The sequence below is a fragment of the Oncorhynchus kisutch genome, linkage group LG4 (genome assembly GCF_002021735.2).
Source record: "Oncorhynchus kisutch isolate 150728-3 linkage group LG4, Okis_V2, whole genome shotgun sequence".
In the NCBI taxonomy this organism is placed as follows: Eukaryota; Metazoa; Chordata; class Actinopteri; order Salmoniformes; family Salmonidae; genus Oncorhynchus; species Oncorhynchus kisutch.
Window position 1 is genome coordinate 32,824,983 of NC_034177.2, and position 118,872 is coordinate 32,943,854.

The 118,872-nt window shown below is 42.6% G+C and overlaps 1 pseudogene; it reads left to right on the forward strand.

Annotated features, from left to right (window-relative positions):
- Window positions 1-3,984: 3,984 nt before the first annotated feature.
- Window positions 3,985-105,531, forward strand: LOC109888855 (voltage-dependent calcium channel subunit alpha-2/delta-1-like; annotated as a pseudogene).
- The last annotated feature ends 13,341 nt before the right edge of the window (window positions 105,532-118,872 follow it).

Here is a 118,872-nt window from a genome sequence, read left to right on the forward strand (position 1 = left end):
TCAAATTGTTAACATGAAGGGCAACACTGACAAATAGGCATAATACAAACTCATCTTTACACTATTGTTGTAAATTAAATCAACCTCTTCATCCTCATCATTCAGTTAGGCCTAATTTTAATTTGATTGTGAAGTAACTTGCACAATTATCGCCCATTACCTACATTTGTTATTCATTCAGTGGGCTGGCATCATTTGCTTCGCTGGATAGAGTCAATGATTTGTTTTGCATTATTCTAAAGGGCTGCTGCCACATGTGTAGCTCCCTTCAGTAACCACGAGCACAACCGTTCCTTGATTTTAACTGGCGGCTTTATTCTGTAGTTTGACTGTGCATTTAAACAGCTTGGAAAATTCCCGAAAATTTTATCATGGCTTTAGAAGCTTCTGATAGGCTAATTGATATAATTTCAGTCAATTGGTGGTGTACCTGTGTATGTATTTCAAGGCCTACCTTCAAACTCAGTGCCTCTTTACTTGACATCATGGGAAATCAAAAGAAATCAGCCAAGACCTCAGAAAAAAAATGTAGACCTCCACAAGTCTGGTTCATCCTTGGGAGCAATTTCCAAACGCCTGAAGGTACCACGTTCAGCTGTACAAACAATAGTATGCATGTATAACACCATGGGACCACGCAGCCGTCAAACCGCTCAGGAAGGAGATGCGTTCTGTATCCTAGAGATGAACCGTCAATACTGGGGCCCCTCCTGTTCAGCCTGTACATTAATGATCTGCCTTCTGTCTGTACTGGGTCTGAAGTTCAAATGTATGCAGATGATACAGTGATATATGTGCATGCAAAGAGCAAACAACAAGCTGCACAAGAACTCACTACTGTAATGGTCCAGGTTACAAAGTGGCTCAGTGACTCGTGTTTGCATCTCAATGTGAAAAAAACTGTTTGCATGTTCTTCACAAAGAGGGCAACAGATGCTACTGAGCCAGATGTCTATGTGTCAGGGGAGAAGCTCCAGGTGGTATCCGATTTTAAGTACCTTGGCATCATACTTGATTCCAACCTCTCTTTTAAAAAGCATGTGAAAAAGGTAATTCAAATAACCAAATTCAACCTAGCTAATTTCCGATTTATACGAAATTGTTTGACTACAGAGGTAGCAAAACTGTACTTCAAATCTATGATACTCCCCCACTTAACATACTGCTTGACTAGTTGGGCCCAAGCTTGCTGTACAACATTAAAACCTATTCAGTCTGTCTACAAACAGGCTCTCAAAGTGCTTGATAGGAAGCCCAATAGCCATCATCATTGTCACATCCTTAGAAAGCATGAGCTCTTGAGTTGGGAAAATCTTGTGCAATACACCGACGCATGTCTTGTATTCAAGATCCTCAATGGCCTGGCTCCCCCTCCACTCAATATTTTTGTTAAACAGAAAACCCAGACATATGGCAGCAGATCCACAAGGTCTGCCATGAGAGGTGACTGTATAGTTCCCCTAAGGAAAAGCACCTTTAGTAAATATGCATTCTCTGTGAGAGCTTCCCATGTCTGGAATACACTGCCATCAGACACACATAACTGCACCACATATCACACTTTCACCAAATGCTTGAAGACATGGCTAAAGGTCAATCAGATTTGTGAACATGGTCCCTAGCTGTGTGTTGCCACTCTCCATGTTGTCTGTTGTCTGTAGCTTGTGAGGTGTGGAAACACTTTGTTGCTTTTATGAATTTTGTCTTGCTGCTTTTTGTTTTATGATGCTCTGTCTGTATGCTACGTCTTGCTTGTCCTATGTTGCTCTGTCTGTATGCTATGTCTTGCTTGTCATATGTTGCTATGTCTTGCTTGTTCTATGTTGCTATTGTCTATATTGTAATTGTTTTTAATAACCTGCCCAGGGACTGCGGTTGAAAATTAGCCGGTTGGCTAAAACCGGCACTTTTACTGAAATGTTGATTAATGTGCACTGTCCCTGTAAAAATAAAAATAAACTCAAACTCAAACTCAAACGTACTTTGGTGTGAAAAGTGCAAATCAATCCCAGAGCAACAGCAAAGGACCTTGTGAAGATGCTGGAGGAAACAGGTACAAAAGTATCTATATCCACAGTAAAACGAGTCCTATATCGACATAACCTGAAAGGCCACTCAGCAAGGAAGAAGCCACTGCTCCAAAACAGTCATAAAAAAGCCAGACTATGGTTTGGAACTGCACATGGGGACAAAGCTCAAACCTTTTTGAGAAATGTCCTCTGGTCTGATGAAACAAAAATAGAACTCTTTGGTCATAATGACCATCGTTATGTTTGGAAGAAAAAGGATGAGGCTTGCAAGCCGAAGAACACCATCCCAACCGTGAAGCACAGGGGTTGCAGCATCATGTTGTGGGGGTGCTTTGCTGCAGGAGGGACTGGTGCACTTCATAAAATAGATGGCATCATGACGGAGGGAAATTTTGTGGATAAATTGAAGCAACATCTCAAGACATCAGTCAGGAAGTTCAAGCTTGGTCGCAAATGGGTCTTCCGAATGGACAAAGCCATCACCAAGCCAATGTATTGGAGTGGCCATCACAAAGCCCTGACCTCATCCTATAAAAATGTGTGGGCAGAACTGAAAAAGCATGTGTGAGCAAGGAGGTCTACAAACCTGACTCAGTTACACCAGCTCTGTCAGGAGGAATGGACCAAAATTCGCCCAATTTATTGTGGGAAGCTTGTGGAAGGATACCTGAAACGTTTGACCAAAGTTAAACAATTTAAAGGCAATGCTATCAAATACTAATTGAGTGTATGTAAACTTCTTAACCCATTGGGAATGTGATGAAAGAAATAAAAGCTGAAATAAATCATTCTCAACTATTATTCTGACATTTCACATTCTTAAAATAAAGTCGTGATCCTAACTGTCCAAAGACAGAACATTTTTACGAGGATAAAATGTCAGGAATTGTGAAAAACTGTTTTTGGCTGAGGTGTATGTGGCTAAAGTGTATGTAAACTTCCGACTTCAGCTGTATATCTTTCGAAAAAACTGCAGTAGAAAGGACGATCTACGCATTACAAGCAGCTCATTTTAAACACTGCAGACCAATCCAAACTCATCTCTCGGTATGTCCAGCCCACTCATTGTCTCAATACAATCCGGACTAGCGGGAAGGTTGCTGTATTTCTCTGTGGCTAAACAAACTAGGCTCGTAATTTAACTATTTTATTCGTATTTACAGATGACATACACATTTGGCACATGAAAGTTCACATGTTCGAGAAGGAATTTCTGCCAAACAATGTATTTTTATTTTTGTTATTTTTTATGCTTAAGTTCAAAAGGCTCTCCTGTGAAGTCGTGACTTGTGACATACGCCTAAACTAAAAAAACTATCTACCAAATCTATTAATTTTAAAATGTTGATTCTCCTTTCCATTATCAGTCACCTGATGATAAGACAAGAAAATGTTTTGCTAATGTATGATGGGGGTTCCTTGGTCGGCGGTTTTTCTGGGAGTGGGTCCCTGGGCAAGAAAAGGTTGAAGACCAATGCTATAAATCACTATATCTAAAAGTCTGTTCAATTGCGCACTCAAATAGCTATCAGTCCACTGGCCTGGCTCCCCAGACTCCCTGCTTCAGACAAACGCTACGCCACGCTACGCACAAGGATATGTTTTTTTCTCCGCCAGGAGTCTAGAATTAAGTACCCCCATGTCCCTTCACCAAACGCAAACACATTCGGGGCCATCTAATTGGCCAGAACACATGTGGATAAAGCGGCGGTTTGAAAATCCGTAATTGGTTTTGATACTCTGATTGGTTAGAGACGATGCAATTACTGATGAATTTGTTTTGTACACAAACAACTTCAATTATGGCAGTCTCAGACTAAGGTATGTAGCGAACGACAGAGTAGTGGAATAATTTAGTGTGAGTCATCAGGCTATCAATCCACTGCTACCTGTCACTCACACTGTCTCTGTCTGTCTGGGGGATTGATGTAGCTTTGAGGTTAGAGGGCTGGGCCATAAGAAGCCCCCAAATGATTATATTAAAGACTCCCAGATAAATTATTTTACATGAAACCGAGTAAAATCTGGTGTGGTTGAGAAAGAGCGAGCGAGAGAGACGACATAAAATAACCAATCCGGTACCTGTTAGAGCGTGGTTGACAGTTGATCAGATTATTTGTGGCGGGGCTGGGTTATTATTTCCGAGTGTGTGACACAAACTGCTCGTTTGGCGTGGACCATTCTACACAGCTGGAAAGGGCGACGGAGCGGGGGCGCGTGAGTGTGCATGTGTGTTTGGTCGGGGAGTAAACGCCTGGCAATGGACACCTACAGACCACACGCCGTGTTGATTTTACTGTTGTTATCGTCGGATAGTTGTCTGTCGTCGCAGTTTCCAACACAACTCATGTAAGTAGGCTTGCTACAATTCAAATTCCCGCCTAGCTTGTCAAACCCAGTTGTTGGTTGTGTAACTGTTGTAAGTAAAACTGATTAATTATTTGTGTTTGTGTGGCGTGTGTGTGATTCCTAATGGTGAAGAACTAAAACAATGGTATGTGAAGAAATACTGTAATCAAGGGGAATTGCCATCTAGCAATTCTGGCTAATGCCATATGGGCTGGACATTTTTTTTTTTAAATATAAAAACAAAACAATTAAAAGTTGATAAGGCAAGCTGCCCATGGGATTGTTAAAATTTATTTTTGTATTTTTTCCCCCACAATTTCTCTGTTATACTAATCTATAATGAGCCATTGGCTGATCAGTAGGCAAGATGGGCCAGCCAGATTTTCTGAAAGGCTGAGTTTAGGTCACGCACACTCAAATTCAAAGTTAAATGTGGCATCTGCAAGATCTGCTCCCACTGTCTTCATTTAGACAGCCAAGATCATGGATAGTAAAAAACGGAAAGGGTGCATGTAAATGTAGAAAAAACGCATTTTACATTGTCACCATGATATGGTAAAAAAGTTAATTGCATTGTCCTCATGATTACATTAATGAAATTGTCTGTCCTGTGCCTGCGCCCTAGCTGGGGCCTGCTTTAGTGATCGAGCGAGCAACTCTCCCCTCCCCTCATGCGCTCAAGAGAAAAAGGTGTTCTGATCATATAACATTTCAAAATGCAATTGTAGGAAAAATACAGCTTTGGAAGCTTCATCCCATTGTCCCTGTCTGAGAGAGAAGGCTCTCAGCTTTCTGTCGGTTAACTTTTTATTTCTCAACGCTCAATCTTCAGCTCAATAGCAACTATTTAACAACCAATATATTTGATATGGCTTTGAGATATGGAGTGGCAAAATGTGCACCGGTCATTGACGTTACCCAGGCCGGTAACACTTTACAATAAGGTTCCATTTGTAAAGGGTTTATAAAGAGGTTCTAATTATGTTAATGTTTATGTAATAATTTGTAAATGCATTAATAAACAGTTATATTGCATTGGTCAAAATAGTGCAATAGCTGATAAGTTTTTCCCAAATAGATAACAGTTTAAACTACAAACTAATGGTGTCACGTGACTCATCTGAAGGTAACAGATACCAGTTTTAAAAAGTGACGGGAAGTATGAAGGTAGTTTTGTGCCTTCCGCCAAAAGAGGGTCAAATATGTGTACATATATATATATATATACAGTACCAGTCAAAAGTTTGGACACACCTACTCATTCCAAGGTTTTTCTGAATTTTTTGCTATGTTCTACATTGTAGAATAATAGTGAATACATCAAAACTGAAATAACACATGGAATCATGTAGTAACCAAAAAACTGTTAAAACAAATCCAAATATATTTTATATTTAAGATTCTTCAAATAGCCAACCCTTGCCCTTTCAATAGCACCCCCTTCTACATCAATGTCTTAAACTCTGAAGAATTAAGTTGCAAAAATGTATACCAGTATATAATCTCCTCATACATGCACTACATAGAAAGAACAACATTGAATGCAAAGAAGGATGCAAAGAAGAATTGTAAAACAATTTTAATTGCAGTGACTGAAATCTGTAGCCTATTAATGGTATAGTGAGTAATCTTGCTAATTCAGACAAACAGGGGGCATCGTTTTCTTCCCTTAACATTACAAGTCAGAATATAAATTGATAACAGATAGTGTCTCATGATCCTCTTCAGTGTCTTCATCGGTTTCTTTCTTGTTAAGCATTTTCCCATCCTAGAGACTGAGACCTTATGGGAATGTGTGGGAGAGAAGAGGTATTCATGACAATTTAGTGTAGTCACTAGCTACATTATTCTACTATCATCATTATCAAGATTTCTACCATTTTAGGCTTAGCTAGTTATGTTATCATCGGCTAATAATGGCAAGTCATGTGAAACACTAGCTAACACTAATAGATAGATTCCATAGATGAAAGGGGACAGCTATTTATCACAATTGTACTAATCCACTAGCCAGTTAGTAAGTTAGTCCTAAAATTAGAACCACTTGTGTTATAGTGCTGACAAAGGATGCTAGAAAGCTAGCTAACTTACCAGCTAACTAGATAGACTGTATCCAAGTTAAGGTTAGATAACTAGCTAGATAGCTTTTTAAGATTAGCATGCTATCTAAACAAATTGCATGGAAACTCTGTCATGTCGATTTTAGCTAGCTATCTAGCTAGCCAGGAAATGTGATCTACTTAGCTAGTTAGCTATATCATGTAAAATATTATTTTGTTTCAAATCGTCTAGCAGAATGTCTATATAAAAAAGTGTTTTAGGTTTTACCTAATTCTAGCTGGCTTGCTAATGTTTCCTAGCTAGCTAGGTAGGACAAAAGTAATAGCAAATGTTAGCCATCTACTTAACTAGCTGAGCAGCATGCTATATCATCCAACAGAACTTCTGTTTTTGAAAGTGAAACAAATATAGTGAAATAGTGAATTTACCCTCCCTACTCTGTCAACATTTGTGTCTTGTGAACAACGTTTCATTTGTGCAATATCTTCTGTCTGGCCTTTGCACACTTCTCATAGCCACGTCCATCATCATTCTTCATGACGCACTGTCACATGATGTCAGTGTCAACACAACATTCTGGGCACATTCCAGGTCGTCTTTATTTCACAGGTGGGCAGATCTCACAAAGTCGGAGGAATTTTTCAGAAACCAGCAAACAACACCAATAATATGGCTTGAGATTTTGAGATAATGCCATAATTTCTGCAATAAATAAGTTTCCAACGCATCATTACGTTTCAGACAAGGGGCAAGACCATTGGTCTGAAAACCAATCATTTCTGTTCCTGGGACAGAGTAACAATGCATTACACCCAAAAGTGAGAAAATAACTATTGTTTAACTGTGCAACCATTGAAAATAAGGTTACATGATGGTACATAAGGGCTCAATATAATACGCATTTGTAAGTGTATATATTGTTAATAGCTGGAGGTACGTGGTGGCTCACTATTTGGCAAGCACTGACTGGCTATTGCACTGGTTTGACCAATTTCTTATACCCATTTATTAATGGTTTATAATGCATGTACAAATGGTTAAATAATTGTTAATAATGTATATTACAAACCCTTTATTAACCCTTTACACATGGAACCTTATTGTAAAGTGTTGCCCATAGCTCTATAGGTCTCATGGGTAGAAGACTACACCTGCAAAGTTTTTTAGGACATTATATTTACTATTATATTTAGAGTTAGCAATCAAGTTAATGTGTTTAAAGTTTCACCTTCCTCATGTTTTGAACCCCAAATGAATTAGCCTATGATATTAGTTAGTGCACATAAATATGTATGTAATTCATCTCTATTGAACAAAACTAAAAAATCTGGAAATTCTGGAGTCCTATTTTGAAAGTATAATATAGCAACAATAGTCTATTGTCAACCTAAAATTCATGAAAATCACTGGATTAGATTGCAAATCAAAATATCTTGAATCATGCATTCCTGCTTGGACGTGTTAGATGAAACAACTTATTTATTGAATACCTCCGTAGTCGATTTATTGTACCTCTTAATAAAGGACTGTGAATTACTTATAAGATGATTACTCATGGGTCCAACCAAATCATGAGCTGGTGCCACAAATGATAAAGCTTAGTGACACCAGGGGAAATGTTTGTCTGGAGCCCTGTAATAGTAACACTTCGGGTCGGTGTTAATTTAGCGGAACACATGACAGGCACTCATTTGCAATATAGCCTAAGTTGTTGGCTTGGCTTTTATAACGTATAAGGCTTAAGCAGATAACCTGACAGAGAACTAGAAGAAGCACAGGGTAACAGCAGAGAAGATCGCACAACAGGGAGGATAACACAATAGGTATAGCAGGTGCACAGTTATTGCAGTGGGGTTTTTGCATATTGTAATTGTTTAAAACATGAGCTTGTTAAAAAAGAGGAAGGGGAACATGTATCACAAGTCACTTTTTTATTTTTTTTATTTTTTATTTCACCTTCATTTAACCAGGTAGGCTAGTTGAGAACAAGTTCTCATTTGCAACTGCGACCTGGCCAAGATAAAGCATAGCAGTGTGAGCAGACAACAAAGCGTTACACATGGAGTAAACAATTAACAAGTCAATAACACAGTAGAAACCAAAGGGGGAGTCTATATACAATGTGTGCAAAAGGCATGAGGAGGTAGGCAAATAATTACAATTTTGCAGATTAACACTGGAGTGATGAATGATCAGATGGTCATGTACAGGTAGAGATATTGGTGTGCAAAAGAGCAGAAAAGTAAATAAATAAAAACAGTATGGGGATGAGGTAGGTGAGAAAGGGTGGGCTATTTACCAATAGACTATGTACAGCTGCAGCGATCGGTTAGCCGCTCAGATAGCTGATGTTTGAAGTTGGTGAGGGAGATAAAAGTCTCCAACTTCAGCGATTTTTGCAATTCGTTCCAGTCACAGGCAGCAGAGTACTGGAACGAAAGGCGGCCAAATGAGGTGTTGGCTTTAGGGATGATCAGTGAGATACACCTGCTGGAGCGCGTGCTACGGATGGGTGTTGCCATCGTGACCAGTGAGCTGAGATAAGGCGGAGCTTTACCTAGCATGGACTTGTAGATGACCTGGAGCCAGTGGGTCTGGCGACGAATATGTAGCGAGGGCCAGCCGACTAGAGCATACAAGTCGCAGTGGTGGGTGGTATAAGGTGCTTTAGTGACGAAACGGATGGCACTGTGATAGACTGCATCCAGTTTGCTGAGTAGAGTGTTGGAAGCCATTTTGTAGATGACATCGCCGAAGTCGAGGATCGGTAGGATAGTCAGTTTTACTAGGGTAAGCTTGGCGGCGTGAGTGAAGGAGGCTTTGTTGCGGAATAGAAAGCCGACTCTTGATTTGATTTTCGATTGGAGATGTTTGATATGAGTCTGGAAGGAGAGTTTGCAGTCTAGCCAGACACCTAGGTACTTATAGACGTCCACATATTCTAGGTCGGAACCATCCAGGGTGGTGATGCTAGTCGGGCATGCGGGTGCAGGCAGCGACCGGTTGAAAAGCATGCATTTGGTTTTACTAGCGTTTAAGAGCAGTTGGAGGCCACGGAAGGAGTGTTGTATGGCATTGAAGCTTGTTTGGAGGTTAGATAGCACAGTGTCCAAAGACGGGCCGAAGGTATATAGAATGGTGTCGTCTGCGTAGAGGTGGATCAGGGAATCGCCCGCAGCAAGAGCAACATCATTGATATACACAGAGAAAAGAGTCGGCCCGAGAATTGAACCCTGTGGCACCCCCATAGAGACTGCCAGAGGACCAGACAGCATGCCCTCCGATTTGACGCACTGAACTCTGTCTGCAAAGTAATTGGTGAACCAGGCAAGGCAGTCATCCGAAAAACCGAGGCTCCTGAGTCTGCCGATAAGAATATGGTGATTGACAGAGTCGAAAGCCTTGGCAAGGTCGATGAAGACGGCTGCACAGTACTGTCTTTTATCGATGGCGGTTATGATATCGTTGAGTACCTTGAGTGTGGCTGAGGTGCACCCGTGACCGGCTCGGAAACCAGATTGCACAGCGGAGAAGGTGCGGTGGGATTCGAGATGGTCAGTGACCTGTTTGTTGACTTGGCTTTCGAAGACCTTAGATAGGCAGGGCAGGATGGATATAGGTCTGTAACAGTTTGGGTCCAGGGTGTCTCCCCCTTTGAAGAGGGGGATGACTGCGGCAGCTTTCCAATCCTTGGGGATCTCAGACGATATGAAAGAGAGGTTGAACAGGCTGGTAATAGGGGTTGCGACAATGGTGGCAGATAGTTTCAGAAATAGAGGGTCCAGATTGTCAAGCCCAGCTGATTTGTACGGGTCCAGGTTTTGCAGCTCTTTCAGAACATCTGCTATCTGGATTTGGTTAAAGGAGAACCTGGAGAGGCTTGGGCGAGGAGCTGCGGGGGGGGCGGAGCTGTTGGCCGAGGTTGAAGTAGCCAGGCGGAAGGCATGGCCAGCCGTTGAGAAATGCTTATTGAAGTTTGTGACCGTGTTACCTAGCCTCAGTGCAGTGGGAAGCTGGGAGGAGGTGCTCTTGTTCTCCATGGACTTCACGGTGTCCCAGAACTTTTTGGAGTTGGAGCTACAGGATGCAAACTTCTGCCTGAAGAAGCTGGCCTTAGCTTTCCTGACTGACTGCGTGTATTGGTTCCGGGCTTCCCTGAACAGTTGCATATCACGGGGACTATTCGATGCTATTGCAGTCCGCCACAGGATGTTTTTGTGCTGGTCGAGGGCAGTCAGGTCTGGGGTGAACCAAGGGCTGTATCTGTTCTTAATTCTGCATTTTTTGAACGGAGCATGCTTATCTAAAATGGTGAGGAAGTTACTTTTAAAGAATGACCAGGCATCCTCAACTGACGGGATGAGGTCGATGTCCTTCCAGGATACCCGGGCCAGGTCGATTAGAAAGGCCTGCTCACAGAAGTGTTTTAGGGAGCGTTTGACAGTGATGAGGGGTGGTCGTTTGACTGCGGCTCCGTAGCGGATACAGGCAATGAGGCAGTGATCGCTGAGATCCTGGTTGAAGACAGCGGAGGTGTATTTGGAGGGCCAGTTGGTCAGGATGACGTCTATGAGGGTGCCCTTGTTTACAGAGTTAGGGTTGTACCTGGTGGGTTCCTTGATGATTTGTGTGAGATTGAGGGCATCTAGCTTAGATTGTAGGACTGGCGAGGTGTTAAGCATATCCCAGTTTAGGTCACCTAACAGAACAAACTCTGAAGCTAGATGGGGGGCGATCAATTCACAAATGGTGTCCAGGGCACAGCTGGGAGCGGCGGCAACCGTGAGAGACTTATTTCTGGAGAGAGTAATTTTCAAAATTAGTAGTTCGAAAAGTTTGGGTATGGACCTGGAAAGTATGACATTACTTTGCAGGCTATCTCTGCAGTAAACTGCAACTCCGCCCCCTTTGGCAGTTCTATCTTGACGGAAGATGTTATAGTTGGGTATGGAAATCTCTGAATTGTTGGTGGCCTTCCTGAGCCAGGATTCAGACACAGCAAGGACATCAGGGTTAGCAGAGTGTGCTAAAGCAGTGAGTAAAACAAACTTAGGGAGGAGGCTTCTGATGTTGACATGCATGAAACCAAGGCTTTTTCGATCACAGAAGTCAACAAATGAGGGTGCCTGGGGACATGCAGGGCCTGGGTTTACCTCCACATCACCCGCGGAACAGAGAAGGAGTAGTATGAGGGTGCGGCTAAAGGCTATCAAAACTGGTCGCCTAGAGTGTTGGGGACAGAGAATAAGAGGAGCAGGTTTCTGGGCATGGTAGAATATATTCAGGGCATAATGCGCAGACAGGGGTATGGTGGGGTGCGGGTACAGCGGAGGTAAGCCCAGGCACTGGGTGATGATGAGGGAGGTTGTATCTCTGGACATGCTGGTAGTAATGGGTGAGGTCACCGCATGTGTGGGAGGTGGGACAAAGGAGTTATCAGGGGCGTGAAGAGTGGAACTAGGGGCTCCATTGTGAACTAAAACAATGATAACTAACCTGAACAACAGTATACAAGGCATATTGACATTTGAGAGAGACATACAGCGAGGCATACAGTAATCACAGGTGTTGAATTGGGAAAGCTAGCTAAAACAGTAGGTGAGACAACAGCTAATCAGCTAGCACAACAACAGCAGGTAAAATGGCGTAGACTAGGCAACGGGGCCAACAGATAGAACAAACAAGCAGAATGGAGTACCGTGATTAATGGACAGTCCAGCGTGCATCAGCTATGTAGCCAAGAGATCAGTGTCCAGGGGGCAGCGGTGGATGGGGCAGGGAAGCTGGCCTGGCGAGTGTTATCCAGGTTAAAGAAAACTAACAATGACTAAATAGCTTGTAGCTAGTTAGCTGGTTAGCTTCTGGAGGTTCTTGAGTGTGTTCTAAAAATAAATAAAAAATAATAGCGATTCCGTATCACATTGGGTGAGGCAGGTTTCCGGAAGGTATAAACAAATTAAAAGTCAAAAGAGATAGAAAGTAAATATGGGTCCGGTGAGCGTTTGAGTCGCGGCGATTCAGGCGGTTAGCAGGCCTGTGCTAACAAGCTAACAGTTTGTAGGCCAGGGCTAGACAAGGTAGTAGTTAGCGGGCCGGAGCTGGACAAGCTAGCAGTTAGCAGGCCGAATTAGCAAGCAGGGAGATAGCGAGGGCTAGAGAGTTAGCCTTTGGGGGACGTCGCGATGGGTTGAGTCTGTTTATTCCTCTTCATGCGATGACATCGGTAGACCGGTCGTGGGCCCGGGTATTGTAGCTCAGGAGTAGCACAGGTGCTACGGCCGGGCTAGCTTCAAGCTAAGTGGGTGGAAACGCTAGCCAGGAGTAATCAGAGGTTGCGGTTTAGCTAGATAGCTAGTTGCTGAAAAATCCAGCTGAAAGATGTTCCGTTTGCGGTGGGAATCCAGGGATGAAAAATAAATAGGTCCGTTGTGCTCTGGTTAAAGTCGCGTTGTACGAACAGGCGAGAGCTTTCCGAACTACAGGTTAGCTGATGACCGGTTAGCTGGAGACCGCTAGCATACCCGCTGGCTAGCTTCAGTTGAGGGGTCCCGAAGTAAATATAAATACTTTAGGGAAAATAGCTGCATTGGGTGAGTCGGGTTGCAGGAGAGTATTTGGAAGCTTAGGGTTTAGCAAAATGTTTTCAAAGAGATATGTGGAGAAAATATGTAAAAAACGAAAAATAAACGATATATACAGGGACACGACAGGACAGGACGACCTACTGCTACGCCATCTTGGTAAAGAGATGGTTGAGAAACGCTGTACTGTACTGCTAGTGTTATGTGTCAGCACCACAGCCTGTGCGTAAGTGGGGTGTGTAGGGTCAGGGTGTATCTGTTGGGATGGGGTGTGTGTGTATGGGTTGTGTCGTGCGCAGTGAAGTGGGCTGGTGTGGATAAAATGCCAAGGCCACCCATGACTGTAATAACAAGCAGGTTAGAAAGTCTTGTGGTTTAGCACCTTGCCAATTCCCCCGTATGTTGACTTGTTACATCGCTGTGCTATTATGTCTGGAGATGTGGTAGAGGGTGTATGATGGGCACAGTCCCGTTTCTCTCTGTATTTCCACGGCCTGCCTTTCCTGGTTTGTGACGTGATTATTAAGTCCTTTTGGAATCCAGCCAGAGGGAGGATATACAAGAAATGCAAAGGAGACAATCATCTCAGTAACGGGTGAAATAAATCCAACAACTTACGGATTAGATTCGTTTAGAAAAATTTAAATGATTTATCTTTGTATAGTATAAGTTCAATAAATCAAATATATTAAAACAAACTATTCAAAAATTGGACCTGCAACACAGCATGCTGAGAAATATGATAGTGAGGCCCCTCCGTCTTTTTCTCAGAGAGTTAACGCAAATTAACTCAACACAGTCGAATAACAACACCATGTGATTGAAAAGATTTCTTGAATCAAATGTCCTGTTCAGATGTGCCAAAATTTAGGTGAGGTGACTGACATTCCAAACACTGGTCTGAATAATAGGCATGGAAAGTCACATCACTTTCTAATGACTAAATTCACGATGGGAAAGTAAACACTATTGTTTAAAATACGTTCTCCTGTTTGAAATTTGACTGACTATCTGTAACGTATACGCTGGGAGTCAGAAAGCAAGTGGTGAGTTAAGTATTAAACAGAACATAGACCAATATAACAAACACGAGCAGCGCCTAGACAGCGTCTAAACACATAGTCAATACTGCCTAAGGAATGGAACTAAGGGAGTGACAGATATAGGGGAGGTAGTCAGTGAAGTGATGGAGTCCAGGTGTGCCCAATGATGAAGCGCAGGTGTGCGTGATGATGAATGCCAGGTGCACATAATGATGAATGCCAGGACCGATGGCTAGTAAACCGGTGACATCAACCACGGGAGCAGACATGAAACTATCATGTTTAATCTTGCATTCTCAACACCTGTGTTTAAGATGAGAACACTTATTGGCAAATCTAAATGCCTAATGATTAAGTTTTAAGAACTGAATTTTAGGTTATAAATGTGTTAAGGATGGGCATTTTACCTTTTTTGACTGTTCGAGTACTCATGATTTTTACTAGAAAGTACTAAGACAGAATGTTACTTAAGGCAAAAATGAAAGTAGGGTAGGTGGGCATATAATGCAAACTTTTAGCAGCATAAATAGCAACCCAAAGGTTGTGAGTATGAATCTCATCATGGACAACTTAAGCATTTTAGCTAATATGCAACTTTTCAACTACTTACTACTTTTTAGCTACTTAGCATGTTCACTAACCCTTCCCCTAACTTTAACCAACCCTTTTAGCTAACCTTAACCCTTTAACCTAACTCCTAAACTTAAACTTAACCCTAACCTTACACCTAACCCTTAGCCTAGCTTACAACAGGCCTACAAGCCCTCAGTCCAGCCTCTCTCGGCCTATTGCGGACAGTCTGAGCACTGATAGAGGGATTGTGAGTTCGTGGTGTAACTCGGGCAGTTGTTGTTGCCATCCTATACCTGTCCGAAAGGTTTGATGTTCGGAGGTACCGATCCTGTGCAGGTGTTGTTACACATGGTCTGCCACTGCGAGGACGTTCTGTCTCCCTGTAGCGCTGTCTTAGGCGTCTCACAGTACGGACATTGCAATTTATTGCCCTGGCCACATCTGCAGTCTTCCTCGCAGCATGCCTGCGGCATGTTCACACAGATGAGCAGGGACCCTGGGCATCTTTCTTTTGGTGTTTTCAGAGTCAGTAGAAAGGCCTCTTTAGTGTCCTAGGTTTTCATAACTGTGACCTTAATTGCCTACTGTCTGTAAGCTGTTAGTGTCTTAACGACCTTCTACAGGTGCATGTTCATTACTTGTTTATGGTTCATTGAACAAGCATGGGAAACAGTGTTTAAACACTTTACGATGAAGATCTGTGAAGTTATTTGGATTTTTACTAATTATATTTGAAAGACAGGGCCCCGAAAAAAGGCTGTTTCTTTTTTTGCTGAGTTTATATCCTAAATAGGTGCCCCACTAGCACCATCTCTGGGTTGGCATTATGCCCATTATCTTAACATCTTCCTTTTCATATAGAATTAGCTTGAGCACTTCATACCATTTTAATACCACAGTGAAAATACCTATTTAGATGATCAACACCACCTTTTTTGTCCATCTCTTAAGGGACATAGTCCCCATACCGCAGGGGCGGTCTTATGTTAACCCTTGTCCTAGTGCGTCGCATTGGTAGCATATTGGGCACCTCTGGGACGTTGGGCTCCTCTGGGAGCTTCAGTGCCTCTTCTTCCTCTTCCACAGCCTCCTGAAATTGTGGAGGCAATGTCTGCAGTGATAACTGCACTGGTAGGGGATATTCCAAGTCTTCCCATGTGTCCCTCCTGTGCCCTATGCTCTCCTGAACTAGGACTATGTCCTTCCGGTTCCTTCAATACTTTCGGATCTTTACTTCTACTTCATATGACATTGCACTGATGTGCCCTATGCATGTGCCAAGACTCCATGTGGCATCCCTGGCATGAGGTGACAGGAGCGCTCTGACAGCTTGGCCTTGTTTCATTACAGGCAGATTTTTTTGCATGCTGGTCATAGTAATGTTTTGACTTGTCCTGATGTGCACGCTTGTGTGCCTGGACATCCCTAATGACCTTTGGTGCGAGGAGCTTGGGAGTTGTTGGCAACAGAGAATGGGTGCGTCGAGACATTAAGCTCTGTACAGGACTGCTGCCGAAACCCTCTGTGGGAGTATTTCTCCTTAACAAAATGGCTTGCCACACATCTGTGCCTTCCTGCATTGCCTTTGTGTTGAGAGTCTTTGCTATTTTCACTGCTGACTTCGCCTTACCATTACTTTGACTGTGGTACGGTGAAGTGGTCACATGATGGAATTCCCAGGCTTTTGCAAACAGACTCGTGAACTGGGGCCCATTATCCGTAACTACACCACTGTCAGGTATGCCATATCTGCTAAACTGCTGCTTACAATAGGTAGATTAGCATTACATATGCTGCACACAGCCACAACATTTATTTATTTATTGTTTGGCCAGAATACTGAGGCTCTGGCTTTCCTGAGACTGGCTTCGACCCCTGAGTGCCCATGGATATGAGAGAGAGACATTGGGCGTAGAGTTTAGATCACTGTCTAAACTGTCGCTTTGTAGACAACCTCTTCCTCCATTGTGAGTTTGTCTCTGTATGTCCAATTGTCCCTCACCAGTATGGTGTCCGGCCAGCCTCTTAGGATTGAAGACTGAAGCATTCGAGAAGTCTTGTCCTCTGCTGAAAGAGCTTTAATAGCATCCCATGTCTGCGAGGAGTTGTTTTGATCAGTAGCATGGTTCACATCTTCAACCTCAGCCTGTAGAGCATATACAGTCGCATTTGTCCGATATTGCGGGTGACTTGTTGTTGGTAGTGTTGCTCTAGTAAGGAAATCTGCAATGTGAAGCTCTCTTCCTTTCTTGTATACTACCTGTAGTTGATAACACTGACGCTTTAATGTCATCCTTTGAAGTTTCTTCGGGACAGACCAAATAGTTTGTTTTCAGATAACCTCAAGCGGCTTGTGATCAGTGTGCACTGTGATAAAGTCCCTACCATGAAGGTATTGATCAAAACGGTCACAGGCGAACACTATGGCTAGGCACTCCTTTTCAATTTGGGCTTATCCTTGCTCCATGGATGTCAATGTCCTTGAAGCAAATGTAATGGGCTGCCCCTTCTGCAAGAGCGCTGCCCCTAGGCCTTTGTCACTTGCATCACATCTTCAGAGAGGTCATCATAGTACCTCAGTATTGGTTGATTGCTTACCAATTTCTTGATTTGCTCCAATACATCATCATGTTGAGGATGCCCATAGGACATCTTTATTGGTCAGCCGACGCAATGGCTCACAAGGGCAGGCAGAGGTCAGTAATCTAGATCAGAGTCCAAAAGGTACAGAACAGCAGGCAGTCTCAGGGTCAGGGCAGGCAGAGGCAATAATCCAGTGTGGGGTGACAAGGTACAGAATGGCAGGCAGGCTCAGGGCAGGCAAAATGGTCAAAACTAGGAAAACTAGAAACAGACAGGAGCAAGGGGAAAACCGCTTGTAGGCTTGACAAACAAAACGAACTGGCAGCAGACAAACAGAGAACACAGGTATAAATACACTGGGGATAATGGGTAAGATGGTGACACCTGAAGGGGGGTGGAGACAAGCACAAAGACAGGTGAAACAGATCAGGGTGTGACAATGGCTTGTGTATCACTTTAGATATGTTTTTATAGGCATTTATTTCTGTAGGCACAGACATTACGCCTGTGTAGCAGTCAGAACACATTTGAGTGAGTGAGAGACAGAGGGGAAAGGAATTTAGGGAGCAAAACTGTGATACTTGGTTTGGTTTATTATTTTGTTGTGTCCTGCAAATTCACACAAATGGAACGTTAGAGTTAAAGCAAACTATTTCGACCAAATAAGTTTTGCTTATTGTTCTCTGGTTGAGAGAGTTTTCACAGCGGTTTGAGTACTGGAGTATTTGATTACTCATGCCTATCCCTAAAACATGTCACATCTTTCATGGTTTTACAGTGTAAAACCTGTTCATGTAAGTGCGAATGTTAATGAACATGTCTTACTTTTTACTAGCCGATTCCCACGTGCTGGTCACCTTCATTAGGGTCAGCTATGTGATCAATGAAGACGTGCGCATGCCAAGGCATGTCGTGTCAACTTGTTGACAAAACTAGTCAGCGCTAAACTAACGCTGACTCTAGAATATATTAAATGATGCTTTTATACTGTCGGCTAATGCGATTCTGTGACTACCAATCCTACAAGTTCATACAGTGAAACACAGAATATGTTTCATGGGTTTATTTCAGAGACCAAATATGGTGTATTACTATGCAATACCAGATTATATGACCTAGTCTAGACTTTTAACACACCAAGCGTAGCTTTGGGAAACTAGGAAAAAGAGAGTGATGCTCTGTTCCTTAATGGTCTTCCAGGGTCAAAGGGCTGATAACTGAAGGTAACAGCCAGATATTATGGTGAGTGATCCGTTAGTTTCACCCCCCCACCCCCCACATACTCTAGGAACCATGCTTCAGCTGTTCCTTTGATTACCCTGGGGATGTAATAGGATGCGACACAGAGAGAAGTATCTGTGGCAGGTTGGGTAAATGGCAGTCCCAAACATTAAACTGCAATCTGTTTGTTTTGCCTTTGCCTTTTGATCTGGTGACAAAATTGGTATAGTTGTATCTAGAGGTTGTGTTTTTTAAATTGCTGAACTGTCCCCACTGTATTGAAGCCCTATCTGTTGTATAAAAGCATCGTCACACGAGTGTGTGTGTTAGACTGTGTCTGCCCCTATAGTGATGTGTAATTAGTCCATAGTTCAACACAGCATTCCGCTGAGATACTCATTACACTCCCTCTTTCTCGCTCTCTCTCTCTAACCCAGACTTTAAAAACCACAGTAGTTCTATCTCTATGAGCAGAGCAGAGCATCCCTGCCAACTCAGACAAACTTCGCTGACTAAACATGAATGGAGCAGAGGTGTGTCTGGATTGGTCAGTTTGACAGATATCCACTTGTAAATCAAAGGGTCGATTTGTAGATGCGTTGGAGATGACCAACAAATTGTTTTAAAACAAATGCACAATGAGTTTACAAAGTATCACTTTTTTTGTGTGTTTAAATGTTGAGGTTTTTGGCCACAGCACTGACATATTGGAGGAGTGTGAATGTGGTCTGAATGGAGATGTGTGCCAAACAGGGTGGTTGCCGGCTAGAACCGTGACTAAGCTGCAGGGCAGAGTACTTGGAGGCTGGCTAGTGATGACTGTTTAAAAAGTCTGATGGACTGGAGATAGAAGTTGTTTTTCAGTCTCTCGGTCCCAGCTTTGATGCACCTGTACTGTCTCCGCCTTCTAGATGGTACCGGGGTGAACAGGCCATGGCTTGGGTGGATGAGATCCTTGATGATCTTCTTGGCCTTCCTGTGACACCGGGTAGTGTAGATATCCATGAGGGCTGACAGTGCACCCCCAGTTATGCGTTGGGCTGACCGCACCACCTTCTGGAGAGCTTTGCTGCTGTGGACGTTGCAATTGCCATTCCAGGCAGTGATACAGCCCAACAGGATGCTCTCAATGGTGCATCTGTAGAAGTTTGTGAGGGTCTTAAGGGCCAAGCCAAATTTCTTAAGTCTATTTCAGGTTGTCTTTGATGTCCACAACGAGGAACTTGAAGCTTTTGACCCTCTCCACTGCGGCCCCGTCGATGTGGATGGGAAGTGTTTTCTCTGTTGTATCCGGTAGTCCACGATTAGCTCCTTCATTTGGTTAACGTTGAGGATGAGGTTATTTTCCTGGCACCACTCCGCCAGGGCTCTTACCTCCTCCCTATAGGCTCATCATTGTTGGTAATCAGGCCTACCAGTGTTGTGAGTTGGATGTGCATGGCCACGCAGTCATGGGTGATCAGGGAGTACAGGAGGGGGCTGAGCACGCACCCCTGTGGGGCCTCTGTGTTGAAGATCTATGTGGCAGAGGTGTTGTTGCCTACCTTCACCACTTGGGGTCATCCTGTCAGGAAGTCCAGGACACAGCTGCACAGGAAGGGGTACAGATCCAGGGACCTGAGCTTAGTGATGAGCTCGGAGGGTCTACGGTGTTGAAAGCTGAGCTGTGGTTGACGAACAGCATTCTTACGTATTTACTTTGTCTAGGTGAGATAGGGCAGTGTGCAGTGCAATGGCAATTGCGTTGTCTGTGGATCTGTTGGGGCTGTATTCAAATTCATGAAGCGGGTGAAGAAGGTGTTTAGCTCATCTGGAAGTGAGGTGTTGGTGTTTGCGACGTGGCTGGCTTTCCCTTTATAATCCATGATTGTCTGGAGTCCCTGCCACATACGTCTAGTGTCTGGGTCGTTGAGTCGCAAATCCATTTAGTCCTTGTACTGTCTTTTTGCCTCTTTAATTGCCTTACGGAGGTCGTAGCTGGTCTGTTTGTACACGTCGATGTTCCTAATCACCTTGCCATGGCTAAATGTTGTTTTGCACTTTCAGTTTTGCACAAATTTTCTGCCTATAGGTGGGGAGGAGCAGAATGGAGGCATGATCTGATTTGCCGAAGGGAGGGTGGGGGAGGGCCTTGTAGCCATCCCGGAAGGGATATTTGCAATGATCCATGATCCGTGTTGCGAGTTGATATTATTTTGGTAGTGCTTTCCTCAGATTTCCTTTATTAAAGTCCACCGTTACAGTAAATGCGACTTCAGGATATGGGGTTTCCAGTTTGCACAAAGTCCAGTGTAGTTCCTTGAGAGCTGTCGTGGTGTCGGCTTGGGGGTAAATATACACGGCAGTGACTGACTGAGTACATTTTTCTTGGGAGGTCATGCGGTCTTCATTTGATAGCGAGGTATTCTAGCTCGGGAGAACAAGGGAATTGAGTTCCTTTACCAATCACACCGTTGTTAGGCATGAAACAAACCCCTCCATCTTTCTATTTCTCTGAGAGTTCTTTCTTCCTGGACGAAGAAACTGCTGACTTGAATGCAGAGGAACAATATACCTGGAAAGAGATCCATGATTCAGTAAAACAGAGTATGTTACAGTCCCTGATGTCTTTCTGGAAGGAGATCCTCACCCTGAGCTTGTCTACTTTATTGTCCAGGGACTGAACGTCTGAATCTAGGGTCTCACTCATTCCACCTCTAATCTGGCGTCAGTGTTTGGTGCAGCCCCTGGGATGAATAGAGCTGCCTCGGGAAGTTCAAACAAAGGATCCAGGACAGGGAAGTCTAATTTCAGCTAAAATTTCTGAGCAAGTAAGGAAAAACACTAAACATTTTAAAATACTCCAAAGTTGGCTAGGAGAAAAGGGAAGACCGTGTCTGTTTAGTGTTCTAGTAGGGAATAGTTACACACACATCTATGCATGGATGGAGGCACACACACACACACAAACACACACACACTGTCTGCTCAGATCTCGGGGCTTTAAATCTCAGGCACTATAGAGAGGAGAGGAGACAAGAAGCAGATTAGGGACACAATTCTTCCTTATCTCACCTACTGTTTTAGCTAGCTTTCCCAATTCAACACCTGTGATTACTGCATGCCTCGCTGTATGTTTCTCTCAAATGTCAATATGCCTTGTATACTGTTGTTCAGGTTAGTTATCATTGTTTTAGTTCACAATGGAGCCCCTAGTTCCACTCTTCATGCCCCTGATAACTCCTTTGTCCCACCTCCCACACATGCGGTGACCTCACCCATTACTACCAGCATGTCCAGAGATACAACCACTCTCATCATCACCCAGTGCCTGGGCTTACCTCCGCTGTACCCGCACCCCACCATACCCCTGTCTGCGCATTATGCCCTGAATATATTCTACCATGCCCAGAAACCTGCTCCTCTTATTCTCTGTCCCCAACGCTCTAGGCGACCAGTTTTGATAGCCTTTAGCCGCACCCTCATACTACTCCTTCTCTGTTCCGCGGGTGATGTGGAGGTAAACCCAGGCCCTGCATGTCCCCAGGCACCCTCATTTGTTGACTTCTGTGATCGAAAAAGCCTTGGTTTCATGCATGTCAACATCAGAAGCCTCCTCCCTAAGTTTGTTTTACTCACTGCTTTAGCACACTCTGCTAACCCTGATGTCCTTGCTGTGTCTGAATCCTGGCTCAGGAAGGCCACCAAAAATTCAGAGATTTCCATACCCAACTATAACATCTTCCGTCAAGATAGAACTGCCAAAGGGGGAGGAGTTGCAGTTTACTGCAGAGATAGCCTGCAAAGTAATGTCATACTTTCCAGGTCCATACCCAAACAGTTCGAACTACTAATTTTGAAAATTACTCTCTCCAGAAATAAGTCTCTCACGGTTGCCGCCTGCTACCGACCCCCCTCAGCTCCCAGCTGTGCCCTGGACACCATTTGTGAATTGATCGCCCCCCATCTAGCTTCAGAGTTTGTTCTGTTAGGTGACCTAAACTGGGATATGCTTAACACCCCGCCAGTCCTACAATCTAAGCTAGATGCCCTCAATCTCACACAAATCATCAAGGAACCCACCAGGTACAACCCTAACTCTGTAAACAAGGGCACCCTCATAGACGTCTTCCTGACCAACTGGCCCTCCAAATACACCTCCGCTGTCTTCAACCAGGATCTCAGCGATCACTGCCTCATTGCCTGTATCCGCTACGGAGCCGCAGTCAAACGACCACCCCTAATCACTGTCAAACGCTCCCTAAAACACTTCTGTGAGCAGGCCTTTCTAATCGACCTGGCCCGGGTATCCTGGAAGGACATTGACCTCATCCCGTCGGTTGAGGATGCCTGGTCATTCTTTAAAAGTAACTTCCTCACCATTTTAGATAAGCATGCTCCGTTCAAAAAATGCAGAACTAAGAACAGATACAGCCCTTGGTTCACCCCAGACCTGACTGCCCTTGACCAGCACAAAAACATCCTGTGGCGGACTGCAATAGCATCGAATAGTCCCCGTGATATGCAACTGTTCAGGGAAGTCCGGAACCAATACACGCAGTCAGTCAGGAAAGCTAAGGCCAGCTTCTTCAGGCAGAAGTTTGCATCCTGTAGCTCCAACTCCAAAAAGTTCTGGGACACCGTGAAGTCCATGGAGAACAAGAGCACCTCCTCCCAGCTGCCCACTGCACTGAGGCTAGGTAACACGGTCACCACTGATAAATCCATGATTATCGAAAACTTCAATAAGCATTTCTCAACGGCTGGCCATGCCTTCCGCCTGGCTACTTCAACCTCGGCCAACAGCTCCGCCCCCCCCGCAGCTCCTCGCCCAAGCCTCTCCAGGTTCTCCTTTAACCAAATCCAGATAGCAGATGTTCTGAAAGAGCTGCAAAACCTGGACCCGTACAAATCAGCTGGGCTTGACAATCTGGACCCTCTATTTCTGAAACTATCTGCCACCATTGTCGCAACCCCTATTACCAGCCTGTTCAACCTCTCTTTCATATCGTCTGAGATCCCCAAGGATTGGAAAGCTGCCGCAGTCATCCCCCTCTTCAAAGGGGGAGACACCCTGGACCCAAACTGTTACAGACCTATATCCATCCTGCCCTGCCTATCTAAGGTCTTCGAAAGCCAAGTCAACAAACAGGTCACTGACCATCTCGAATCCCACCGCACCTTCTCCGCTGTGCAATCTGGTTTCCGAGCCGGTCACGGGTGCACCTCAGCCACACTCAAGGTACTCAACGATATCATAACCGCCATCGATAAAAGACAGTACTGTGCAGCCGTCTTCATCGACCTTGCCAAGGCTTTCGACTCTGTCAATCACCATATTCTTATCGGCAGACTCAGGAGCCTCGGTTTTTCGGATGACTGCCTTGCCTGGTTCACCAATTACTTTGCAGACAGAGTTCAGTGCGTCAAATCGGAGGGCATGCTGTCTGGTCCTCTGGCAGTCTCTATGAAGGGTGCCACAGGGTTCAATTCTCGGGCCGACTCTTTTCTCTGTGTATATCAATGATGTTGCTCTTGCTGCGGGCGATTCCCTGATCCACCTCTACGCAGACGACACCATTCTATATACTTTCGGCCCGTCTTTGGACACTGTGCTATCTAACCTCCAAACAAGCTTCAATGCCATACAACACTCCTTCCGTGGCCTCCAACTGCTCTTAAACGCTAGTAAAACCAAATGCATGCTTTTCAACCGGTCGCTGCCTGCACCCGCATGCCCGACTAGCATCACCACCCTGGATGGTTCCGACCTAGAATATGTGGACGTCTATAAGTACCTAGGTGTCTGGCTAGACTGCAAACTCTCCTTCCAGACTCATATCAAACATCTCCAATCGAAAATCAAATCAAGAGTCTGCTTTCTATTCCGCAACAAAGCCTCCTTCACTCACGCCGCCAAGCTTACCCTAGTAAAACTGACTATCCTACCGATCCTCGACTTCGGCGATGTCATCTACAAAATGGCTTCCAACACTCTACTCAGCAAACTGGATGCAGTTTATCACAGTGCCATCCGTTTTGTCACTAAAGCACCTTATACCACCCACCACTGCGACTTGTATGCTCTAGTCGGCTGGCCCTCGCTACATATTCGTCGCCAGACCCACTGGCTCCAGGTCATCTACAAGTCCATGCTAGGTAAAGCTCCGCCTTATCTCAGCTCACTGGTCACGATGGCAACACCCATCCGTAGCACACGCTCCAGCAGGTGTATCTCACTGATCATCCCTAAAGCCAACACCTCATTCGGCCGCCTTTCGTTCCAGTACTCTGCTGCCTGTGACTGGAACGAATTGCAAAAATCGCTGAAGTTAGAGACTTTTATCTCCCTCACCAACTTCAAACATCAGCTATCTGAGCAGCTAACCGATCGCTGCAGCTGTACATAGTCTATTGGTAAATAGCCCACCCTTCTTCACCTACCTCATCCCCATACTGTTTTTATTTATTTACTTTTCTGCTCTTTTGCACACCAATATCTCTACCTGTACATGACCATCTGATCATTCATCACTCCAGTGTTAATCTGCAAAATTGTAATTATTTGCCTACCTCCTCATGCCTTTTACACACATTGTATATAGACTCCCCCTTTGTTTTCTACTGTGTTATTGACTTGTTAATTGTTTACTCCATGTGTAACTCTTTGTTGTCTGCTCACACTGCTATGCTTTATCTTGGCCAGGTCACAGTTGCAAATGAGAACTTGTTCTCAACTAGCCTACCTGGTTAAATAAAGGTTAAATTTAAAAAAATACCTAACCTCCTCTCACCCCTCCCCCCTCTCTCATTCCCTCTCCCCAGTCACAATCCTCTGGACAAGTAACCAGCTTTACACTCATTACTCTCAGGGACTGTGTGAATAGCTGCAAATGACACACGGATGTGTTTGAGTGTGTGGCGTGGTCTGTGAGTGACAATGATATCATCTACATCCCACTCCAACCCCCAGCCAACTGCATGCAATATTCTCTCTTCCTGTCTCTATCCCAGTGTGTGTGTGTGTGTGTGTGTGTGTGTGTGTGTGTGTGCGCAATGTTTCACAATGTTTCTAAAGGTTACAGAATAAAAACAATTCTTAGTAGGCAGACCCTGATGTTTTCATCGGAGCTCTTTGTTACTCTAAGCAACACCACAGTGGCTCAGCCCAGTATGTCAGGAGGTATGCCATCAATGTGATCCTGGTGAAATAGAGAGAGAGAGAAATAGAGCGAGAGAGATATAGAGAGGGGGAGGGAGAGAGGCCGTGAGATATAGAGAGAGGCAGAGATGGAGAGAAAGAGGCAGAGACAGACAAAGGTGCTGTATGTCAGTAGTGATATTATCAAGAGCTCAGTGAGTTAACTTTAGGCTCCATTGCACTTGGATATGAAGTGGACCCATTTGGTTATGGTTGCTCTAACAAGGACGCACACATGCACACACACACATGTAGATTTCTGCAGAGGCCTGTCCACACACATCACTGTCTGAATCTCATTGGTTTGACCCAGCTTGAGACAGCTACCTGTTGACATTGTGTGTGAACCTAGTAATACGTATTTGAATGTTTGACTTTTCCTTTGACCCTGAGAGTATGATCTGATTGGCTCTGGCAGTGTTGACGGCTAGGCCAGTTATCTTATTGGGTGACATTGTATTAGAGTGATTGTTGAGTGATTTGACTGGACAGGTGATGCCATGTTCCATTCTTGTGAGAGTCTTCTGATGTGGTTATATTGGCTTTGAAACCATCTAAAGTTATCTGATTGACAGGGATGTTGGCAGATGATAGGCTGCTACTAGTAACATAAACGCTGGCTAATTTAGGTGAGGAGGGAGTTATTTATATGAACTACTGGTATGGGATGTTTGATGTCTGTTGTTGTGATCTGATTGGTTGTTTGTGCCTCTCTCTTGTCCTATAGGATAAAGGAATGGGTGGATCAGATACAGATAGAGCTGGTGACACTGGCAGACACCGCCAGTGCCGGGAAGAGCCTCACACAGGTGACCTAACCCTTCATAACATGTTATAACGCATAGTAAGCACTATATAACATAAAACATGGATATTTATCAAGAGACACTATGACAGTATGTGTAACCAGTGTGTATGCTCACTCTCTCTAGATCTTCCTGGACAACCAGAACCTGTACACAGTAGAGTCTAACGATGCAGAGGAACTAGTGGCTAGGGCAGCCAGGAACATAGAACAGCTGTTACTGAAGAGGGCTGGCGCTCTGGAAGTAAGACACAGGGTTTCTATGCTCCTCATATACCTCCAACAGCAAAGGCACGATGACTATTTGAGCTTTTGGAACAAGTGTGCTTGAGCGTTGAGGATGCCACTGCTACTATAATGCACCACAATGGAGTGGAGAGGGATTGAAATGAATGACACATTGACCCTTGGGTGTACGTATCTTATGGGGGTAAACACATGAATGTTAGGTTCCACTTGTAGAAAACTGAGGTGAGATGTGACAGTACAGGCCAGGACCAGGGGATGGTTAGAAGACCATGGTAATGTGAGGTGCAGGTTGGTAACAGGTTGGTGCAGGTTGGTAACAGGTTGGTGCAGGTTGGTAACAGGTTGGTGCAGGTTGGTAACAGGTTGGTGCAGGTTGGTAACAGGTTGGTGCAGGTTGGTAACAGAGAGGAGTGATATACTGTATGGCTGTACATGTATTTCTTTGAGCAGAAGTAGATCAGAGACACAACTCTCATCTTCCGCTGGAATATGAAGTATGAATATCTTTTGTATTCGAACCCTTTCTAATATACAGTGGGGTCCGAAATTGACACCCTTGATAAAGGCAAGCAATAACGACAGTATAAAATATAAAATTCAAACACTGAGCTATATTGTATGCAAAAAAAGGTAAATTATATTATTTTATACTAAGAGATTTTGTTTAACAAGAAATACCCCAAAAATCTATTTATAAAAAGGAAGGAGTACTAATTATTTTTTATAAATAAAGTAGTCAAGGTTTAATATTTGGTCCCATATTCGACCCTCTAACTTTCTCACTCATCATTATTCACGATTCGTTCAGGATGAATACGGAATGATTACAGATCATGCAGTCTCATTCAAGGTGAGAAATGCAGCATGTCCTATTGGCAATATATTTGTTCTATGTACTGAGCTGTGACGGAGCTACTCTCTCGTATCTTAGCAGCCAGCTACACAGATTTTTAGCTAGCTAGCTAACGTTATATCCCAACAACATCAACCTCTCCACCTGTAATGGTTTTCTTATGGGGAAAGAGAGGCGGACCATAATGCAGCGTGGTTAGTTTTGTGCATCTTTAATAAAGATGAAAGTACAAAACAAGAAACGTGAAAAAAAAAAAAAAACAGTCCTATCTGGTGCCACAAACACAAAGACAGGAACAATCACCCACAAAACCCAACACAAAACAGGCTACCTAAATATGGTTCCCAATCAGAGACAATGACTAACACCTGCCTCTGATTGAGAACCATATCAGGCCAAACATAGAAATAGACAAACCAGACACACAACATGGAATGTCCACCCAGCTCACGTCCTGACCAACACTAAAACAAGGAAAACACACACGAACGATGTTCAGAACGTGACACCACCATAGCTATTCTAGTTACCTACATTGGCTAATCAAACCAATGCTCAAATGACATACAATAGCATAATGGCGTGACAATTTCATCATACAGAAGTAGTAATATATAGCTATGTCTTAACTTGATCATTGGTATTAGATACTCCTTGGCCATATCTCCAATATAATTTGGAGTCTCATCACAAAGCGTCCAATGTTGTTGCAGCATTTTAGCCTGATTTATTCTCACTTTCTGACAATTGTGTAATTCATAAACAACTTAGCTATTAAAATGGAAACATCAGGCGATGAGACCAATTACAGAAAATATTACAATACCAAAGCATGAAAAACGTAACAATATTTCACTCAAGTCAACCTTACCAACATAATTATAATACATTAATCAGTACTATTCATATCAACCTTAGCTGAAACAAAGATCATTCACTTTTTTAAAGTGATGATGTAATGGTGAATGAATCACACATTGTTAAATGTGGTAGCTGCAAGCTGTCTTTGTTTCCATCCCTCTCAGTCCAATCACCAAAGACAGCTATAGTAGAGGGAGAGAGGTTAAAAACTTCTTTGAGATCGGTGTCCCTGCCACGGGACGGTTGAGCTAACGTAGGCTAATGCGATTAGCATGAGGTTGTAAGTAACAAGAACATTTCCCAGGACATAGACATATCTGATATTAGCAGAAAGCTTAAATTCTTGTTAATCTAACTGCACTGTCCAATTTACAGTAGCTATTACAGTGAAAAAATACCATGCTATTGTTTGAGAAGAGTGCACAGTTTTGAACATGAAAAGTTATTAATAAACAAATTAGGCACATTTGGGCAGTATTTTGAACAGAAATGCAATAGTTCATTTGATCAGTCTAAAACTTTGCACATACACTGCTGCATCCTCCTTCATGCGATACCCTTCCTGCAGGCTCACCCTGACATGACCCTCCAGCATGACAATGCCACCTGCTCATTCTGTGCGTGATTTCCTGCAAGACAGGAATGTCACTGTTCTGCCATGGTCAGCGAAGAGCCCGGATCTCAATCCCATTGAGCATGTCTGGGACTTGTTGGATCGGAGGGTGAGGGCTAGGGCCATTCCCCCCAGAAATGTCCGGGAACTTGCAGGTGCCTTGGTGGAATAGTGGGGTAACATCTCACAACAAGAACTGGCAAATCTGGTGGAGTCCATGAGGAGGAGATTCACTGCAGTACTTAATGCAGCTGGTGGCCACACCAGATACTGACTCTACTTTTGATTTTGAACCCCCCTTTGTTCAGGGACACATTATTTAATTTCTGTTAGTCACATGTCTGTGGAACTTGTTCAGTTTATGTCTCAGTTGTTGAATCTTGTTATGTTCATACAAATATTTACACGTTAAGTTTGCTGAAAATAAATGCAGGTGACAGTTAGAGGACGTTGCTGAGTTTACATATGAGATGAGTAATGCAAGATGTGTAAACATTATTAAAGTGGCAACCAATCACAAGGGGCAAACTATTTGCCCTCCAGGACACCTACAGCACCCAATGTCATAGGAAGGCCAAAAAGTTAATCAAGGACAACTTCCACCCAAGCCACTGCCTGTTCACCCCGCTACCATCCAGAAGGAGAGGTCAGTACAGGTGCATCAAAGCTGGGACCGAGAGACTGAGAAACCGCTTCTGTCTCAAGGCCATCAGACTGTTAAACAGCCTCTAACACAGAGAGGCTGCTGCAGACTTGAAATCATTGGCCATTTTAATAATGGATCACTAGTCACTTTAATGTTTACATATCTTGCATTACTCATCTCATATGTATATACTGTATTCTATACCATCTATTGCATCTTGCCTATGCCGCTTGGCCATCGCTCATACATATATTTCTATGTACATATTATTCCATCCCTTTACTTAGATTTGTGTGTTTTAGGTAGTTGTTGTGGATTTGTTAGATTACTTGTTAGATATTGCTGCACTGTCGGAACTAGAAGCACAAGCATTTCACTTCACTCGCATCTGCTTTACATGTGTATGTGACCAACACAATTTGATTTGATGCAATGTTAAGCTAGTGGGTTTGATTCCCGGTGGTACTTATATGTCAAATGTATGCATGCATGACTGTATGCCTCCTTGGATAAAAACATCTGCTATATAACATATGTTTTCTTGTACAGCTCCTATCACAATTTTGTCCACAGCTCAAGATGCAGTGTGTGTGTGTAATCTCAGTCCCCACAGTAGGGTGAAAGGTCCTTGCCAATGACTAATGGCCCAGTCCAAAACCTCACCCAGAGTAATACCTCATACACAGACACCACCGACGCAGTGTGTGTGTGTGTGTGTGTGTGTGTGTGCTTATGTTCCTCTCTCTGTCATAGAGAAGCTGGACCTCTGAGGTGTGTAGTATATTTTGTACTTTGGTGGCCTGATGTCTGTGTAACATTGGTTGGTCTGTGCCTGTCTAACTGACTTGTGACAAACCCAAGACTATTTTGGGCTGCTGAGCTAAAGGCTTGGCTTCAGTCTCATGGGAGTGAACCACCTGTCTAATCAAATTGTATTTGTCACATGCTTCGTAAACAGCAGGTGTAGACTAACAGTGAAATGCTTATCTGCGGGCCCTTCCCAAAATTGCAGAGAGAAAAAAAGAGAAATAATAGAAAAATAACACAAGGAATAAGTCAACAATGAGTACGATAACTTGGCTATATACATAGGGTACCAGTATCAAGTCGATGTGCAGGGTTACGAGGTCATTCAGGCACAGGAGGTTGGTAGCACCTTAATTGGGTGCTTAATTGGTAATGGCTGGAGCGGATAGGTGGAAAGATACCCAGACATTATTATGAGCCATCTGCCCCGCAGCAACCTCCACTGAATTGAGGTGGATACAGTGTATTCAGACCCTTTGACTTTTCCCACATTTTGTTAAGTTACAGCCTTATTCTAAAATTGATTATATGTTTTTTTCCCCTCATCAATGTACACACAAATACCATAACCTGCAAAAACAGGTTTAGGCATTTTTGTAGATTTATAAAAAATAAATAAAAAAGGTAAATATCACATTTACAGTTGAGGTCGTAAGTTTACATACACTTAGGTTGGAGTCAGAAATACTTGTTTTTCAACCGCTCCACACATTTCTTGTTAACAAATTATACTTTTGGCAAGACCGTTAGGACATCTACTTTGTGCATGACAATTTTTCCAACAATTGTTTACAGACAGATTATTTCACTTATAATTCACTGTATCACAATTCCAGTGAGTCAGAAGTTTACATACACTAAGTTGACTAAGTTAAACAGCTTGGAAAATTTCAGAAAATGATTTCATGGGTTTAGAAGCTTCTGATAAATTATGTCAATTAGCCTGAGTCAATTGGAGGTGTACCTGTGGATGTATTTCAAGTCTTACCTTCAAACTCAGTGCCTCTTTGCTTGACATCATGGGAAAATCAAAAGAAATCAGCCAAGACCTCAGAAAAACAAAATAGTTCCTCCTTGGGAGCAATTTCCAAACGCCTGAAGGTACCACGTTCATCTGTACAAACAATAGTATGCAAGTATAAACACCACAGGACCACGCAGCCACCATACCGCTCAGGAAGGAGATGCGTTCTGTCTCCTAGAGATGAACGTACTTTGGTGCGAGAAAAGCCTCCACCACACGCCCCATTAGCCAAGAGTTCCTTGGGGCGGTGTCATCGACGATGACCACAAGGTCACCAGGACTGAAGTTTCTCTTAGTTTTGTTCCGCTCCTGCATAAGTGATACTCCCTGATCCATCTCTTCCAGAAGAGGTCGGTGATATATTGTACTTGCTTCCATATCCTTCGTGAGTATAGGTCGCTTCTCTGGAATAGTCCTGGTGGCAGGACTGGCTTAACTTTCAGATGAAGCAGAGTCAGGGGTTCTAGATCATTAGGGTCATTTGTTACAGTAGTGATTGATCTGTCATTTATAATCGCCTCAACTTCACACAAGGCTGTCTACAAAGACTCATCATCCAGTACTTGCTCTTTAAGCACTGAATAGAGGATATTTTTCACTAGTCAGACCAACCTCTCCCATACCACCCCGTGGTGGGCTCCAGAGGGAGGGTTGAATGACCATGTCACTCCTTCCTTCAGTAATTGATTTTGAATCTAGCTCTCTGTGTGTTCCAACAAAGTTGGTGCCATTGTCTGTTCTGATACTTGTTACTGGGCCCCTTCGACAGATGAACCTGTGCAGGGCATTGATGCAGGAATCAGTATCCAGATAACTAGCAACTTCTAGATGGACAGCTCGACTCACAAGGCAAGTAAAGATCACACCATACCGATTCACATGAACTCGGCCTCGCTTCACCTCTATGGGGCCGAAGTAATCTATGCCCACATGGGTGAAAGGCGGGAAATCAGGTGACACCCAATCTTGTGGAAGGTCGGCCATCTTCTGTTCTCCAGCTCTAGCTTGCATCCGCCTGCAGAAGACACTGCTCTTAAGGATCTTCCTTGCTAAGGAGTTGGCACAGGGTATCCAATATTGCTGGCGAAGTCTAGAAAGCATGTGACCTCTCCCAGAGTGGCCAACCTGCTCATGGATGTGGAGTAAGATCAGTTTGGAGATGTGGGAGTCTTTGGGGAGGATCATAGGATTCTTTAGTTCCGTAGGCATAGCAGATTTGCTTAACATTCCTCCCACTCTCAGAATGTCATTGTCAACAATTGGATCAAGCTTACAGATTGATCCAATTGCCTTCTCTTGGCACATTGTTTTCCTTTTACAACTAGTGCAATTTCTTGTTTAAAGTGCTGTCGTTGCTCAAATCGAATGATGACCTTTTCTGCTTCATCTAGGTCATCCACATACAGACTTTCTTTTCCAAATGTCAGTTTGAACTTGTCAATTTGTTCCTTCAGTGAGTTTGTTAGACTCTGATTGGATCCTGGATCAGTTTGTGTGAGAACTTTCCTTTTCTGGCTTAACTAGAATAAGTCTCTTCAGTTTCAGCATCCAGGCAACTGCTTTCTTCAAGCTGTTCCATGTTGAATAGTACTCAATCAGTTTGCTGGTTGGACTCTTCTTCCACACTTGTACTGTTTACGATTACGTCTTTTCTCACCTCTGGATCATCCAGAGGGATGGAGCCAAGCTCCTCGGGGACTTTCAGCCATTGAGTTTCTGTTTTTTCCAGGAATTCTGGTCCTTTGCGCCATCGCTTTGAGTTCAGGAAAATTTCAACATGTAATCAATCCTCTTGAGGCATCATCGGCTGGGTTGTGTTTGGAGTTCAAATATCTCCACTGTTTTGCTTTCGATAGGTCACGGATCATAGCAACCCTATTAGCCACAAAGGTATAGAATCTCTTGGTACCTTGCGGATGTATTTTAGCACAGACTGGCTGTCTGTCCAGAAAGTTGACTCCTCAAGTTCAATCTGGAGCTCCAGTCTTAACATCCTGTCCACTCGCACTACCAATGTTGCTGCAGCAAGTTCCAGTCTGGGGATTGTCATCTGCTTGAGTGGAGTCAACCTTGATTTCCCCAGAATGAATGCGATGTGGACCTTTTCCATACCGTTTGTGGACCTAAGGTAGTTTGCCGTGCCATAACCTTGTTCACTTGCATCACCGAAGTGATGCAGCTGTGCGGTCTTGACTTGACCAAAGTTCTCAGGCATCATACATCTGTCTATCTGGAATCTGGAGAGCTGGTCCAGCTCTGAGAGCCATCTCTTCCATGAAATGGAGTGTTCTTCAGGGATGACTTCGTCCCATCCACACTTTAGCTTGCAGAGCACTTGAAGAATTTGCTTTGCCTTTAATACGAATGGGGCAAGGAAACCTAATGGATCATAAATAGAGCTGACAGTTGAGAGAATACCTCTTTGTGTAAGGGGTCTGTTCTTGACAGTGACTCGGAAGGTAAAGGCATCACTTTCAATGTTCCATCGGATTCCAAGTGCTCTTTCAACAGGCAGCTTTTCTCTGTCCAGGTCCAGTTCTTTTATCTGCTTGACTTTGTGTTCATCAGGGATAGAAGCCAGCACAGTGCGGCCCACTTGGTCAATTTGACCCCACCCTGAGAGCACACATCCCTGAGTTTTTTTTGTGAGAGCTATGGCTTGTTCTTCTGTGGCCACTGACTTGAGGCAGTCATCAACATAGAAGTTGGACTTGACTGTTTGAATCACCTCTTCATCGTACCTCTCACAGTTGTCTTCTGCTGTCGTTAGCAGTGCAAAGTTTGCACAACTTGGAGAGGATATAGCACCGAAAAGATGTACCGTCATTCTGTACTCCTCCAATCTTTTGTTAGTATCACCGTCCGGGCACCATAGGAATCGCAGGAAGTCTAAGTATTCTTCATGGTCACGTACTTGATGGAACATTCCTTCGATGTCTGCCATCATGGCAATGTGCTCTTGCCGAAATCTTAGCAAGAATCCTATAAGTGTGTTTAACAGGTCAGGGCCTTGAAGGAGTTCACTGTTAAGAGATGTACCTTTTATAGGATGATGAACAGTCAAACACCACTCGTATCGTTCCTTTGTGCTTATGGTGAATACCATGGTGTGGTATGTACCATACCGTGTCTTTCTCTCTGAGGAGCTGTTCTTGTGGGACCTTCTCGGCATAACCTTTTGTTATCATCTCTTCCATGAAGCCTTTGTACTCTGCAGCGTAACCTTCTTGAACTTCCTGATAATATTTAGAGCCCGCTGCTTTGCCATGTCACGATTGTTTGGCAGGACTACATCTTTGTTGCAAAAGAGCAACGGGAAGTAGTAGTGATGGCCTTTGAGGATTATGGAGCTTGATACGATCTCCATAAACATACGATCCTCAGCTGACATCTCACTTTTCTCTTCATACTCTCTTTCAGGGAAGTCATGGTTGAACTGATTTACAAGAAGAACCCCCAGGTCGGCCATTGAGATATGATTGGCCATCACCGTAGGATGCCCAGATTCTTCTGCCATGGTACAACTGTTAAGAGGACCGTTCATCACCCATCCAAAGAGGGTTTTCACTGCATACCTTGACTATTTATGATTTGCCAGGGTTCCATTGCCTTTGGAGCATTTACGCCAATCAGGAGTTCGACGTCAGCATCAATTTCCTTCAACTGAACCTGTTTCAGGTATGGCCACCTTTTTGAGATCTGTTTGATTGGGAATATTCTCTCTTGTCATTGGGATCTTATTTTGGGTGTAGACCTTTTGGTAATGCAAGAAATGTGTCGCCTTCCACATTGCCAATCTCTAATCCAGATATGTCAAAGCTCTTGGTAGGACTATCCTGCCCCATTGTTCGTAGCAGAATTTCAGTCTCACTGCCTTTAGCTTGCAACTGCCTCATGAGTTTCTCCGTACAAAATGTTGCTGAGCTACCAGAATCGAGAAACGCATAGGTTAACGCAGACTTGCTTCCATTTACCATCTTTACTTGAACTGGCACAATTGCAAGTGCACAATCTGTACCGGTATCTTCACCAGCTTCCAGTGAAACAAGAGCACTGCTGACAGTCTCCTCCCGCTTTACTGCTACACCACTCATATTTTCCTTTTGAGATCTAAATCTCCCTCTTCCTTCAATGTGCAGAATAGTGGGGTGCTTTCTTTGACAGCTCTGACAGGTCATCATTCTTTTACATTCTTTGCTTAAGTGTCCTTTCATCAAACAGCCAAAACAAAGGCCTTTTGATCTCAGAAACTCAACCTTGGCTTCGTGTGGCTGTGCCTTCACCTGTTGGCAGTCGACCAAGAAATGCTCACCAGCGCAAAATACACATGAGAAACTGGGAGCATTAGAAGGGTAGATGCCTGGTTTCTTGACTTTGAATGTTTGTTCTTTTAGAGGTTTTTTAGAGTCGCAATCTGCCACTTCAGCTACTGCAGTGGCAAAGCTGCTTCCCCTACTCTTGGACTTGAACTGCTGTTTTAAAGTCAGCTTCTGTTTTGGTTTAAAAAAACGTTTGGTTGTTGTTGAATAGTACAACGGATCCTGCAGTATTTTGGCCTGTTTTTCCATGAACGTCACAAGGTCACTGAACTGGGCCCTCAGGTGGCTTCTCTCTAAAATATCACATGCCGTAGACCTCCATTTGTCCCTTAGTTTGTAGGGAAGTTTTGACATGATCAACTTTATGTTGGAGGGAAGATTAAGCTCTTCCATGTTCTGTAGGTATTGAATGGCGTTACAGCAACCTCTAAGATAGAGTGCATAGCCACCCAGTCCCTTTCCATCATCCGGTTTGATGTTTATCCAGTTCCAAGCTTTTTCCATGTAAGCAGTGGTGACTTTGATTTCATTGCCAAAGTGTTCCTTTAACAACCTCTTAGCCTCTGCATAGCCTCTTCTGGCTTCCATATGCAGACAACTACGGACCAGATCCTTGGGCTGACCAGAGGTGTACTGTTCCAGGTAATAGAGCCTATCCTGGTGACTGCTTGTCTTATCTTCTATACCATGCTCAAATGCACGCATGAATGGCCTAAAGTTTAGAGGATCACCGTCAAACATAGGTATCTCCCTAACAGGGAGTGTGGCCTGTTTGTGCTGTAGTACAAGAAGGTCAGCAATTTCATTCTGCCTTTGCATGACAGTAGAGAGGTTAACAGGGGCGCTAAAATAAGGTCAATTGTACGGACCAAGGCGATGTACCAAAGTGAGTGAGTTCACGTTAGCTAGATAACTAGCAGGAGTTAGCTGTGTATTGTCAGCTAATTTGATGTGTAAAGCGAGAAAATAAACCCTTTTAATTGTCTGACCATTTTTGTGAATTATTGTATTATTCAAGAGTGTGAAATGGTTTGGTTGCATTATTCCATAGTGTGATATGTTTTAGAGAGAAAAGTTACTAGGATTGTTAGATAGTTGTGATGTTAGATAGTTGTGATAGATGTGCTTACTGGCTAGTGACTAATGTGACACTTACGGTCAATTTGAATGTGGTGTTGCCAGACACAACGAAAGGTAAGGGATGGATGTGATGTGAAAAGTAGAAATCTCTTTTGGTGCTCCGCTCCTCGGACTCCTTCATCACCTGTAGTGGGAACAAGGATAGGAAATAATACCCCCATTCTCTGTGTAATGTGATTTGAAGCCATTTGTTTGTCTTTAGTATTGAGATCTCAGTGTGATCTCAGTTTTGTTCCTTCTTTTCACTCATGTAATTACATTGTTCTATCAGTTCAATCAGTCTGATGATTTGTACAACACACATGTATATATATATATACATTCGTTACATTTGGATTCCCTGATGCCACTATTGCATTTTAAAACCCTGATGATAAATGAGTTCATGAGGTGTGCAATTGTTTTGATTTAGTAACTTGTTTATGATGGCTGTGATGTTGGTGATATTCTGGTGTAGTGTACTTGTTATTGTATTTTTTTTTTCTTTTTTCTTTTGCATTGTGGTCTCAGGGCACCATTGAAAATTAGACCCTGGTCTCAGTTGGGCTCCCCTGATTAACTAAAAGTTAGTACAATTAGATATGCAACCAAGTGATTTTGCAAGCAAGCATATAATGTGTATTGCCTTTAAATGGATAATCTGAGATTTATGGCAATGAAACCCTTTAATGACTTAACCAGAGTCAATTTGTGGATACCATTTTTAGCATTGGCTCACAAAACTACTTCCAACTTCCTTCATACTGGACGCAGAGACATAAACATGGTATCCACAAGTCCATCTGACATTGTCAAAATCTCTCTTTTTTTAAATGTATTTTAAGAATGGTGCAAATACTGTACAGTAGATGATGATGCCCTTCTTGACATTTGAATCCGTGTTGAGGGGAATATCTGTCTAGTGGGTTGTCTATGTACAGTGAGGTCATGAAATTGTTGACATCCTTTGCCATGGTTCCTCCTAACACCAGAGGGCGGAAGCGACCGCCCCAGAGACTTTTATTGGACTTAGGTGTGTCTTATTATTTCATAATTGTGTCCCCGTATTAAGAGATGTGTTTTCTGTGGTCCTTTGCAGAAGCTTGAATTGTTTACCGTGTGTGGTCGTGTCCTGAGTGAGTGGTCGAGAATTAGTGTTTATTGTTTTTTCAAGTGTACTGTGATCCTGCGGCTACCGTATCTCAGTAAAGTATTGTGTTTATCCTTAACCACTGATTCCTTGTCTGGTCTCTTCTCTGCACCTACAACCTTACATCATCACACCATTTATAAAGATGAACAAAAATGTTTGTATAAAATAAATTATTCAAATACCGAGCTATATTGTATGCTCCAAAAAACTGGGAAATTATATAATTTTATACAAGTACCAATTGCTTAGAGAAAGCAATTTTGTTTATTGACAAACCGGTGTTCAATACCTCACCTTGAATAACGGCACTGAAGCCTTTTCCTAAAAAAACTTATGAGTTGAAGAACATATTGGGAGGGATCTTAGACCATTCCTCCATACAGAATCCTTCCAGATCCTTGATATCCTTCTTATGCACGCATGGACTGCCCTCTTCAATTCAAACCACAGCTTTTCAATGGGATTCAAGTTTGGAGACTGAGATGGCTGTTGCAAAATGTTGATTTTGTGGCCAATTAAACATTTACAGTGCAGTAGGGACTCTCCATGTGTTTACTGTTTGGTTATCTGTGTAAAACCTAGTTATGGTCTGGTGTCATTGACCTTATCATTACACATCACATAGACACGTTAATGATGAGATAGTATGGAGGGAAATGGATGGCAGGACTGAATGGACGGAGACATATTTATATAGTGTGTATTCACGCGCATGTGTGTGTATATTTGCCTGTGTATTTGTGTCTGTGTTTATAGCTCCTCACAGCCTGTGCAGAGGAGGTGGAAACAGAACCAGGTCTGGAACACAGCCGAGGTCTTCAGGAATGCACCGGGGAGGTTGTTATAGTCTTACTTTTCTAATCAGGAATGTGACGGAATGTTTCCCCTTCCCTGCCTGTTCATTTGTTTTGCAAGACTTTTGGACCATCATAAGAGGGTTCATGTCTATTCTAGTATTCTAATTCCTAATTCAACCCTAACACCATGTAATTCCACAAACACATTGTATCCACGGCAACTTACAGTTAGTTACACATGCACCTTGCTGTGTCATGCTAACATACTGTGGCTACTGTGTAGTAACGAGGGTGCTGGACTTCCCGTGACTTGGGGCTGACAGGAGACCCCAGGCCTGTAGTTAAGGCCTGTGGACTTCCTAACATTCCACATGTGATATTTTAAGTTTCACATGTGTGCTTTGTAGCCGGCGGGATTAGAATCCAGGTCTTCCACAGGAGAAGCCATGTCTTGAGCATTAGACAAAGAGGTCTGACACTGGGTTTCTATTCCAATGTATGAATATCTCTCAATCTCAGAGTATTGACTGTTCAATTCAAAATGCGTCTGTCAAACTGTAATCGAGAAAATCACAGAATTTGCTCAAATTGTGTAATTTAAGACTTATTTTAATATAAAAAGCATTTCAAGAACATTGACGTCTTGATTATTTCCAAAGTAAAGGTTACCAAAATCAAATAAATTGATAAAAGCACACTTTAAACTCAAAGTCAACTTGTTTTGACATTGCATTGTTGTTTTTAGCTGTACATATTATGTATTTTGGATGTTTTCACTGTATTTTGAATACTTTCAGACAATGCGATTAATCACAATGCATTAAAATGACAAAAAGTTAACTTATGAGTAACTCTGACAGCCCTAAGCCCAAAGTCATCACTTTGTAGGAAAGTACATTAAATACACTCAGTTTGAGCCCTTGTTCTTAAAAAAACTATGTATAAAGGAAAGCAACTGCTTCTTGTGCTTATTGACTAGCATATTGTATGGTTTTATTGCGTTTAACTTGTACATTTTAAAATTGTATGATTTTGTGTTCATGCGTGGCTCTATTGAAAAAGAGGCCTTGGTCTCAATGAGATTTTCTTGCTAAAATAAAGGTTAAGTAAATCAAATAAATACAAGAAGCAGCTACTTAGCTTGGCTACACTCGTGAATGGGAAAATCTCTAAAATGTTTCCCTCGGTCACAACAAATTTTAAATCAAAATGACCAGAAAACTTAACACAGTTTAGTTAAACATGTTATCTCTAGATACAAGAAAAACAAATAAAAAATAAAACAAGGCGACATGGAAAGCTAGCTTCTCTGTTCTCTTCACTGGGCTTCTTCCAACGGCCACGGACCAATGTCCAAAAAAGAGAATTGCCTCCCCGGTATGTATGTATGTATGCATGCTCATTAATGCAACACCATGGAGGACTACAATAATAATGGAGTGGATGGCTCAGAAATCAAAATCTATTATTTTTAACGCCCTTGAATTATTACACACAGGTAGATGTTTTCTTAAACCTGATACCTCAAATGTGACTTTCACATGTTCGTGTTTTTCAAACGTGAACTTGCAATTCACATATGAGATGAAAACATGTTCCTCCTCACGAGGCACAGTGCAGTAACATCTAACAAGTAATATCTAACAATTTCACAACAATACACACAATACTCTCAAATCTAAAGTAAAGGAATGGAGTTAAGAATAAACTCTGCAAAAAAAGAAACGTCCTCTCACTGTCAACTGTTTATTTTCAGCAAGTTAAACGTGTGTAAATATTTGTATGAACATAAGATTCAACAACTGAGGCATAAACTGAACAAGTTCCACAGACATGTGACTAACAGAAATGTAATAATGTGTCCCTGAACAAAGGGGGGGTCAAAATCAACAGTAATAGTCAGTATCTGGTGTGGCCACCAGCTGCATTAAGTACTGCAGTGAATCTCCTCCTCATGGACTGCACCAGATTTGCCAGTTCTTGCTGTGAGATGTTACCCCACTCTTCCACCAAGGCACCTGAAAGTTCCCGGACATTTCTGAGTGGAATGGCCCTAGCCCTCACCCTCCGATCCAACAAGTCCCAGATGTGCTCAATGGGATTGAGATCCGGGCTCTTCGCTGGCCATGGCAGAACACTGACATTCTTGTCTGGCAGGAAATCAGGCACAGAACGAGCAGTATATCTGGTGGCATTGTCATGCTGGAGGGTCATGTCAGGATGAGCCTACAGGAAGGGTACCACATGAGGGAGGAGGATTGTTTCCCTGTAACGCACATTTTTTGAGATCGCCTGCAATGACAACAAGTTCAATTTGATAATGCTGTGACACACCGCCCCAGACCATGACGGACCCTCCACCTCCAAATCAATCCCACTCCGAGTACAGGTCTCGGTGTAACACTCATTCCTTCGACGATAAACACAAATCCGGCCATCAGCCCTGGTGAGACAAAATCGTGACTCGTCAGTGAACAGCACTTTTTGCCAGTCCAGTCTGGTCCAACGACGGTGGGTTTGTGCCCATAGACGACGTTGTTGCCGGTGATGTCTGGTGAGGACCTGCCTTACAACAGGCTTACAAGCCCTCAGTCCAGCATCTCTCAGCCTATTGCAGACAGTCCGAGCACTGATGGAGGGATTGTGCGTTCCTGGTGTAACTCGAGCAGTTGTTGTTGCCATCCTGTACCTGTCCCGCAGGTGTGATGTTTGGATGTACGGATCCTGTACAGGTGTTGTTACATGGGGTGGCAGGGTAGCCTAGTGGTTAGAGCGTTGGACTAGTAACCGAAGGTTGCAAGTTCAAACCCCCGAGCTGACAAGGTACAAATCTGTCGTTCTGCCCCTGAACAGGCAGTTAACCCACTGTTCATAGGCCATCATTGAAAATAAGAATTTGTTCTTAACTGACTTGCCTAGTTAAATAAAGGTACAAAAATAAAAAATAAATAAATGTTGTCTGCCACTGCGAGGACGATCAGCTGTCTGTCTCCCTGTAGTAGCGCTGTCTTAGGTGTCTCACAGTACGGACATTGCAATTCATTGCCCTGGCCACATCTACAGTCTGCATGCCTAGGCATCTTTCTTTTGGTGTTTTTCAGAGTCAGTAGAAAGGCCTCTGTCCTAAGTTTTCATAACTGTGACCTTAATTGCCTTGTCTGTAAACTGTTAGTGTCTTAACGACAGTTCCACAGGTGCATGTTTATTAATTGTTTATGGTTCATTGAACAAGCATGGGAAACAGTGTTTAAACTCTTTACAATGAAGATCTGTGAAGTTATTTGGATATATACGAATGATCTTTGAAAGACAGGGTCCTGAAAAGGGACGTTTCTTTTTTTTGCAAAGTTTATATAAATATTTAGGTGAGCAATGTCAGAGCGGCATAGACTAAGATACAGTAGAATAGGATAGAATACAGTATAAACATATGAGATGAGTAATGCAAAATATGTAAACATTATCAAAGTAGTGAGCGATTTCAAGTCTATGTATATAAGGCAGCATCCTCTAGTGTGCTAGTGTTGGCTATTTTAACAGTCTGATTGGCTTGAGATAGAAGCTGTTTTTCAGTCTCTTGGTTCCAGCTTTGATACACGTGTACTGACCTCGGCTTCTGGATGATAGTGGGGTGAACAGGCAGTGGCTCGGGTGGTTGTTGTCCTTGATTATGTTTTTGGCCTTCCTGTGACATCGGGTGCTGTAGGTGTCCTGGAGGGCAGGTAGTTTGCCCTTGGTGATGCGTTGGGCAGACCACACCACCCTCTGGAGAGCCCTGCGGTTGCGGGTGGCGCAGTTGCCGTACCATGCATTGATACAACCGGACAGGATGCTCTCAATTGTGCATCTGTAAAAGTTTGTGAAGGTTTTAGGTGCCATCCCAAATGTGGATTGACTGGTCTTCAGATAGTAAGTAAAAATTTTGTGGTACCGAAATACTGTATGTAAAGTATACATTTTTAGCGTGTTATCTTTCTTTTCTAGACTCTGGCCACGGCTGCTGAGAACTTTCAGATGGAACACCAGTGGGAGGATGAGTATGCGGTAAAACTGTGATTGTAATTATAACCAACATTACAGTTAAATGATATACTGAAAGTGTAACTTGTCCCTCCCACCATCAATGTGTAATACGAATGTGGGTAATGTGTGGCATATGTTTAGTACTGGAACATTCACCACCCATTGGCTGAGAGACGGCAACCTCCGATGACTGCTCTCTTTATGTGCTAAAAAGGAGGGAATATAGGGTTTCAATGCACACACACATATTCACTCACACTCACAAACACTGGCACGTTTGAGTTAGTGACCATATATCTAGCTTAATAATACCAATATGGTTTAATGCTGTTGTCATCAAGAGATTTAACTGTTATTATTCATTACATATGGTGGGCCATTAAACCACTTATGTCCACAGATGGCCTTTACCTCACAAATCCCCCCCCCCTCTCTTTCTCCCTCTCTTTCTCCCTCTTTTTCTCCCTCTCTTTCTCCCTCTCTTTCTCTCTCTCTCTCTCTCTCTCTCTCTCTCTCTCTCTCTCTCTCTCTCTCTCTCTCTCTCTCTCTCTCTCTCTCTCTCTCTCTCTCTCTCTCTCTCTCTCTCTCTCTCTCTCTCTCTCTCTCTCTCTCTCTCATATATCTTATCTTTAATCTTCTACTATTTCTTATTGTTCAACTCACTCTTTTCACTCTTTGCTCTCCCTCTTTTCCTACCTCCTCATTCCCTTTCTCTCTTCCTCCCTTAGACCTCCCTCTCTCCCTCCCTGTCTAAATAGCCCTTGCCCCTCTTCCTCTCTCTTAGGTGAAAAGGTCCCTGGTGTGCTTCCACTTTAATTGACATTTGAGATGTATGAGCTGCTACTGTTGCTTTATTACTACTGTTTATTACGACTGCTACTGTTGTCTCTTCCTACCCCATGTTAATCCACAGAGTTTGGGCTAAACATGTTTCGGCTTGAAAATGAGGCAGGTTTAACCCAGCCTTCTCCACACACCATTTATTTCTCTAAACCGGTGTAGTATAATAACTAGACATGTGTCTAATGAGGGACAGTGGATTCGAACATGTACACCTATTTGGCCTTAGCCTCCCTGTTATAAATCACGGTCTAATATTCTCCTTTCCTCTCTTCTAGTTGGAGGTGAATTATACAGAGGGTAGGAAGTACCGGATCAGGCCAGCCTTTAAGGAGGACCCGTTGTTTAAACACTTCACCTCTGATAACGACACTGCTGTACACATCCCTACTGACATCTACGATGGCTGTGAGTACACACCAGATGAGGCTGGTGGGAGGAGCTATAGGAACATGAGCTCATTGTAATGGCTGGAATATGATAAATGGTACAGAATCAAACATGTGGTTTGATGTGTTTGATACCATTACCAACTATTCCATTACAGCCTTTACAATGAGCCTGTCCTCATATAGCTCCTCCCACCAGCCCCCTCTGGTACACACAAACACATACTTGCACTATACACACATGCACGTATGTGTGCATGAACGCACACACACACACACACACACACTACACTCCCCTCCACAAACACACATACAGCGTAACCATAGATATGACACAGACTGTACAAATCCCTAGATAAATGGTTCCTTTATTAACAGCAGACCAACATTTTAATGTTTATATTCTTTGTGTCTTTAACTGTAAAATGACCTTGGGGTCATGCACAGACAATTTTAGATCAGAACTCTAACACCCAGTGTTAAATGTAACACTTGTGTGTGTATGTGACCCATTGAAAAAGTGTTAAACTAATACTTTTCAAAGTGTTGAAAAACATACATCCCTAGAGTGTTGGTTCCCTAACGCCATGGGTTTTGCTGTTTGTTTGTGTTACGGAACAACACGTAGTTTTACAGTATTTGGGTTGGAGGGGTTATAACACTGTAGGGTGTAAAGTCTTATTTTCATATTTCCCAGCATGCCTTGCGAGTGAATGTGACAGATACCCACACATGACTGTGTTTATTAGTGACAGAGACATGGTTGTTGCATTCATTAGGTTTCAGTCCAGAAGCATTTGCCAAGTGACTGCCTAACTGAATGTTTTTTAATTGAAAGTAAGCCTTTCATGACCAATGTATTATACATTTCACAAGGCCTAGTTATTCTCAACATTGTGGTCTGCAAATCCTGACTAATGGGGAACAGGAGATGGCTATACTACAAAGCAGGATCAATGAGTTAGCCAGCTAACTTGTCCAAATAAAATACAAATATTTTTTAGAAGGCTAACCTTGAATGGTAATGGTGTAATTAACTCAACAACCCTAAACACTATCTAAGTTTAGTTTACTTAATGAACCAGTATACAGTGGCTTGTGAAAGTATTTACCCCCTTGGATTTTTTTTCTATTTTGTTGCCTTACAACCTGGAATTAAGATAAATGTTTTTACAACATGCCTACCACTTTGAAGATGCTATATATTTTTTCTTGTGAAACAAACAATAAATAATACCAAAAAAATCCAGAAAACTTGAGCTTGCACAACTATTCACCCCCCAAAGTCAATACTTTGTACAGACACCTTTTGCAGCAATTACAGCTGCAAGTCTCTTAGGGTATGTCTCTATAAGCTTGGCACATCTAGGACTTTTGCCAATTCTTCAAGGCAAAACTGCTCCAGCTCCTTCAAGTTGGATGGGTTCTGTTGGTGTACAGCAATCTTTAGGTCATATCACAGATTCTCAATTGGATTGAGGTCTGGGCTTTGACTAAGCCATTCCAAGACATTTAAATGTTTCCCCTTAAACCACTCAAGTGTTGCTTTAGCAGTATGCTTAGGGTCATTGTCCTGCTGGAAGGTGAACCTCCGTCCCAGTCTCAAATCTCTGGAAGACTGAAACAGGATTCCCTCAAGAAGTTCCCTGTATTTAGCGCCATCCATCATTCCTTCAATTCTGACCAGTTTCCCAGTCCCTGCCGATGAAAAACATCCCCACGCTGTCAGCACCATGCTTCACTGTGGGGGATGGGGTTCTCAGGGTGATGAGAGGTGTTGGGTTTGCACCAGACATAGCATTTTCCTTGATTTTCCAACACTCTTCCGTAATGCCCAGCTCTGTGGAGTGTACGGCTTAAAGTGGTCGTATGGACAGATACTCCGAACTCCGCTGTGGAGCTTTGCAGCTCCTTCATGGTTATCTTTGGTCTCTTTGTTGCCTCTCTGATTAATGCCCTCCTTGCCTGGTCCGTGAGTTTTGGTGCCATATTCCGTGTTGTGATGCCATATTCTTTAAAAAATTTAATAATGGATTTAATGGTGTGCTGATGATGGTGTGCTAATGATGTTCAAAGTTTCAGATATTTTTTTATAACCAAACCCTGATCTGTGCTTCTCCACAACTTTGTCCCTGACCTGTTTGGAGAGCTCTTTGGTCTTCATGGTGCCACTTCCTTGGTGGTGTCCCTTGCTTAGTGGTGTTGCAGACTCTGGGGCCTTTCAGAACAGGTGTATATATAGTATACTGAGATCATGTGACAGCTCATGTTACACTTAGTTAAATAAAGTCCACCTGTGTGCAATCTAATTATGTGAGTTCTGAAGGTAATTGGTTGCACCAGATCTTATTTAGGGGCTTCATATATTTTATTTCACGTCAACAATTTGGACTATTTTGTGCATGTCCATTACATGGAATCCAAAGTAAAATCCATTTAAAATCCAGATTGAAATGCAGCAAAATAGTAAAAACACCAAGGGGGATGAACACTTTCGCAAGGCACTGTATCTGTAGTTAATTCTGGTTGTTAATCCAAGTTACCTTTGTGGTATACAGCTCCTACCTGCAAATCATAATATGCAGGTTTGTGAAGTGATTAGTAATTATATCAGAATCCAACCAGAGGGAAGATATCCAACAATCTGACTATTGTATCACCCACAACCTGCATTCAGAATGACTGCTGTGGTGAAGACCTTGACAAGCAAGACTAACTAAATTATCTAAACTGGAACAACCATCTCAGTAGCCGGGCAATAATTCCAATCGCTTATAGATTGGATTCGTTTAGAAAAATGTAAGTTATTTATATTTGCATAGTGTAAGATCAATTAATTAATCATTGTGCATTAAGAAACATAGCTATTAAAACAAACAAATTCTAAAAATCAACCTGCAACAATGCTTGCGGGGGAAATATAATAATGAGGCCCCTCCCATGCCTGATAGAGTTCATGGAAATTAAATCGACACAGTCAAATAACAACAACACCTTGCGGTGTTGATTCCACTGTGTTTCAGATAACACTTAATTTATTCACAACAGGTGTTAACCCTACTAGAATCAACACTCAGATATAACACTTACAACACTTTTTACCACGACAACGAGTTTTCAGCACTTGCACATTTGCTGTGTGGAAAGTGTTCTATTGATAAACTGTATTATTGTTCAGGTATACAACATGAGAGAACCTCCACACATGAAAAGACAGCATGTCCTCTCCCTGTTTGCTGAATAATATTAAGGGACAGAATATGTTAGATTTGGTTTGCTAGTTGGTTGGTGTGGTAATGGGTTGGTTGGTAGCAGTGTGGTTCACTAGTATTTACCTGCTATCTGAAAGGTGTGTCTCCTGAGTCCTTCTGACATTAAATCTGACTGCTTTGTCTAATATTGACTGGTGTGCTGCTTTCTGTGTGTGTTCGTGTGTGTGTGTGTGTGATTGGACTTACTTGCGCACGCGTGGGTGTTCAATACTGAGTCACTGTGTTTGTGTGTAGGGTCAATAGCGTGTGGTGTGTTGGTGTGTTGCGTCAGACCTCACACGTAGAGGCAGCAGGATGGAGTCGCTCCTTCATCATGCACCTCGGCCTGCTGGGATAGCGTCTGGATCCAAGGTTACCCACTACTGACCTCACAGAGAGGGAGAGGGTGCATGTGGGAAATTAGTATGTGTGTGTGTGCAGGTGTCCGTGTAAGCTAGAGTGCGTGTGTATCTTGTCCCTTCCCAGACTCTGCTGGCAGGGGTCGGGGCTTGTTGCCATGTTTCCTCCTGCGTTCTCTGGGGGGGGGGGGGGGTTTGTGATTGGTGGACCGTAATGAGTATGTGTCAGCCCAGTGGCCCACTGGGTAATAGTACAAGCTGTTGCTATTTATAATCGTCATAGAAATCAGTAAACAGAGCGAGAGAGAGAGAATATATATATATATCTATATTTATATATACTGTATATATATACAGTTGAAGTCGGAAGTTTACATGCACCTTAGCAAAATACATTTAAACTCAGTTTTTCACAATTTCCTGACATTTAATCCTTGTAAAAATTCCTGTTTTAGGTCAGTTAGGATCACCACTTTTTTTATGAATGTGTAATGACAGAGTAATAGTAGAGAGAATGATTTACTTTAGTTTGTATTTCTTTCATCACATTCCCAGTGGGTCAGAAGTGTACATACACTCAATTAGTATTTGGTAGCATTGCCTTTGAAATGTTTAACTTGGGTCAAACCTTTCAGGTAGCCTTCCACAAGTTTCCCACAATAAGTTTGGTGAATTTTGGCCCATTCCTCCTGACAGAGCTGGTGTAACTGAATCAGGTTTGTTGGCCTCCTTACTCACACACTCTTTTTCAGTTCTGCCCATCCATTTCATATGAGAATGAGGTAAGGGCTTTGTGATGGCCACTCCAATACCTTGACTTTGTTGTCCTTAAGCCATTTTGCCACATCTTTGGAAGTATGCTTGGGGTAATTGTCCATTTGGAAGACCCATTTGCTTCCTGACTGATGTCTTGAGATGATGCTTCAATATATACACATAATTCCCTCCCTCATGATGCCATCTATTTTGTGAAGTGCACCAGTCCCTCCTACAGCAAAGCACCCCCACAACATGATGCTGCCACCCCCGTGCTTCACGGTTGGGATGGTGTTCTTCGGCTTGCAAGCATCCCCCTTTTTCCTCCAAACATAATGACGGTCATTATGGCCAAACAGTTCTATTTTTGTTTCATCAGACCAGAGGACATTTCCCTATGTGCAGTTCCAAACCGTAGTCTGGCTTTTTTATGGAGGTTTTGGAGCAGTGGCTTCTTCCTTGCTGAGCGGCCTTTCAGGTTATGTCGATATAGGACACGTTTTACTGTGGATATAGATACTTTTTGTACCTGTTTCCTCCAGCATCTTCACAAGGTCCTTTGCTGTTGTTCTGGGATTGATTTGCACTTTTTGCACCAATGTATGTTCGTCTCTAGGAGACAGAACACATCTCCTTCCTGAGTTGTATGACGGCTGCGTGGTCCTATGGTGTTACACTTGTGTACTACTGTTTGTACAGATGAACGTGGTACCTTCAGGCATTTGGAAATTGCTCCCAAGGATGAACCAGGCTTGTGGAGGTCTACAATTTCTTTATGTCATGGCTGATTTATTTAGATTGTCCCATGATGTCAAGCAAAGAGGCACTGAGTTTGAAGGTAGGCCTTGAAATACATCCACAGGTATACCTCTAAATGACTCAAATTATGTCAATTAGCCTATCAGAAGCTTCTAAAGCCATGACTTCATTTTCTGGATTCTTCTCAGCTGTTTAAAGGCACAGTTAACAATTTAGTGCATGTAAACTTCTGACCCACTGGAATTGTGATACAGTGAAATAATCTGTCTGTAAACAATTGTTGGAAAAATTACTTGTGTCATGCACAAAGTAGATGTCCTAACCGGCTTAACCTTTTTAACAAGGAATTTGTGGAGTAGTTGAAAAACAAGTTTTAATGACTCCAACCTTAAGTGTATGTAAACTTCTGACTTCAACTGTATATACGTGAATTGTCCAAGGTGTGACTTAAGAGACCCAAAGACTACAGTTGTAAAGAATTTCACAGAGAGATAGAGAGACACAGCCACCACATTAATTCAGATCACGTCCCCATAATGCAATGTATGAATGTAATGTCTTTATAATGAAGGCCCCCTACACACACACACACACACACACACACACACATTGTCACTCTCCCTTCTTCTCCACTCACCACCTGTGTCCATCCACCTGCCTCTCATATCCTCATCAGTGTGGATCAAAACCTCAAACTGTGTACAAACCCTTAAAAATATATATGCAAAAAATTCTAAAAAATGTGCGTGTGAAAAAATTTGTTGTGAACACATTTGTGATCAAATCACATGTAGAAAAATGACAGTGTTTTTCACATGATTTTTTTCACCACTTACAGCTAGCCACATCTAGTCTCCCATCCAGGAAGCAACCAGGATCAACCCTGCTCTGCTTCAGAGTAAACCAGTAGTGGGATGCAGGATGCTATGTTGCTGGAATGAATGTGCCAAATCTTGCAATTAGAAAAAAGGCAGTGCAATCAAAGGTCAGGGCAACATAACCAAAGATAGGGAGAATTGCAGGAAAGAGGGAGGCCTTTAATTTAATTACGTTATCATTAAAGAAAATCAGTAAAAATGTTTTTATTTGCTCTCACAAAAAAAAAATCCAATATTTTGTTTCGCCATCAATACTTTTGGATTCATGTTTTGCCTTCAATATCACTTTTTTGCAATACTATCTCCCTCACTAGAGGATTGCATCAAATAATAACACTATGACTCTATTAAAGGTGTTTATAGTGGCAATACTTAATTTAAACATTAACTAAGTGTGTTTCTCAATATTGATCAATTTCTTGGTTTTAATTGGGAATCGTAATCTAAATCCAACTATCTGTTTTGTGTGTACATGTGTGTGGGTAGCCACCATTGTGCTGAATGAGTTGAACTGGACGGAGGTGCTGGAGGATGTGTTTAAGAAGAACAGAGAGGATGACCCTACTCTGCTCTGGCAGGTGTTTGGTAGTGCTACTGGACTGGCCCGATACTACCCAGGTAACACACATGCACATGCACATTGAAGCTATATTTTCGTTATTGCCCCTGTAGCCAACTGTTTCCTAGTTTTCCTAATTTGTTTATATTGTATGCATATCAAAATTCCTACATGGATTCTACCCAGTACACACAAAGCATTAACCTAGATAGGAGCTATACAGAACTTCAATAGAAAAGGAAGTCAGTGATAGTTTCTGCATCAGTTTATGAATGATAATGATCTTTATACTGTAGCAAGTGTTGTTATCATGTGTGCATTCTGAAACAACCTCCGTTAAACTTCATCAAAGAGTCACAATGTATTTCAGTGATCCTAACCCAGTTCCACAGTATTGTTGTTAACCCAGACTCTGTCTCTCCTATCCAGCCTCTCCATGGATGGATGCTCGGAAGACCCCCAGTAAGATTGACCTATACGATGTACGCAGGAGGGCCTGGTAAGAAACCTCTCTCTCGCTTTCTCACACACACACACACACACACACACACACACACACACACACACACACACACACACACACACACACACACCAGATACCAGGTTCTCTATGTATAATCGTGGCCAAAAGTTTTGAGAATGACACAAATATACATTTTCACAAAGTCTGCTGCCTCTGCCTCAGTCAGAAAAAGAAGGGTCAACACTACAAATATGGACTCTTTGCATCAACTTCATGTAATTGTCAATAAAAGCATTTGACACTTATGAAATGCTTGTAATTATACTTCAGTATTCCATAGTAACATCTGACAAAAATATCTAAAGACACTGAAGCAGCCAACTTTGTGGAAATTATTATTTGTGTCAGTCTCAAAACTAACAACAGCACACACAAAATAAATAAATAATTGCATTTTGCAAGTGCCTTTTGACTTTAAACACCAGTTGTGCAGTGAGTGCTTTCTATCTGCACTGAACCAAAACAATGACGCGCTGGAGAGAGAAAATGCTTTAGAGTGGTCAAAACCTTTCATCTTGAGGCGATGGGAGAGGGGTGCAATCTGGTAGTTATTACTGTACGTCATATATAAAATGGACATGTCTATTTGAATACAGACTAGCTCAAAGCTTTGCTAATCATTGAAAATGACAAATTACCTCATGGATCATGATCATGTTCTGGTAAAACAGTGGGGTGCCAAAACAAATATTTGTTCCCCTATTTTGAAAGTCGGGGTGCAGCTGCTCCGTTTGCTCCATTGCTCAGGCGCCTACGACTGTGTTTATAACCTCTGTATGTATTGTGTTTATAATATCTGTGTGTACTGTGAGTATATTTATAACCTCTGTGTGTATGTGTGTGTAGGTACATTCAGGGAGCTGCCTCTCCCAAGGACATGCTGATCCTAGTGGATGTGTGAGTCACAACATGTAGTTCTATATGACATTACCGCATAGTAACACTATACCCAACTAGCCCAACACACTAGCCCAACATAGTGCAGTATACCAGAGTACCTCCCTCTTGTATCTTGCAGTGTAGTTTTGGGGTAGGTTGAATCGTATAAATATAACTTCATCATTCTAATTCTTTGTGTTGAATCTAAAGGCCAGTTTATACCTGGTCTAACGACATGTCTGTAGACAATTAGAAGTGTCGCTGGTCAAAATGACATTTAATTTATACTACGGTGGAATGTCTGTATACTGTCGCTGCGAATGTCAGTTTCCTTGTCACACAGACATTAAAGAAGTTTAAGTCTCTGCGCCTGTTGCCACATCCGTTGTCTTGGTTACCGGACCGCCACAGACCAAATCCTCCTGTGACAAGATGATGCATGAGTTCTAAAATTCTCTGATAGAATGACCTACTTCTATTTCGTCACACTGTGTCAGTAAGCTATTTTCTGTAAGCTCGCCATTATCTTGTAAATAATTATGTTGTTGTGAGTTTATTTTCCTCTAATAATGACTAATAAGTTAAGACATTGTCAGCTATACTCTGGTCATTATTTGAACTGGATATCCAGCTAGCTAATGAGCTAGCTAGCAACAAACCAAAATATTGTTTAGAAAATAGTTTTTAGTTGCCTGGCTTGCTAGTTTGGCATTTACTGAATACATTTTTAAACGGATGGGTTTATAACTAGAGAAAGTATGCTATTTGGAGCACCAGGCTACTGATGTCATGCAGCCTGTCGTTTTTGTGTATATACTTTATCATAACAACAACGACAATATAATGTTCATGATGTCACTACGACATTTGTCTACAGACATGTCGATAGACAGATTAAACTGCTTAAATGTCTCTATAGGAGTGGCAGTGTGTCTGGTCTGACTCTGAAGCTGATCAAGACCTCAGTCAGTGAGATGCTGGAGACTCTGTCTGATGATGACTATGTCAACGTAGTTTATGTAAGTATACATACATACAGAACCTTTAGAAGTATTCATACCCCTTGACTTATTCCACATGTTGTTGTGTTACAGCCTGAATTCAAAATGGATAACAAAAAATTTAATTGCTAGACAACCATTTTCAGGTCTTGCCATAGATTCTAAAGTAGATTTAAGTAAAATATTTAGATCTACCACACAGGAACATTCCCTATCTTCTTGGTAAGCAACTCCACTGTATATTTGGCCTTGTGTTTTAGGTTATTGACCTACTGAAAGAGTAATTAATCTCCCAGTGTCTGGTGGAAAGCAGACTTTCCTCTAGGGTCTTGCCTGTGCTTAGCTCCATTCCTTTTATTTTTTATCCTGAAAAACTCCAAAAGCATACCCATAACATGATGCAGCCATCACTATGCTTGAAAATATGGAGAGTGGTACTCAGTAATGTGTTGTATTTGTCCCAAACATGACACTTTGTTTTCAGGACAAAAAAGTGAATTGCTTTGCCAGTATTACTTTAGTGCCTTGTTGCAAACACAATGCATGTTTTGGAATGTTTTAATTGTGTAAAGGCCTCCTTATTTTCACTCTGTTTCATATAGGTTAGTATTGTGGACTAAATACAATGTTGTTGATCCATCCTCAGTTTTCTCCTATCACAGACATTAAACTCTGTAACTGTTTTAAAATCACCATTGATTGTCATGGTGAAATCCCTTAGCGGTTTCCTTCCTCTTCGGCAACTTAGTTAGGAAGGACGCCTGTGTCTTTGCAGTGACTGGGTGTATTGATACACCATCCAAAGTGTAATTAATAACTTCACCATGCTCAAAGGGATATTCAATGTCTGCTTTTTTATTTTTACCAATCTACCAAAATGTTGATTATCTATAATCCAGGGCATCCAAAAGGGTTTTTCGGTTGTCCCCATAGGTAGAACCTTTTTTTCTCATAGTGTACCATCAAGTATTCTCACGGCTTGCAAATGCATTGAAAATTGCTGTAGTGTAGTGGTCTGAGCCATGTGCTTTGCTGCTGAGTATTATGAGTTCACACCCAGTGCTGGGCAATTGATTTTCTTTTGTTTTGGTGAGCACCGAGGAAGGTATATACCGATGTTCTCAGGATCTTTTCAAATGTCCAAAATCAAAGTATATTCCTAGTAATCAGGCTGCTACAACAGCCCTAGTGCCATTCAGAGAACCATGGGAAATACTTATCCATCACTCTCTATTTCTACATCTCCCTCTCTCTTTCTCAGACTACACTCAACTAGAACCAACTAGAAAACCCAGAGGTTGAAAACAACATTAATGCATTAATAAACCTTGATAAAAACCCTGATAAAAACAGCACTCTTTCCATCCCACCTTCCTTCTCACCCTCCTCTCCATTTAATGGATTAGGTGATACAAGAGCACATTCTATTATGAGAGTGTATGTACGTGTGTGTGCGTGGTTTGGTTTTACTATCATTGTGGGGACCAGAAGTCCTCACAAAAAAACGAGATTCAGACGAGTGGCGACATTTCACCGGTCCCCACAAGGATAAATTTTTTTAGGCTTAGGGGTTAGATTTAAGGTTAGTGTTACAATTAGGGTTAGTGTTAGGGTATTGGTTATAGTTAAGGGTTAGGTTTAGGGTTAAGGAAAATAGGATTTTGAATGGGAATATTATTTTTTGGTACCTACAAGTATAGTAAAACATACTTGTGTGTGCATGTGTCCATGCTGGCTTCTAAGCTTAGTCTTCATGTCAGGTAGAAACCTTCAAATTACTCTTCCAAGTGGAGTCCGTCACTCAGTTATAAATATCAAGGTTGTCACACAGACGCAGATATCCACGCACACACACCTAGCCAGATTCTGCTAGTCTCCATGGATGCATGTATATCTGCTCTCCCCATTGGCTGATTAACAGTGGCACATTGATTGGTTCAGATCAATGGGTTGCAGCACTGTTTAGAAAGACAGTACAGCCAACTTTTGGCCTAGCCTCTGCATCATATAATTACTATGATCACAACAGTGTCAGTGTTTTGTCTGTCTTATATCTGTAGCTGTAGGTACAATAGGTCTGTGCAGGTTTCAGAGCACTGATGACTTGGCTGCCAATGTGTGTGTGTGCGGGGTGTGGTGATAGCTTGTCAATTGCACAACTGAATGCATTCAACTAATGTGTCTTCTCTCTGAATCAGAGAGGTACTGGGGGCTGCCTTAATCCATAAGAGTCTTAGCCGGGGAAGGGGTGGGGGTACTACTAACCTATATTGAATTGTTTTAGGAAGGTCATACCAAATTTTAAGAGCCCTTATAGTACCAATTTAAATAAAAAAAATTAACATATTTGATGAAAAACATGTTTTGGCCTTACTGCTATTAGCCCATACAAACACATTGAATAACAGATTTACTACATGGAACAAAAGAGAGTCCCCAAAACAATATACAGAAAGTTTGTTCTGAAGTGTCTGTCCAATAAATGAGACATAAGAAAGACCCTGTATTTTTGTCACTAAACAGTACAGATACAGTACCAGTCAAACGTTTGGACACAACCTACTAATTCAAGGGATTTTCTTTATTTTTTCTATGTTCTACATTGTAGAATAATGGTGAAGACATCAAAACTATGAAATAACACATATGGAATCATGTAGTTACCAAAAAAGTGTAAAATATTATATTTTATATATTTATATATATTTTTTGTTTGATATTCTTCAAATAGCCAACCGTTTCCTTTATGACAGCTTTGCACACTCTTGGCATTCTCTCAATCAGCTTCTTGAGGAATGCTTTTCCAAAAGTCTTCAAGAAGTTCCCACAAATGCTGAGCACTTGTTGGCTGCTTTTCCTTCACTCTGCAGTCCAAATCATCCCAGTTTGGTTGAGGTCAGGTGATTGTAGAGGCTAGGTCATCTGATATATTTTTTTACATTTAACCTTTTATTTAACTAGGCAAGTCAGTTAAGAACAAATTCTTATTTACAATGATGGCCTACCCCGGATGACGCTGGGACAATTCTGTGCAGCTTTATGGGACTCCCAATCAAGGCCGGATGTGATACAGCCTGGATACGAAACAGGGACTATTGTGACGCCACTTGCACTGAGATGCAGTGCCTTAGACAGCTGCGCCACTCGGGAGCTCTGATGCAGCACTCCATCACTTACCTTCTTGGTCAAATAGCTCTTACACAGCCTGGAGGTGTGCAGGGTCATTGTCCAGTTAAAAAACATTTGATAGACCTACTAATGCAACAGGTATAGGTAGATCTTACAGTGAAATGCTTACTTACAGGCTCTAACTAATAGTGCAAAAAAGTTATTAGGTGAACAATAGGTAAGTAAAAAAATAAAAACAACAATAAAAAGTGTCGAGGCAATATACAGTAGTGAGGCTATAAAAGTAGCGAGGCTACATGCAGACACCGGTTAGTCAGTCTGATTGAGGTAGTATGTACATGTAGATATGGTTAAAGTGACTATGCATATATGATGAACAGAGAGTAGCAGTAGCGTAAAAGAGGGGTTGGCGGGTGGCGGGACACAATGCAGATAGCCCGGTCAGCCAATGTGCGGGAGCACTGGTTGGTCAGGCCAATTGAGGTAGTATGTACATGAATGTATGATGTACTGGGCCGTACACAGTACCCTCTGTAGTGCCGAGCAATTGCCGTACCAGGCAGTGATGCAACCAGTCAGGATGATCCTAGCTCCGAGACAGGATTGTGTCGAGGCACAGATCTGGGGAAGGGTACCAACAAAGTCTGCAGCGTTGAAGGTCCCCAAGAACAGAGTGGCCTCCATCATTCTTAAATGGAAGAAATTTAGAACCACAAAGACTCTTCCTAGAGCTGGTCTAGGTCAGGGAGGTGACCAAGAATCTAAAGGTCACTCTGACAGAGATCCAGAGTTCCTCTGTGGAGATGGAAAAACCTTCCAGAAGGACAACCATCTTTGCAGCACTCCACCAATCAGGCTTTTAAGGTAGATATGCCAGACAGAAGCCACTCCTCAGTAAAGGGCAGTAGACAGCCCGTTTGAAGTTTGCCAAAAGCACCTTAAGACTCTCAGAACATGAGACACAACATTCCCTGGTCAGATAAAACCAAGATTGAGCTCTTTGACCTGAATTCCAAGTGTCATGTCTGGAGGAAATCTGGCACCATCCCTATGGCGAAAACATTACCACATCATCATGCTGTGGTAATGTTTTATAGAGGCAGGGACTGGGAGACTAGTCAAGATCGAAGGAAAGATGAACGGAGCAAATTACACAGCCTAGACAACGCAGTAGTGGGTTCGGGACAAGTCTCTGAATGTCCTTGAGTGGTCCAGCCAGACCCCAGACTTGAACCCAATCGAACATCTCTGGAGAGACCTGAAAATATCTGTCCAGCGACGCTCCCCATCCAACCTGACAGAACTTGAAAGGATCTGCAGAGAAGGGAGAAACTCCCATAATACAGGTGTGCCAAGCATTTAGCGTCATACACAAGAAGACCCGAGACTGTAAATGTTGCCAAAGGTGCTTCAACAAAGTACTGAGTATAGGGGCTGAATACTTATGTAAATGTGATATTTCATTTTTAGAATTTTTAATACATATATCTCTAGCTTAAGCTGATCGATTTTTATATGATGCTGAATAGTTTTTCACAGGGGCTAGGTCATCAACCTTAGGGGGTTAATCAACGTCATCAGCGCCTGGGAGCAGTTGGGGGTTAACTGCCTTGCTCATGGGCAAAATGGCATATTTTCCCACTTTGCTGGCTTTGGGATTCGAACCAGCAACCTTTAGATTACTGGCTCAATGCTCTTAACCGCTAGGCTACCTGCCACCGTGTGTGTGCATGTGTGTGTGTGTGTGCACGTGTGTGTTTCTGCGTGCGTGGTATTTCCACTCTAATGAGAGTGAGTTGGTAGAGGGAGTCTCGTTTCCATGGTACCAGCTCATGATCCTGATAGGATGCATAGTAATTAGCAACACTTGATGAATGTGTCTGTTTACCACGCTATGATAATAGTCAAGGCCAGGTGTGTGTGTGTGTGGGTAATCAGTCTGTGTGCGTGCGTTTGTCTAACCCCTAATCTGTCTCCCTCTACCAGTTCAACACCAGGGTGAATAACACAGCGTGTTTTGACCACCTGGTCCAGGCCAACGTGAGGAATAAGAAGATCCTGAAGGATGCGATTCAGAACATCTCTGCTAAAGGCATCACCAACTACACCAAGGGATTTGAGTTTGCCTTCGAACAGCTCTATGCAGTAAGGGGCACTATGCTCTGTTCATAACGCTGTAGTAATAACAGATGTACAGTATAACGACAGCCCTGCTCCTTGTTATTTTACTTTGATACTTCAGGAACATACCATACTTAATTTAAAATGTACATTCTGTTACCTTTGAGCTCTGCTCTTTCTCGTATGATAGATAATTGTCAGACACTGACCTCTGCTGCAGAACTGAGCCATTACCGCTAGATGGGCACGCTGCAAAGTTCAAATTGTCTATATTGTAAAAATGTATGAAAACTAAAATGTGCTTTTTGATCTTAATTTAAGGGTTTGCAGTGTGCATAAAGTTAGGGTTAATGTTAGGATTAGGTTTAAAATCTGATTATATGACTTTGTGGCTGTGCCAGCTGGTGACCACTCTGCAGTTATGAATCCAGGGCACGTTTCATGACAATAAACGCCAACCTGTGTGTTAAACCCTCCTCCAGTCTTTTAAAACTCTGATTTTTGTCATCATCTTCTTAATCCTTGATTACAGGATTTGGTGGTGGTGTGTTAGGATGGGGGTTAGCAACCCCTGTTCTCTACCTTGTGTGATTTCTCTGTGCAGACTAACATCACTAGAGCCAATTGTAACAAGATCATCATGCTGTTCACTGACGGAGGAGAGGAGAGAGCATCGGCCATACTTCAGGAACACAACTCTGACAAGAAGGTACAGTTGAAAGCACACACACACTTTAATATATAATCCACCTAGTCGGTGACCCTTCTAGTAAACACAGAGTAATGGGTTGGATCAAGAGGAAATTGTCTGATTGCTGAACCTATGGTTTATACAGGTGGAGGGCAGATGATTATTACAAATGCACACACACACACACACACACACACACACACACACACACACACACACACACACACACACACACACACACACACACACACACACACACACACACACACACACACACAACCCTAAACCTTAACCCTAGCTCCTAAACCTAACACTAATTCTAACCTTAACCCTAAACCCCCTAGAAATAGCGTTTTGACCTTGTGTGAACTAACAAGCAGATATGAAGTGTGGTAATAACTCTACCAAAGCTAAAGCTGTTCTCGTTGCTCAGCACATGGAAATGGGTATGATGGGGGGTAGAGAGAGCATGGTAACACCACCCCCAGGTCTTCACAAAACAACCCACTATGTGCAATGTAACAGTAACCCACCCACGAGCAAGATTTAACATTCTATGGCTCATAATAACCCCACAGTGTCTTGGTTCATACAATACCTAACTATGGTTGATTAACTTCCATCACACACAATATGGTTCAATGTGGATGTTGCTATAACAGATTCATATGTTCCTGTGTTCTAGGTGCGTATCTTCACCTTCTCAGTAGGTCAGCACAACTATGATAAAGTTCCAGTCCAGTGGATGGCCTGCGCTAATAAAGGTATGTTGTTGTTGTTTGTAATATTGAAGCACTGCTACAGCTGTGTATGATTTGAGGTCCATTTTGGTCAACTAATATAGTTAATATCCTGATCTTAGCCCATTCTCTGTTTCTCCCAGGATACTTCTATGAGATTCCCTCAATTGGAGCCATACGCATCAACACTCAAGTGAGAAGCAATGTGCATGAACATGTGTGTGTGTTTAATGTTGTCCCAGACGTGTGTCTGTGGTTGACTTTGTCTTTAAGGTGTGTATTTGAAGGAGAGTATGTGTGTGTTTTCTAGGAGTACCTGGATGTACTGGGCAGACCCATGGTTTTAGCTGACCAGCTGGCCAAGCAGGTCCAGTGGACTAATGTCTACCTCGACGCTCTGGTATGACATCACTTCCTCCTATCCCACAATGCACCTCACCAAAATCTACCTCTACTCTGGAGGCTTCTGAAACCCAACAACGTTGACTTTAATTTAGCTTTCTTTGTCTGTGTGTGTGTTAGGAGCTAGGTCTGGTCATCACAGGAACCCTACCTGTCTTCAACAAGACCAAGTATAAAGATGAATTGGGCATAGAGGCAATCCACATACACAACCAGGAAAACAAACTCTTTACATTTACACAGATGCTCTTTCCCAGAATGACTTACAGTAGTGAGTGCATCATTTTTTTTTACTGGTCCTGCATGGGAATCAAACCCACATCCCTACCATTGCAAGCACCATGCTCTACCAACTGGGCCTCACGGGACCATTTTCAGATAATCCCATCCCAGCATTAGACGCCAAAACGCTCTTACTATTCAGACTGTGATTTGACATTTTAATTTTGAACTCCTCTTTCCCTCTCTCTCAGATTCAGAACCAGTTGATCCTAGGGGTGATGGGGATTGACGTGTCACTAGATGACATCAAGAAGCTCACACCGCGCTACACTGTGAGTGACACACACTAACACACCAGAACACTCCTTATTCTCTTACTTCAGTCTGTGTTACCTGTGACAGCCCTACCCTCTCTCACATCAACTCAATCATGTTGATGATACATTAATAATCCAGAACAGTGATGTATTGAGAGGACATGGTGTACAGCCTATGATCAAATGTCTCCTCCAACCCTCTCTGTACCTCTGTTTCTTAGATCGGACCTAATGGATATTATTTTGCCATCGACCCCAACGGATATGTGCTGCTACACCCCAACCTCCAACCTAAGGTATGTTCTATTCTTACCTCTTCTATTCTGTTAACACGTTTTACAATCCCAACTCACACAGAGTAGACTGAGGATCCTGAGGTGCTTCTATGACTACTGTGGATCTTATGCATGTTCATATGAACACACACATGATCGTGGCAGTGTATCTAGCCACAAAGCCACCATGATGGTCCTGACCCACCTTTAGAGAAACACAACCCACTGCTCCTCCCTACCTCTTCTATTTCTCCTCCCCTTTCTTTTCCTCCTCTCCTGACCTCCTCCTCAACACCCGCAGGCCAGGTCTTGACAGGCTACATATGGCCATGTGTAGCCCAGGACCAGGCTCTCTTTTGGGGCATGTTGTGTTCAGAGGGGGGCCTCTCTGATTCTTTAGTTCTCATGGGACACATGTTTACATCTCATCCAGCCACAGCCAATACTATGTTCTGCTATAGTAGAGGCTAATCAAAATGGATACACACTCATGGATCTAATCTATACATACACACACACAGGCACTGACCAACACACAGCATACACATTTCAAAGGGAACCAGTTCAAAGTGACTGGGGGTCTTGCAGAGTGTTGTATATGTTTCCTATGGAAGAACCATCTGTGTGAGTGTGTCAGTCAGGTTTTGGAGCAGGCTTCACATTACAGAGAGGGCATCAGAGATGAATGCCATCAGAAGGCCTTGGTCTGACTAATGTGATTTGAACCATGCTGATATAGTAGCCAGGTCACCCCATGACACAAGTCATTATTCGACGTCCACCCACGTCTGAGGACGTCAAGCGATTATGTGGAAACCGGCCACGAGGGGCAACAGTGAGCACTGTTCCCTTTTTGTAGATTCCGGTTTTGCTAGGGCATCGTGGACCGGAATGCCGTAAGAATCTGCCTCTTTTTCCAAAGGTTGCAAGTTGAAATCATGCGATAGAAAGTAATTTTCTATTTTAAGCCTATCCAAAACCTTAACCCTTTAACCCTTACCTTAACCATTTGGAGTTAATGCCTAACCTTAAGATTTCAGAGTTAATGCCTAAACTTAATCATGACCTTAACTTAACCTTAAACTTAAAAACTTTGAGAAACATAAATGAACATCTAATTCTGATGTGAAACTGAGAGCTAGTTGGATATACACTGAGTATACAAACATTAAGAACACCTTCTCTGACCAGTTGAATCCAAGTGAAAGCAATGATCCCTTATTGATGTCACTTGTTATTTCCACTCCAATCAGTGTAGATGAAGGGGAAGAAATAGGTAAAAGAAGGATTTTAAAGCCTTGATACAATTGAGACATGGATTGTGTATGTCTGCCATTCAGATGGGCAAGACAAAATATTTAAGTGCCTTTGAACGGCGTATGGTAGTAGGTGCCAGGCACACTGGTTTGTGTCAAGAACTGCAATGTTTCTGGGTTTTTCACACTCAACCTTTTCCCATGTGTATCAAGGACAACTGTGGGAAGCATTGGAGTCAACATGGGCCATCATCCCAGTGGAACGCTTTCGACACCTCCTCCATGCATCGATGCATGGAAGCTGTTCTGAGGGCAATGTTAGGAAGGTATTCCTAATGTTTGGTATAATCAGCGTATGCTACAGACTACCCATACAAGCGGGGCACATGCAAACCTTTGTTGAAGGTTGCAACAGTCATGGTTTGATTCCTGCCTGGCCACATATGATTAAATGTTTATTCTATTTAGATAAAAGAGCCTGGCCTATGAATTCATATTATTATCAAATGGAGAATAATATGTCTCCCACTGAAATACTCCCTGCATCACTCTCATTTCAGTATGTGTCTGTTAGAAAAGGATCTGTAACTGCAAGACAAGACTCAGTAAGCCATGTGCCATCACTCTCCATGAGGTGACAATAGGACCGAGAGAGAGTACATGTACTACACAGAAGGTTGGTGGCACCTTAATTGGGGAGGACGGGTTCGTGGTAATGGCAGGACCGGAAGGAGTGGAATGGTATCAAATATGGTTTCCATGTGTTTCATGCCATTCCATTTGCTTTGTCCCAGCCATTATTATGAGCCGACCTCCCCTCAGCAGCCTCCACTGATGTACTATAGTAGAATATAGTACAGACTTAGATTATTAGCCCTTAGGTGCTGATCTTTAACTGTAAGACCATTGAGTAGAGTGTGTGTGTTTTTAATTTAATTTAATTTTTTTACCTTTATTTAACCAGGCAAGTCAGTTAAGAACACATTCTTATTTTCAATGACGGCCTGGGAACAGTGGGTTAACTGCCTGTTCAGGGGCAGAACAACAGATTTGTACCTTGTCAGCTCGGGGGTTTGAACTCGCAACCTTCCGGTTACTAGTCCAACACTCTAACCCCTAGGCTACGCTGCCGTGTACAGTAAAATGTGGTCAAGTGTTGGCATTTCCTGATGCTATAGCCCTATGAGCAGCATGCCCCTACATTCCAGGAGGAATAGATACGAACAGTGACTAGTACGTATTAGTTAGTTACTAACCTCCAGTAAACTAACGTCACATAATTAGCTCAATGTTTCACACTGTTTATTTAGACTCTCAGATTTTCTATGTAACGGTTTCTTTCCTCTAATCCATCTGTCCTGCTGTTATTATGTTATGTAAGTGACTAGAGACGTTTGGGTGTGCGGTTATGTGTGTGTGCGGTTATGTGAGAGGGAGAGGGAGTGGGAGTGGGAGAGAGAGAAGGGTGGGTCCTTGAGGAAATTATAGATGTTGTAGATAAGGCAGTTAGTTTCCTGTGATGAGTTAAGTCATTGGAGCTAGAGCTGTCTGGCAGAGAGAAGCAGTGACTAAACTAACACATGATGACATGACCAGGGTTATATAGCGGGTCCTTCCTTTGTACTGCTGCAGGTTTGCCTTTCTCCCTGGATCAATTCTTGAAACTGTATTTCCTATTTATATTCACACCATATGCATGCTTTTTAAATTATGTCCATTATCCAGTGAAAGGGCAGGAGTATTTTCTCATGGACCCCTGTGCTGTCTATTTTTCTCTCCTATGGGCGCCCACCCTGAAACACACACCCTGTCAATCTTACTGTGTATGATGTGTGTGTGTCCGTGCCTGTGTGCGTGCATGTGTGTGTATCTGTGCAAATGTGTGATCCGAGAAACAGAGGGGTGTGTGAATATTGAGGGTGACCTTTGATTATTTGAACATATTCTCTCTTTTCTTTCTTTTTCTTGTGTTTCGGTCTGTATGTGATTATGGTTGTATAGAAAACCCATTTCATATTCATCACATAAATCCCTCTCTACATTTGGAGTTGGATTTTGATCTCTCTCCCCCACCCACTCACTTACCCCCTCTCTTTCTTTCTCTGCCATATACTTTCATCCTCCCACAGACGAAACGATTTGGCTGTTTATCAATGTGCATGCATTTTCTGTATTATCTAATGGCCTCTAACGCAACTAGCTCTCACAGTCTCACGTCAGAATTAGACATTTTTCAAACGTCAAATTTTGCAGTTGTTGCAAATGTCACATGTTGAAGTGTTTAATGTTAAGTTTAGGGATAAACTCCTAATGGTTAAGGTAAGGGTTAAGGTTTGGGACTTTCTTTTGCTGGATTCAAACTTGTAACCTTTGGAATCAGAGGCAGACACTTATGCCCAACCCCGTACACAACACCCTAGCATAACTTTTACCTACTTGAAAGTAACAGCACTCACTCTTGCTCCTAGTGGCCGGTTTCCACATCATCTCATGACGTCATCAGACATCGATGGACATCGAATACTGACTTGTATCACGAATGACCTGGCTCCTAACAAAATAGATTTAGTTATTTATTTCATGCTAAGATCCTCTTCATCTTCCTCCTCCTTCTCCACTATTCCATGTGTATTTTCTCTCCATCTAATGTAAGGATCATTTATTAACCACCATCATCACAGTGTGTGTCTGTAGCTTTTGCAGAAACTAAATCCATATGAACCTTCCATAAAGGGTATACAGTCTAAAGGTAGAGCAGCGTTGTTTTAGACCAGAGTATCAGGTTCCATCCATTTACTGGTGCTTTAATAGAGTAGATGTGTATTACTGCTGCTACTTACATTATAACATTATAAAGTCACTGATACGCACAGAGGGTTTCACTGCTGACATTAACACTGTGTACAGTTGAGTCTGTATGAAACACACAGACTCAAACATGCATGCAGACAACACGCGCACAGACTAAACCATCATGCACACAAGCAACACACACAAAAATACACACACCCACATTCCAGGAAAAAGTGCATTGAGGACGTCGTCCCCACAGTGACTGTACGTACATACCCCAACCAGAAGCCATGGATTACAGGCAACATTTGCACTGAGCTAAAGGGTAGAGCTGCCGCTTTCAAGGCGCGGGACTCTAACCCGCTCCTCTGCTACTCTCTGTTTATCATATATGCATTGTCACTTTAACCATATCTACATGTACATACTACCTCAATCAGCTTGACTAACCGGTGCCTGTATATAGCCTTGCTACTGTTATAGCCTTGCTTCTGTATATAGCCTGTCTTTTTACTGTTGTTTTATTTCTTTACTTACCTATTGTTCACCTAATACCTTTTTTGCATTGGTGGTTAGAGCCTGTAAGTAAGCATTTCACTGTAAGGTCTACACCTGTTGTATTCGGCGCATGTGACAAATAAACTTTGTTTTGAAGTATTCAAGTCAGTGGTAAACCCCTACCTGGCATTGATTCTCAGCTTTATAAACTGTCTGATTGTATGTACAACTATACAGGTTATCCTCTTGTGTTGAACATGACTTAAAGGGTAAGGAGCAGAGTTTTACAGTTTGGCCTTAAGCCATGCTAAGAACCCAGCACTGAAAAACATACAAACTACTGCGTTTCATTACAACTCACTGTAACAACTCAACATGCTTCAGAGGGGCCGATATAAACAGGGTCATTCTACTGAATTAACCAGCTTTATTTACTTCAATAACCCAGTGTTTCTCTCCATAGTAATATTGTTTTCACTGGTTTCTTGTAAATATTGAATAAATGTATATATGGGCACTGTGTGTGTGTGCGTGTGCGTGTGCGCGTGTGCGTGTGCGTGTGCGCGTGTGCGTGTGCGTGTGCGTGTGTGTGTGTGTGTGTGTGTGCTTGCTTGCCTGAGTGCATGTGTGAGCATGTGTCATGCTAACTCATCCACCAGACTAAACACCCTCCTCTCTTCAGAACCCTAAATTCCAGGAGCCTGTCACTCGACTTCCTCGATGCGGAACTGGAGAACTACGTTAAATACCAGGTAAACACACACACACACACACACACACACACACACACACACACACACACACACACACACACACACACACACACAGGTGTTAGTTGTGTCCTGTCTCCTACTAAATCTAATTGAGTGTGATTTACACAGTGGCTGGCTGTAAATGAGAGGACATATTTACAGGAGCAGTGACAACCACAACTCTGTCTGTCTCTCTCTCTCCTTTAATATATACGGTTGGAGTGAAGTTCAACGTATACAGTATGTGCTACAATCTCGTTGTTGTTATTCCGCTCTCCTCTCTCTCTCTCTCTCTCTCGCTCTCTGGTGTACAGATGTGCACTGTGTTTTAGATTATACAGAGAATGGTAGAGAGATCAAACCTTGTAACCATTCAGATATCTGACACAGGGTACAGTTGGAGACGAAACATTGTTAGATTTATTTTGTTATTTCTCTCTCTCTCTCTCTGTAGATCAGGAGAATTATGATAGATGGGAACCCAGGTGAAGAGACCATAGAGACTCTGGTTAAAACTCAGGATGAGGTGAGATCAGCACAAATGACAGATCAATATGTTACTAATACTGACTCACTGATGTCATCTCCCAGTGAAAACAGTGAAAGGTTTCCGTGGAAGGGAGTTATATGTTTAGGTTTAGGATTAGGACTGTTTTAAAGCTTCTGTTTGTGTGTGTATGTGTTTTCACGTACATTGTGTGTGTGTGTTTGTGTGCATGTGTGTGCGCTCTCTGACAGAGATACATCGACAGAGGAGTAAGGACGTACACCTGGGCTCAGGTCAATGGAACAGACTATAGGTGAGCAGGAGGACTGACAGATGTTGAATCCAGTTCAGAAACAACCCTTAACCCCATAGCTGTAGCACTAGAAACTAGTGGCCATCTGAAAGCATTGGATAGGTTGCTGTAGTATTACAGTTGTCTTAGATCTCGCATTCATTAATAATATACGTCTGGCCAGTAGGGGGCACTCTATGTCCCTTTCCATCACAGTAAAACAATCACTCAAATGTGTTTATGCAGATTATCAGTGTTCTGTCACCTTCTGGATGAACATGTTTTTCCAAGCATTGCCATCAGTCTGTCAACAGTGACCATACCTTTATTTCCCCAGCTTGGCCCTAGTCCTGCCAATGTACAGTGAACACTACATAGAGGCCAAACTGGGAGACACCATCAGACAGGCTATGGGTGAGTACACACACATAAACACACACACACTTCAGCACAAACAAAACCTTCTTCAACGACTCTGCTCTCAGATCAGCGAGTTTTGCCGATGTCCCTTGTTTATAGAGTGCTTTTGGAACTTCTGTGAGTAATGTTTACTGTTCATTTTTATTGTTTATTTCACTTTTGTATATTATCTACTTCACTTGCTTTGGCAATGTTAACATATGTTTCCCATGCCAATAAAGCCCCTTGAATTGAATTGAAATGAGTGGCCCTCTAGACCAGTCTCCAGTCCTGCTACTCATAGACTTAACCACACATACTTTGATCCTCCCTTTGTCTCTCTCTTTGTCTCGCTCTCTCCTTCCATCCTACCATCCCGCTCTACCTCTCCTGCTCCTCCCTCCCTGTCTCCCAACCCTTTCCCACTTCCTTTGTTCCCTCTCTCACTCTCTACCTTCATCCTTTCCATTACTCTTTCCTCTGTTCCCTCTCTTGGAATCTGAGGGCAGAGGGGACATATTACCCTCTACAAAGCTTGACTCTGCTCCAGGGCTTTCCTCTGGACTGTAAATCTGTCTGTACCTCTTTCTCTACCCAGACCTGGTTTATAGCTGCTCATATCGGCTTTATCACATGGACCATGTACCTCTGATGTACAACATAAATCCACCTCTACATCCAACTCTCTGTTGACTTTAATGTTCCCCTCCTGTCTTCTCTCTATCTGCTCCTTTATTGGATCCATACAGCCCCATGGGGCAAGTACTCAGTGTATTCTCTGGTGTATCTCACTTTTCATTATCTCTCCTCCAGTCTCTGCATGGTCATGTGTCTGTGTTTGCTTGATGAAGTATATTGATTCAGAGGGAAACAAGAGGAAGTGAAAAGAGTCTAAGACAGGAAAATGAATGACTAATCTACGGTGATAGGGAGTAATAGAAAGAGCAGTTAAGGTCCATGTGATCCCTGTCCTGCCAAGTCCTTAGAGGAGATGCCCCATATCTACCTGTCATGTTTAACATGCTATTGAAATGATTTATTTTGTTATTTGATTTAACCAGGCAAGACAGTTAAGAACAAATTGTTATTTACAATGACGGCCTACCCTAACAAGGACAACGCTGAGCCAATTTTGCGCCGCCTTATGGGACTCCCAATCACCGCCGGTTGTGACAGCCTGGACATCCTGGAATCAAATCAGGGTCTGTCGTGATGCCTCTAACACTGAGATGCAGTGCCTTAGACCGCTGCGCCACTCGGGAGCCCATAAGAAATTCCTTGATTATGGACCAGATACTCATGAACCTTTTGATACTGAACCATCAGTAAACGATTTCACAGACTCCTGACATGACTGTATCGAGTTTAATGGAATTGTTTCTCATGATGTCTTCTTTTAAAAGATGGGGTGATGAACATTGATGTCTTTACGAGTGTAGAAACTATAGAGCAAAGTAAAATCCCAAGCCAAGGATTGTCACATATGAAATGATAGGAGAGACAAACACTGTGCTGGAGTAACTGTGGATGTCTGTGAACAAACTATGCTTTATTGCGTGTCTCTGCATGGTAGCACCTCACAGTTTTGATAGTGCTGTTGTTTTAAATCAGTTTTCCTTCCTTTTCTAGACTTTTTAATTGGTGTAATATCAATTTGGCAAGACATCTGAAATCCCAATGGTTCTGTTTTCTCTCTATCTACCTACCCATCTCTCTTTCTCTCTCTCTGGGGTCACTACAGGGCAGAAGGGCAAGTATTCCTCTTCCCCTCTTCTGTTTGTTCGATCACTTCAGTCTCACTCCACACCTTCTCTAACTCTCCACACCACACCACACTTCATCTCTGTCAAAAACTGTGTGCGTGTGTGTGACACACATTGACTTGTCACCACTGTAACCAGTCTGTGGTTGAGATGAAAATATTTGGCATGGGCCATCACATCCTCAACAAGTTCTACAGCTGCACCATCGAGAGCATCTTCACTGGCTGCATCACCGCTTTGTATGGCAACTGATTGGCATCTGACTGCAAGGCGCTACAGAAGGTAGTGCATGGGCCGATCTCCCTGCCATCCAGAACCTCTATACCAGGCGGTGTCAGAGGAAGGCCCAAGCGGTACCAATGCACTCAGTTGACCAACAGGACCCTGAAAATCCACAGGACATCTAAACAAGACCGTTAATAGCTAATCAAATGGCTACCCTGACTACCTGCATTAACCCTTTTTTGCACCAACTCTCTTGAACTGACTCTATGCACAAGCACTGGACTCTACCCACACACTCACACATACTTACACTGACTCCCCAACACACATATACACACACCCACACACACACACACTACATACGCCCACACACCCTTACATCATGCATATGCATACAGACACCAGACACACACACAACATACGCCCACACACCCTTTCATCATGCATATGCATACAGACACCACACACACACACACACACTACATACGCCCACACACCCTTACATCATGCATATGCATACAGACACCACACACACACACACAATACATACAGTGCATTTGGAAAGTATTCAGACCACTTTTTCCACATTTTGTTACATTACAGCCTTATTCTAAAACTGATCATTGTTGTTTGAACTCATCAATCTACCCACAATAGCCCATAATGACAAGGCAAAAACAGGTTTTTAGAATAAATCAATTGAAATGTATATAGAAAAAATTGAAATATCACATTTACACCAATATTCAGACCTTTTACTCAGTACTTTGTTGAAGCACCTTTGGCAGCGATTCTTGGGTTTGACACTATAAGCTTGGCACACCTGTATTCTGGGATTTTCTCCCATTCTTCTCTGCAGATCCTCAAGCTCTGTCGAGTTGGATGGGGAGCGCCGCTTCACAGCTATTTTCAGGTCTCCAGAGATGTTTGATCAGGTTCAAATCCAGAATCTGCCTGGGCCTCTCAAGGACCAGAGAATTTTGTTTCTCTCCTTTAGGTGCCTTTTGACAAACTCCAAGTGGGCTGTCATGTGTCTTTTACTGAGGAGTGGCTTCCATCTGGCCACTCTACCATAAAAGCCTGATTGGTGAAGTGCTGCAGAGATTGCCTTTCTGGAAGGTTCTCCCATCTCTACAGTGGCCATCGGGTTCTTGGTCACCTCCCTGATCAAGGCCCTTCTCCCCCGATTGTTCAGTTTGGCCGGACGGCCAGATCTAGGAAGAAACTTCCAAACTTCATCCATTTGGAGGCCAGATGGAGGCCACTGCGTTCTTGGGGACCTTCAATAATGCAGACATTTTTTGGTACCCTTCCCCAGATCTGTGCCTCAACACAATTCTCTCTCGGCATTCAGTCTATGACAATTCCTTCAACCTCATGGCTTGCTTTTTTACTCTGACACTGTCAACTGTGAGACTTTATATCGACAGGTTCGTGCCTTTCCAAATCATGTCCAATCAATTGAATTTACCACAGGTGGACTCCAATTGAGTTATAGAAACATCTCAAGGATGATCAATGGTAACAGGATGCACCTGAGCTCAATCTCGAGTCTCATAGCGAAGGGTCTGAATACTTATGTAAATTAGGTATTTCTATTAGTATTTTTTTTATACATTTAAAATATTTTCTAAAAACCTGTTTTTGCTTTGTGATTATGGTGTATTGTGTGTAGATTGATGAGGAAGCATGTTTATTTTTCCCATTTTAGAATAAGGCTGGAACGTATCTAAATGTGGAAAAAGTGAAGGGGTCTGAATACTTTCCGAATGCACTGTACACTACTGATACTGTCTATCTATCCTGTTGCCTATTTTATACCTACCTACAGTATATGTACAGTACATAGATGCATCAATTACTTCGCTCCCCTGCATATCGACTCAGTACTGGTACTCCCTGTATATAGCATGTTATTTTGTGCTCCCTGTATATAGCCATGTTATTCTTTATTCACTGTGTATGTATTCCTTGTGTCACTATTTAAGCATGTGACATACTATTTTATGTGATTTGATTTTATGAACCAGTATCTGTTGGTTGTCAGTGATTTTAAGGATTGCCTTGTTCTAGGAAAGGCCTGACTGAGACAGTCAGCAAAGTCTACTGTCCTATCAGCTGTGAAAAGTCATGCTGACAGACTAGTGGTAATACCAAGCTTAAAAGATGAAGTTTAGCTCCATAATCACTGTCTCTCTTTCTGTCATTTCTTGTTACACTCGTTCATCTTTTTTTCCAGTTCTTTCTTTTCATAATGATCAGTCTATGTACTGTGTAGGCCATGTGTCCTCCACAGTGTGTGTAAGGTTCTAAGGATGTCTGTCTATTCTCTTCAGCCATGGACACTCTGCAGGTGGAGAGGTTTGATGAGTTGGGACATACCTTCATTGCCCCCAGGTGACTGGCTACAGCAGCATATATGAATCTCCTCCACCTCAGATCATATACAACCATCGATACTCCTGTAGTTTACTTACAGACAAGAGTAGCTAGTTAATCCACAGTTTATGCCAGCATTGAGGAGCACTGAATAGCATTGAGGACAAGTTATAAAAGGGGTTGAGTATGATGTTGTGCAGATGTTGAGTTAGGTTTGAGACGACTGTAATGTATCTAATGTGTCATATTGAAATAGGGAGTACTGCAAAGGCCTGAAGGACAAGGACAACAACACCCAGTTCCTCCTGGACTTCAACCAGTTCATTGACAGGAACACAGTGGAAGAGCCATGTAAGTTGCCATGCCTGTCCCACGCACGCACACACACACACACACACACACACACACACAGATGGAATTCCTCTGCACACACATAGATGGAATTCCTCTGCACGCACGCACACACACACACACACACACACACACAGATGGAATTCCTCTGCACACACATAGATGGAATTCCTCTGCACGCACACACACACACACAGATGGAATTCCTCTGCACACACACACACACACAGATGGAATTCCTCTGCCTGTTTTGTTCGATAGCCAGTCAAGGTTAAAGAAAGAGTAGCTTTAGATCAATACAGTCATTAAGAGGCAGTATGCCCAGCCAGGAGGGAGTGGTTAGTGGGGTGAGTCAGGCTGGTTTCCCGCCACTGTGATATCATGGTGTTCCATAGCCCTGTGACGGTCAGAGGGTGGCATCAGCCTGATCGAAAGAGGTATAGGCGTTTGATTAGTCTAGTCTGGCCAGGGGGTGATATCATCCTGATCGACTGAATTTCCTAGAACCTGATGTTGTCATGCTTCTATGTGACTCAAAACCTCTATAGTGGTCATCATCTAATGGGTATCAGCTACTGTAGATCCTACCATCTTCCTCATCGTCAGCTAATGGAGCTCAATGTCCTCGGTGTTGTCTAATCAAGGTCAAGCTATCTTCCCCTATGTGTCAAATTTGCAGTTTGCCATGGGGTCTACTGTGGATGGTACTTCAGCAACAATGTCTTCCTCTCTAGGTAATATGGCTCTGGTCAGTAGGCTGCTGTTGGATGCTGGGTTGACGGCTGATCTGGTCAAACTGTGGAAGGAGCAGACATTGTGAGTGACACACACACACACTTCCTGTCATCACTGCATTGCATTACAGTGATCATGTAAACATTGAGTCAGTTAAGTGAGTCATATAGAAAGTCAGGCTATTCCCTGTTTTATTGATGTCTTGTTGGAGAAACACAAAGCAGCTAATACTGCTACAGTCTAATGTATAGGTCTGTTGCTCTGAGAGTCTTCGCCTTGTTTTGCCAATAAAACATGATGAAAGAAAGACCCAGGACCAGCCATGCCAATAATTAGTGTGTTCTGAAGACACCCCAGTAATTACAGTTAAAGTCAGAAGTTTACATACACTTAGGTTGGAGTCATTAAAACTAGTTTTTCAACAACTCCACAAATTTCTTGTTCACCAACTTTTGTTTTGGCTATCTACTTTGTGCATGACATAAGTAATTTTTCCAACAGTTGTTTTTTCACTTATAATTCACTGTATCACAATTCCAGTTGGTAAGAAGTTTACATACACTTAAGTTGACTGTGCCTTTAAACAGCTTGGAAAATTCCAGAATATGATGTCATGGCTTTAGAAGCTCCTGATAGGCTAATTGACATAATTTGAGTCAATTGGAGGTGTACCTGTGGATGTATTTCAAACTCAGTGCCTCTTTGCTTGACATCATGGAAAGAAATCAGCCAAGACCTCCACAAAATTGTAGACCTCCACAAGTCTGGTTCATCCTTGAGAGCAATTTCCAAACGCCTGAAGGTACCACGCTCATCTGTACAAACAATAGTATGCAAGTATAAACACCATGGGACCATGCAGCCGTCATACCGCTCAGGATGGAGACGCGTTCTGTCTCCTAGAGATTACTTTGGTGTAAAAAGTGCAAATCAATCCCAGAACAACAGCAAAGGACCTTGTGAAGATATTGGAGGAAACAGGTACAAATGTATCTATATCCCCAGTAAAACGAGTCCTATATCGACATAACCTGAAAGGCCGCTCAGCAAGGAAGAAGCCACTGCTCCAAAACCGCCATAAAAAAGCCAGTCTACGGTTTGCAACTGCACATGGGGACAAAGATCATATTTTTGGGAGAAATGTCTTCTGGTCTGATGAAACAAAAATAGAACTGTTTGGCCATAATGACCATTGTTATGTTTGTAGGAATAAGGAGGAGGCTTGCAAGCCGAAGAACACCATCCCAACTGTGAAGCACGGGTGTGGCTGCTTCATGTTGTGGGAGTGCTTTGATGCAAGAGGGACTAGTGCACTTCACAAAATAGATGGCATGAGGGAGGAATATTATGTGGATATATTAAGCAACGTCTCAAGACATCAGTCAGGAAGCTAAAGCTTGGTTGCAAATGGGTCTTCCAAATGAACAATGACCACAAGCATACTTCCAAAGTTATGGCAAAATGGCTTGAGGGCAACACATCAAATCAAATCAAATCAAATTTATTTATATAGCCCTTCGTACATCAGCTGATATCTCAAAGTGCTGTACAGAAACCCAGCCTAAAACCCCAAACAGCAAGCAATGCAGGTGTAGAAGCACGGTGGCTAGGAAAAACTCCCTAGAAAGGCCAATACCTAGGAAGAAACCTAGAGAGGAACCAGGCTATGTGGGGTGGCCAGTCCTCTTCTGGCTGTGCCGGGTGGAGATTATAACAGAACATGGCCAAGATGTTCAATGTTCATAAATGACCAGCATGGTCGAATAATAATAAGGCAGAACAGTTGAAACTAGAGCAGCAGCACAGTCAGGTGGAAGTTGAAACTGGAGCAGCAGCATGGCCAGGTAGACTGGGGACAGCAAGGAGTCATCATGTCAGGTAGTCCTGGGGCATGGTCCTAGGGCTCAGGTCAGTTGAAACTGGAACAGCAGCATGGCCAGGTGGACTGGGGACAGCAAGGAGTCATCATGTCAGTAGTCCTGGGGCATGGTCCTAGGGCTCAGCTCCTCCGAGAGAGAGAAAGAAAGAGAGAAGGAGAGAATTAGAGAACGCACACTTAGATTCACACAGGACACCGAATAGGACAGGAGAAGTACTCCAGATATAACAAACTGACCCCAGCCCCCCGACACATAAACTACTGCAGCATAAATACTGGAGGCTGAGACAGGAGGGGTCAGGAGACACTGTGGCCCCATCCGAGGACACCCCCGGACAGGGCCAAACAGGAAGGATATAACCCCACCCACTTTGCCAAAGCACAGCCCCCACACCACTAGAGGTATTGGAGTGGCCATCACAAAGCCCTGACCTCATCCTAGAGACAATTTGTGGGCAGAACTGAAAAAGTGTGTGTGAGCAAGGAGGTCTACAAACCTGACTCAGTTACACCAGCTCTGTCAGGGGGAATGGGCCAAAATTCACCCAACTTATTGTGGGAAGATGGTGGAAGGCTACCCAAAACGTTTGACCCAGGTTAAACAAATTAAAGGCAATGCTAGCTAATTCTAATCAAGTGTATGTAAACTTCTGACCCACTGGGAATGTGAAGAAAGAAATTAAAGCTGAAATATATAAATTGTCTTAACTATTATTCTGACATTTCACATTCTTAAAATAAAGTGGTGATCCTAACTGACCTAAAACAGAATTTTTACTAGGATTAAATGTCAGGAATTGTGAAAAACTGAGTTTAAATGTATTTGGTTAAAGTGTATGTAAGCTTCCGACTTCAACTGTATATTGAACATATATTGATGCATTCATTATACCATAGACACATGTTTGTCCATTATAATCCACACACACTCAAACAAACCAAATCAATTTACTGAACAAACAACTCTATTCAGAATTAGGACATCATGAGAAGTGACTCTCCGGAAATATAGCAATCTGTTTTTAAAGTTTCTGGACACAGAGGAACAGAAAGAACACGCTCGCTCACTCTCTCACTCAGTTCATGCCTCTTTCTGAATTGTCTCGATGGTCCCTTAGCCTCTTTTGTTGAACTGTGATTGGTTTCTGTGTGTTCTTTCGGTTCTCAGGCATGGAGTCCTGGCCAGGATTGTAGCCACTGACGGAGGGATCACTAGAGTCTATCCCAGAAGGTACGCTCAGATTTCTCCTTCTCAGTCCTACACTATTAGTTAGTTAGCCTCATGCTCCCATACTATACTGTATGTGCCTTGGCCAACTCCTATTGTATAAAGCCATGAAAACTAACAAATACACTGGCACGATTCGTTGTTATGTAGCAACATTTGAAATTGTTAATTTTTTTAACGTTGGATAAAAGTAGAGACTCAGAGATAGAAAATGTTATATAATACACTACTTTCTTTATAAACCAGACTTTTGAGAAAATATCCCTTGAATGTTTTCTTACACCTACTGGAGAGCTCTTCTTTGTCTACACCCAGTCGACAACTTGTCATTGTCATTATGAAAAAGTATAAACACAAAAACAACAGGCTGCATGAGTAGCCTGGTGGTCCAAAATAGCACAATTGGTGTATTAGTATATGTCAATCTAGCAAACCAGGCAACTAACAGCAACTTTATAAACAATGTTTTGGTTCGTTTATAGCTTGTTAGCTAGCTAGCTAACGTTAAGTGATCTGGCTGGCCAGTTCAGATAATGACCATATCAGAGTGTGACGAAATAAAAGCAGGGCATTCTACCAGAGACTTTCAGAACTTGGACACGGTCTCTTTGGCCTAACGTTGTATCCTGATTCGACTTTGTTGCAGGTCATGTTGTTCATCACATTACTGTCTCTGGTAAACACACGCTATATCAAATCAAATCTATGTTTATTTGTCACATGCACAGGATACAGAAGGTGTAAACAGTACAGTGAAATGGTTACTTAGTGGAGTCTTTTGTTCTGACATGTAGCTACCTAGCGAACCTAACAATGAACCATAATCTCAACTCATAACATTGCTACCATGCATAAATCTGCAGTTATGCAAATGGTTCTGAGATACGAATAATATTACTACACAGATCTTACACGTAACGCCGGCTAGCGAGCCAGCCAGCTAACATTAGCTAGCTAGCTAACAGTACACTTTAACGTACAATGAAAAATACTATCTGAAAAAAATATATAATGTAGCTAGCTAGACTCTCTTACCTGTGTACATGGATGAACGCTTCTCCCTCTCTGTCAAGGATGCCATGGTTTCCCTTAGTTTGAAGATGTAATCTGGAGACAGGTGTTTTATAAATCAAATCAAATTTTATTTGTCACATGTGCAGAATACAACAGGTGTAGACATTACATTGAAATGCTTACTTACAAGCCCTTAACCAACAATGCAGGTCTGAGAAAATACACAAAAAAAGTCAAAGATAAGAATAACAAATAATTAAAGAGCAGCAGTAAATAACAATAGCGGGGCTATGTACAGTGGGTACCGGTTCAAGGGTTACCGGTAAAAAGTCAATGTCAATGTGCGGGGCCACCGGTGTCTAGGTAATGTAGGTAGCGTTATTAAAGTGACTATGCAAAGATAACAACAGCGAGTAGCAGCAGCGTTCCAGAGGGGGAGGGGGGGGGTGCAAATAGTCTGGGTAGTCATTTGATTAGCTGTTCAGGAGTCTTATGGCTTGGGGGTTGAAGCTATTTAGGAGCCTCTTGGAACGAGACTTGTCGCTCCGGTACCGCTTGTTGTGCGGTAAAAGAGCAAACATGCTATGACTAGGGTGGCTGGAGTCTTTGACAATTTTTAGGGCCTTCCTCTGACACCGCCTGGTATAGGTCCTGGATGGCATGAAGCTTAGCCCCGGTGATGTACTGGGTCATACGCAATACCCTTCTGTAGTGCCTTGCGGTCGGAGGCCCATACCCATACCAGGCAGTGATGCAACCCGTCAGAATGCTCTCGATGGTGCAGCTGTAAATCCGTTTGAGGATCTGAGGACCCATGCCAAATCTTTTCAGTCTCCTGAAGGGGAATTGCTTTTGTCGTGCCCTCTTCATGACTGTCTTGGTGTGCTTGGACCATGTTAGTTTGTTGGTGCTGTGGACGCCAAGGAACTTGAAGCTCTCAACCTGCTCACTACAGCCCCATCGATGAGAATGGGGGTGTGCTCTGTCCTCCTTTTCCTTTAGTCCACAATCATCTCTTTTGTCTTGATCACGTTGAGGGAGAGGTTGTTGTCCTTGCACCACACGGTCAGGTCTCTGACCTCCTCCCTGTCTCATCATTGTCGGTGATCAGGCCTACCACTGTTGTCATAAGCAAACTTAGTGATGGTGTTGGAGTTGTGTCTGGCAGTGCAGTCATTAGTGAACAGGGAGTACAAAAGGGGGCTGAGCACGTTCCCCTGAGGGGCCCCCGTGTTGAGGATCAGTGTGGCGGATAAGTTGTTACCTACCCTTACCACCTGGGGGGCGGCCTGTAGTCAATGAATAGCATTCTCACGTAGGTGTTCCTTTTGTCCAGGCGTGAAAGGACAGTGTGGAATGCAATAGAGATTGCATCATCTGGCCCTGAGGCCTTGGGAAAGTTTACCTGTTTGAAAGTCTTATTCACATTGGCAGCGGAGAGTGTGATCACACAGTCGTCTTGAACAGCTGATGCTCTCATCCATGTTTCAGTGTTACTTGCCTCGACGCGAACATAGAAGTTATTTAGCTCGTGTGGTAGGCTTGTGTCACTGGGCAGCTCTCGGCTGTGCTTCTCTTTGTAGTCTGTCATAGTTTGCAAGCCCTGCCACATCCGACGAGCGTCTGAGCCAGTGCATTACGATTCAACGCAGTGTAGTACGATTCAACGAACAACGCAAAATAGCATGGTTCATTGAGAGCCAATGAGACGGCAGCCCTCCCCTCCGGTGCCATCTTGATCCTTTACAACAGCCTTCTGTGTGTTCTATTTTCAACTCCCTCTACATATTTGCAATCAAATGCCAGAATTTTCTCCATCTCCTTAGCTATCATACTCTGCTTCCACCGGGCACACTCCAATGATTTCAAAACTCTGTCCTTCAGAAAGTGGAGCGTAACATTTTTGATTTTTTTTGTGATATCTTTCCATTAATATGGGTTAGAAAGGATTACCTACACATACTGAGCATGTTATAGACAGAAGCGTGCTACATCGCCGACCAATCCGAACTTATCTCTCGGCACATCCAGCCCATCCATTATCTCAGCCAATCATGACTAGCGGGAACGTTCTTGTCTTTTCCTGTGGCTAAACCAACTATGCTCGTAATTGTTTTATATTTTTTGTATTTACAGTTGGCATACAAGCTTGTTACATTTTCCAGAATGCATTTCTAACGAAAAAATGCATTTTGATCAAAAATCTGTGTTTAAAATGCCTCTCTGTGAAGTAGCGATGCACGGCATACGCCTAGTTTCCTGAAACGAGTCACAGATAGGAGTTGGCTAAAGCACAAAGCCATTTTAAAGGTTACAGTGTTTTGGATATGGTGGATATGATACTGTTTTACTCCCCAACTTGTTCAGCTGGCTCTGTTCACATTGCATGGACAGTTAGTCCTCCTAAATCACCAGAACATGATTCCCATCCACACATACACTGGAGACATACTCAGTAAATATGGACTCTCTCTTCCCCCCCCCCCCCCCCCCCCCCCCTCTCTCTTTCTTTCTCTCTGCCTTGGTGATTGTTAGAGTACAGCAGTTAATCACAGAAAAAAACATTGAAATATTTTCATATAAAACATACATCTTTTTTTCTTTATCTCTGGGCCAATTCTATTCCATTTTCCCCATGTGCTTTGGGTGTGACTGTTATATTTATCAAAGTTTGGCCTCACATTTGAATAAATCTTTCAGACATCTGTATCTTAAAACGTTCTGTATGTGTGCACGTGCGTGTGTGTTTCAGTGCTGGGGAGGAGTGGACAGAGAATACCGAGACCTATGACTCAAGTTTCTACAAGAGGACTCTGGATAACGACATCTATATTTTCACTGCTCCATATTTCAACAGTATGTTAACACACACACACACACACACACACACACACACACACACACACACACACACACACACTGATCCTCTCTTCAGTGTGGTCTTCCAGCAAATCCGGGATAGCCTTTCTCCACTGGACATGATAAGAGATGAGAGGCCTTCTAGTCCTCCTCTATCTTTACTTCCTTTCTATGCTGCTCCCTCTCATCTCTCTATCTACCCCCCCTCTTCTGTCCCACCCCTTTCTCTTCCATCTCTCTCTCTCTACCCCCCTCTTCTGTCCCACCCCTGTCTCTTCCCTCATCTCTCTATCTACCCCCCTCTTCTGTCCCACCCCTGTCTCTTCCCTCATCTCTCTATCTACCCCCCTCTTCTGTCCCACCCCTGTCTCTTCCCTCATCTCTCTATCTACCCCCTCTTCTGTCCCACCCCTTTCTCTTCCATCTCTCTATCTACCCCCCTCTTCTGTCCCACCCCTGTCTCTTCCATCTCTCTATCTACCCCCCTCTTCTGTCCCACCCCTGTCTCTTCCATCTCTCTATCTACCCCCCTCTTCTGTCCCACCCCTGTCTCTTCCCTCATCTCTCTATCTACCCCCCTCTTCTGTCCCACCCCTGTCTCTTCCCTCATCTCTCTATCTACCCCCCTCTTCTGTCCCACCCCTGTCTCTTCCCTCATCTCTCTATCTACCCCCCTCTTCTGTCCCACCCCTGTCTCTTCCCTCATCTCTCTATCTACCCCCCTCTTCTGTCCCACCCCTGTCTCTTCCCTCATCTCTCTATCTACCCCCCTCTTCTGTCCCACCCCTGTCTCTTCCCTCATCTCTCTATCTACCCCCCTCTTCTGTCCCACCCCTGTCTCTTCCCTCATCTCTCTATCTACCCCCCTCTTCTGTCCCACCCCTGTCTCTTCCCTCATCTCTCTATCTACCCCCTCTTCTGTCCCACCCCTTTCTCTTCCATCTCTCTCTCTCTCTACCCCCCTCTTCTGTCCCACCCCTGTCTCTTCCCTCATCTCTCTATCTACCCCCCTCTTCTGTCCCACCCCTTTCTCTTCCATCTCTCTATCTACCCCCCTCTTCTGTCCCACCCCTGTCTCTTCCATCTCTCTATCTACCCCCCTCTTCTGTCCCACCCCTGTCTCTTCCCTCATCTCTCTATCTACCCCCCTCTTCTGTCCCACCCCTGTCTCTTCCCTCATCTCTCTATCTACCCCCCTCTTCTGTCCCACCCCTGTCTCTTCCCTCATCTCTCTATCTACCCCCTCTTCTGTCCCACCCCTTTCTCTTCCATCTCTCTATCTACCCCCCTCTTCTGTCCCACCCATGTCTCTTCCATCTCTCTATCTACCCCCCTCTTCTGTCCCACCCCTGTCTCTTCCATCTCTCTATCTACCCCCCTCTTCTGTCCCACCCCTGTCTCTTCCCTCATCTCTCTATCTACCCCCCTCTTCTGTCCCACCCCTGTCTCTTCCCTCATCTCTCTATCTACCCCCCTCTTCTGTCCCACCCCTGTCTCTTCCCTCATCTCTCTATCTACCCCCCTCTTCTGTCCCACCCCTGTCTCTTCCCTCATCTCTCTATCTACCCCCCTCTTCTGTCCCACCCCTGTCTCTTCCCTCATCTCTCTATCTACCCCCCTCTTCTGTCCCACCCCTGTCTCTTCCATCTCTCTATCTACCCCCCTCTTCTGTCCCACCCCTGTCTCTTCCCTCATCTCTCTATCTACCCCCTCTTCTGTCCCACCCCTGTCTCTTCCCTCATCTCTCTATCTACCCCCTCTTCTGTCCCACCCCTTTCTCTTCCATCTCTCTCTCTCTCTACCCCCCTCTTCTGTCCCACCCCTGTCTCTTCCCTCATTTCTCTATCTACCCCCCTCTTCTGTCCCACCCCTTTCTCTTCCATCTCTCTATCTACCCCCCTCTTCTGTCCCACCCCTGTCTCTTCCATCTCTCTATCTACCCCCCTCTTCTGTCCCACCCCTGTCTCTTCCATCTCTCTATCTACCCCCCTCTTCTGTCCCACCCCTGTCTCTTCCCTCATCTCTCTATCTACCCCCCTCTTCTGTCCCACCCCTGTCTCTTCCCTCATCTCTCTATCTACCCCCCTCTTCTGTCCCACCCCTGTCTCTTCCCTCATCTCTCTATCTACCCCCCTCTTCTGTCCCACCCCTGTCTCTTCCATCTCTCTATCTACCCCCCTCTTCTGTCCCACCCCTGTCTCTTCCCTCTCTCTATCTACCCCCCTCTTCTGTCCCACCCCTGTCTCTTCCCTCATCTCTCTATCTACCCCCCTCTTCTGTCCCACCCCTGTCTCTTCCCTCATCTCTCTATCTACCCCCCTCTTCTGTCCCACCCCTGTCTCTTCCCTCATCTCTCTATCTACCCCCCTCTTCTGTCCCACCCCTGTCTCTTCCCTCATCTCTCTATCTACCCCCCTCTTCTGTCCCACCCCTGTCTCTTCCCTCATCTCTCTATCTACCCCCCTCTTCTGTCCCAACCCTGTCTCTTCCCTCATCTCTCTATCTACCCCCCTCTTCTGTCCCACCCCTGTCTCTTCCCTCATCTCTCTATCTACCCCTCCTCTTCTGTCCCACCCCTGTCTCTTCCCTCATCTCTCTATCTACCCCCCTCTTCTGTCCCACCCCTGTCTCTTCCCTCATCTCTCTATCTACCCCCCTCTTCTGTCCCACCCGTCTCTTCCCTCATCTCTCTATCTACCCCCCTCTTCTGTCCCACCCCTGTCTCTTCCCTCATCTCTCTATCTACCCCCCTCTTCTGTCCCACCCCTGTCTCTTTCCTCATCTCTCTATCTACCCCCCTCTTCTGTCCCACCCCTGTCTCTTCCCTCATCTCTCTATCTACCCCCCTCTTCTGTCCCACCCCTGTCTCTTCCCTCATCTCTCTATCTACCCCCCTCTTCTGTCCTACCCCTGTCTCTTCCCTCATCTCTCTATCTACCCCCCTCTTCTGTCCCACCCCTGTCTCTTCCATCTCTCTCTCTCTACTCACTATTTTAACTTATCTAATGCTCTCTGCTACTTTCCACTCACCTTCTCTATATGTCCCTGTGGTATTGCAGCAATCTACAGATGAAGTCGGAAGTTTACATACACCTTATCCAAATACATTACATTCAGTTTTTCACAATTCCTAACATTTAATCCTAGTAAAAATGCACTGTATTAGGACAGTTAGGATCACCATTTAATTTTAAGAAAGTGAAATGTCAGAATAATAGCAGAGAGAATGTATTTATTTCAGCTTTTATTTCTTTCATCACATTCCCAGTGGGTCAGAAGTTTACATACATTCAATTAGTATTTGCTAGCATTGCCTTTTAAATGGTTTAACATGGGTCAAACACTTCAGGTAGCCTTCCACAAGCTTCCCACAATAAGTTGGGTGAATTTTGGCCCATTCCTCCTGACAGAGCTGGTGTAACTGAATCAGGTTTGCAGGTCTCCTTGCTCGCACAAGATTTTTCAGTTCTGCCCATACATTTTCTATAGGGTTGAGGTCAGGGCTTTGTGATGGCCACTCCAATACCTTGACTTTGTTGTCCTTAAGCCATTTTGCTACAAATTTTGAAGTATGTTTGGGATCATTGTCCATTTGGAAAACCCATTTGCGACTAAGCTTTAACTTCTGGAGATGTTGCTTCAATATAGCCACAATTTTCCGCCCTCATGATGCCATCTATTTTGTGAAGTGCACCAGTCCTTCCTGTAGCAAAGCACCCCCACAACATGATGCTGACACCCCCGTGCTTCACAGTTGGGATGGTGTTCTTTGGCTTGCAAGCCTCCCCCTTTTTCCTCCAAACATAATGATGCTCATTATGGCCAAACAGTTCTATTTTTGTTTTATCAGACCAGAGGACATTTCTCCAAAAAGTACGATCTTTGTCCCCATGTGCAGTCTGGCTTTTTTATGGCAGTTTTGGAGCAGTGGCTTCTTCCTTGCTGAGCGGCCTTTCAGGTTATGTCGATATAGGACTCGTTTTACTATGGATATAGATACTTTTGTACCTGTTTCCTCCAGCATCTTCACAAGGTCCTTTGCTGTTGTTCTGGGATGATTTGCACTTTTCGCACCAAAGTACATTCATCTCTAGGAGACAGAACGCGTCTTCTTCCTGAGCGGTATGACAGCTACGTGCTCCCATGGTGTTTACACTTGTGTACTATTGTTTGTACAGATGAACGTGGTACCTTCAGGCGTTTGGAAATTGCTCCCAAGGATGAACCAGACTTGTGGAGGTCTTGGCTGATTTGTTTTGATTTTCCCATGATGTCAAGCAAAGAGGCACTGATTTTGAAGGTAGGCCTTGAAATACATCCACAAGTACACTTCCAATTGAATCAAATTATGTCAATTAGCCTTCATTTTCTGGAATTTTCCAAGCTGTTTAAAGGCACAGTCAACTAGTGTATGTTAACTTCTGACCCACTGGAATTGTGATACAGTGATTTATTAGTGAAATAATCTGTCTGTAAACAACTGTTGGAAGAATTACTTGTGTCATGGACCAAGTAGATGTCCTATCCGACTTGCCAAACTATAGTTTGTTAACAAGAAATTTGTGGAGTGGTTGAAAAACAAGTTTTAATGACTCCAACCTAAGTCTATGTAAACTTCTGACTTCAACTGTATTTATTTATTCATGCAGGTCAAACAGCAGTATGTGAATAGATCCAGTAGACTAGAGTAGGGTTTACTTAATAGAGAGCTGAAGTACACTATGACACCATTCCAGGAATGGGGATAGTTGACCCATGATAGATCTTTCTCTGCTAACATGCAGAGTCAAATATCTTTATGGTCACGTTAGCATTCCTTGGGTACCAATCAGTGACCTAGGCCAATTACTTTCGGTGTGCTTCATTTAGCTTCACATACAGGGTAGGCAGGCTTTTGCACTTTTGGGACTATTCCATTTGTATCCCATCTGCAGCTGTTCTGTATGTGCTGCTACTGCACTGCCACAGACACATGACCATTTACCCACTTAAAGACCTAGAGACCAAACAAACAAATATGATATCATATTTGTTATGTCATGAAACATGATTTTCACCAAATTGTTTTTTAAAGCCTCACACAATTACTGGCACTGTCATTGTCATGCAAGTGTCACTACATGTGAATGTGTTGACACTCTTAACTCTGCTCTCCCTCACTCTCCCTCCTTCTGTCTCTGCTGCAGAGAGCAGGGAGTCAGGCTATGAGTCAGGTATTCTGGTGAGCAAGGCTGTAGACCTCAACATAGACAGAGTCAACCTCAAACCAGCGGGTGAGTGGACAGTACCGCCCCCCATCTCCTTAGCTGGGTGCTTAGTTGTTGTATTGGGTACTTCTGAATTAAACTGACAGCCTAGAGAATTAGATGAAACATCCATAGCTCCTTTTGTACAGGATTATTCAATAACATGTTTCTGAATATCCTTTTTGTTGTTTCAATGTCCTGTAGTGGTGGGAGTGAAACTAAACGTCTCTGCCTGGATGAACAGCTTCATGAACGCCACCATCAAAGTCAACGTAAGAGAAACACTTTCTTTAGTTTAGGATTTCTTATTCACATCCCATTATGTTTGCTAAACTTGTGACCATTCATTCATGATGTTGTGTGCTTTTATGGCTTTTACAGTGCAAGGATGAAATCTGTGGCTGTCTGAAGAATGATAAGGTACAATGGCCTATCTCACCCTTGGAAAATCTTTAGAAATGTTGATTATGTTCTATACTGACTGATGTTCTCTTTCTATCTGTCACTCTCTCTCTCTCTGCAGCATGTTGACTGTGTCATCTTGGATGATGGAGGCTTTCTGCTGATGTCCAATCAGGATGAGTATATCACACGGGTGTGTCTCTGTCATCTAATCAGATTGCTCTGTCACAGACATGTACATTTGTCGTACCAGAGAAGGGTCAACAGTCTGTCTGTTGGTCTGTCTGTCTGTCGGTCGGCAGGTTTCCCAGGCCTAGTTCTGGAATAAAAACATGGTAAATTTTTGGGACAGGGAAACTAGCCTTTATAAAATGTATTGACCTGATCTGTATTTAGCTAACTACTCTGACTAGCCAGATAATATTTTGTTGCCTGTTTCCACAGACATTTCCTTTGCGTCTCTAAAACTCTTTAATACCAATGTCATATCATGTTTGGCATGACAACAAACAAAATAGTTTTTAAAGCACAGATCTAAGCGATAATGGCTCCATAGCATCTACAGTATTCTGAAGTTAGTAGAACATCATAAACCCATAGTCCCAAAGCCAAGACACTCCTTTTGGAATGAGAACTGAAAGGTTTTTGTGGTTTGGCTGGCCACCAGATCTCTTCTCCTGCTCCTCTCTCCATCCCTACTTCATCTGATCTTTTTTTATTTTATTGTATTTAAACTTTATTTAACAGCGAAAGACCGTGGGTCTCTTTCGCAGATGAGCCCAGCATGAACACATCAATAAACAACAATGAGATTATTCATACAGTATCTACAGTATATATACAACAGTTACACAATACATGAAAGCAAACACGATAAGCAAAACACAATCGAATAAAACAAACACATTCTTCAGTAAAAAGGCCCTCTAACGTCTGCATGACTTGCCCTAGAGGCACCAACTCCACCTATTTTAAAGCAGATTTACCTAAATCGGTGTAGATTGACAGGATCTCCAGGGTTAGCCATTCCAGAGTCTTTGTCTTGTAACTTAACAATGAAGTAAGGTATGGCGGAAGTTTATGCAAGAGAGCTTTATTGACAAAAAATGTGCAATGCATCGATCTATAGCAGGGATGGGCAACTTTGATGGGTGTTGGGTCCACAAAAAAATCTGTTATTTTATCATAGGGGGCCACAGTAGCTCGCGGGTCTCGTGCCCACATCCATACACGCACATGTAGTCAGAGCCTTAGCCCTTTGGGGACCCAATGCAAAATATTGTTTCCCCCACCTTGCTATCAAACATTTTAGCGACCCCCTCCCCCTCTTGACAGCAGAGAGAAACAATTGTTTTAGAGTACATTTTCTGTAACTCTATATATTTTTCCATGGGGCATAGAGAACATGTAACAGTTGTAAAGAAAGTTTGCTACAAATCTATACATTTTGCCATGGGGGTGAGTGAGAGAAAATAGAGATTTTAAATTGTACACATTCTGCAATAGGGTGGGGAGAAATGTTTGCTGTTTTTATATGATATCAGAGTGAGAGTGACCAACAAAATGAATAGGGGCTCACCGGTCGGTAATTTGACCATAATTACTACACATTTGGATAGCTAGCCGCTAGACTAATTTACTGTACCAATAAAGAAATACAAAAAGTTGAGAACCCGACTGAGTCTTCTGCCCGCCTCACATTTTGCAATTTTATAACTAATTTCATGCAATTCTACAAATTATGCTTAGGGGAAATGTTTCAGTTTTACAGATTTACAGTGCCATCGGAAAGCATTCAGATCCCTTGACTTTTTCAAAATTTTGTTACATTACAGCCTTATTCAAAAATTTAGTGAATAAAAACATTTCTACACACAATAACCCATAATGATAATGCAAAAACAGGATTTTAGAAAAACAGAAATACCTTATTGACGTAAGTATTCAGACTCTTTGCTATGAGACTCGAAATTGAGCTCCAGTGCATCCTTTCCATTGATCATCCTTTAGATGTTCCTACAACTTGATTGGATTCCACCTGTGGTAAATTCAATTGATTGGACATGATTTGGAAAGACACACACCAGTCTATATAAGGACCCATAGTTGACAGTGCATGTCAGAGCAAACCCAAGTCATGAGGTAGAAGGAATTGTCTGTAGAGCTCCGAGACAGGATTATGTTTAGGCACATATCTGGGGAAAGGTACCAAAAAATGTTGGCACAGTGGCCTCAATCATTCTTAAATTTAATTTTTTTATTTTTATTTTACCTTTATTTAACCAGGCAAGTCAGTTAAGAACACATTCTTATTTTCAATGACGGCCTGGGAACAGTGGGTTAACTGCCTGTTCAGTGGCAGAACGACAGATTTGTACCTTGTCAGCTCGAGGGTTTGAACTCGCAACCTTCCGGTTACTAGTCCAACGCTCTAACCACTAGGCTACGCTGCCACATCCAAGATGTTTGGAACCTCCAAGACCCTTTCTGGAGCTGACCGCCCGGCCAAGCTGAGCAATCAGGGGAGAAAGGTCAGGGTCAGGGAGGTGACCAAGAACCAGATGGTCAGTCTGACAGAGCTCTCAAGTTCTTCGATAGAGATGGCAGAACCTTCCAGAAGGACAACCATCTCTGCAGCATTCCACCAATCAGGCCTTTATGGTAGAGTAACCAGAAGTTAGCCACTCTTCAGTGAAAGGCACATGACAGCCCACTTGGAGTTTGCCTAAAGGGACCTAAATACTTTCAGACAATGAGAAACATGATTCTCTGGTCTGACAAAACCAAGATTGGAGGATACCTGGCACCATCCCTACGGTGAAGGATGGTGGTGGCAGCATCATGCTGTGGGGATGTTTTTCAGCTGCAGGGACTGGGAGACTAGTCAGGATTGAGGGAAAGATGAACGGAGCAAAGTACAGAGAGATCCTTTATAAAAACCTGCTCCATAGTGCTCAGGACCTCAGACTGGGGCCAAAGTTCACCTTCCAAGAGGACAACGACCCTAAGCACACAGGCAAGACAACACAGGAGTGGCTTCGGGACAAGTCTCTGAGTGGCCCAACCAGAGCCCGGACTTGAACCCGATCAAAGATCTCTGATAGCTTTTCAGCGCTTTCAACGCTCCCCATCCAACCTGACAGAGCTTGAGAGGATCTGCAGAGAAGAATGGGAGAAACTCCCCAAATGCAGGTACCCAAGAAGACGCAATGCTGTAATCGCTGCCAAATGTGAGTAAATGGTCCGAAAACTTGTGTTAATGTGATATTTCTGTTTTTTATTTTTAATGTATTGGCAAACATTTCTAAAAAACCGTTTTGCTTTGTCATTATGGGTTATTTTGTAGCAGTCTCATGGTAGAATCTATTCAGGAGCAATTTGGTCCCAGACTTAACGCTCTAGTACAGTTTGCCATTCGGCAGCAGAGAGAACATTCTATGACTTGGGTGGCTGGAGTCTTTGACAATTTCATTTGACACCACCTGGTCTAGAGGTCCTGGATGGCAGTGAGTTCAACCCCAGTGATGTACTGGGCCATACATACTACTCTCTGTAGGGCCTTGCGGTTAGAAGCAGTTGTGATACCAAGCGGTGATGCAACCAGTCAAGATGTTCTCAATGGTGCAGCTGTAGTACTTGTTGATGATCTGAGGGCCCATGCCAAATATTTTTTGCCCTCTGAGGTGGAAGAGGCATTGTCGTGCCCTCTTCATTACTGTGTTGGTGTGTTTTGGATTATAATAGATCCTTAGCGAGTGGACACAGAGGCACTTGAGGTTATCTCCACAACAGCCCAATCGATGTGAATGTGTTGCCTACCCTTACCACCTGGGGGCGGCCCATCAGGAAGTCCAGGATCCAGTTGCAGAGGGAGGTGTTCAGTCCCAGGGACCTTAGCTTAGCTTTGGGCTCCTGAGTGGTGCAGCGGTCTAAGGCACTGCATCTCAATGCAAGTCCCTGGCTCGAAACCAGGCTGTAACATATCCGGCCGTGACTGGGAGTACTATAGGGTGGTGCACAATTGGCCCAGCGTCGTCTGGGTTTGGACAGGGTAGGCCCTCATTGTAAATAAGAATTTGTTCTTAACTGACTTGCCTAGTTAAATAAAGGTTACATTTTAAAAAATATATAAAAAGTAGTGATGAGCTTGGAGAGCACTATGGTGTTGAATGCTGAGCTGTGGTCTATGAACATTATTCTCACATAGGTGTTCCTTTTGTCCAGGTGGGAAAGGGCAGTGTGGAGTGCAATAGAGATTGTGTTATCTGTGGATCCGTTTGGGTGGTATGCCAGTAACAGTGGGTCCAATGTTTCTGGGATGATGGTGTTGATGTGAGCCATGACCAGCCTTTCAAAGCTCATACATTGAACACAGCTCTCTGTTCCCTGAACACAGATCGGTCAGTTCTTTGGGGAGGTGGACCCAGTCGTGATGATCAGTCTGGTCAACACATCTCTGTACTCCTTCAACAAGACCTACGACTACCAGTCAGTCTGCAACCCTGAGGGAGACTGCAAGGCTGCTGCAGGGCCACGATCTGTCTACGTGGTAAGACACACACAGCGCGCACACACAGCACATACCCACATGAATGCATTAATGCATGATCTTGCTTTGGTTACCTTTCATGCTACACATACTGTACGTGTATATTTTGTCCATATGTTATGAAGTGTGCACTCAGTGTTCTCCTCTCCCCTCTCCAGCCCACTATAGCAGACATGCTGAGTATAGGCTGGTGGGCCTCCACAGGTGCCTGGTGAGTTGACTGGCTGGATACTTTAACTACGGTTGTCTGCTGTTTGGACCAAGCGTAATGTGTTTGTCTCTGTAGGTCGATAATGCATCAGCTCTTCTACAGTCTCATATTCCCAAGGTTCCTAGAGGCAGGTCAGTTGTAGAGGATAATACAGTGCCTTGCAAAAGTATTCGGCCCCTTTGAACTTTGCGACCTTTTGCCACATTTCAGGCTTCAAACATAAAGATATAAAACTGTATTTTTTTGTGAAGAATCAATAATTTTGCACGCCCAATTTTTCAGTTTTTGATTTGTTAAAAAAGTTTGAAATATCCAATAAATGTCGTTCCACTTCATGATTGTATCCCACTTGTTGTGGATTCTTCACAAAAAATACAGTTTTATATCTTTATGTTTGAAGCCTGAAATGTGGCAAAAGGTCGCAAAGTTCAAGGGGGCTGAATACTCTCGCAAGGCACTGTATATTGGATGAAATATGTGTTTCCAAAACAGTGAATTTGTAGTTATAATGGTACAAGATGTTTGTTGTGGCTAAAATGGCTTTGGAAAGTATTCAGACCCCTTCACTTTCTCCACATTTTGTCATGTTACAGCCTGATTCTAAAATGTTTTAAAGAAAAAATTGTCCTCATCAATCTACACACAATACCCCATAATGACAAATCGAAAACAGGTTTTTAGACGTTTTTGCAAATGTATAAAACGTAATCAGATCCTTTGCTATGAGACTCGAAATTGAGCTCAGGTACACCCTGTTTCCGCTGATCATTCTCGAGATGTTTTTACAACTTCATTAGAGTCCACCTATGGTAAATTCAATTGAATGGACATGATTTGGAAAGGCACACACCTGTCTATATAAGGTCCTACAGTTGACAGTGCATGTCAGAGTAAAAACCTAGCCATGAGGTCAAATGAATTGTCCGTAGAGCTCCGAGACAGGATTGTGTTGAGGCACAGATCTGGGGTTAGGTACAAAATATATATGCAGCATTGAAGGTCCCCAAGAACCCAGTGGCTTCCATCATTCTTAAATGGAACAAGTTTGGAACCACCAAGACTATTCCTTGAGCTGGCTTGCCTGGCCAAACTGAGCAATCAGGGGAGAAGGGGCTTGGTCAGGGAGGTGACCAAGAACCCGATAGTCACTCTGACAGAGCTCCAGAGTTCGTCTTTGTAGATGGGAGAACCTTCCAGAAGGACAACCATCTTTGCAGCACTCCACCAATCAGGCCTTTATGGTAGAGTGGCCAGATGGAAGCCACTCTTCAGTAAAAGGCACGTGACAGCTTGCTTAGAGTTTGCCAAAAGGCACCTACAGGACTCTCAGACCATGAGAAATAAGATTCTCTGGTCTGACGAAACCAAGATTGAACTCTCTGGCCTGAATGCCAAGCATCATATCTGGAGGAAAGCAGGCACTGCTCATCACCTGGCCAATACCATCCCTATGGTGACGCATGGTGGTGGCAGGATCTTGCTGTGGGGATCTTAATCAGCAGCAGGGACTGGGAAACTAGTCATGCTCGAGGGAAAGACGAACAAAGCAAAGTACAGAGAGATCCTTGATGAAAACCTGCTCCAGAGTGCTCAGGACCTTAGACTGGGACGAAGGTTCACCTTCCAACAGGACAACGACCCAAAGCACACAGACAAGGTGATGCAGGAGAGGCTTCGGGACAAATCTCTGAATGTCCTTGAGTGGCCCAGCCCAGATTTAAACCAGATCAAACATCTCTGGAGAGACCTCAAAATAGCTGTGCAGCGACGCTCCCATCCAACCTGATAGAGCTTGAGAGGATCTGCAGAGAAGAATGGGAGAAACTCACCAGATACAGGTGTGCCAAGCTTGTAGAGTCATACCTAAGAAGACTTGAGGCTGTAATTTCTGCCAAAGGTGCTTGAACAAAGTACTGAGTAAAGGGTCTGAATACTTATGTAAATGTGGTATTTCAGTTTATTTAATTTTTAACAAAATTGCACAAAAATCTAAAAACCTGTTTTTGCTTCTTCATTGTGGGGTATTGTGTGTATATTGATGAGGGTACTATTTTAGTAAATCAATTTTAGAATAAGACTAACGTAACAAAATGTGGAAAAAGTGAAGGGGCTTTGGACTATTTATTTGGAGGAGATGTAAGCACAGATGTTTTTGTGTTGTGTTTTTGGTTGTGTGTGGTAACAGTTATGTAGTCTCTCTCTCTAGTGGACTCAGATGATGACATGTCTGCTAACATGTTTAAGGAGAGTTGTATCACAGAGCAGACTCAGTATTTCTTTGACAACGAAGAGAGATCCTACTCGGGAGTCCTCGACTGTGGAAACTGCTCCAGGTGTGTGTGTGTGTGTGTGTGTGTGTGTGTGTGTGTGTGTGTGTGTGTGTGTGTGTGTGTGTGTGTGTGTGTGTGTGTGTGTGTGTGTGTGTGATATAAGGGTCGATTCCAATTTCCTCTTTCCTGGATAATAGCTTGTTGTGGGCAATAATATTTTAAATGTGAATATGCAGTATATGTGATATTTTATACAACGGGTGCGTCTCATCCTGAATGCTGATTGGTTAAAACTGCATTCCAGACTGTGTTTATTCCACAAGTTACCACTAAGACGCTTTAATGCCTATTTACTCTGTTCCATCTAACTGCGCAATCCACTGTCTCATCGGCCCAGCCAGACAATTATATAAACTTGATCTCCACTATAAAAAGCATCTACACTTTATCTCACATTTCTTTTTGACTAACTTTTAGTTTTCGACAGCGAAGATTTCTGTAAACCTTGATTTCTGTCTCTCTGAAATTTGCAACATTGTTTCAATATACAAATTCGATCTACAGTTGTTTAAAAAAAAAATGTCTAACTAGGCAAGTCAGTTAAGAACAAATTCTTATTTCCAATGTCGGCCTACCAGGGAACAGTGGGTTAACTGCCTTGTTCAGGGGCAGATCGACAGATTTTTACCTTGTCAGCTCGGGGATTCAATCCAGAAGCCTTTTGGTTACTGGCCCAACGCTCTAACCGCTAGGCTATAATGAACATGTCTGGAATTGGGATGAGACAGACAGGCAGCTTTTCTCAGCCAGCCGAGATCATGAATCAGCATAATTTTTATGGATATATACAAAGAAAGATCAATAGAAAACAGGTCAAATGCAACAAAGTGCAGCTAGTTTGCAGTCTTTCCTGCTTCAGTTTGAAGTGATTGTGTTAGCTGTGTTGTTGGATAGCTCTGAACAACATTGTCCTGATGAGAGAGCACATTTTCTTTGCCAGGTGAAATTGTGCATCATTAGCTCATTGTTATGGATGTATCCAAATAAATGTCACTAGAAAACAGCTTAAACAAATGCAAATGAAGCTACTTTGTTGTTATTCTGGCTGCACTGTTTGACGGGACTGTAAATTAGCTATTTGTTGGCTAGCTATCAAGTAAGGGATGATAACGTTGCAAGCCAGTATGGCGATAGAACATTTATAATGAACGACTGGATCACATCCATAGATACAGAACAAAATGACTTAACCACTGGGTAACGTCTCTGGCATCGGAACCGATAGACCGAACGACCAGCCGGCTTTGGTAGCAACCCTAGATTTGTGTCAGGAGTATATCTTGTGGATGAAATAGTATGAATAAATTCATTAAAATAACGTTTTAATAAAAAATACTATACCAGTCAAAAGTTTGGACACACCTACTCATTCCATGGTTTTTCTTTGTTTTACTATTTTCTACATTGTAGAATAATAGTGAAGACCTCAAAACTATGAAATAACACATGAAATCATGTAGTATCCAAAAAAGTGTATTTGAGATTCTTTAAAGTAGCCCCCCTTTGCCTTGATGACAGTTGTGCACAATTGTGGCATTCTCTCAACAGCTTCATGAGGTAGTCATCTGGAATGCATTTCAATTAACAGTTGTTAAAAGTTAATTTGTGGAATTTCTTTCCTTCTTAATGCATTTCAGCCAATCAGTTGTGTTGTGACAAGGTAGGGGTGGTATACAGAAGATAGCCCTATTTGGTAAAAGACCAAGTCCATTTTATGGCAAGAACAGCTCCAATAAGCAAAGAGAAATGACAGTCCGTCATTACTTTAAGACATGAAAGTCAGCCAATACGGAAAACTTTAAGATCTTTTAAAGTTTCTTTAAGTGCAGTCGCAAAAAGCGCTATGATGAAACTGGCTCTCATGAGAATGGAATGGAAGACCCAGAGTTACCTCTGCTGCAGAGGATAAGTTCATGAGCGTTCCCAGCCTCAGATTGCAGCCCAAATAAATGCTTCAAGTAACAGACACATCTCAACATCAACTGTTCAAAGTAGACTGCGTGAATCAGGTCTTCCTGTTAATTGAAATGCATTCCAGGTGACTACCTCATGAAGCTGGTTGAGAGAATGCCAAGAGTGTGCAAAGCTGTCATCAAGGCAAAGGGTGGCTACTTTGAAGAATCTCAAATATGAAATATGTTTAGATTTGTTTAAAACTTTTTTGGTTGCTACATGATTCCATATGTGTTATTTCAATGTGTTGATGACTTCACTATTATTCTACAATGTAGAAAATATTCTAAATAAAGAAAAACCCTTGAATGAGTAGGTGTGTCCAAACTTTTGACTGCTACTGTAGGTCCCTAAGGTTATCTAACAGGACAAAGCATGAATAAAGATATGTGTACTAGACCAGAGGTCTAGAAGCCTAGCGAATGAGAATTGATCATACAAAGGCATTTAATTTAATTTAAATTATAGCATCTGAAGAAGTAACCTTTCACCCCAAAACCAACCACCATTGACCAATCAAATGATATCAGTAACTTCAATACTCCCAGGCCCAATCTCCACAGGGTGTCACAGCATTTAAATGTTTGTGTTGGGGGATGAGACCAATGTAAATAAGACAGAATTCCTGAGAAGATCATAAAATCTTTTTGCATAGAGTAATTCAGAGTTCACCCTATACAGATACAACTAACCCCCTAGATTATGTACATACATGTAGATAACATCAAAGTTATCCTCAGTGAACAAGTTTCAGATAGATACCATACATGGATACTATACTATTCTTATATCACATTTAATATTCATTGCTCTGAATACTGTAACAGAGATATTTACATGTTGACCTTTCAGAGAGGGAAGGGTTGACTAGTCTTTGGGCATTGTCCTTTGTTCCTGCACCATTTGCCATGCAGGTGTCAGAGAGCATATAAAATTAGGGCCGAGCCTACAAGCTCATCCCGATATGTCATCCTCTGGTGGGGTAGCTCCGGAATGAGGTCAGTTTCCTGCCCTCCTCTGTGTTTTCCTGCTCTTTCCAGGCAGCTGCTGCCGGCTTGGCTCTGATCAGATGCACGTTACCTTGATCTGTTAGGAGCTGGACACAGAGGGAAGCACTGTTTACTGAGTGCTCTCTCCCGTTTACCCCTGTTTATGTACTGCAACTCACACATGATGTGGGGGTTGAATGTAGGTAGAAATGCAGTGGGTATATGAGCCACATGTGCCTGACTTTCTTTCTCTTCAACATTAACAACTAAAGACACTTAAACTTTGAGTGCCATAAAGAAAGAGCCATTCTACAGACGGCGAGTGTTGCTCCATTGCCCTGTAGTATGTGTGTGATTTAGTATTGTCTCTGTGTATGTCTGAACCAGATTTTTATCACCACGGTAAGCACATGTGTGTGATGATGCGAGTGGCAGGAACGGACAGCTTTTTTAATATGGCTAGGTTCCGCTAGCGGCACCCCTCGACAACATTCCGCTGAAAACGCAGCGCGCGAAATTCATTTTTTAATTTTTTATATGTAACTTTCACACATTAACAAGTGCAATACACCAAATGAAAGATAAACTTATTGTTAATCTACACATCGTGTCTGATTTCAAAAAGGCTTTACAGCGAAAGCACAACATATGTTAGGTCAGAGCCAAGTCACAACACACACAGCCATTTTTCCAGCCAAAGGGAGCAGTCACAAAAAGCAGAAATATTGATAAAATTAATCACTAACCTTCATCAGATGACACTCATAGGACATCATGTTACACAATACATGTCTGTTTTGTTCGATAAAGTGCATATTTATATCCAAAAATCTCAGTTTACATTGGCGCGTTACTTTCAATAATGTTTTGCTTCCAAAACATCTGGTGATTTTGCAGAGAGCCACATAAATTTCCAGAAATAATCATAATAAACATTGATAAAAGATACAAGTGTTATTCACAGAATTAAAGATGGACTTCTTCTTAATGCAGCCGCTGTGTCAGATTTTTTAAAAACTTCACGGAAAAAGCACACCATGCAATAAGTGACACCAGCTAGCATTTCGCAAGCATTTGGCCTCCCTTGATAATTCCGATAACCAATCAGTGTTGATCTGAGCTGAGTGAGCTCAACTGTGAATGGTCCTGGCACAGCAAAACATATGTAATGTCAAGGAAGGCCATTTTGGATTTGACTTCCTACCAATCAAATCACACCAAAGAAAAATGTAATTGTTAGCTTATGGTGTGTGTCGTTGTCCTTCAGTAGCTAGCTATGGATAGAGATGGGGATGAAGAGTTTCTAGTTTAAAACGATTTTGTAGCAGCTGAAAATCAAGGAGAATGGGAGGAGGCCAATTCCAAAATAGGGTATGGTGCAGGGGAGATGAGCATGGGGTGGAACCTAATCTTTTAACACTGAAAATTACAATAGGACCGACTGGCTAGCTGGGAGTGCTAGGCTAAAGAAGCTGTTTTTCTGGCCATGCCTTCTATTAGACAAAAGTACATATTTGCTCAACAACCATTGGGACACCACTGTTTTTTCTTATCTTGCAAACCTGGGCAGGTCCCTTGACCGACATAGAAAGAAAAAAAACACATTATGGCAAACCTAAAACTTAATCTCTTTGGTTGAGTTCGGATCAACAAGACTTTCGACCAGGCTGCAGTGATCCATGTCCAGAGGCACAATGAATGGGTGAAGAAAAACAGAGACATTTTAGTAATGACATTATTACAACTTGAGCAAACCAGCTGTGAAATTAACTTTGCCAACTAAATTTAACTTGCATTTGCCTATGCTGTGTAGGTCACGTAACTATTTGTTAATTGCAATATTTTCTTTGTACACTTAAACATAAGATGTTGCTCTCCGGTTTTAACTGTGATGAAACACAAATGTACAGTGCCTTCAGAAAGTATTCACACCCCTTGACTTTTTCCACGTTTGCCCGACCACCTCGATTCTGTCTTATGTTGCAAAATGTGTAATTGTGTTTTTACATTGTAAAGACTCAGAGCTACAAAAAGGTATATCATAAACTGCAGTTGAGGAACAATGGGAAAGTAATTCTGCTTTGAAAGATGATAAACTTGTAACCCCACTTTTGAGAAAATGTAGTTGTAGTTAGCACAAGTAGTTAGCAAAACAATGAACCATAATCCCAACAAATACAGTTCAAACGGATTGTCAAAGCTAGCCACCATGCATGAAATGCTGTAGTATGAATCTTCAGGTAGATGAAGCTAACCAACTAGGTTCAATGCTAGCTAGCTAGCTAGCTAACATTACATCAAATCAAATTGTATTGGTCACGTAGACGTGTTTAGCAGATGTTATTGCGGATGTTTTGAAATGATTGTGTTTCTAGATCCAACAGTGCAGTAATATCAAACAAGTATTATCTAACAATTTCACAACAATACACACACATCTGAAGTAATGGAATGGAATTAAGAATATATAACTATTTGGACAAGCAATGTCAGAGTGGCATAGACTAAGATACAGTAGAATAGAATACAGTATATACAGTGGGGAGAAAAATTATTTGATACACTGCTGATTTTGCAGGTTTTCCTACTTACAAAGCATGTAGAGATCTGTAATGTTTTATCATAGGTACACTTCAACTGTGAGAGGCGGAATCTAAAACAAAAATCCAAAAAATCACATTGTATGATTTTTAAGTAATTAATTAGCATTTTATTGCATGACATAAGTATTTGATACATCAGAAAAGCAGAACTTAATATTTGGTACAGAAACCTTTGTTTGCAGTTACAAAGATCATACGTTTCCTGTAGTTCTTGACCAGTGTTGCACACACTGCAGCAGGGATTTTGGCCCACTCCTCCATACAGACCTTCTCCAGATCCTTCAGGTTTCGGGGCTGTCGCTGGGCAATACAGACTTTCAGTTCCCTCCAAAGATTTTTTATTGGGTTCAGGTCTGGAGAAAGGCTAGGCCACTCCAGGACCTTGAGATGCTTCTTACGGAGCCACTCCTTAGTTGCCCTGGCTGTGTGTTTCGAGTCGTTGTCATGCTGGAAGACCCAGCCACGACCCATCTTCAATGCTCTTACTGAGGGAAGGAGGTTGTTGGCCAAGATCTCACGATACATGGCCCCATCCATCCTCCCCTCAATACGGTGCAGTCGTCCTGTCCCCTTTGCAGAAAAGCATTCCCAAAGAATGATGTTTCCACCTCCATGCTCCATGCTTCACGGTTGGGATGGTGTTCTTGGGGTTGTACTCATCCTTCTTCCTCCAAACACGGCGAATGGAGTTTAGAACAAAAAGCTCTATTTTTGTCTCATCAGACCACATGACCTACTCCCATTCCTCCTCTGCCAATGACCTTCTGGATGATCCAAACGTCAGACGGGCCTGGACATGCGCTGGCTTGAGCAGGGGGACATTGCGTGCGCTGCAGGATTTTAATCCATGACGGCGTAGTGTGTTAATAATGGTTATCTTTGAGACTGTGGTCCCAGCTCTCTTCAGGTCATTGACCAGGTCCTGCCGTGTAGTTCTGGGCTCATCCCTCACCTTCCTCATGATCATTGATGCCCCACGAGGTGAGTTCTTGCATGGAGCCCCAGACCGAGGGCGCATCTTGAACTTCTTCCATTTTCTAATAATTGGGCCAACAGTTGTTGCCTTCTCACCAAGCTGCTTGCCTATTGTCCTGTAGCCCATCCCAGCCTTGTGCAGGTCTACAATTTTATCACTGATGTCCTTACACAGCTCTCTGGTCTTGGCCATTGTGGAGAGGTTGGAGTCTGTTTGATTGAGTGTGTGGACAGGTTTCTTTTATACAGGTAACGAGTTCAAACAGGTGCAGTTAATACAGGTAATGAGTGGAGAACAGGAGGGCTTCTTAAAGAAAAACTAACAGGTCTGTGAGAGCCAGAATTCTTATTGGTTGGTAGGTGATCAAATACTTGAAAATTAATTACTTAAAAATCATACAATGTGATTTTCTGGGTTTTTGTTTTAGATTCCGTCTCTCACAGTTGAAGTGTACCTATGATAAAAATTACAGACCTCTACATGCTTTGTAGGAAAAGTAGGAAAACCTGCAAAATTGGCAGTGTATCTAATACTTGTTCTCCCCACTGTATATATGATATGAAAAAAGCAAACTATGTCAACATTATTAAAGTGACTAGTGTTCCATTATTAAAGTGGCCAATGATTTCAAGTCTATGTATATAGGGCAGCAGCCTATAATGTGTAAGTGACGGCTGTTTAACAGTCTGATGGCTTTGAGATAGAAGCTGTTTTTCAGCCTCTTGGTCCCAGCTTTGATGCACCTGTACTGACCTTGACTTCTGGATGATAGCGGGGTGAACAGGCAGTGGCTCGGGTGGTTGTTGCCCTTGATTTTCTTTTTGGCCTTCCTGTGACATCGGGTGCTGTAGGTGTCCTGGAGGGCAGGTAATTTACCCCCTGTGATGCGTTGGGCAGACGGCACCACACTCTGGAGAGTGGGTGGTGCAGTTGCCGTACCAGGCGGTGATACAGCCTCCTGAGGTTGGTGTTCCCTCTGCTGTTTCCTGAAGTCCACAATCAGCTCCTTTGTTTTGTTGACGTTGAGTGAGAGGTTATTTTGCTGGCACCACACTCCCAGGGCCCTCCCTGTAGGCTGTCTCGTCATTGTTGGTAATCAGGCCTACTACTGTTGTGTCGTCTGCAAACTTGATGATTGAGTTGGAGGCATGTGTGGCCACACAGTCATGGGTGAAAAGGGAGTACAGGAGGGGGCAGAGCAGGCACCCTTGTGGGGGATTAGCGAAGTGGAGGTGTTGTTTGCTACTTTCAACACCTGGGGGCAAGTCCAGGACCCAGTTTCATAAGGCGGGATTCAGAGCCAGGGCCTCAAGCTTATTGATGAGCTTGGAGGGTACTATGGTGTTGAATGCTGAGCTAATGTAAATGAACAGCATTATTACATAAGTATTCCTCTTGTACAGATGGGATAAGACAGTGTGCAGTGTGATGGCGATTGCATCATCTGTGGATCTATTGGGGCGTTCAGCAAATTTAAGTGGGTCTAGGCTATCAGGTAATGTAGAAGTGATATGATCCTTGACTAGTCTCTCAAAGCACTTCATGATGACAAGTGACTGCTACGGGGCGATAATCATTTAGTTCAGTTACCTTTGCTTTCCTGGGTAAGGGAACAATGGTGGCAATCTTGAAGCATGTGGGGACAGCAGACTAGGATAAGGAGAGATTGAATATGTCCGTAAGCACTCCAGTCAGCTGGTCTGCGCATGCTCTGAAGATGAGGCTAGGAGTTGGCCGGCAGCCTTGGGACATCAGTGTCCGTGACGTGGCTGGTTTTCCCTATGTAGTCCGTGATTGTCTATATGACCCTGCCACATACATCTCCTGTCTGAGCTAAACTTAGTCACCGTATCCGTGTATTCGTCAATGTTATTGTCAGAGGCTACCCGGGACATATCCCAGTCCGCGTGATCAAAACAATCTTAAAGTGTCAATTCTGATTGGGTAGACCAACATTGAATAGTCCTTAGCACGGGTACTTCCTGTTTGAGTTTCTGCCTATAGGAAGGGAGAAGCAAAATGGAGTTGTGATCAGATTTGCAGAAGGGAGGGCAGGGAGTGCCTTGTAGGCATGCCGGAAGTTGGAGTAGCAGTTGTCAACTGTTGTAGCAGCGCGAGTTCTTCAGCCAATGTGTTGACAGAACATTGGTAGCATTTTCCTCAAATTTGCTTTGTTAAAATTCCCAGCTACAATAAATGTTGCCTCAGGATATGTGGTTTACAGGTTGCATAAAGTCCAGTGAAGTTCTTTGAAGTCCGTCGTGGTATCAGCTTGAGGGGGAATATACACAGCTATGACTATAACTGAATATAATTCTCTTGGGAGGTAATACGGTCAGCATTTGATTATGAGGTATTCTAGGTTGGGTGAACAAAAGGACTTGAGTTCCTGTATGTTATCACAATAACACCAACTGGCTGTACAGACTCAGACAGTATATCCCGAGAAACAGAGTATGTTACAATCCCTGATATCTCTCTGGAAGGAAATCCTTGCCATGAGCTCGTAAACTTTATTATCCAGAGGCTGAACATTAACGAGTAATATACTCGGTGGGTGGTGTACCTCTTCCCCGCCGGCGATGTTTTGGATCAGCCTCTGGAATCAGTTCAATTACATTGGGGGGTAAGAACAAAGGATCAGATTTGGGAAAGTCTTATTCCTGTTTGTAATCCTAATAATGCTGGTGAGTTACCACCTCTCTGATATCCAAAAGTTATTCCTGGCTATATGTAATAACACAAAACATTTTCTGGGCTAATACTGTAAGAAATACACACAAAAGAAATCTGCAAATTTGCTTAGGGCCTAGATGCACGGCTGCCATTTCTATTGGCGCCATTTTCTGTGATTAGGCTATAACTGGCAATACAATGCAAATACATTTCTGAGAAACCAATAATATTACTACACAGATCACACATAACATTAGCTAGCGAGCCAGCAAGCTGACATTCACTAGCTAGCTAACAGTACATTTGAACTTGCAATGAAAACAACTTCCTGACAAAATTTGACATGTATAATACCTGAAAATGTAGCTAGACTCTTACCCGTATACTCAGATGAATGCTTCACGGCAGACTGCAACCACTTTCACTGAGTAAGATGTCCTGGGTTGTTTTCGTTTTGATTGTAGCGTAAAAATTATCAATTTAATCCATTTTGAATTCTGTCTGTAGCACAACAAAATGTGGAATTAGAGGGGTATGAGGGGTATGAATATTTTCTAAATGCACTGTATGTTGTTGAATTTACTCTGCCAATCTGTGACACCTGTATTTTAGAACATTGTCTGTGATATGGCATTATCGGCCTCATATCGGCTATCACAGTGTCTTAGAAATGCATTTTTAACATAGCAAACAACACAATTGTTAAAACATACGTTGGAAAGAAATACATATCAGTTTGGCTTCCCCATTGATTTTGCCCACGCACCGCTACTGGGGAAGTGTTCTCTCATGTGTGTAATATTTAGATGGTTAGCATTCCTCTCCTCTCATCCTTTTAGTATGTACAGTATAATGTTGAGTAGCTTACTACGGTGTGTGTGTGTTTGTTTCAGGATGTATCGAGCTGAGAAGCTGCCCAACACTAACCTGGTGTTTCTGATCACTGATGCCAAGACCACCTGTCTGTCCTGTGACCCCAGACCACTACGACAGGCAGAGCAACCATGTTTCCTTCCACACACACCCACACACATCATATTGCAATCATTTTCTAGTCAGTATTACTGCTTGATTAAAACTTTTATTCTCATAGTATAAATTAATATGGAGCTGTGTATCTGAGTGGAACATCTGGAACCCATGTTGGGATCACTTTCAATCAGTGTAAAGTGTAAGTGTGTGTGTGCATGTCTATGAGATATATGTGTTTGGGGCTTTAGATTCCTGCTGATGTAAAGTGTCATCATCCCAGGTCAGAGAGGGTTCAAACAAAAGGCCAGTAGTTTACAGCTCAGTTTGAGGACAAACACACACACTCATCCACACACACACACACACACACACACACACACACACACACACACACACACACACACACACACACACACACACACACACACTCATCCACACACTCATCCACACACACACAGCATACATTTAAAACATACACACTACACTCTATTGCACACAACTAAGAGGCTGTCCAATCACAGTGTCATGTTCAATCATAGGGGTGATATTTATAATGGAATTGTTAAAGTGTAACACTCTTCCACAGACAGGGTGATACACAGGTTAGTGTTTTTTCATTATAAATCTTGTTCTGGAGGCAGCTCTGCAGAGTGTTCACTAGCTGGCACTACTACAATGTCATACAATCTGATTTTAAACCTAACACTACTCTCAACCCTAACCTTAACCACATTGCTAACCCTAATGCCTAACCTTAAATTAAGATCAAAGCAATTTTTTCCCCCATACATTTTTACAAAAGAGACTATTTTGACTTTGCATCCGGCCCATCTAGTGGAAATCACTCAGTTCTGCCTCCAGGACAAGACTCCCAATAAACATCAACCTGCCAGTGATACATATGAGCTTGTAAGGGAGTGTGTTAAATATGTGATTTGGAGATGTATGTTTGACCAAGATACGTCTGTATTTAAGATCAGAGTGCGTGTGTATATTTTTGAGGTTTGTGTTGCAGATTTGTTTGTGCGTTAGTATTTCCTTAGTGTGTGCGTGTGCAGCCCAAGGTCCAGATCGCTGTGAGCTAGCTCAGAACCCCAGGTACAGGAAAGGACCTGACGTGTGTTTCGATAACCACGTAGACGTAAGTCAAAAATGTGCGCGCACACATTTTTGTTCTTCTCTATCTCTCTCTCCCTCTTGATCTCTCTCTCTCTCTTTCCATTGGATGTTCTTCATTGCCTGATTGCATGAATTGGTTTGTGTGTGTCTCTGGCCTGTCCCCTTCCTCATGTTGCTGCAGGAGTTGATGCTGGGCCTAGGGATATTCCCTGTCAATAAAAACTGAACTGAGGCCTGTGTCTCTCCACCCATGTTGATAGTCAGGTGTTACACACAGCAACTACTAACTGACCGAAAATCTACTGATAGGCCTTAAACACAACCACTACTATCTATGTGTTAATAATGATGACCAGGATTCTAGTACTGTAGCTACTTCCTTCAAATAATTAAACACACTTGGATAATCCCAGAACAAAAGGAAAATAAGGTACCAATACAGTATATCATGTAATTCTCTACCAGGTGAATAGTGTACTGTAGAGTAAAAGAGATGTACTACCTGTTATAGACCTGTCACACACACAGGCCGGTAGTGATGTTTAGGGTGGCCTGGGAATGGAAGGTACGGGTATTGTACAGCAGATGTAGATCCTCTATGGAGAGTGAAAGTAGGACTCTCTCCCCACAGCTGAACTATGGAAGTTGCTCTGCAGTCTATATTCCCTGTAAATAGAGGAAGTGCCAGATGGGTTTCCTGCCTTTGACGGTGTGCAGTACTGTACGACACAAACACACACACACACGAAGGCCAAGGGCACGCATGGATATCCTGAACACTGGCATCAAACAACAGGAGGCAACACACACACACATACACACACCGAACATTCTATAATGTTGCACCCTTCTGAATGCAAAAATGTATGTTCTCTATTATTTGCCAGCGTAATCGGAGTTTGAATTGTCTGATTGGTGCTTGTCTGATCAACGGATGTTGTGACCAACAGGAGGATGATTCTGACTGTGGTGGCGGGACCTCTCTAAGCCCCTCCCCTTGGCCCATGTTGGGACTCCAACTACTGCTGCTGTGGCACCTCACTGGCCCCCGACACTCATGACCCCTACACACACACACATCTCAACCAGACAGTGTTTTACATTGGACCGTTTTCTGACTCTCCATCTCCTGAATATCATCACTGATCTGTTAACGCACTGCCAATATGGAAGAGAAGTCACTCTCCTGCTCTCCAATCATTCTCCAAAGCCAAAGGGGTGCTCTTTCCTCCCTCTCATCTCTTCTCCACCATGTTGACTGAGCTATTCTATTATATGGTGTATTCTTTGGAGCTAACCAAACCCTTTAATTCGTCATCATAAATGTACTTATATGTTTTGGTTGGAGTAAGAGGGAGGTTGAGTGTCTGTCCTTTATAATTCACTGATACGAATGATTTAAGCTTAGTTTCTGTTGTTTATGATATTTATTATACTGTACAGTACATAAAAAATATAATTATGAAGACAACAAAACCTGTAACTGAAATGGAAAGCAAAGTTATTGATAATCCAACGGTTTTGATTTACAGTTGAAGTCGGAAGTTTACATACACCTTTGCCAAATACATTTAAACTTTTTCACAATTCCTGACATTTAATCCTAGTAAAAGTTCCCTGTCTTAGGTAGTTAGGATCACCACTTTATTTTAAGAATGTGAAATGTCAGAATAATATTAGAGAATGATTTTTTTCTGCTTTTATTTCTTTCATCACATTCCCAGTGGGTCAGAAGTTTACATACACTCAATTAGTATTTGCTAGCATTGCCTTTAAATTGTTTAACTTGGGTCAAACATTTCGGATAGCCTTCCACAAGCTTCCCACAATAAGTTAGGTGAATTTTGGCCCACTACTCCTGACAGAGCTGGTGTAACTGAGTCAGGTTTGTAGGGCTCCTTGCTCGCACACGCTTTTTCGGTTCTACCCACACATTTTCTATGGGATTGAGGTCAGGGCTTTGTGATGGTCACTCCAATACCTTGACTTTGTTGTCCTTAAGCCATTTTGCCACAACTTTGGAAGTATGCTTTGGGTCATTGTCCATTTGGAAGACCCATTTGCGACCAAGCTTTAACTTCCTGACTGATGTCTTGAGATGTTGCTTCAATATATCCACGTAATTTTCCTCCCTCATGATGCCATCTATTTTGTGAAGTGCATCTGTCCCTCCTGCAGCAAAGCACCCCCACAACATGATGCTGTCACCTCCGTGCTTCACGGTTGGGATGGTGTTCTTCGGCTTGCAAGCATCCCCCTTTTTCCTCCGAACATAACGATGGTCATTATGGCCAAACAGTTGGATTTTTATTTCATCAGACCAGAGGACATTTCTCCAAAAAGTACGATCTTTGTCCCCATGTGCAGTTGCAAACCGTAGTCTGGCTTTTTTATGGCGGTTTTGGAGCAGTGGCTTCTTCCTTGCTGAGCGGCCTTTCAGGTTATGTCGATATAGAACTCGTTTTACTGGGGATATAGATACATTTGTACCTGTTTCCTCCAGAGTCTTCACAAGGTCCTTTGCTGTTGTTCTGGGATTGATTTGCACTTTTCGCACCAAAGTACGCTCATCTCTAGGAGACAGAATGCGGCTCCTTCCTGAGCGGTATGATGGCTGCATGGTCTCATGGTGTTTATACTTGCGTACTATTGTTTGCACAGATACACATTGTACCTTCAGGCATTTGGAAATTTCTCCCAAGGATGAACCAGACTTGTGGAGGTCTACAATTCTTTTCTGAGGTCTTGGCTGATTTCTTTTGATTTCCCCATGATGTCAAGCAAAGAGGCACTGAGTTTGAAGGTAGGCCTTGATATAAATCCACAGGTACACCTCCAATTTACTCAAATTATGTCAATTAGCCTATCAGAAGCTTCTAATTCCATGACACAATTTTCTGACATTTTCCAAGCTGTTGAAAGGCACAGTCAACGAAGTGTATGTGTACCTCTGACCCAGTGGAATTGTGATACAATGTCCTAACCGACTTGCCAAAACTATAGTTTGTTAACAAGAAATTTGTGGAGTGGTTGAAAAGCGACCTAAGTCTATCTAAACTTCCGACTTCAACTGTATTTATTTATTCTCATGCAGGTCAAACAGCAGTATGTGAATAGATCCAGTAGACTAGAGTAGGGTTCACTCAATAGAGAGCTGAAGAACACTGTCACCATTCCAGGAATGGGGATAGTTGACCCATGATAGATCTTTCTCTGCTAACATTCAGGGTCAAATCGTACTTTCATATCTTTATGGTCAAGTTAGCATTCCTGGGGTACCAATCAGTGACCTAGGCCAATTACTTTCTAATACTTTTGGTGTACTTTGTTTAGCTTCACATACAGGGTAGGCAGGCGTTTGCACTTTTGGAACTATTAAATTCGTTCCATTGCACCAGGCAAGCTATATTTAGTGCAACTCAAGTCTTCGAAAGTACAGTATGCATATGACCCAGGTCTGTATAGATACTGTATAGATACTGATACAGTATAACTTCATTTGATGCATCAGATTCCCAGTGCCTATGTAGCTTCAACATACCATTAATTTTTCCAAAGTTATTCTTTGATGGATAGCCATTGGAATTATGTCCCAAAGTGTCCGTTGCATGCCGTACTGTATGCTATGTGTAGTAGTAGAGCAGGAGCAGGAGCAGTAGCTCAGAGATATGTTTCTTATGTTCCGTAGCTAGCTGGTATCTACCTAGCCTGGGTGGCAGTCTGTTTCAGCTTCAGACTGGCAGCTAGGCTTGAACAATATGCTCCTGGAGTTAGTTTCCTACTGTATCCCCAGACTCAGGATTACAGGAACGTGAAAGACAGAAAAGCTTTCCAAAAGGCTTAAGTTGTTTCACAGACCCTGGTGAGCAGACAACTGGAGAATGATATCAGCATATCTAAAGACTGTTTCTTTCTCATCTTCTTCTTGTTCCTCTTCTGCTTGTTTCTTCTTTGTGTTGCTTTCTAAAATCTGTAAACGAGAGTTAAGTTCTCAGTTACACATTACAAAACCGCAGCACTGTAACCCTAACCCAAAATGAAGTACTTACAGTATGATCGTTGCCAATACTGTCCCTTCTGCCATGGCCATCTAGTGACCACCAGATTTGGAGCGTTCAGGATCATGCCTGTTTATTGGAGTAGCGTGTTGATGTGTGTATAATGCCAACGGCATGATGTAGCCATGGAATGGGCATGTCCCTGGAGTATCTTTGATTGTGCTTTAATACATTACTTACTATTTTGTGGAACTTGACTAGCCTGATACAATTTTGTATATATTTGTACAATAATGACATTTAGTGTATAAAAAAGAAACAGAAAAAAAATGGAAAATAATGTTCATAACATGGTGTTGATTCTTGTGCAAATATATATTCACAATAAAATAGTATTATTGTTATGGTCTGTTCATTCAACAAGAGACTATTTTATGGACATCCAACTTGGCATGAAATGACTGCTTACTGTTTGAGGCTCCCCTGTTCTCACAAGCAATAATGAAATATTTTTTTTACAATTTAGTAGACACTCTTATCCAGCGCAACTGAGGTTAAGTGCCTTGCTCAAGGGCACATCAATAGGTTTTTCACACTATCTGCTCAGGAATTTCAACCAGCGACCTTTTGGTTACTGGCCCAATGCACTTAACCGCTAGACTACCTGTCAGTTAATAATGAAGGTCACTGTATGCAATTATAACCACTAATCTCTGCCATCTAGCAGTGTTTGGTTTAGTATCATATGATACTGACAGACATGAAATGACCATGGTGGTCTAGTTAACAGACAAAACAAATATGACATGTTCTTGTGCTCTCCAGCACACTGGTAATGCATTTTTCAAAATGCAATGTTCCTCATATTGCTCAGATTATCTAAAAGAGCAATATGTTATTATGCAACCATTAGTTACGGCGAGTCTGCCTATGACATACCTTTTGTGTATTATTCTTCAAGGCTTGGGATTCATTATGACAACTTTAATTTCCATACATTTTCTCGGGAATGATAATTAGACTGTATAACTACTGGACTCCCTAACTGTTGATGCATCATGGTTCTAGTCATAGTACAAGGGTTCTCACTGTGAATAACCTGGTTCCAATGGGACATTATTGAACCACAGAGTCATCCGCACTCTAAAAGGCCTGCAAACTCTCATATTACCATTACGTAATGGGATATTATGGATGCAAATTTTGTCTGTAATGTGATTCACAGAGACAGGCCTGGCCTGGCCTCTTTTCTGATCTGGTCTTTCTTACAGACCAGATGTCAGCATCACAGCTCTGACAGGACACAGTGTTGTTAGGTTTATGTTGTTGTTTATCTGATGTTATCTTTGGATGAATGCAACCACAGCTCATTTTAAGAGCTTTGTGTTTGTTGTACTGGGCAACAAAACCTCAAAAGGATCACGTTGGGCTGTACTGGGGGGTCTTGTTGTTTTGTCTATGTGTGAAGGGATGGTTACACTGTAAAACCATGAAGCACTGTAAACGTCAGTGTTTAAAACTTAACATTAGGCATTTAGATTTGCCAATAAGTGTTCTCATCTTAAACACAGGTGTTGAGAATGCAAGATTAAACATGATAGTCAGCTTTTTCCAGTCAGTTTAAAAACAGGAGAACACATACAGTTGAAGTCGGAAGTTTACATACACCTTAGTCAAATACATTTAAACTCAGTTTTTCACAGTTCCTGACATTTAATCCAAGTAACAATTCCCTGTCTAAGGTCAGTTAGGATCACCACTTCATTTTAAGAATGAGAAATGTCAGAATAATAACAGAGAATGATTTATGTCAGCTTTAATTTCTTTCATCACATTCCCAGTGGGTCAGTAGTTTACATTCTACCAAATACTAATGAAGTGTATTGCCTCAATTGTTTAAATTGGGTCAAACGTTTCGGGTAATCTTCCACAAGCTTCCCACAATAAGTTGAGTGAATTTGTCCCATTCCTCCTGACAAAAATGATGTAACTGAGTCAGGTTTGTAGGCCTCCTTGCTCGCACATGCTTTTTCAGTTCTGCCCACAAATGTTCTATAGGATTTAGGTCAAGGCTTTGTGATGGCCACTCCAATACCTTGACTTTGTTGTCCTTAAGCCATTTTGCCACAACTTTGGAAGTTTGCTTGGGGTCATTGTTCATTTGGAAGACCCATTTGCGACCAAGCTTTAACTTCCTGACTGATGTCTTGAGATGTTGCTTCAATATATCCATGTAATTTTCCTCCCTCATGATGCCACCTATTTTGTGAAGTGCACCAGTCTCTCCTACAGCAAAGCACCCCCACAACATGATGCTGCCACCCCCATGCTTCACAGTTGGGATGGTGTTCTTCGGCTTGCAAGCTTCCCCCTTTTTCCTCCAAACATAATGATGGTCATTATGGCCAAACAGTTGGATTTTTGATTCATCAGATCAGAGGACATTTCTCCAAAAAGTACGATCTTTGTCCCCATGTGCAGTTGCAAACCGTATTCTGGCTTTTTTATGGCGGTTTTGGAGCAGTGGCTTCTTCCTTGCTGAGTGGCCTTTCAGGTTATGTCGATATAGGACTCATTTTGACCCCTCCTGTCTCAGCCTCCAGTATTTCTGCTGCAGTAGTTTATGTGTCGGGGGCTAGGGTCAGTTTGTTATATCTGGAGTACTTCTCCTGTCCTATTCGGTGTCCTGTGTGAATCTAATGGTGCGTTCTCTAATTCTCTCCTTCTCTCTTTCTTTCTCTCTCTCGGAGGACCTGAGCCTTAGGACCACCAGGATTACCTGACATGATGACTCCTTGCTGTCCCCAGTCCACCTGGCCGTGCTGCTGCTCCAGTTTCAACTGTTCTGCCTTCTTATTATTCGAACATGCTGGTCATTTATGAACATTTGAACATCTTGGCCATGTTCTGTTATAATCTCCACCCGGCACAGCCAGAAGAGGACTGGCCACCCCACATAGCCTGGTTCCTCTCTAGGTTTCTTCCTAGGTTTTGGCCTTTCTAGGGAGTTTTTCCTAGCCACCGTGCTTCTACACCTGCATTGCTTGCTGTTTGGGGTTTTAGGCTGGGTTTCTGTACAGCACTTTGAGATATCGCTGATGTACGAAGGGCTATATAAATACATTTGATTTGATTTGATTTTACTGTGGATATAGATATTTTTGTACCTGTTTCATCCAGCATCTTCACAAGGTCCTTTGCTGTTGTTCTGGGATTGATTTGCACTTTTCGCACCAAAGTACGCTCATCTCTAGGAGACAGAACGCGTCTCCTTCCTGAGCGGTATGACGGCTGCGTGGTCCCATGGTGTTTATACTTGCATACTATTGTTTGTACAGATGAATGTGGTACCTTCAGGCGGTCTACAATTGCGGTCTACAATTTTCTTCTGAGGTCTTGGCTGATTTATTTTGATTTTCCCATGATGTCAAGCAAAGAGGCCATGAGTTTGAAGGTAGGTCTTGAAATACATCCACTGGTACGCCTCCAATTTACTCAAATTATGTAAATTAGCCTATCAGAAGCTTCGAAAGCCATGACATAATTTTCTGGAATTTTCCAAGCTGTTTGAAAGGCACAGTCAACTTAGTGTGTGTAAACTTCTGACCCACTGAAATTGTGATACAGAGAATTATAAGTGAAATAATCTGTCTGTAAACAACTGTTGGAAAAATGACTTGTGTCATGTACAAAGTAGATGTCCTAACCAACCTAAGTGTATGTAAACCTCCGACTTCAACTGTATATCTCCTAGGTGTTCAGATTTTAAACGCTAGTGTTAACTTTCCCATCGTCCTATTTAGAGTGCATTTAGTCCTAAAAATGTGACTTCTCATGCCTTTTATTCAGATTAGAGTTAGTAATGTCTGTCACCTTACCTACATTTCTGCACAACTGAACAAGACATTTGATTCAATAAATATTTTCAATTGCATGGTGTTGTTGTTACTCTGCTGAGTTAATTTCCAATAACTCAGAGTGAAAAAGATGTGGTAGGGGTGCTATTATCATATTTCCCAGCATGCTTTGCAGCAGGTAGTTTTTCAATATTTTGTTTTAATATCTTTAGTTTTTCATGCATATTGATTGATTAATGTATCTTATACTATACAAAGATGAATAAATAATGTTTTTCTAACGCTAATTTAAGCTGTAAGGGGTTGGATTTATTGCACTTGTTACTGAGATGGTTGTTCCAGTTTATATGATTTTGGTAATCTTTATAGTTAATTATTTTACAGCAGCAGTCATGCCTAGCGCAAGTTATGGGTGATAAAATATTAAAATGGTTGAATATTCTCCTTCATGCTGGATTCTGATGGGAACTATTAATCACTTCACGGACCTGTGACTTGAAGGTCTTTTGTTGCACATGAGCCAGTGATTTCAGACCACATTGTAGAGGATAACTAGGCTGTAACTGAAGGCCTTGTGAAATGTGTCAAATGTTTTCATATTGGGTTTACTTTGAATTGAAACACATTCACTTGGTGAAAACTACATTTACAGAAAGTTATTAAATGCAATAATCATATGTCTGTCACTAACAAACACAGCTGATCATATTTATGAAGATTTTACCCTATCATGGAGAGATGTACTGCTTGGATTCTCTACCTACGATAAAATATATTTTTTTATAATTAATTTCATTATAATTTTGGACAAATTGAACATTATTTGAAGACAATAAAAAAAAAGATTTCAGAATTATATATGTGTGCATATCCCTTAAAGTAGAACTGACAACATTTTAGAAATGTGAAATCTTATTTAATCTATTCATATACACCCCCAGGAGAAATGTGTCACCTCATTTTCTATTATTATCTGTGAGCACTTAAATATGGTAATGTTCACGTTTTCATAATTTTTTGAGATACGTAATTCTCAAACATTCTAAAGCATTTGTGAGAATTCTATAGCAATATAGAAAGGGAGAGCGACCGTGCGTTTGTACAATTAATAAACACTGCAGACCGTTGCGCCATAGTCAATCAGAGCTACAGTAGGCCTTTATGCCAATGAGCCTTTAGTCACATGGTAACTTTGTGATGAAACGTAGAAGCAACAGTAACTTTTCATACTTTGGTCGTCATACTTTTATCAGGTTTCATCCATATATCATCCAATTTCATGACAAACATGTTTTTGACTGTTTATTACCTCTCAAACCTAAATGCCTTGTGTTAAAAAAAACATGTTAATAATGTGTTTAAAAAGTGTTACAGCGTATAAACATGTAATGGTGTTTACAATCTAAACACTGACACATTTTCATTGACATTCTAAATGCCTTGACGCGTTTTACCTCTGAATGTCTAAGCCTTTTGGGAAAAGTGTTTAGTTATGTGTTCAGATCCTAAACACTTGGTTTTACAGTGTAGCTTGGGGGGGGGGGGGGGGGTCTGTGTGTAATGTGATATCCTTGTCTGTAGTGATGGGGGTCTTAGCTGTTGCCATGGCTGCCATCTTCTCACATGCCAGTGCTAAGCATTAACAGAGAATGAGAATAAGGGATAAAGAGAGAGGGGGGGTGAAGGAATTACCTCATCAACTTCACAAATGGTCACAGTAAAAAACACTTATTTCTGAATGAAGTAACATTACCCAAAATAAAAAGTTTCCACATAAAGAGTCAGCACACTGCTACGTGTATCTGAGTTGTGATATACTGAATGTAGGAACTACGATGTTCAACTGAGAGAAAGACAGGCTCAATCTCCACACTAAGCATTGACCATTGATATTGTAATTTGATCCTCATTAGTAAAACAGGCCACAACCACCCTAAGGCCAAAACTAACATGAACCTAACTGTAACCATGCGGCCATTAGACCTAGCCTGTATAAACATCTCTTATCAAGTGGCCCTAATTTAGTTGATCTCTGACCTTCATTCAAATTGGTTGTAGATTAGTTCTTCCAGTCAGAGCAAAGAGGGGGGTGGGGGGAGTTGTTCCCGTAAGCAGGGTCCAGAATAGGATAGAATAGAATGGAACACCACTTATTGAACATTGTTAGCATTAAATGTAAGGGTATTTTGCCCTCTACTTTAATCAAAGAGGGCTCCCTTCACATTGCTACGTGTGAGGTGAGCATATTGGACGCAGCGTATGAGCTGTCTCCATCTATTATCCCTAACACCATCCCTTTAGGAATTTATGGTTCAGCTTAAGCCTCTGCACACATTCAGAGACCACAGGCTTTGCCAAAACTTTAAACCTGACCACGTAATCACTTGCTCTTACTCTCTTTTGCTTCGTCCTTGCTTTCTTCTCACCCTCTTCCTCCCTCTCCTAACCCAGAATTTAGCCACATCCTGGATGTCCCAGCATGAATTTACAATCAGTCAACAATAAATCCCAACATTCCCCAGTATTCCTTCTATCCTTCTGTGAGGGCTGGAATTACAGTCAACATTCCCAAATTGACTTACAGGACCAGCGGTCAGTGGAAAACAGAGAACTCTCTCCAGGTGAGTATTCTCAGTGGCACAATGAGTGGAGTTGATCTCTGCATTTCCAATCTGTTTGGAATGGGGCCCAAGCACTCTCTGTACTACATGATGACTAGCTGTAAGTTTGGCCATTACTGTACAAAAACACACGTACTGTAATGAGTGATCTGTTGGTGGTTTAAGGTACATGGCAGTCATCATAGTTTAGTGGTCTACCTCTGGCTGTAAAGGCCAATTAGATTCCCACCGAACACAGACAAACATGAGACTGAACAATGCTTGTGTAGAGGGGGGTGTAAGTGTATATAGTAGCTAGATCTTTCCCAGCTTCTACATGCTTCATCAAATGGTAATATCACACACACAGACACACACACAGGGACATAAGATAGGGGTGCACAACCAAAAGCAGGTGTGTGTGAGACCCCAGCTGCACCTTGTCTGGCTTGGCATGCACAATGTTAAGCATCAACATGCTAAATACACATATCAGCTCTGACACAAGCAAAACCACATGCACACACATGGTGAGAAAACTGCTTGACCAGATAGAGCTATTTCTCTCTCTCCCTCCACACCATTGTCCACCAGACAACATAGGCTGATTGTTACCTCATAAGAACAGGCCATTGTGAAATAGAAGTAAGGAAGTATTATAGTGGTAGAAATGATCCCAGTTATTAGTCACCAAAGTCACATTTTGAGGAGACTGTAGGTATAGACACACCCATTTGGAATGTTATAACAATCTTTATCAGCTAGCAAAACAATAGTGGAAAAAAATATCTCTTTCCTCTTCAAGTGTAATGGTCTTTTATGTCAAATGGGACCTATTCTGTGTGTGTGTGTGTGTGACGTGTATGTATTGTAGGTTGAAGGATGTGTGTCTTAAACAGTTATGGTTAGTGTGATATACAAAAGGACATGGTTTTCTACTCTGGGATTGTTTCACATCAACACCCATAAACACAGGAGATGAAGGACAAACACTAGTCTGAAAGAGAGATAAGGTGTGTCATTGGGTGTGTACACGTGTATGCTTGCGTGCATGTATGTGTGTATCTGGCAGATTGAAAAGGAGCTGCTGTATTTCATTGGGGAGTGTGTGAGTCTCACAACAGAACCACCTAAGGTCGATGTCCGCACATTGGCTGCGTCTCAATCTAAAGGCTAGACTATTATGACCACGTTCATGTTTTGCTCTAGGATGCCCACAGTACCAGTCAAAAGTTTGGACACACCTACTCATTCCAGGGTTTTTCTTTATTTTGACAATTTTTTACATTGTAGAATAATAGTGAAGACATCAAAACTATGAAATAACACATATGGAATCATGTCAAGTGTGACTTGATAAACGTTTATTTGTGGAATTTCTTTCTTTCTTAATTTGTGTTTGAGCCAATAAGTTGTATTGTGACATGGTCGAGGTGGTATACAGAAGATAGCCCTATTTGGTAAAAGACCAAGTCCAGATTATGGCAAGAACAGCTCAAATAAGCAAAGTGAAATGATAGTCCATCATTACTTTAAGACATGAAGGTCAGTCAATGCAGAACATTTTAAGAAATTGTATTCAATTGCAGTCACAAAAACCATCAAGCGCTATTATGAAACTGGCTCTCATGAGGACCGCCACAGGAAATGATGACCCAGAGTTACCTCTGCTGCAGAGGAGTTACGAGCCTCTGAAATTGCAGCCCAAATAAATGCTTCACAGACTTCAAGTAACAGACACATCTCAGCATCAACTGTTCACAGAAGACTGTGTGGATCAGGCCTTCATGGTCAAATTGCTACAAAGAAATTACTACCAAAGGACATCCAATAAGAAGAGGAGACTTTCTTGGACCAAGAAACACGAGCAATGGACATTAGACCACTGGAAATCTGTCCTTTGGTCTGATGAGTCAAAATTTAGATTTTCGGTTCCAACCACTGTCTTTGTGAGATATTTTGATTTGTTTAACAATTTTTTGGTTAATGCATGATTCCATGTGTTATTTCATAGTTTTGATGTCATAACTATTATTCTACAATGTAGAAAAGAGTAAAAATAAAGAAAAACCCTGGAATTAGTAGGCGTGTCCAAACTTTTGACTGGTACTGTATATATGGAGACTGTTTAGTGCTAACATCTTTTTTTATCCTTTATTTAACAAGGTAAGTCAGTTAAGAACAAATTCAAATTCTTAATACAATGACGGCCTTCTTTTTGTTGAGTTTAGTCACAGAAATTCTCAATTTGCAGTAAGTAAGCCAGTCAGATGTACAGCCAGCCTTATTAGCCACTCCTTTTGCCCCATCTCTTTCAACCATTCTGTTTTTCAATTCCTCATCAATCCATGGAGCCTTAACCGTTCTAACAGTCAGTTTCTTAGCAGGTGCATGTTTATCAATAACTGGAAGAAGCAATTTCATAAATTCATCAAGTGCAGTGTCTGGATGCTCCTCATTAATCACATCAGACCAACAAATATTTTTAACATCATCCACATAAGATTCACAGCAAAATATTTTGTATAATCTCTTATACACTATTTTAGGCCCAGCTGTTGGAACTTTGGCTTTCCTGGATATAGCCACTATATTGTGATCAAATCAAATTTTATTTGTCACATACACATGGTTAGCAGATGTTAATGCGAGTGTAGCGAAATGCTTGTGCTTCTAGTTCCGACAATGCAGTAATAACCAACAAGTAATCTAGCTAACAATTCCAAAACTACTACCTTATAGACACAAGTGTAAGGGGATAAAGAATATGTACATAAAGATATATGAATGAGTGATGGTACAGAGCGGCATAGGCAAGATACAGTAGATGGTATTGAGTGCAGTATATACATATGAGATGAGTATGTAAACAAAGTGGCATAGTTAAAGTGGCTAGTGATACATGTATTACATAAAGTTGCAGTAGATGATATAGAGTACAGTATATATGTATACATATGAGATGAATAATGTAGGGTATGTAAACATTATATTAAGTAGCATTGTTTAAAGTGGCTAGTGATATATTTTACATCAATTCCCATTATTAAAGTGGCTGGAGTTAAGTCAGTGTGTTGGCAGCAGCCACTCAATGTTAGTGGTGGCTGTTTAACAGTCTGATGGCCTTGAGATAGAAGCTGTTTTTCAGTCTCTCGGTCCCAGCTTTGATGCACCTGTACTGACCTCGCCTTCTGGACGATAGCGGGGTGAACAGGCAGTGGCTCAGGTGGTTGTTGTCCTTGATGATCTTTATGGCCTTCCTGTGACATCGGGTGGTGTAGGTGTCCTGGAGGGCAGGTAGTTTGCCCCCGGGTGATGCGTTGTGCAGACCTCACTACCCTCTGGAGAGCCTTACGGTTGTGGGCGGAGCAGTTGCCGTACCAGGCGGTGATACAGCCCGACAGGATGCTCTCGATTGTGCATCTGTAGAAGTTTGTGAGTGCTTTTGGTGACAAGCCAAATTTCTTCAGCCTCCTGAGGTTGAAGAGGCACTGCTGCGCCTTCTTCACAATGCTGTCTGTGTGGGTGGACCAATTCAGTTTGTCTGTGATGTGTACGCAGAGGAACTTAAAACTTACTACCCTCTCCACTACTGTTCCATCAATGTGGATAGGTGGGTGTTCCCTCTGCTGTTTCCTGAAGTCCACAATCATCTCCTTAGTTTTGTTGACGTTGAGTGTGACGTTATTTTCCTGACACCACACTCCGAGGGCCCTCACCTCCTCCCTGTAGGCCGTCTCGTCGTTGTTGGTAATCAAGCCTACCACTGTTGTGTCGTCTGCAAACTTGATGATTGTGTTGAAGGCGTGCGTGGCCATGCAGTCGTGGGTGAACAGGGAGTACAGGAGAGGGCTCAGAACGCACCCTTGTGGGGCCCCAGTGTTGAGGATCAGCGGGGTGGAAATGTTGTTGCCTACCCTCACCACCTGGGGGCGGCCCGTCAGGAAGTCCAGTACCCAGTTGCACAGGTCGGGGTCGAGACCCAGGGTCTCGAGCTTGATGACGAGCTTGGAGGGCACTATGGTGTTAAATGTATAGGTACGCAAGCTATTCTGGTACGCAAGCTATTTTAATTAGTTCCCCGCATCCAGTGCAGGCGGGAGGGATTGTTAATTGCGCTACCGAACTGCCCCTAATCAAAACGAAACAAAACGGCCTAAACCCAGCCGTCAGAAAACACAGAATTTTTTTTCAATGTGTCAATCACTCTCGAGTCATCTGGGACCCACGAGCTAAGCCCAAGGGACTACTAGGGGGGCACTTGAACATTCGTAGTGTCATTCCAAAAAGTGATCAAATTCAACATCTACTCACAGACTCCAACCTTGACTTTCTCTGCCTCTCAGAGACATGGCTCCATAAACACTCTCCATGTGCTGCTTTGGTTGTGCCTGGCTACAATGTTTTCAGGAGAGACAGGATTGAGGGAAGAGGAGGGGGTGTGATGATTTACATTAAAGAACATATCCGATGTAAACAAATTGAGTGGTCATGTGATAA